The sequence below is a fragment of the Astyanax mexicanus genome, chromosome 6, assembly GCF_023375975.1.
Source record: "Astyanax mexicanus isolate ESR-SI-001 chromosome 6, AstMex3_surface, whole genome shotgun sequence".
In the NCBI taxonomy this organism is placed as follows: domain Eukaryota; kingdom Metazoa; phylum Chordata; class Actinopteri; order Characiformes; family Acestrorhamphidae; genus Astyanax; species Astyanax mexicanus.
The window spans coordinates 16,789,755-16,895,264 of record NC_064413.1 but is presented as its reverse complement, the minus strand read 5'-3'; the positions used below and the strand labels follow the sequence as shown (position 1 = coordinate 16,895,264).

General features: G+C 38.5%; 1 protein-coding gene across 4 annotated transcripts; it reads right to left on the bottom strand.

The window, feature by feature from the left end:
- Positions 1 to 17,678: 17,678 nt before the first annotated feature.
- grb10b (growth factor receptor-bound protein 10b) lies at positions 17,679 to 105,310 on the bottom strand. Of its 4 annotated transcripts, none has more exons than XM_007232038.4 (17): positions 105,241 to 105,310; positions 77,782 to 77,892; positions 70,049 to 70,145; positions 58,777 to 58,999; positions 53,353 to 53,494; positions 30,751 to 30,907; positions 27,457 to 27,572; positions 25,039 to 25,113; positions 24,802 to 24,939; positions 23,970 to 24,080; positions 22,777 to 22,875; positions 22,531 to 22,608; positions 20,254 to 20,370; positions 19,993 to 20,059; positions 19,748 to 19,835; positions 19,533 to 19,626; positions 17,679 to 19,195 (listed from the first exon to the last, which is right to left on the bottom strand). In XM_007232038.4, exons 2-17 carry the CDS (start codon positions 77,830 to 77,832, stop codon positions 19,049 to 19,051), a joined length of 1,800 nt encoding a protein of 599 aa, XP_007232100.1. In that variant the 5' UTR covers positions 77,833 to 77,892; positions 105,241 to 105,310; the 3' UTR covers positions 17,679 to 19,048. The 4 variants fall into 4 exon arrangements, with proteins under 4 accessions (XP_007232100.1, XP_007232099.1, XP_049335913.1 ...); XM_007232037.4 differs by lacking the exon at positions 105,241 to 105,310 and adding an exon at positions 102,211 to 102,367; XM_049479956.1 differs by lacking the exon at positions 105,241 to 105,310 and adding an exon at positions 102,211 to 102,367 and having other exon boundaries at positions 70,049 to 70,142.
- Between the last annotated feature and the right edge of the window lie 200 nt (positions 105,311 to 105,510).

The following is a 105,510-nucleotide window of genomic DNA, read 5'->3' as shown; positions in this document are numbered from 1 at the left end:
CCAGTTTTCAGAGAGGAGGAAGACACTAAAGATGATTATTACTGGCCCCGGTAATTGCAAGCAATTCAACAAGGATAAAAATTGCAATACATTTTATCCAGCAAATTAATTTGCTGCTAATGTAACCATATGTTTGTCTATTGTCTAAATATATAGCTCCGTAAAAAAATTGAGACCACTTCAAAATGATCAGTTTTTCTGATTTTTACTATTTATAGGTTGTGTGTAGAATGTTTGAGTAACAAATATTTTATTCTATTTGCTTCCAAATTCCTAATAAAAATATTGTCTTTTAAGAGCATTTATTCGCAGAAAATAAGAAATAGTCAAAGCAAAGCAAAAGTTTATATGCATTCAAACAGCGTTATGAATGTGTGTAACTGCCCCATTTCCAGCCTTGCTGAATCATCCCTAGTAACATATGAGAAACTGATCATTTTAAATAGAAAAGTCCAGAAAAAGACTTATTTCTTAGGTAAATATGGAATTAAGGCTACTATTAGCAAAAAAATTCAACCCAGAGGTTCCAGAGGTGCAGTGGTGTATGCTCACATATGAAGATTTATACCCAGGAATAATCTTTTTAAATGTTGTATAATTTACAGGAAACCTAATAAAATCTCAATGTTAATGCATAATTTTGAATGAAATATAATAGACCCATACTGTATTAAAATGTGGATTGTCCCTTTAATCCTGTTACTATTTTCAACCTGTTTTTAGAAATTATAAGGTAAATGTTTACAAGACAGAAACATATATAAATCTTATTAAATATTAATGCATAATTCTGGATAAATTATAAAATATAAACGTGAAAACACCTGGAAAAAGTTTGTCAACTGATTGATAGTGAAATTTTGATTATTTTCAAATTTCAAATTCTACGAGTAGTAAATGATCATAAGCAAGATGAGAAAGAAATGCCTAATAATAAATGGGATTTCAGAGTCTTAACTGATTAACAGAACAATTGAATGAAATAATCAAATATACAATTTTCTAAGATTTATTTATTTATTGGCATTAAATATGTGATTAAAAAAAGACACTTTTCATATGGTTGAAATAGATGGAAATTTAACTATGGGAATGAGTTTTCAAAACGTTGTGCCGTCACTGACTAGGGCACTTTATATTAAGCTTGTGCTTAAATTACAAATATTTTCCTATGCATATTGCTTTATGCATTTCAGTTATCTTAAAACATATATTATATTAGTGGTGTTAATCACATAAAAAGTAATTAAATCTTAGGGTGTAGACAGGAGAAGCTTTTGCACCCTGCTTCAACAGCCCATCACTCAGCTAAGTCTGCCTGTGACCTGCAGAAGCCCCTAGATTCTGATGTTTCTGTTACGGGATAGGGTGGTGTTGGATCCAAGTGCAGAGCAAAATGGTTGTTTGTTTTGGGATGTATTTAATAATTTATATCTTCAGTCATATATGTTTGCTTAGGTATATTTATAATTATTTGATTACTCAATTGTTTCTGATATTTATGTTTTAATATTGTTTGTGTCAAAAGGGTGTGCTTGTGGAACTTGGTTTGGTTTTCCACAGAGGAAACTGGAAAATAGGTGGAAAACAAAACTCTGAAGAGGTGCACAAAAAAAGGCGGGAAACAGAACAAAGGAAATGCCACAAAATGGCATGTACAACTGAAACACAGCTTTTTAGCTTCAAATAACTCAAACCAAAACACAATCAAACTCAAAACGGACTGAGCACAGCTCAGACCTCTACTTTTACTTTCTTTTGAGATCTTTTATATCTTTTTTGTGCGACTTTCTTTTCTTTTCTTTTTCTTTTCTTCTTTCTTTCTTTTATTTTCTTTTATTTTCTTCTGTCTTTCTTTCTTTCTTTCTTTCTTTCTTTTATTTTATTTTCTTACACCCTCTGTTACCGGTCACCCCTCTTTAAAGGTGCGACGAGAATGAGTGGTTTGACTGGGCTTTATATAGAGTGCTGCACAGGTGTCGCTGGTTGCCACTGATCACCGCTGGGGATTCTGGGACTTGGAGTTTCGGGACCCAATGCCACTTCTTTTTCCCCTCTGTTGCCCAGCTCCCCTGCTGGTGGCCAGTGGTGCAGCACTGCCCATCACAGTTTCATCTGGTAACTTAACTTTTTTTTTATTATTCTTTAAATAGAAGTTAGTATAAAAAAGTAATTTGGAGCATTTATGTTGTACTATTCTATTGGTCTGTACTATAATGAGCTCAAGCTAAATCTAATGTTTTATTTTACATAGTTATGTACAGAACACTCCTGCCATTAGCTCTTCTGCAATTCACAGAGATGGGCATGCTGACCCCCTGTGGTCACTCAGTCACTAAACTGGTGTTAAAAGCTGGCAACTGTGAGCAAATTAAGGATCAGTTGTGATCCTGTTGTTTCCTCTGAGAACAGCAATATTACAAGAGGAGAAAAAAACAATGAGTGAACGTGAATGGTATTCCTTTTGTTTTTTACAGAAATATATTTGGATATTGCTTAGAATTTAAGTCTTTAAGTCTAGCCCATTAAAATCGGCATGATTTTACCCTGCACTGCATCGTGTGTTACTATAAAGGCTTTTTACTGAAAGGGCATCATTGCTTGGTAACAATAGTGGGACACTGTTGGTGTTATTTAATAATCTAATAGGCTTTAATTGTGTCTTGTGAGTGTAAATATATATGTATTGCCTTTATGTGACGGAAGGGGCAGGACCACGAAGGTGGTAATATGCATCAGGTATTCTTTAGGGCTGGACGATATATCTTTGAGGATTGTCATCGTGATGTGCGCATGCTAAATAGTCACATTGCAGGATGTGCAATGTCCCTTAAGGCAATTAAATCAAACACGTCATGTTGCAATGTTTTGATTCTTGACACAAGAAGTAGATACACAGCACTGTCTCTGTGTCTGTGTAAGTGACAGGCTGCTGCTGCCTGAGAAACACAAGGGTGAGGGGAAGCGCGAGGGGAGGCAGGATTAAACACAAGGTAACCGCATGGCCTCCATACACATGGTTGGGCATGTGCTTGTAAACGCACGTGTTGAAAGCTGTGCACCTCAGTCCAGCACAGTTTTATGCAGATATTTCCAGTTACAGCTGAATTCATGTTTTTAATTCCAGAAAAACGCTCTTATTTACCTTTTTAAAAAGCCATTTAAATGCCTGATTAAAGGGCCGATTACTGTTGCTGTGCTGTTTTTCTCAGGTTTTGAGTGCTCAGCACTGACTCAGCTCTTGATCAGTCCAGACGTGAGACAGCTCGCGGGTGGGGGCGGGGCTGGTGACATCATGGGCCCTGCATTGTTTAATATTGTTTTTTATATTGTCGAAAAAGAACATTCACAATGTAAGATTTTTCCAATATCTTGCAGCCCTAGCAGGCTTCATGTTTATGATGAGTTAAAGTGATGTGTACAGTAAACTGCAAATACTCTACATGAGACTAATGTGCGCTATGCTTTCCATTTGTTGTATATTTTTTTGGTTGGTAACTCCTCACTATTTCCTCCCTGATCTTCCCTGGAATTCAAATGATAATTTAATTTATTAAGGGGAAAAATCTAAACCTAATAACTTGCTTGTGCCACCCTTGGTGACAACTGCAATTAAATGTTTGCGATAACTGGCAATAAGTCTTTCACATCTCTGTGGAGGGATTTTGGGGCACTCTTCTTTACAGATAAGTTTTAACCCACATTGAAGGTTTTAAGGTGTTTATGGTCATTCAACAACATCTCATTCAGACAATGACTTTTTTTTTTGAGCCATTTCAAGGTAGACCTGCTTGTGTGCTTCAGATCATTTTCCTTCTGCAGAACCGAAGTATGCTTGAGCTTAAAATCACAAACCGTTAACAGATATTCCCCCTCAGGATTTTCTGGTAGACAGCTGAATTTATGATTTCATTCATGTGTTTTACAAATGGTGTACCAGGACACACATCTTCCAAAAAGTTAAACTTTTGTTTTGTCAGCCAACAGAATATTTTCCCCAAGTTCTGGGGATCATCAAGATGTTTGTTGGCAAATGTGAGATGGGCCTTTGTGTGTCTTTTAGTCAGCAGTGGTTTTTGTCTTGGAACTTTTCCATGGAGACCATTTTCACCTGGTCTCTTGCTAATTATGAAATCATTAATTACCATACTTAACTGAGGTGGGTGTGGCCTGCAGTTCTTTGGATGTTGTGGGTTGTTTTGTGACCTCCTGGATGAGTTGTCCATGCCCTTTTGTAGTCATTTCTGCTGGGAAGTTTCACCAGTGTTCCATGTTTCCTACAATTGTGAATAACTGCTCTCACTGTGGTTCACTGGAGTCCCAAAGCCTGAGAAAGGACTTTGTAACATCTTTCAGACTGATAGATGATCAATGACTTTGTTTTCTTATCTGTTCTTAAATTTCTTTAGATTGGGGCATAACGTGTTGTTTTTTGAGATGATTTATTATCCTGCTTTATGTTGTCAGACAGGTTCTATTTAACTGATTCCAGTAATTAGGCCTAGGCTTGACTAGCTTTCCCAAAAATGTGGTTAATTCATGAGGACCTGGAGCTCTGCTGAATTGGATTCTCACACTTAGAGGCTGTTATCTTTCCTGAATGTGAAAGACATTAATGTTGTGTACTAGACTAGAATCGTCAAGCCTTTAAACCATTTAACTTCCTAAACTACAAGATTTTTGACATTATTATTTGGTTATTACATGCAATTTAGCGCAAACTGGTCCAATTTCTCTGGAGTTTAAGAGCTTAAACAGGTTCCATGATGTTCACAAATGATTAAACAAATTCCCAAATTTACCTGGAACTGATGTTTACTTCCCGGGCACTTACTTGACTCTGGGATGTCAGGCAGATACAGGGTATTTTCACTGGTCTCTTTGAAGGGTATGAACCTGGTGACCATGACTTAAAGTATCACACCCAGGCTATACACCTACACATATTTTTATTCAGTCAGTTAAACTTGGCCATCTGCAGTCAGCAGGACATTTTCACATTTTAGGTCTGGTGTCTAAAGGTGCTTTCACACCTGCCTCGTTTGGTCCGGACTTTCGGACTTTTCAGTTTGGTCTGAACCAAAGTAGCAGGTGTGAAAGGGGCCGCGAACCACGGTTCGGACCAAAGGACCAGATTTTGGTCCGACCAAGAGAGGTGTTCTCAGTCCGGATCTTCTGAACCATGGTCCGGTTCGCCTGCAGTGTGAAAACGCTTTTCTGGATGGTTCAAACTTTCCGACCAATTGCAGGAAGCTGAGGAGGCGTTCCTCAACAACGGCAGCAGAAGAAGAAAAATAACCGGAAAAGCAGGAAAAATGAGCCGTGGATACAGATGCTTTAGGACAAGCACGTTCGTTTGGCGAATTTGAACTAACCTAGAGTACTGTGCCTGAAGTTGCTGCTGCTGGTATAAAAAACACAATAGCAGCACTACTATGGAGATGAAATGAATCTGTTCATTCATTTATCCTTATCCTGGAAAGGCTTTCCACCGAATGAACCACCCGCTGAATTGGCCGCACGCCAACGTCAGACGCATGTTCTTCTAAGACCAATCAGCATCAGGTTAAGGAAAACGCATCAATCCGTAAGTGATGATGAAAGGATGTAGGAGTATCACACAAAGGTCTTTGGTGCGCTCCCTAAACTGCAGTGTGAAAACAAAAATAAGCGGACCAAATATATGCAATGTAGCAAACACATGAACCTTGGTTCGGACCTCAATCCGGACTTTCAGGTGTGAAAGCACCCTTAGCGTCCTGCTGATGCAGATAGGCCATGCCACTGAGGAGTTGATTGAACCAGGTTTGGGCCTGGTTCATGGGGATATGGTTGAGCTTAAGTTAATGGATTTCAAAAATGTGGGGGGGGGTGGCTTGCTTTTCTTAGATTATAAAACTTTCAGCACAGAAAAATGAAACAATAATTTTGACAGATTCCTGCAATCCAGAACTTATTGCCACCTGTTTGTACTGATGTCAGAAGTAGGCCATCAAAACCTTTACTTTTGACATTACTTCACCTAGTGATCCGGTCGTGATCTGGCCCAACTATATCAAATATACTCCTCATATTTGCGCTAAACTGCTGTTCAGGTGCAGTTTAATCTGTTTCATTACCAAGATAATTACTACAGCTTTGAACAAATGCTGTCTCTGCTGCTCCATGCTAAGCTGTTTTCATACTGAACGCCATATGTGTACCCATTTAAAACAGTGTGTTTTTAAGCACAGCGCCAAATATTCAGCCTTTAGTGTTAGAGCAGCTTTATACTGCACAACTATACACGCTGGTCTGGAACACTAGAACCTTTTGCTGTATTTACTTTCTTGCTTTTGCACCAGACAGCTCTGACAAATCAGAAACGACAACAGATTTGTGTGGTTTGTTGTCACTTTTTGTTGCATTTTTGTTAGCCCTTGATCCACTTGTCACCTCCCCAACATGTAATGTGGTTACAACTGCAAATAACAAAAAAGAAAAAAACGAATTAGTGTAGTAACAAATGCAAAATAGGGAAATAAGATAAACCCTTACAGACCTGAATTATTTCCAATTGATGGTAAGAATGGTGTTTTCTGTAATCCACATAAAACAAGAAACAGAAGTATTCTAATATAATACAGTAGAATTCTAAATGTAATCATTTGATATTCATTTTTATTTTCATTGCATTGAAAGCCTGTGTTTAACATTTGTTACTTTCATAACAGATATTGACCTTTTTACTACACAAACCATGCTTAAACCATACAATTAACATGACAAAAAATAAAGTGTTCTAAATTAGATCAAATAAATAAAAATAGGCTGTTTTTCCAGTGTAGTTGGTCAAGCAACTGTTTCATTGGGTGGTAAATTTTTTAGTTTGTAAATGTCTATTGTAATGGACAACAGGTCTCAATCAGTGTTATTGGCAACAAAACGTGAAAAAGAAGCAGCACATGATGTCTATTGTAATGGACGCAGGATCTGAAAGGGTTAACAGGCATTATTGAAAAGGCGGTCGTATAAAAACTGAAACTGCACAATTTGTTCAGCTGTTAGAGTGAGGAACAGTAGGCCCAATAAGTGCTGTGCGATATGACGATAAATATCGTGGGTAAAGTGTTTATCGTGCTCCTTACCTTCTATCCTCCCTATCGTTTCTACAGTAGTTTCATCAATTATTCATGCAAATATATAAAGTAGATAAAATGTATTGGCGTTAGGGTTGGGTTTCTATCATAGTTTTCTATTTATGGTGAGGATCTTGGTCCAATTTTATGTGGTACACGGCGCTCTGTTATGTATTTTTACATTTTAATTATTTCACTAGTACCGTCACGCTGCCGCTGATCCTTCACTCTATAGCTGTTCCGTCTCATAGCGGTGGTAAAGCGTTATATTCTGTCTTTAAGATACTGCTTTGAGTGTTCAATATTTCGTTTTGATCTTTTAGAATTCATTAGATTTATATTTCTTTTAGTATTTTGAGCTTAGTTAAGTTGGTTATTTTCCTATTTTTTATATCTATTTTTCTGTGTTTTTTAAATGTTGTTATTAGCTTATTAGCTTGTTGCTGCTTTCTGTGTTATTTAACATACAGAACTTCTCACTGGTCTTTTCTATGAATGTTGATTTACTCATTTAATAGCTGTATCTAAATATTTTAAGCCAGACAGACACTGTGTGATTTTTTTAAATTGGTGCTGAGAGCTCATTCGCATGTTTGAATGGTTTGTCCTGTAGGAAAACGCACGCGATTTATCTGCTGACACTGTAGTCTGACTGGCAGGCTGAGAGACTGCAGTTCATGCAGCCCCTACACAGTAGAAGAAGCGGCAAATCCCCGCATATTTTGCAGAGCTTTAAAAGCGCGGATGAGCTCGCGTTCACGCTCGGGTTCAGGCAGACAATCTAAACTCTAGTATGCAGAACTATATTATTATTGTTATTAATTTTCCTTTCTTTTAAATAGCATCATACTTTCACTTTTATTTCTCTGCCCGGACCCCACCCGAAATTTCCCATCACTTTCCTCGGGCTCCAGGAAATAGTCTGTGACGTGTCATCTGTTTTTTAATACTATTTTTATTTTATATAAGCTATAGCATGATAATCACCATAAGTAACCAATTATTATTGTTAAGGAAAATGAAGGAAATAACGAAAACTGAAAGTGAAAGTTCTCCTTAACTGAAACTAATAAAAACGGTAATTAAAAAAAAAAACTAATACAAACTGAAATTACAGATTGAATACCCTAATTTTTGTGTTTGTTAATTTACTTATAATTTATTTATATAAATGTGGTATATCATGATATATATGGATATCGTGATATATGATTTTTCACATATCGCCCAGCACTAGGCCCAGTATACATAAAGGAAAACCTAGTGTTCAGAAGCCTTTGCTTCATTAGTTAACTTGTGCAGTGAGTAAATACTCAAATGACTCATATTTCCTACTTTGGTAATTTGTTAAGTATCAGAGATTAGCTAAACATTTCAATAATCAGCCATTATCTAGATTTTCCTGAATATAAATTTCTTCAGATCATATTTAGTGTGCACTATTTGAGTGGAGATTCTGCCAATTAGTCTCTGCTGCTTAAAATAAAACAAAAAAACAAACAACAACACAACACTGGTCAGTGTTTGTATCAAAAGGAAATGCAGGGTTTCATTCCAGAGATTCTTTCATTCCAAGAAACTTATGAAAAATACGTATTGTTTAGAAATTATACTGATTTAATTGTCTAACACAAATGTGGGGAAAGTTGAGTTACACACACATCACACACACAATGTTAGAAACAGCTGAACATGGAATTTAAATGCTCTTTAAAAGCCCAGAAGACATTTAATGTTGAGTGCTGAGTAAATATGTATTCTGTTGAGTTCTTGCACTCCTGTGAACTCTAAAACATTGCGTTTTTTCCCCATTAGAGAGCATTGCAGTTACATATGATTTGTCAACACAGAAATGTTTAGTCTACATATTTTTATAAATTTGATTATGTTGACTAAATGTTGCAGCTCTAGTTCATACTGTACTTGTATGCAGTTAAGAGAGACTCTTAACAGTGTGCACTGTCATACTTCTCCTGTTCTCCACTAGAGGGCTCTGATACTGTAAACTAGAGAGGATGTGAGAGGAGAAAAGAAGAAATAGATCTCTTTCAGAAAGTTCTGTAAAGTTTAAATTTAAAGGGTGTTGGTGTGGAAATCAAAGGACGCACTTAAACACACATTTTACATGTTTTTTTTGTTTTTGTAAATAGAGATCAGTTTCATGGGAATTCATATGTAGTTTTATTTTTAGATTTAAAAAGGCATTCATCCAAAAGTAACTGAAAGTAAACAGTTAAAACAATTCCCAGTAAGTTTTGCTAAAGTAATGAAAATTTGCAAATGTGTGTTTCCATTTCTCGACTGAAAAAAGCTATTTTGAGCCAACAAATACATCAGCTCAGAGTAAGTTCAGTAATGTAACTAGTGAGGGTTCAGGTGCTTGATATATATGTATATTCTACAAATTCCTTCTCTAACCTGTCTTGGGATAACTTATTTATTCGTTTTTTTTTTGTTTTCTCATACATTAAGATGCAACCAAAATCTTTGTTAAACCCCAATTATTTGCCAAATCACGACTCAGATCAGGTTAACCTCGCAACAGTTACTGTACGCAGTTATCCATTATATTCACCACCCCCCTAACTAGAGTGAGATGTAGAACAGTGTTGGGCAAAGTGTGGCCGATGGTTCAAAGTTATATTATAGGCATATCAGAACCTTTGAAATAGTCTACCAGTAAAAGACTCAAATCCTAACCCTCATAGCACATTTCTTTACACTGTCTTTTGCTGATTTTAAACTCTTGTTTATAAGTCAAGGTGGTTAAAAAAAGAAAAAAGAAAATACAGAAAATACTAAAAACAGCTAATTTACCAGGGCTGGTTAAGTTTGACCAAGCTACGAAGCAGTTAGGTTCAGTACACTGCAGTCACACAAAAAAACCTTACATCTAAGTTTGTGCTTTTTTTAATGGGAATGTGGCTATCCTGTACACTGTGGCACAATTTCCTGACAAATAGAAATGTTCTAAAATAACCTGGAATCAGATAGTTTAACACTGACCTCCACAGGCAATTAAGGTCTTTCCTGTGGAGTTTCCATTTTAAAGACACAAGGTTTTTGCCTGACATTGATGATATTTTCGATTAGGAAGCCAAATAATGAAGACATGCAGGCCAGTAGTCAGTCATTTACTACATTACATTAATACATAAACATATAAAATTTAACATAATAATTATTTTACTGATTTTGAGCGCACTGCCATGCCAATTTTATAGAATTTACAGATCCAGGTAACATAAGTTTTTATTAATATTTGGCAATTTAAACACACCTACTCTTTGTCTATTTAGAAATATGGATTATTTCTGCATTCCCCTTTAATTAGTATTAATCACAGCAAATTGTGTAATTTTTTTTTTTTTATCAATGGAAAGCCCTATTAAATAATCTTTATCAGATCTGTTCCAGCTTGTCACATAACACGTTTTATGAAAGTATGTGCACGTATAAATCTATATAAAATAATAGCATAAGGTTTAATCTGATCACCAGCAGTGCCTTACTGTGTCACTTTTTTCAGTAGTCAGTTTGAGCCGCTGACCGTCTAATTTACTAAAGACTTTTACTGCCATCTACTGGTGATATTGTAGATGTACATCATTTACATCAGGTGGCCTTTTGTAGTTTCACCAAGAAAACAGCTTGAAAACAGTGAGAAAAATAACAGCTGGAAAATGTGTGCAGAGAGATGATCTAAAATCCAGCTATAAACAGGTTTATTAAATATAACTGCTCTCCCTGCTGCTGCAGTGAGAATGCTCCACCACCCAGACAATCAGGTCTCGTGATGTTTCCTCTTTATTTAACAGGGCAGTGGAGAAACTGTGCAGTGGTTGTGTATGTGTTGTGTTGTGTTGTGTTTGGTGAATCAGTGAGGCTGGAAATCTTGTCTTGCACTGTAATGCATATCAGTTACTCCAGTTTATATAAAACTAAGGAATGTAAGTAAATAGCTGTTGAATTAATTCACTTGTGACAGGTGTTTGCTGGATGCTGTGTCTACATTTCATTTTACTCATGTTGTTAATTAAGTGTGTGTTTCTTTGGAATAGTTTAGTACTAAAATAATGAATCACAATAACTAACAGATGGCAAATCCTCTGACATAATAAACCTCCTCAAATTATTTTTAGACATAATAAAAAGCCAACAGCTCTTTAAACTGGCCAGCTAAGAAACCAGTAGACACCAGCACAATCCAGTTTAAACCATTTTAGATATACATGGATGCTGGTCCGAGATGTTTCAGTCAGATGTTAAAATATTTCTGATGAATTGACTATAATAAGAAAACTTTAAATAAAATAGTTTCACAGTTTTCAATCTTTACGTATTTTCTCTGTGAAGCTCCTATTTTGTTTCATGTGTATATAAAACAGTTTGGTATGATGTGACTTTAGATGAAATGTAATGGCAATTAATCAGATTTTGTCACTTTATTATCGACATTCTTATTATGTTAAAGGTATTAACAGGTAATCAGGTATGTATAGTAATGGAATAGAACTACTAAACTACTGTATTTAAGTACTAAAATGCTGTATTAACTGAAGTGTATATATATATTTTTTCCACTTTTGCTTCACTATGGTTTAATACTTTTAATCCGCTACATTTTATATCATAAAAATGTTATGAATCATCTGTTACTCATGTTATCACTGTGGTATCAGAGTCAAGCTGATCTTATAAACTACCTACTGCCTTTCACTCTTTCTGCCTAGTTTCTAGTACTTTATAAATGTCTGCAGGTAATCAGTAATCTGTATCAGATTGGTAGGGACTAAGTCTAGTCATCAGGATTCGGACTAGGACTCCCTGTGAGTGAGACTGACTCTGACATGTTAGATTAATAAATTAGAGCAGCAGGATGGACTGTTTTCTCTTAGATCAACACTTTGTTCCAGAATAACATGATTTAAGACAGGGTTCAATGATTGTGCATGCTGTGACCCTGTTAGACACCTTTGCCTACAAGTCAAAACTATGAAGAAAAATACTATTAAAATGTAGTGCTGCAGCATTTAGCTAAAATGGTATTCTTAAATTGGAAAATGACAACCTAATAATTTTGTCAGTTATCACTAAAAAAGAACCGATAAAAACCAAAACAAACACCTGTAGCACTGATTAACCTCACCAACTAACATAAGATCAGCACAGCTTGAGTTATAGCAATGTATTAATGTTTTATTCTAATTACAATAAACAGAATATAGCAGTCCCTTATTTGTACAAAAATACCTGAAAAGGTTACAATTAGGATTTGTAAGCCATTCAGCTATTTACACAACCAAAAAAAATAATCACATTTTCAATACAGGAACTTTCAAAGAGGAAAAGCTTTTTTTCCTTTCTTTTTTGCATTCCCTGAAAGACTGTGTGTGTGTGAGAGTTTGAGTGTGTGTCTGTGTGTGTGTGTGTGTGTCTGTCACTCTATTCTGTATTGAGACAGGACTTAAAGCAGAGAAGTGGGGGGGTTATGTGTGGTGGGACGGCCACAAGTGTCAACATGGAGGGGAAACAGTGTTTTCTTGGATAAGATCAGATGAACATTCGCACGCTTCAGATTTTCAGGACTTGTTCTAAGGGGAATTGGAATCTGATGGTTCAATATTTCTGCATTATTAAAAGGGTTAGATGTAGTGGCTCAGTGTGATTCTAGAGAAACCTGGGTGATGGTGATAGGAAGCCAATGTCTAAAAAGTTTAATGCTCTAAAAGCTACATTACATTATCACAGTTTTACCCAACAGTTGTTAGGTAAACACAATGCTGTATGCACGATGCTGAAACACATTTATTAACATTCGTACATACAAACACACTGTAAGGCAAAATAGTCCCCAAATAACAAACCTTTGTCAGGTGTGCCACCATTTTATCATTTTATCAGTATAACCTATAAAATATAAAAATATCCACATTAAAATCCGTTTCCTGTCACCAGCACTGTAAAGACAGAAACTGCATGTTTTTCTACAATATCACATCTGAAATATACATAATATAATATATAAAATAAACACTGAAATATGCAGAATTGCCCCTAGTCTCAAGCACACAGCACACTGACCCAACAATCAACCAACAAACGCCAGCAAATCCAACAAATACCAACAATCTCCTCCAAAAAATTCCAACAATCTTCCAACAAATGCCAATAAAAATTAACCACCCAAAACTCCTTTAACAAACCCAAACAAATTTCCAACTAAGACCAATATCTCCCCCAATCTCAACAATCTCCCAACAAATCGCAACATAAGCATAGCAATCGTCCAGCAAACCCAAACACTCTTACAACCACTACCAAACCCCAATAACATACATACACCCAACAGCCTCCCAACAAACAATAACAAACCTCAAGAATTTCCAAACCATTTATCTTCTGACAATCTCCTAAAAGAAACTAAAAGAAAAAAATAATTTCCCAACCCACACCAAAAAACACCAGCACAGACCAACAATCTCTAACCAAACCCCAGCAAAGACCAACGATCTCTAAACAAACCCCAGCAAAGACCATCGATCTCTAAACAAACCCCAGCAAAGACCATCAATCTCTAAACAAACCCCAGCAAAGACCATCTCTAAACAAACCCCAGCAAAGACCAACAATCTCTAACCAAACCCCATCAATCTCTAAACAAACCCCAGCAAAGACCATCAATCTCTAAACAAACCCCAGCAAAGACCATCAATCTCTAAACAAACCCCAGCAAAGACCATCTCTAAACAAACCCCAGCAAAGACCAACAATCTCTAACCAAACCCCATCAATCTCTAAACAAACCCCAGCAAAGACCATCAATCTCTAAACAAACCCCAGCAAAGACCATCAATCTCTAAACAAACCCCAGCAAAGACCATCTCTAAACAAACCCCAGCAAAGACCAACAATCTCTAACCAAACCCCATCAATCTCTAAACAAACCCCAGCAAAGACCATCAATCTCTAAACAAACCCCAGCAAAGACCATCAATCTCTAAACAAACCCCAGCAAAGACCATCGATCTCTAAACAAACCCCAGCAAAGACCATCAATCTCTAAACAAACCCCAGCAAAGACCATCGATCTCTAAACAAACCCCAGCAAAGACCATCGATCTCTAAACAAACCCCAGCAAAGACCATCGATCTCTAACCAAACCCCAGCAAAGACCATCGATCTCTAACCAAACCCCAGCAAAGACCATCGATCTCTAAACAAACCCCAGCAAAGACCATCGATCTCTAAACAAACCCCAGCAAAGACCATCGATCTCTAAACAAACCCCAGCAAAGACCATCGATCTCTAAACAAACCCCAGCAAAGACCATCGATCTCTAAACAAACCCCAGCAAAGACCATCGATCTCTAAACAAACCCCAGCAAAGACCATCGATCTCTAAACAAACCCCAGCAAAGACCATCGATCTCTAAACAAACCCCAGCAAAGACCATCGATCTCTAAACAAACCCCAGCAAAGACCATCGATCTCTAAACAAACCCCAGCAAAGACCATCGATCTCTAAACAAACCCCAGCAAAGACCATCGATCTCTAAACAAACCCCAGCAAAGACCATCGATCTCTAACCAAACCCCAGCAAAGACCATCGATCTCTAACCAAACCCCAGCAAAGACCATCGATCTCTAAACAAACCCCAGCAAAGACCATCGATCTCTAAACAAACCCCAGCAAAGACCATCGATCTCTAAACAAACCCCAGCAAAGACCATCGATCTCTAAACAAACCCCAGCAAAGACCATCGATCTCTAAACAAACCCCAGCAAAGACCATCGATCTCTAAACAAACCCCAGCAAAGACCATCGATCTCTAAACAAACCCCAGCAAAGACCGACAATCTCTAACCAATACCCAGCAAAAACCAACAATCTCTAAACAAACGCCAGCAAAGACCAACAATCTCTAAACAAACGCCAGCATAGACCATCAATCTCTAAAAATTACCCCAGCAAAGACCGACAATCTCTATACAAACGCAGCAAACAAACATCTCTGAGCAAAAAAAATACAAAATAAATAAAATAATCCAAACAGTCGCCTCAAATTTCATAAATCCGTCAAGAAACCAACATTTTTATTCCACTTCTAAGCTGCTGTCCTACATTCACAGGGCTTATTCTCCCATGTTCACATTTCACAAAAGCTCCTCCTTATTTAAAACATTCCTGAGTGTCCTCTACATTCACGCTGGTCTACAAATAGGCTAATTTGTAAAATCTGCTGGCGACATCAGAATGCTGGTCTTTCTGGAGATTGCTGGGTCAGTGTGCAGTGGCCTTAATATTTAAATATATGATCAGCTCTGCCTTTACCTATGTCACCATATTCATTAGGATAACCTCAGGCTACATCTGATTATAGATTAGTCTGCATGTGGGTGTTTTGAAGGGTTTGGGGTGCTGGTGGTCTGAGGCACCTCTTGGATTTTTAGAATGTGAGAAATCAGTGGGGCTAAAATGAAACTATTTCAGTTTAAATACATGGTAAAATTACTTTCCACAACCAAAAGAAAAAACAGAAAGAAAGTGTTTGGTATACAACTAAAAACTCAGTGTGAACACCACCACGAGTTGTTCAAGGAAAGGAGAGAGGAGATAGAAAGTTTCAGAAACGGTGCCGGTCCAGGGGACCAGGCCTCATCAGGCTCCACATCAACCCTGAGCAACCCAGTTACATTCATTTCTCTTAAATATAAAAATTGACATTTATTTCATTTACTGATATAACTCTCAAAACAGTTCACACATGTCGTAAATCGATTCATGTTACCAGCTCATCTGAACATAACTGTATATGCAAAGACTTTAAAGTGTAGCTTCTCGTCTGTGAAAACAAGAAAATACTATGAGGATCCCACGAGGGCTACGATCGTTAGCATTTTCATCATTAAGTGTATTCAGTGACAATGATTTAGCTTAATATTGACTTCTGACCACAAGACTTACTCCTCAGACTCCAGTTTTGTACCAGCTTAATTTAAACACAAAGCATTCTTTAAGGTCATTTAACATGACAAAAAACATAAAATAAACACAATATTTACATTTTTACCAACAAAAAAACTAAACAAAAAAAAAGCATAAAGTCAAGTTTCTTCATTTTGTATGCCATTGTGAAAGAAAAAAAGAAAAAGTAAATGTAGAACATAGTGTTCGGAAACCTAAAATACAGTGTTGTTTCTATAAAGTATTTCTGGTCTTATTTAGCCATGTGTGTTTGATTATTACTGTATTGTATTGTACAGAACAAAGCAAAGGGTGTAACAAATGAGGATATCAGCATGAATTTAGCCTAAACTGAACTACTTTAACTCTGAACACAGAACTGAAGGCTCTGGGAACGAAAACAGCTATGGCACAGTTTAGTTACATATCTTTAATGAATGTCCAACATAATTAGAAATTAAGTTTTTGATATTTTTTTAACAGGAGAAGGGTCAAGCCTTTGTATAAACATATTATTATTATTTTATTTCAAGTGATTTTGGAGCATTTCTGTTGGTCTGTTTGTTATGAAATGTTGCCACAGTGTGGAGAAAAGCTGATTTAAATGATGGCGAAAGCACAATTTTGTCAAAGATGACAGTTCATCTTTAAACTATATTGTTTTGGGAGCCTGTTTTATACCTGATGTGCTGATCTGATCATTGGCCTCTGGGAGCTGTGTTCATTGTTTAACCAGAAAACCACAACTTTGTTCCATGTTCAGGTTAAACCAGTGCCTGGAGATGTAAGCACTAAGAAACTGACCACTGACGACTAACGTAAACAAATACTTGGATGCCGACGTAAGGAACATCTTCCACAAAGCTGTGGTGTTTTAGGAGTAATGCTAGAGTTTAGTTCAGTTCTGGTACTTGGATGCAGGCTGAGTGTTTATTAATCACTGTGATTATGTAGTGTCTCTTACAAACAAAGTGCTAATAAGGGAATCACATTAAAAATGCCTGTCTTTGTGAATTCTTTTTTTGCCTGAAGCAACATGCCATGGTTATAATGCACCAAGACAGCTGCTGACCATCCACAATCAGCACTGAAAAGAGGCCTTATACTGTTCGCATGCTTCCTGTGCAGCACTGCTGTCTCCCAGTCAGTCTCTCCCTGTTGTGTTGATTTAATCATGACTAAATCTCATTAACTCTAGAATATTCAGGCCATCTGACATCATATACATCATGATGAACTCTCCCGATTTAACAACACAACATGAGAATAAAACAGATCGCTGAGTAGAGGAACTGCGGTGGTCAGGGTGGTTGAGACTGCTCTACTCTACGCATATATAACAAGAGACAAATTCCAAGGGAGCAGCACAATCCCGACAGTGGCAGACAGTGGTGAAATGTTATGACAAACGATTCAAGAAAGCAGGGTTAGTCTATCCCAAAACAATTAAATAAAAATGAAAAACATACAAAAGGCTCAGTAAGGTTGTGAAAATGGAAGAACAGTATTGAACAGCGCTAAGAAATTCACTAAATTTCAAGTAATCATTCAAATCCAGATAAATAAATAGACTCAAGAAAACAATACTTAAAAATGATTGCATCATTTGCATTTAATCTGTGTAATAATGGTCACTCAGGTGAGCTTGTAGACATGGTGGCTAGGCCTTCTCTATCTAGCTTAATATATTATAGGCAAAATGCTAAAAAGATGGCTCTTTCGTAAGGTACTCATTACAAATGAAAAAATAGAGTTACAAATCTGTCTGTTTGCTGCTACTGTTGAACAAGGCAAAATAGAAAACAGAACCCCCACTATACCAGACAGGTTCCACAGCTGGGCTTCACAGTGCACTGTCCTACTGACTATCTGTCAAGACACGGAAAGAAGAACTTGCAAGACAAATGAACTGTTGAGAAATCTAGAAGTGGCAGCAGTTCAGGTGATTTTTCCTCTAATTATGTCTAGATATTTCCCCATAAAAGACGAATTCTGTTACGTGCTGTCTGAGCTCCCTGCAGTTAGCATGTTGTAATGTAGGAATATAGTTAGTGTTTTTACCCCCATTAAACTCCATTTGGCCATCAGGGTGCCCTTTCTATCGGTAGTGGCAGTAAGGTAGATTTCAGTAGAGTAACTTGTGCCGTGATTTCAGTGGCTGGTGGTGTTTCCTGTTACTGACAGGAGGCGCTTCAAATGACGTATCATTGTGGAACTAGGGGTGATTTGAAGATTTGGGGCATTGGTTGAGGCAAACCACCTCAGTACTGACATGGAATCAAAAAGGAAAAAAGTGCAGAAGGGAACTGGTAAAGTGTTCAGAAAAAAATTGACTTGGAGAAGGAAGAAAAATAGAGAAAGGTGGGTGCAGGAAAGGGAAAATCAAGACCTCTTTCACAGTACTGTGCTTGCCTCAGAGGGCCATCCACATATGTCATTCCAGCTCTGTGCAATAAAGGGTGTTTACAAAGAGAGGAGCTTGGGTTTCAAATGACATGGATTTAGCTTAGCTGTTCCCTGTTCATGAACACAAAACAAAATCAAAACTGGCAAACTAGAACGACTCATCTACAGTTTTTGGAGATCTTCCAAAACAATGGCCCTCTTGATTATCTCAAAACAGGATCTTCAAACAAGTGCACCTTTATAAAAAAAAAAAAAAAAAAGAAAAAAAAAAAAAAAAGACCTCTTGATAACTGCACGATAGAGGAATGCCATAGCGACTACAGACAGCACTCAAGTTTACCAGTGGATGAAAGCTTGTTGGCAACCAAAATGTGAGCTTCACCATGGCCTTGTTTGCACTTGTGGACTTCTCTAAAGCACAGAAAACACCTGCAGTGTACTCGTCTGAGGACAACCAGTCTCTACGCAGCTCTGCCCAGCACTAACCACTGAAATATTGTCCGATTCTCAGAGAGCACAGGGCTTCTCTCAACCAAAGTCCAGTTCAGAGGTCATAAGGCCACAATGGTGCAGGGGTGCTTAAGCTTGCAAGGCAGGACTCCTCTGTTGAGCTGGTAGAACTCCACCAGTTGGATCAGGTCTGTGAATTTGGTGGTGCCATCATCAAGGCTGAAGAACATCTGACCATCCTCTTCACACTGTGGTCATGACAAAAAAAAACAATCAAGCAAATAGTTAACCACACCAAAATATAAAGCTTATATCCATTCTTTCTAAAGGCTTATGTATGCTCAATATTTAATACATTCATTTCATTTGTATTTGTGCATGTATCATAAAAGCTTATGTATATGAATGGAATGGAGCAGTACCAGAGGAAATCATGGAGGGAGTATAGCTAAGTATGTAAGCAGTGTCTGTTACATTGTTTGAAACATACATTTTTATAAATATAGGGAGCATAAATGAGCCTTATGTCTGTAAAGGAGCTTGTTTGTATAATAGTCAGTTCTGGTTAATTTACAGTAAGCTTACCGGTAAAATCTGAAAGTGTTTAATTTTCTGGTGGTGGCACAGCGTAAGAACAAAAGCCTTAGGATTGCTCTGGCTGTCCCTCAAGAGAAACAATCTGACACAAGAGAAGAAAAATCACATGATAATATGAAAACAACATACTAATGTTCTTATATGGTATTTCTTTAGCAAACAGAATTTTGTTTTTTAACACACACATCGGAAAAACTCCTTACCCATCCACTTGACCTTGCTGATGGATTATCCTATGCGATTCTTCCCGTGTGATCCGTCCGTGAAACCAAAGCTGAGTTACGTGTATTACTGAGTAGTGGAAAAGATGGGAATGACACTTTTAGTATACAATTAGGTAGCTTTCAGATGTTTAAGCCTAGCATAGAGATTATTCTAAAAATATATTTAAAAATTGACCTGTACTAAGTACTGCATCTCAACGAGTTTACACCTTAATAAAAAGTACCTCCACTTAATGATGAGGGGTGTAGTGGGCTGGGGCTTCCCAGAGTGTTCATGCGTTGACTTCTCTTCTGTAACCAGGGAAGGGGGTTTAAAAGTGAAAAGAAGGGGTTTAAAGTTGTTTTTTGTAGTACATTGCATAAACAGAAGCAATTAAGTAATAGCAAATATTCTAAATACTAATATAAAATTACATAATGCTAAAGAAAGGACGACTGTCCAAATGTTTGATATATCTTCAAGTGTACAATTAGGGGATGCTCACCCTCCAGGCATGGCCCTCTTCTAATGCGGCACTTTGAGCTTCCACAGGATTGTCGATGACCCTGCCTATCCTCCCTGAGAAATCCATGGCAACCAGAGAGTTCTCTGATACACTCCTCTGTAAAAAAAAGACAACAATGGAATTAACAATCCGACTGTTTCATTTACCCTGTCTTTGTGATAAAGCATGTACATGAACTTCTTTAAAATCCGCAGAAAAGGACACTTTTTATAGGTAGTGTCTGGCAAATGTTAGAAGAAATAAAGAAGCTATCTTTTTTCTGTCACCTTTAAATTAAATTACAGTACAAAATTAAAGTATTTACAAGCATGCAGTTAATAAGAAAAAAGAAAGAAAACACAAACAGAGCCTCTAATCAAAGGGTTCAGAACATGAATGCAAAGTAATTTACATATTAATTATCGCAAACATATCCCTTAACCCAGGTGTAGCAAGGCGAAGAGAGGAAACACTCTATACCTCCATTCCAGAGTTGTATATAAACAGGTAGTGCCTTTGATGGAGTATGCCAAACCCCATACAGGTAAGAACATTATATAAGAATTTATTTTAAATCATTTTATATTAATGTTCTAAACAAAAAGCACTAAGTTCTGCAAAGTTCTTCCAAATATGGACAGCATCTAAAATCACCACCCATTACCTAGTTTATCTGGATGCTGGCACTAAACAAATCCAGAACTAAACCTGTTCTTCTAACAGAAAAAAACACAATCTGACTACTCTTGGGTAAAATACCACATCAATTTACAGCATGAAATATTAATGTTAATTTAAAATCATACTTATATTTTTTTACAGGCCAAAGAACAATTATTAAATAACTATGACTAGTTATATCTGTATTTGCGCATATGCTGGCACTTACACACACTGTCATACTGGAAACAGAGAGCACTGATACCATGAGGCAGTTACTGACACGTGCGTGAGCCAATAGACAGCGCTTAACTGAAGCCAGCAGCATGTCCTCAGTCTGCAGCTGCTCAACCAGTAAATGCTGTACTTTTAAGCTTATTTTATTTTTTTAAAGATGCAAAACAGTACACCTTTAACTAAATAAACCCAATAAAAAATGGAACACTATAAATGTCTGAACTATTCAAAAGGTGCCTATAAATCCAGTCACAGCAGACCTGATCCTAGTGCCACAAGTTCAAACACTTTCTAGGACTAACAAACAAAAAACCAGAAGGTCCTATTTTTAGGAACAGTGAATTACCGTTCTTTAGAGGTGAGAAGAATGAGCTACTCTACCACTCACCCTAGCTGCTTACTGCAGGACATTCCTGCAAACCAGATCATAACACCATGAGACCAGGGTTATTAGAAAGTCTGCTGAAGGAGCAACAGCCCATTATGACTATTCACTGCGACCAATACCATTTAAAAACAACCAAAGCAATCTACAAATATGGCTCATGTGGTCGGGTGGCCAAGGAAAGTAATTTCTCTGGGACATTCGTCATGTTGCAAAATAATCACAGTTCTAAAACAGTTAAAACAAGCGGCAGGGGCGCCAAGTGGTCCAGCGGTCTAAGGCGCTGCCGCTATGAGCAGGAGGTCGCAGGTTCGAACCCCAGCTCATGCAGCTTTGCCATCAAGCTGCCGGCGTCAGAGGGAGCAAAATTGGCCCTGCTCCCTCTGGGTGGGTAGATGGCGCTCTCTCCCCACATCACTCCTAGGGTAATGTCTGCAGCACAGGGCGTCTGTGAGCTGATGTACCGGAGCCGTACATAAAAGGTATTTTGTACAGTCATTCTGCCCCAGATAAGTAAAAACAATTCCAAGAAATCACTGACAGACAAAAAATACCATGACAATTATGTATATGATGAGTGTATGTAAACATTTTAAGACATCTTCCACATGTCCTGCCATAACTTGGACATTTTAAGCTCAAAACAGCTACACAAATAACATTGTTTTTAATAAAACACTGGACTTGTTGAAGCAAACTGGAAGAATTAATAAAGTGTCTTAGATTTATAACTGGCATGCTTGAGGGAAAAAAGGTCCACGCAAATTATGGTACAGAACTCAGCTACCAAACTGGAGACTCCAGAAAGGCTTGTTTCCAGTTTGGTTTCCCCAGTTCTGTAATGTGGTATAGTTGAACACCACATTCAGAAGGTTATGTGAGAAAACATCAGGCCACATCAGGCCCACACACAGGCACATCTGCAGCTGAAGTATACTGACCAATAGAAACACAAGGAAGAAAATAAAAGGAGTAAGAACAATTGGAAATCTCACCACTGGTGTTGAGAAGTGTGAGATCAAAGCTTTTCTTGGTTGTGGGATTTTGTAGTTCTGATAAAGAAGAATTCCATACTGTGGAGACACACAAACACACAAACCAAACTCAGTTCATAATGAAATCGTTTTATAAATATTTGAAAAAAAAGAAAGAAAGAAAGAAAAAAAAAACATATCACTGAGGCCAACTTATTTGCAACGGGAATGGATTGGCTCAGCAAAAAAAGGGAAATGTTAGCACACCTTGAACAATCTGAATGCAGTCATCCAGCATGTTCTGCTCTGTTCGTCTTCCGCACACAACATTCTCAACTCCTTCTGTTCAGTCCGTACCTTGTTGGGCTGAAAATATAAAAAGGGCTGTATTAGCGTACACACTAACCACACAGTCATAAGCTCTTTTCTAGCATGCAAACAAAACAACCTTAGGCAACCTGCATTTTAACATAACCTCAAATTACTCAATGTACTGAAAAATGAAATGTAGCTTTGGCTATACAAAGTATCTCAGTGCTGACAAGAACATTGTCCCTGGACTTTGCATACTTGGACACTTAGATACTTGAGAGAGTGATTTACATGTAGGTGAAGCAGCGTGAGTAAAGCTAGAGTGGAGATACGCCTGCTGTAAAGTATTCAGTATTAAAGTAGATTCACTTGCACCTTGAGTATTTGGTGCAGTAGCTGGGCTTGTCCTCAGAAATTAACGCAACACGTATGTAAGGTGCAGTGCCCACAAACGCATAATAAACATGACATAGTTCTGAAGAACAGATACCTATATTTGTCCCTACTGCTGTGGCTGGTGGAGGCCTCTACTGGAAACTTCCCAAAATAAGTGTAGCACATAGTCAAGCATGTAAACCATTATGTTTTTAAAGCAATTTGCCAACGAGAATGCATGGCCGAACAGCAAGTATACGTCTAGTCTAAGGCTGTGTGCACTCTTTGACAGAGGTGAATCAACATGCAATATCCAAAAAACCCAAAACAAAACAAACATCTTACTAGACAGACAGAGACACACTTTGTATAATTCATGTGCAGTTCAAAGCACTGTGTTTTAACTGGCATAAAGGAGATCAGGCTTTCTTTAGGGAATATTTTAATGTTAATGCTTTATTAACAGAAAGTGGGTCAGAGAGGCTGGACTTCCAAGAGGCCTGTCACAGCAGGACATGTCTAATAAAGACAGTTTCAACACATAACGCCAGTCAAAAGCTAAGAGACACAGTGAAACTAATTAACTTAAGAAAAAATGACAACCTTTGGCTTGTTGGCTAAAAAAAATAATCTATCATAAAATACCTCCAGTATTAGAAATCTGAGCTGAATCTGCTAAGATTCTGTGGATCACATGATCATACAGTAAATACAGCCAGAAACTCCTCTTATCCAAATGACTGAAGGAAGATGTGGAGAGATTGTGGTCTTACCTTTATACAAAACTCGTACTCCGTTGGTGCATTGTGAAGCTTTCTGCCTGATATTACGGTAAAGATATTGCTGTCTTCGTGGTCGGCGAGTAACTGCAAATGTCTTGGTTCCTGCAGAAATCCAGCAAAATTGCTCATCATTACATAACAATGAATGGGGAGAAAAACAGTAAATGCTTGCCTAGACTTAAAATATAGATGCAGTGATAAACCCTATCTGGATGGGATTAGTTTCTTATGGGGACGTCTGTGAAAAATATTTCTCACTTCTACACAGTGAAAAAACTCTTGCATTCAGACTGCAATTGAAAAAACAGGAGGATCAGTGAGTTTTTTGGCTTTCTCAGTCACATGACATCACGTTCAGTAGCATTTCCACTCGCTATTGTGTTTGTGGGGATCTCTGTGGAAACACGTGCCCAACGTGTAATTACAGTGCGTGGCAGTGGACAAATAGCTATTTTATTAAACGCAAGGTGATGAAACTCAGAGGGACTAAATTTACCGGAGGACCACAGAGTTTAGAGAAAAACATACATGGTCGTTCTAGACGGGAATAAAATTACAGAGGACCCCTCATACAAGAGAAAATTACCCCAGGACCCCCTGAGAAATCAATCCAGTCCGAATAGTGCTAGAGACAGACAGGGAAAAACTTTTATCTGGGTAATTAATAGTGAATAAAATGGAAGTATATGTGTGAATGCAAGCCATAATTAAAATCTCAGAAACAGTTGGTGTGACAGCGAAATCAACTATACAAAACATAAAGAAAAAACATGCATGTAGAACTTGGATGCACGTGTAAGACTATTCCAACTGCTTGGCATACCTTTGACGTTCCTTTCGTCGAGAAATACAATCCTGAGCGTCTCAAAAACATATACAGCTTCTTCCATGATTTCCTGCCTGTCTCTTTCACATACAAGTACCCCTGGACCTCAGGATAACTGCTGGAGTTTAAAAACGTCTGCAGGGCAGAGGACAGACCGTCAGAGAGAGCACAGAATGAACAGAACATTTCAGTTGCAACACAAAGGTAGAAGCAAGACGAGAAGCTGCACTGTACCTGCAACAACTGAGAGGGGGGAATGGTTCTGTTGCTTTCCTGACACCAGGCCACCATTTGCTCTGGGAAGAAGCTCTGTTAAAAGACAGAAATTTGAACTCTCTCATTTTATGATTCTAAAACAATATATACAACATAACTGGCATTAGGCATGATGCTGAATGCATTCATTAGAAAGAGTGCCCACAAACAGCTGGACATATAGTTTATGTAAACGGGAATTACATTTTCCATAACTGTAGCCCTTAAAGTTCCTTATTCCTTACACATGTGCATGACTTGCATATTTGCTTCAGAACTGGTAACATTATTAAGAGGTCATATTTTTAATGTCCAAACACAATGCTGTAATTTTATTGTAATTATATTTGGTCGATTAATAGATATGGATATTGAATTGAATAATTTAATCAATCTAATAGATTTTTTACAAAGAGGACAACTGTTCCACTAAAGAGACTTTTGGAAGATGGAATCAGCATTAAAGCACTGGTATATGAAAGGAAAACAGTTCTAAGGTACATGATTTATTAAAGGAAAGAAAGAAAAAAGAGGCTTAAAAAGTACCACAGACCTGCACTGTACAGCTTAACTTCAAGTAATAATCTCTTTACATGGTGTTGTAACAAATTTGGGTTAATCGTTACATCTAGTATTTCTTACTGGTAAGTATTATAATTGAGGTCTCATGCTATTTGATTAAATAGAGCACTGTGGATTGCGTACAAGGGCTGATATTTTGCTTCACCTACAGAGCAATTACAGTAAGTGTAGCAACATATAAAAGGCATCACTGATTTAAAAGTTATATAACAACATATCAGAACACGTATTAGCTGGGGTGTAACAGATCGCAAAACTCACGGTTCAAATTGGATTTTTTTTTTTAACATGGAGATACATTTTTCAGATCAGTACAAAAACAAGGGAGACAGTTGTGAGACAGTAAATTTAACTTTAGTTTACATGAAGGTATATTGTGTTATTGCATTTGCATTACAGACTTTTTTTTTTTTTTACCTGGTCTGTTCCATTAGTGACTTGTTTTGACACGGTCTGAAGAGCATTGTAACAGAATCACAACGGCAACAATGCATCCTTGAGTTACCAAGCTAAGGACAACTCACTGCTAGAAATAATTGTTATGTAGCATTGTCGCCGTTAGCTGTTAGTATTTCGCATTAAGACATGACCGGGGTCTGAATAGGTAGCATTTTTCTCGTTTCAGACACAGCCAGGGCCTTTAATGTAAAAACTGTCTTTGTGCATGTATTGCTTCCACTTTCAACTATACTGGCATTTTCACTTTTCTGTTAACTACGAAAACAGGGACAGGCATCAATAACTTTTTATACACAGTAGATGCAAAAGGAACAGACTACATATTTTATTATTAGACATTAAATGCATTAAAGTAAACTACTTTAATATTTTGTTAGCGCATCATACAGAGAGTTGGAAGCCATTTTAGATAAACACAGCTACTCTGAAAGGACTTGTTAATGAGCTGATTAGTTGAACCATGTGTTGGGAGCAAAGACATCACTAAAAACGTGTATAGCAGGGTAAGGAACCTAAAGATGGATAACAGCGGTTCTGAACGGCTGGGTTTGGGAGTGTTCTGATTAATTGCACTTTCATTGTGAATATTTATAGGTAAAGCAGAGTGCTGCTAAGTAGCAGATACTACATTTCAGGAAAAGAGTTAAAACTTAATTATAATTAATTAAATTATAAATTTTATTTTACAACATAGAGCAAGATAGTATATCAGTGCTCTGAAACACCAATTGCAGGTCTCTAGAAAAAACGTGTTCAGAAGTGGCCTTAAAACACCTGCTAAAAACCTAGGTAGGAAGTGAAATTCTGTATTACACAAAGTGGACAAATGTCACACCTTTCCAATGCACAGAGACAATAGAAGTTAATAGTGGAGTCTATCGTTTTGAAGTTAATTATTTTAAGATTTTTCCTTTATACATGGTTAAGGACAGTTGCTCAGCCAGGATTTAGGGAATTATTACTGTAGAAAGTAACAGTGGCAATAAAACTATTCCATACTTATGATTAAACTGAATTCAATCACAACTCTGTCTGTCATGGTTTTTGCATCTTCCGTACAAGTTACATATTCATGTTCTGCAGACAAAACTGAATACTTTCCTCTCCGAAAAGTTCTACTGAAAGAATGAGGGGAGGGGAGGGTTTAGAAGGGAGTGGGACATGCTCACTGAAGTGGAAGCCTGTCACTCGATATCTATGTCTCCCGGTAAAGTAAAAAAACAGTTTCTCTACTTTTGTGCAGAGTGAAACACACACATGATTTATAGACCATCTAAAACAAATATACAAGTACACCTATGCACACAGCACAATTATGGTAACAAACCAGAAAACAATAACAGAAGATCAACTTACCAAAGGATTTCTAAAGAATTCATATTTGGCATAGTTCTTCCTGAAGAGAAATCGGCTCTCGCTGGTCATAGAAGCCTGCACTTGCACCACAAGTTCATGGTCTTCTAAGCATCTCTCTGTGGACAGAAAGAATGCAAAAACAGAAACTCAGACAAGGCCAAACTGTTCATTCTTGGGAAAGCCACACATTGCCTTAATTACATAATTTGCCCATCCATGGAAATTACACTCTCAAGTCAGTACAAATGCATACTTGCAAAACAAAGCTTTAAATGTGCTTTTGCTTTGACTGTATGTGTTTGGAATGATATGACCTTCTGTTCACTTTCTCTTTTACAGCAGACTGAAAAATAAACAGGGGAAAAAGGAAGAAGAAAAGAGCATCTGTCTGTGAGAGAGGATCCACCCACTCCCTGCCACTAGCACCCCAGCAGCGCTAACCCAGCAGGAGGAAGAACCACCACTCCCCCTCTACCATGACTGTTACTGCTTCCAAGCACTCGTCTCATTGTTCATCACACAGTATCACCCTCTTTTTGACTTGAAGTAAAGTTTTTTGAAAATGTGATTCAGCTTTAATTCACAGGATTTAAAAAAAAAACAAAAAACTGAATTGTAGATGTCAACCGTTTTATTACAGTAATAATTTTTATAGCCAACAACAAAGTAAATAAAAGATCACAGAGTTCCCTGTTGCCAACATCCAATCAAGTCATCAATCATCAAGTTAATCACTGTCAGAGTATACTTTTCTCAGGCACATTCATTTATATTGAGAAGGAAACCGAGAAGGAAAGGAGGCATTTGTAATTCCTAATGCCACATCATCTGTCAAATATGGTGGAGGCACTGTTTCTGCAATGTCTCATAGATGATGTGACTGATGACAGGCCAGAATGAAATCGTAAATGTATAGAGCTACTCTTTGTGCTTAGTGTCAGTAAAATGCTGCAAATGTGGTGCTTAATGGTGCAGTGACATCCATGAATTTAAATTTCTATATCTATTAGTTTTTCAATCATTTTGACTGACTTAATTAAAATCAAGTGGTGTACAGAGAAAATATTGCAAACATTATGCCATTGTCCTAATATTACCCCATGAATCACTTTTTTTTAATGAAATCTATTACGAGTGCATTTCTTCTGTGTATGTATATAAGTTTCTTGTGAACTTCACCTGAAAAATAACAACTTACAAGCTGCATGTTTCACAGTAATAACTATGAGTTCTAGGAGTTAATGAATGTATATAATCCTGACCTTCTTGCTAGTCTGCTCCCGGGTAGCCTGGACCCGCTAAGCCTCAGTTCTCATAAAGGCAAGAATTGGGCATTGCAAAGGAATGATGTCATGCACTTAGAATGCTTTTGGCACAGTGAATACATACTATGACATTTTAAGGCCTTGACACTGGCCGTGCTCTGAATATCAAATAAAGTAGCTGCTCAAAGGTTGATGGAAAAAAGTTTGACTCTTCCTTTCTAAGGGAATTAAAGTCACAAGACTGCAACCAGTGCAATGGCTTACACGTAAAGAACTCTCAGATCTTTAATAGAGGGGAGAGCTGGGCACGAACTAATATGGGGTGAAATGTAAATAGAGCTTTACTATTTAGTTATCTTATATTTTAATAGCAATGTCATTTGAAAGTTGTGGTAATTAAAATATTTCTTATGGTTTTAAGCTGCATGAAATAAAGTAAATTACCTTAAAGTACAGCTTACAGCTCCAAAATGTAAGGCTTTGTTACAATTAAGGCCCTACACTGACAGGAAACGTCTAACTAGGGGAAGTAAAGTAATGTATTTTACTATAGAACATCTACATCGTAAAACCAATTTGCATGGGATGCCTGTATAAGATAGTTTAGCATAAGTTAGAGGATGATACCAAATCTAATAACATACTTGCAGTAATTGTAATAAAATATAAGTTTGAAATTAGCATGCTGCATGTCCAGCTTCCCCACACAGTAACTTGCCTTCTGTACTTGAATGTTGTTTGTTATCTGAACAGATTATCCAAAAATAATCTGTTCTGATATCAGCTTGTCCTTTCAGTGGTCAAAGAAACTTAAAAAAAACATTATTTTTATTTTAATTAATACTTTTATGTCAAGGTAAATGCATCTGGTTAATATCTGTAAGGTGCTGCTTGTAAATAAGGTTGAAGACTGGTACATTTGGATGGGACATTCCACATTGCTTGATCCACAGTGTTGTGTTCACCAGAAATAAGTCATATAAGACATCACCACCCACAGTGGACAGAGCAGTATGTGGTTATGATTGTTAATGGCAGGGTCTTGCTACAATGGTCAGTGTGAACAGACAAGTGACTCTGACAAAATAAACATTTACATATTTAATGCATTAGGTCCCATACTTATTCTGCAATCCGATGCAGTTTTCTTTAGCTTCCTTGGGACATGGAAAAATTGATGGGACACAATACTAGTTCCACATCTAATAACATTTGCCATATCAATGTAAAAACTTCCTAATATGCTTGAAAAAATATTAAGCAAATGTACAGTCATTACCAACAAAAGTCATTTGAAAAATAGAAGCTGAACTAACATGCAGAAAGAACATGCAATAAACTGATAAAAAAGAACAAGATAAAACCAAAAGATAAACATCATCTTGAAAGTGTAAGTAACTGTTAAACCAGAAAGTCTGAACTAGCCTCATCCCACCTTCCCATAAAATTCCAAACTAAAACACTACAGTCCTGCAGGCCGAGGTAGCCACAGGTCACAGATCTGTGAGTCAGCGTCACACGCAAGCTCTGAACAGAAACTTCAGTATAGCGCAGTCAGATGACCTCACCACATTCTTGTCTCTAATACCCACATCCCAGGCCACCAGTGCTTTCTCGTGCATTTAGGTCTCATGCAGAAGATAAAGCACAAGAAAACAGAGCTACAGACTGTGCTCCCGCAGCTCTCTGTAAAGCCAATGTTCAGTCTCAGTGCTTATCATGTTACATTAACCAGTGACCAAGCACCTGACTCCATCTTAGCACCGCCGTTCTCATTTCCCCATGTGATGGGATTTTCCCTGTGCCATTAATCAATTACACGCAGTACCCAGACATAAAAGGACAGACGGCAACCCCCCCCCTCTACATCAGCCCTCCCTCACTCCTTCTAAAAGGTCTTCATTGGCTTCCACAAAAAAAGACCCAAAGAACAGGTCTGGCTGTCTGGGTCTTGTACTTTACTAGATTTTTTTTTTTTTTTCTCATCCTCCCTCTCTTGAATTTGCACAAATGTTGTTCGCTCACTTACCTAGCCCCATGACCGGGTGATGCTCCACAAGCGCCCAACTGTTGTCGTCCACACAATGGCTTTTGTACACAAGGAGCTGGCACAGATCTCGTGCCGTCATGTCGGCTGGGATCTCCACCACTTTGCCCATGCCGTCCTCGCTGAAGATTTTAATGATCTGCAATAGAAAAGAAATAAATATAACATCTGCTTGGTCTATTGCAGACAACATGCAGACAAACTGCAAAACAAAAAACTACCATAAAACATGAGAAAAGTTTTTCAGTCAAGACTGCTTTAATATAATCATTTCAACAATGGCGTCACATTGCATGCCTCAATAGAGCAATCATTTGCTGTTTAACACAAGAGAAATATTGCTACTGTTCTTCTTTACAATTATGTATCTACCACAGACAGGTTAAACCTGCCCAATAGCATTTATTTTACTCCAATTCTCGATACACATACTGCATTATTAATATATGTTGACTTGTTGAATCATTGACGTCTGGTTACTTCTGCTGAAATATGATGAAAATCCCTGCATTTTTTAATAGCGCAATATATAATTGTAGAAAATGAAATGTTGCAATGTCAGCTTTTCCCCCAAAATATCGCGCAGCCCTACTTTTAGAACTGCGTCACAGGTCCATTTCATGTTCATACATATAAAAAAAGGATGAAATACATTAAGAATAAAGACTTAAGAAAAGTGTGTGCAATATTCCACAGCATGGTTCTACAAGCTGACTAATTCAAGCCCAAGGATTTAAAAATATCAATATAAAAGATTTGATCTGAGCTCCAGATGATTTTCGGGTAGGAATACCTCCACATCCTGAGCTAACTCTAATTCACGACCGGCTGGGTCTTCTCGAAAATTCTCTTTCAGCATTCGCTGTGTTAAATCCACAAAGTCAAACATTTCAGTATCATGTACACACACACACACGTCTCCTACCACACATTTCCCATGTTCCCAATCCTGTCTTGTCAACCTTTCAAAGCCTTCAAACATCTCCTATTCGGCACACAGTGTGCCGGCCGCATCCTCATAAGCTATCCCTCAAACTTTCAACGTCATAGCTTCCACAAGTCCATGCCCTGAGCTTCTTTCCCCCCCTCCCCCTCCTTGAGAAAAAGAACCACACATACACACACCAAAGTTCCCTATTCCGCCGTCCCTTGGCGGTTCTCCGCACCCGGCCTTCTTCTAGCCTCCGACAGCAGTCCCCTTGGGGGAGAAATGGAGGCTCTTCCTCTCTCCCTCCCTCAAGAGGTGGCATGCAGTTTTGGAGAAAATCTTACCTCCCCAGGCCTCAGCAGGCACCAGTCGGGAGAGAACGACGGCATGTTCGCCGGCAGCCTGCCTCAAGCCCAAGCTCTTCTCCACCGCTCTCCACAACTCCTCCACAGAGGAAAAGGAGGGGAAAAAGCAAAAATAAATTGGGGAAAGGAAAAAAAAAAAAAAAAAAAAAGCAGGTCCAAGCACTCAGATGCTTGGCTGTCAAGTAGCTTACTGAACTATACCTGCCACACTTCTCTCTCTCTCTCTCCCTCTCTCTCCCCACTGCTCTCTCTCTCCCCACTGCTCTCTCTCTCCCCACTGCTCTCTCTCTGTCTCTCTCACTCACTCTCTTTTTTCACTCTGTCCCTCTTCTGCCTGGCTTTTTGGTTCGGGACAGAGCCGATGAGAGCAGATGGCACTGTTTCCAGCTTGGCAGACAACTTCGTTCTGTTCCCCTCACAAAGGGTTACAGGCGCAGGCTTTTAGGTAGCGAATCAAACCACACTTCCCTAACCAATCATAGAGCTGGCTCGGGCTGATGTAATCATTCCCACACACTCAGACGCACGAGCGCGCACGCACACACACACACCCCTCTCACACACATGCACACCCACAGACGCACAGTCATGCGCATGCACAGCCAACTTTTCTTTTCCAGCTTGCTGCATAGCTCCAGTCTCTTCTCATTTTTTTTCTCTCCTACTTTTTCTTTCTTTCTTTCCTTTTTCGTCTTGAATCTCAAAGCATACAGCGGCACATTTTTCTCAGGTTAACTTTATTTTTTTGGGTGGGGGCGGAGGGTAAGAAAGAGAAAGAAGTGGGCAGAGGGGGCATAGAGGGTGGGGGAATCATCAGCCGTTTGAACTTTCATTTTGCAGGAGTTCCGGACAGGTTTCAAGTGAAGGCTTGTTTATCCTCCACCTCCCCCCTTACCCCCCAAAAGTTAAGCTTTGAAGTTTGAAGTCTGAAACCTCGGTCACGACAAGGCAGGGCTCATTACTGCTGCAGTGAAACTGGCTCTGCTCACTCTGCTCTGCCTTCACTTTAGCCCAGTCCAGTCCAGCTCTGCCAGCACTTCCACTGAAGAGAACATAACCTGGAAACACCCTCAGTCTGGAAACTCAATGAATAACTGCTAATTCTACAGAAGACTACAGACACAAAGTAACTGCCCTGCCTGTTTCTGTGAATTTTGGTGGAAGTGACTTGCACTTGGCCTCTATTTTACGCAAGCCAGCAATTCCTGTAAAACCACTACAGTTTGGCTACAGGCAAAAAGCTGTCTGTATGGACAGTCCTACCCAAATTAAGTTCAATGACCACAGAAAAACTGCAGTGCTGGAAAGAAAGGATGACTCAAGCTCTTTTAATGCCTCTAAGGGAGAAGAATTTGGTTGTGGGGGCGGGGAATAGAGTGAGAGAGAGAGAGAGAGAGAGAGGAAGCAGAAGAAAGAGTTTGTTAGGATAGTCACATAAAAGACAAGCTAACTCTCTAGAGCTCCAGCTGGCTTGCTGGCCCCTCCCTTCTTCCTCCCATAACTCCATCAATCAGACAGTCGGGAAGGTGGGGGTGATGTGGTGGGGGTGTGTGAAGACCACCAGGCCCAAAAATGTCTACAGTATATTCAACACGTTTAATAGCATTGCTTTCCTAATGCTTGGATTGGTATGAACCTTATTCATCTGATTCATCTGAACAAATCAGGACTGAAGGAGTCATTCACCTAAATGATCCAAACCTTATTCATAACATCCCAAAGATACCTAGGATTTGTTAGCACAGCCACATTTGCAAAATACTAACCAGCTCATCCTGGCTTTCAGCCATGATTAGCAATGCCTAGCATGTATTGATGAAAGTTGTATTTTGCTGTGTTGTATTTTTAATGCTTTTAAAATGGCTCAATTCATCAATTGATCAATTCATCATTTCTGTATTTCATCTCTAATTTTGAACACAGGGATTAAGATGACTTGAGTGAAAAAGAGCTTAACACATTTGAGATCAGAAACTGGCACAGATTCTGTTTGTATGCATACATTGAGGACTTTAAGCGCAGGCTTCATCATATATGTCTGAAGGTAGTATTTTTGGTGTGTCTTTTTGCCCCCAAGTGAAGCGGCACATATTTAGTGCAGTAACAAAGCCTTTCATTAGACAGCACTCATGTCTCCATGCTGACCACAGACGTCTAGAACAGGCCGAAAACCCTGAGCTTGTCTTCACAACTGCCTCCATCTCAGAGTTCACATATTCAGTCACGCAAGACAATTACAGTCTGCTTGTAAAAGGCAAATTTGTTTACAACATTTGAAAGAGTAGAACGCATACATTAATATAGTCAGATACTCAAGTGGCAATTGTGGAAACAGAAAGATAATAATGTTTCATACAATGGCATCTACAACTCCAATTCAGAAAAATGTTGGGACAGTATGGAAAATGCAATTAATAGATAAAAAAAAACCATTTGACTTCCAAAAACGGAATCTGGAATACTAATTAATCTAACCACAATACACGTTTCCACTTTGTGATCCATTTCAGATGTCTCCCAGCCCAGAGAAGTTGTTGCTGCTTCTGGACATGGTTAATATAAGATGTGTATTTTTCACAGTTTAAAGTTTAATGTGTCATTTGTGAATGCAAACCTGTATTGTACTTGATAGGATTACATGGGCAAGGGACTACTTTAGCCAAACCTATCAGCCGTTGTTGAATAAGGGTTCCTGATGCAGTGCTTTACTTCTGAATCCTTAAATCATTTACTGATTATGCACTGAAGATTGTGGAATATGGAAATTCTCTCCAATATTTTCTCTCCAACATTATATATATATATAAGCATTTCTTTTAAATTCTCAAGCATGATGAAAACTACTTTAGTATTAGATGATAATTAATGATAATTTACCTGTTTGAAATTACATCATCATTATCATTTTTTAAACTTCATTAATAATCCAAAATCCTGAAATGTGTATGTTAATGAATGAAACTGGACTAAAAGTGAAATAGACAAGACAATGTTTTTTTTTTCTTGTCTGGAGTAAAATAAGTCAATTGTTAAGTTTAAAACTTAATCACTAAGACTATTTGTCAAGAAAGTTGAGATCTGTCAGTCAGTTATCCAGACAGTGAATAATAAAAAGGGGAGAGTAGAAAGGGGGGAATAAATATCAGAACACAGAGAATGACTGGGCCTGTTAAAAAGATTTTGCAAATTATTTAGCAAACAAAGATCTGTATCCAAAGCAAATGAATCTGTTTTTTGTGCCAACTGTTCAGACACTATGGCAATATGGCAGGCAAATACACTAGACCATTCCAGCTTCAACTCCATGTGCTTCCCAGCAGTCTAGCAATTGTAAAACCGGCAAAGTGAGAGTGCTAAATGTCGATTCCAGGTCATTTAGAACGGCTGTAATGGAAAAAAGAAAAACAGGGAATTACATTTTAATGCCAACCCAAGTCCCACTCTCCCAAATCCCAGGATGAGAATTTCCTCCTCTCTGCTCATGCCTTTAGGCTGACTCAGCAGGATATTCATCTCCGCTTTCCACTGAACTTTGTCAGATAACTTATTCCCGCCCTTCCTTGTACTGATCTGAGGGCGGTTGTGCGCCTCTAGGCACGGTATGGATTTAGGTTAGTGGAGGTAGCACTGACTGGGTTTTGTCGTCTTGTCTGTGTATGTCTGGCTGTGTGAAAGAGAGACGCTTCCTGATGCTTCTTTCGCACATTACATCAGTCATTAGTCAGCCAGACAACTCTGTGTGATGTAATCCAACCTGAGGAATGCCTCAGGGAGTTTACTATATAGAAACATAATCCTTGTAATGGACACAGTAATGGCAAGTCTGGCAAGCTCTGCCTCCCATAGTCACTGTTGCCATGTCAGTCAAACGCTCAGCTCAGGCTACCTGGTAGCAACAGGCTGAAAAGTAAATGGCACACAAAGGATCATTCAGAAACTCAAAGAACAGTACTTTTGAAGAAATGTCGTATTCACAAAGAAACTAGTTTTACTTGTTTAATGGGGACAGGTTTCCATTTGCCAGTTTCTTCAAGGTCACATTCACCTCTACAAAGCAGATTTTGTTTTATAGAGTACCATCTGTTAAATTAGCTGATGTCCAGGCAGCCTGATTGATTCAAGCTAAAAATATTAGGTGTAAGTGAATAACAATCAGAACATTTAACCGTTAGCATAACGTAAAGTTCTGGCCTTATCCAACAACAAAGAGCAATGACTATGATGGTACAATCACAATAACACACTGTAGGTTTGTGTTATGAAGTGAAATATTGACACTGGTGTACTGATCTATGAGTGCAGTACACCAGTGCCAATTTATCACGTTATAGCACAAACCTTGAGTGTATATTTCTTAAGCAATAAGTAAACAGCTCTAGTCTATATCCCTGCTTATATGGAAGGAGAACTCACTGTCTTGTACTCAAGACATTTTAACAAACCTCAGTGAATTGCATGATTGCACACAAGCTGCTGCATGGATTGTTCAGTTCACCAGACTTACTTTAATGAAGGACTCGGTGCTTTGAACAATACTGCTTGTGTGTTCAAGTCTAAATCACCATCCTTTTTCTCCTAACTAAATAACAGGCTACCGAGCCTGCCACAGACTGATGACGATCTGTTCGGCCTTGGAGTGCCTGAGCATGGTCTTTAGTCTGTTCACTAAACGGCAGTGTTAAACCAAAACTAACTAGACCAAATCTATAAATGTAACAAACCCATAAACCTTGGCTAAGACTATAGTCTGGACTTTCATCTGTAAAAACATCCTTAGTCTAGTTAATCCTGACACTGGTTATTTTTTTTTCCCTTGGTGCAATTTATTTGGGCAGGTGCAAAAATAGCAATTGCTCTCAGGTGTGGAACAAAACAGCTGCACCAAGACTTGAGAGGAGGTGGTCTTGATCTGGTAAAGATGGTATATTACGCATATATATATATATAATAATATATAATATGAAAAAATGCCATCATTGCTGCTGCTCTATGTTGAATTAAACAGAAATATACACTAGTTAAAAAACAGGACATTCTTCTTGTATCAAGAGGACAACACTTCAGGTTTACTAACTAGATAGCCTTATACAACCATATCATACAATCAGCTACAGGTAAGAGTTCCCAAACACGTGGAATTAGAAGCCAAAGACTTGATCAGAATATCTTGTTCTTCCTACAAATGATAAGGGCATACTGCATAAAAATCAACATAAATAATATCACAGCAGTGTCACACACATACATTCACAACTAAAAATACCTTGTTTTTCTTCTTGCTACGTCACATCCTTCCTCTAGAGGTAGGAAAGGGTTTGTGCCGACTGTCATTCATCCATTTAGTTAGCTTGTATTAGTTTTCGGCTTGTGTGATACAAGGCCCCAGGACTTTATTGTACTCTATATAGTTCTAGTGCTGGGCGGAACAACCAAAAACGTATATCACAGAATGTTTCGAGATTCTTTGATATTTTTTTTGTTTAACTGGGCTTTAATATAAGTTTGTTAGTTACTGTACTGTTAGGATTACAATTAATCAAACACTAAGGCTTTAAATTAAGGCTTTGATTACTATTGGGTTGACTTTGTCACACAAAATTACACAATATTTGACGAAATCAGACCTTAAAAAGAGATGCGCCAACAACTTTAACACGGCTTCCTTTAAAAAAAAAGCTATATTTAAAATTCCATGTTCCATAATGTTCCATAAACATTATAAATGGTAAGAAAATACTCAAAATCTAAGAATTCTAAAAGAATTTTCTCAAAGCTCTATTGTACAAGTTTAATATCAATTTACAATATGTTTTTATTAAAGCCATTGGAGGCATTACAGTATTAAAATCAGCCACAATTCCCTTCTTTCTCCAGTTAACAAATATATTCAATTTAGTGTGCATTAATATTATTCTTCAAGCTACAATATTAATATATTGAAAAGGTCTATAGGAACTTTTCTTTGAGCTGTGGGCTGATTGCTCAATTCCATTCGTCTCTTTTCTGAATAAATAATTGCTGTTTTTATCAGAGTAAAATAGAAAAACAACAGCACTCATACAGTGAGAACGAGCAACAGGAGCTCCTCAGATAAAGTGCTGTACTCATTTTTCTCCAGGCAGGACAGAGCGTTTGACTCCACAGAGCAGAGCTACCATAACTCCAATGTATTAGCTTGTTATGCTAACTGGCAAGCATTAGGTAGCGAGACATATATCTGCTTTTTTGGGGAAGCTGCTCTGCAGTGCCTCCTGTCCCCGGCAGTGGGTATACAGCACTGACTGCCTGACCTTATCTTTTATCAGGTTTATTTTCAACCGTTTTGGTGGCTTGAGCAGATTTATCAGCATGTAGCGGTGAAACAGTCAGTAGCACATACGATTATTCAATTGTAATTAGAAGCAAAGCTCAATGCCTGTATCTAGGCATTTAGCCTACTCTTGGACAATTGTCCTTCTGTGTGAAGTGTGCCTTGTGAGCCTCTGGATGCCTGAGATTTGTTTCATGCAGTACCGCCCCACTCCAACCAGGCTGTGATATAGCATACAACTGTTGTTTCTTTTATTCAGGTAGCAGTGTTTTATAATTCAATATTACATTTAATTTTAAATTCTAAATTTGCAAAGGAATATTATTACATTTTAACTACATAACCATTTTAAATAGACCGAAATTCTTTTGAAACCGAGGTTGTGCGTTTATTCGTTTTTTCAGTTCAGCTCAAAAACAGCTGATCTCCTGCTGCTGAGAACTCTACTGTAACCGGGCCATTGCCGGAGTTTACGAGTGCCTCTTTAATGAATGCCCTGCTCCACCATGGAGTTGTGTTCACGGTGGCAAGGCCTGACGTTTTCACTAATGAGACACTGAGACAAAACCAGAGTCTGAACAATCACAGGGCCCCTGAAAGCCATGTTCTATTCCCGCCAATGTTCTTCCTGACTAGCCTCTTCAACTCTTGCGTCTGCCTGACTATCTGTGCTGACTCATGAGTTGACTATACATAAACTTGTTGTGTAATTAGCGTGTCAAATTGGGTTGGAAATGCACAAGCTAACCAACAGAGAGAAAAAAGACAAAGCCAGTAATGGGCATTAGTCAAACTTCCCTCTGCACAGGTGTTTAAGCCGCACAGTGTTTCAGTGTTGAAGAAATTCAAGAACCTCCACCATTTGAATTAGCAAACCAGCTTCAAATCTCTGTAACTTGAATAAACGTGCAATAAAAAAAACTGAACGAGGACTAATGATGTTTCTGGATCAGACATCTTTATTATCTTTCCACTTGTCAAGGGCCAAACTAATTTTTATTTTTATTTATTTTACAAATATTTAATTAAGTTTCAAGTTATGTGTTGCTACCTGGGCTGATATGATTTTTACTGGTATTATAGGGCACAATTGGAAAGTTACCCAAAAAATGCATTTTAGTTTATTCCAACCAACACATTGTAAAACTAAACCACCTAAACCAGTGGTTCTTAATTTACATTAGTCATGACCTGTAACATCCAGACTTACCCCAATCAAACTACAATACTGATCATGTTTAACCTCTGAAAATGAATGCAGTGGGATATTGTCAGCAAACATATGCTAGCATTAAAAACATGGTGAAAGTGCTCTGTGGCTTTTACAGCACTGTGGCTGATAGCAGCTGACATGTCATTGGGAAAAAACATATGATTAACCATGATCTAAAAATGTCTGCGGCTCTGTGGTATTTATACGTTTAGTGTCAAACTAAAAGCTCCGACGTTGCTTTACAAGACTGTTCTTAATACTTAGACAACTGAGAACACTCAAGACTGAGGTTTTCTAGAGCCACACAAACCCAACCACCATCGTCATCATGATGCCTTTCTGGCTCTGCTCCTCCCCACATGCTGACTTAGTGATATAGACAGCAACGGAAAAAAAACAACAACTCTGGGTTATGACAGTTTAAACATTTAACATTAAACATCTGAAAATAGCAATATAATAACTGTTAATGTAGCATTACAACCATAATCAGCTGAACAGGCAAATGATATTAAAAACTCAAATGATTCAAATGGTCGTCCGGCCCAGCGTACAAGCCGTGGCACAATGTGGCTATATATAGATCTCATGGGACGCACATCAGCATGTATAAATTCCTGACGTCCGGTGTCCCCCTTGGCCCTCCGGCCCCTCATCTCGCTGTCCGCCACACACGTAGAGACTAACAATCTACTTCTGAATAGGCGACCTCTTTAGGCTGTGGCTCCCAACTGAGATGAAGACCGGGGATGTGCCAAATGTTTCCCCAATAGAAACAGGCCCTTTAATTGTGTCCCCAGAGCAGAGGAGAGGCCCAACAGCAGATCATTGTCTGTTCGAGGGATGGCCACAGAGTGCCCACAGAGGATGACATCATACACTTTAATTGAACAAATCAATTCGGGACAAGTGCCACTGTGCGTTCTCTCTTTTGGCTGCGCCACTCTGCCACCCGTTAAGAAATATTTTCAACTTAAGATGTAATTTACTGCCCTTGTCTCTTTCTTGCAATAAAAAAGCCAAATAAATGATACATAAATAAGAGTGAAGGCTGCTGCAAGCGATGTAAAATAATCCATGCAGACTAATCCCCTGTTTTTTTTCCCTTCCTTTCTGTTTTCTCTGTCCATCTCTTTTGCATTTATAGTGATGCCCTGTTCCTGATGTTGACCAGTCTGGGTCTCTGCTGCTCTGCTGCCCAGTGTAATGCAGTCCTGCTCTTGGAACCTGCGCTGATTCATTCCTGCCACACACCATAGCTGGTCTTTTTATATTAACACAGAGCATATCGTAGCTGTCCTATGAAAAACATCTACATTTTGTCGATTTTTAGTTTACTACATAATTTGATGAGACAAACTGTCCCTTAAACTGTGCCAAAATTTCTTGATAAACGGACCAATAGAAACTGAAATATAACCTGAAATAAACTCTTTTTACATTGACTTCCATTGAAAGTTTACAAGGTTTTTTTTCTCTCCTGTAAAGTTTTTCATTGGACAGCGACGATATGCACTTCCCCTACTCACACTTTCAAATCAGAACCTGTTTTTACATTAGATATTGCTCCCCATTATCTCTCTCTACAGTTGTTTCTGTTCTGTTATTTTTGTGCTGTCGGGTCAACCAGAGGGGGACGGGTTCCTCTAACAGAGTCTTGGTTACTCAAAAGTGGCTTGAACATGTTCTCTGTAAAGCTGTTCTGTGACAGCATTCGTTGTAAAAGCGCTATATATCTGTATCAACAGAAGCCTTACGTTAATCTTGTACAGAATGGGGTCTACTTCTCTGGGCTTGGAGGCACCTGGGATGAACCACAGTGGAAACAGTTAAAACATGTACTGTGGTCAAACTAATCAGTATTCCAGGATCTTTTTTGCAGACAGTTATGAGCAAGTCCAAGAGAGTATGTGGGCAGAAAACAAAATTCAACTATGATGATCCCATATTTCTGCACACTTAAAGACATGGTTGCAGAACGAACAAAACAATCTGAAACTCAATCACATGGTATCATATGTGTCAAAATGTTAAGAGAAGAAATGGCATGTTATGGGAAGAATGTGTTGCAAATCTGAAATTCAGAAAAGCATATATTTTAATAAATTAAATGAAGTTAAAATATTCTGCATTCATACTGTCTGCAATGAAAAAAAAGCCAAGTAAATGTAAGGAACACATTCATGCCACAGACACATTTTAGCACACATACCAGTTTGCAGATTTGTTTAACTAATGATACTGCAGAGTCCAACAGTGCACATAATGATAGGTCACGGTGTGTTAAATGTAGTCCATGTTCTCATAAAGATGATGACATGGAATTAAACCCGAAGACTATTTTCACACACACCAGTTTATCTTGCTTGGTAAGTGTTCCGTCATCAAGCATTTAGAGAATAATGTACAGTTACCCGACACCAGTGTGAAAGGTTAAAGGGGCTAAGTTGGAAAGAGGTCTAATTAATCAGAATAAAGGCTTTTAATCCTAAATTATCTGTCTGATGTCAAGGATGTATGTGAAGCTTATCAACTTACCAGGCTAAATATTTCAGCTGAGAGTCACACTGTCCAGACCCTGAAATCACCCAAAACCAGGCTCTTTGTGTGCCTCTCTCAAAGCCACGGGATTTACCGGTAAGCAATGAGGGGGTAACAGTGGTTCTCAAACTGGGGCAGTCAGGAGATGGGGAATGAGGCCAGAGAAGAAAGTGTTCTCATATTTAAGACACGAGTCGACTTGGTACAGTACAGTACATTCTGCCTGGCTGATGCCTTCATAATGAGGCTTCCCTGGGTAGTAGCCAAGTTCAGACGGCTTTCAACATTCACTTTACTCCTTTTTTTGGGTTCTCTACATAATCGCTGTCTGGATAACATTAGTGAAGCCTCTTGACTCTCTTTGGCTTGCTAATGGAAAAGGTAGGCAGAAAGCAGATACAGATTTTTTTTGTCTTGTTTCTTATGTGCTTCTCCCTTTCTTTCTTTCTCTCCCTCTGCTTCTCCCTTTCTTTCTTTCTCTCCCTCTCTCTCACTCAATGTCCTACTTTGTTCTATGCTGTGCTCAAGTCAAGACTGTGCAGTCTGAACACTCTGGAGTCTACATGAGTGTGACCTACATGAGTTTAGCTTCCTTGTTCTGACAGATGATCCAGTTTCCAGCTACAAGTAACATACTGTGTGCTGACATTTAGCAAATTCCTGATTCAGCTCACAACAGGGAGAACTGATATTTAAACATTTCTCATTTGTACCCCCTACTTCTTATTTGTTGGGGGAAGGAATACAACCATAAGGGTATAGTCAGTGGAAGTGGTTGAAATCCTCCTCCTAACAAATGAAACAAGACCCATTACGTCATCAAAATAAATAAGTAAAACAGAACTGCTTTATTACAGGGCTATTAAGGGTGCTGTGCAGACAACCCTGCCAGTCTGTTGTGGTAGCAGAGGAGAGGTGATGTTCAGTAACCCAAAAAACGTTAGAACCAGAATGAAACCAGAATGTACCTGCTGCACAATTTAAGGTGGAATGGTAAATGTAGCTTGCTAGCTACAAGGACATATTCTAGCTTTTGTTAATGCTTGTTGTGAAGAAAGGAGCCATAATGCATTAAAACTACATTAAAACACTGATACTGCATCGGTTCTCGTCATTTATAACCAAAATAAATATCTAAACCACAATTTTAAAAACATGACAGCTGTTGTTTTTTAATTACACTGAAGATGTTATATCAAGCTACCAGTTTGGTCTGGTCCTGCCCTGATGGCCAAGGGACTTGGGTCAACGAAGAGGCCTATGACACAGAACGCTCCATGTAGTGTTATATATTTTCCCCCCAGAGTTAATACAGCAGCATACGTTGAGCAGAGAAATGTAAACTGTGAATGCACACCCTCACATGGCTCATATTTATATTATATTATATTATATATATTTATCTGGTTTGAAAAAAAAAGGAAAAGCACTTAGGAAGTAGATAGTGATTTCATATATTTTAGCCTAAGGTAGACACCTTACAAAACAAATAACATCTTGTTTTCCATTCGCCACATATATATAAGAGTATACACTAATAACTACTCTTTACAGGGCAAGGTTTAAAAAAGATATCCCTGATATATTAATCACAACAGCTGTAGCTTCCTTAATCTTTCTAAATGCGTTCAGAAAAGCTCAGTAAAATATTTTAATACACAAGCAAGTAATCAGGCACCTCCAGCCAATGATCTACCAGCAGAAATTTGCACCAGAAGAGTTAAAGTTCTGTCTGCTACATAACCCTGGGTGTTCACTGAGTTACTCCTCTTGCCCCAAAGTGCCAATTAAACAAAAGCTCACTGTAATGCAAACTGCTGCTGAATACAGATGCAACATCAGTGATGTATTTTTCTAATCATCTGTACTTAGATTTTCCCTACAGTGAATGTGTAGTGTACATGCTATGCTCAATGTTTATATTGAAATTGCTTAAAGGAGTCCATGTTTGATGAGTTTTAGGAAAAGTATGATGCAAATAATGGGACTCCTGATGAAATCCTCTTGGTGGCAGCATTCAAAAGGACACCATTTTCCAAGTGTCAGCTGCAGACAGAGGTCATAAGGTCATCCTGGGTCATTACATCTCTAGGAAAGGAGTTTCAGCATGCATTTACTAGGCCATCATCACCTTGGTTAGACCTGTCAGAGCCCTTAGGCAGAGGCAGGTAATCTAGGCAGGTTAAAGCACACTCGATAGCTTAAAGGATAAATGTAGACTGTTTGATGCTGTGGAAGTGTCAACCTGTGCCATGTGATGGCCGATAGCATTTGTCTACAGCAAAATACCATATCTAGCTTTGCAGATAGAATGCAGTCATGGATTCTTTAAGCCTGGTAGCATTGTGAGATACAGATACTGACATGCCACATGCTATGCTAGTATTGTGTCCCATGACATTTGCCATGTCCTTTGGAGGCTAAAGAACAATGCATTGACTTGTGGAATGTGTGTGTGAGGCATCCTGCATTGATTAAGTTTCCTGTTTGCATGGACAATTCTAATCAGACACCACTGGTCACAATCACTACCTCCTACTGCACTGTCCACTGTGGGTGGTAGTGCATTCTACATCCCTGAATGAAACACACATCACACTGTGAGGACTGCTTGTGGAATGTTCAATAGATGCAAACTTTGGAAATAGAACGTCCCACCCATTCCACATAAAATGCCAGTATATTGTGTCTGTACATACAGTTGCAAGAAAAGGTATCTGAACACTTTGGGATTCCTTGGATTTCTGCATAAATTGGCCATTACATGTGTTCTGATTATCATCTAAGTCACAACAATAGACAAACACAGTCTAATACCACACAAAAAAATTATATAATTGCATGGTTTTATTGAACACTACATGTTAACATTCACAGTGCAGGGTGGAAAAAGTAGGTAACCCCTAGGCTAATGACTTTTCTAAGAGCTAATTGATAAGACAGACGATCTACCAATGGAGAAAGTTTAGCACTGTTGCTGCTCTCCCTAGGCGTGGTCATCCTTTAAAGATAACTGTAAGAGCACAGCGCAGAATGATCAATGAGGTGAGGAAGAATCCTAGAGTGTCAGCTTAAGACTTACAGAAATCTCTGGCCCATGCTAACATTTTTGCTGACAAATCTACAATAAGAAAAACATTAAACAAAAACTGAGTTCATGGGAGGACACCACGGAGGAAGACCTCAAGAAAGCAATTCACACAAAATATCCCAAGAATATTGCTGAACTGAAACAGTTTTGTGAAAAGAAATGGTCTAAAATTCCTCCTGACTGTTGTGCGGGTCTGATCTTTAACTACAGGAAACGTTTGGTTGAGGTTTTTGCTGCCAAAGAAGGAGCAACCAGTTATTAAATCCAAAGGTTCACATACTTTTTCCTTCCTGCACTTTGAATTTTAACATGTTATGTTCAATATGTGGTTTTAGTTTAAGCAGACTGTTTGTGTCTATTTTTATGACTTGGATGAAGATCAGAACACATTTATTGACCAGTTTATGCAGAAATCCAAGTAATCCCAAAGGGTTCACATATTTTTTCTGGCACCTGCAGGTATATATTGAATGGTAGTGAACACAGTCTAAAGTGGGAGAATAAAGCAGTACAAAGAAAAATATGTTCTCATGGAAAATAAAAAATCCAGAAAACTCTTGAAGTCTCTTAAACTCAAATAATACACAAGTATAATAACAAATTAAACCTTATCAGCCAAGTATTTTCCACCCCTGAGCAGTAATTAGACTCCAGTTAAATCAGCTAAGCTACTTGGGGGTGTTTTATGTGTGGTTTAAGAGCCAATATAAGAAAAATCCCACAAAATGACTGGGCATTTTTCCAAACCTGACTCACTTTCATCTCAAAAGCTGCTAAACACATAAGTCATGTGAAGAGAGATTCCAGAGCAGCGGTGCTTCACATAGGTGAAACATTCCAAGCTTCCCAATCAGCTCACAAATTCCTCTGTAGGGAGTTGGAGACAGAGACTATGGTGACAAATAAAACACAATAGGAAGTCACAAAATACACAAAGTACTATAGATGACGTTACTACAGAGCCTGCATCTACCCTGATGGTAATATGATTACTATATTATTACAAACCTCTAATTTTACATCATAATATATAATGACAACTATAATCTGCACAGAAGACATGCAACACTGTTAACATCCAGTGGTTCCATGCTTTCAATTGGCTGAAACCCAAAAGTAGTGCATCAGAGCCCTTCTTTTAGACAAGCTCATGGTCTATTTAACTCTAACTGAGAACAGACCCCATGTACCATGAGCTCTTCTGTTGCATTACTGTGCATCTCAGCATTGTTCCCTACACTGAAGATCTTTTATAATCTTTTTAAATAGAGTTTATTTAATTTATTTGTTAGTGGTCATGTTTACGACTAGCTTACATGTAAGTGCAACCTAGATTTTTTTCAGATATTTTCTCCCATAGGAATAAATGGGGTGCAAAAGTTTTGGCATCCTTCTAATGTGCCACTTGGAAACACCTGAGCCGCCATCTGAGAAACCACAGGAACTCACAGGGATACGAACTGGTTAAAATATCATATCAAAGCATCACTTAGCCACACTGTAGAACTTGTTTACCATTAACTTTGCAACATCACTGCAAACACATGAATGCATACCACTTTAACTACTAAAGAACACCACAGCAATCAACATGGCTTCCATAGCAGATACCTAGCAAACACTTGCCCTATAGAAACCATTTTAGTAACCACTTAACATGACATAGCACCAACCCAGATACCATAGCAACCACCTTGCACCAGCTTACCAACACCTTAGCAAACAGCTTCATCATTATCAGGAACACCATAGCAACCATGTAGTAACAACCCAGCACCTGCCTCGAAGTGACATACACGTCAGCTAGCACTTTCCTAATTATATAATGATCCCAATATTACCAAAGGAATAACAAAAATATTATAAAGAAGGTAAAACAACCTTATATTCCTCTCTTTTTATGTTTTATATTTTTTTTTACAGTATTTTGTCTGTTGAGTGAATGTGATAATGTTCTGATTGCACTTTTGAGTTCAACAAGATTGCAAAAAGAGCTGTAGTCACAAATGCTGGTTTGTGGTTCAGTTACTGCTCCTCACATTCTACTCATTATGTTTTTGAATGGTTCAGAGCTTTGTGAGGTTGCCTAATTCCTGAATGCGGGATAATCTGGTTGCACCTGCGCTTTAGAATGTAGAGCAGACCAAGAGGTATTCATTAACGTCTGACATATGACAGCAGTGTGTCCACCCAAGCCCTGCCCACTGAATGAACACTAGAACTGCGTGAGTATGCATTTCTTTCCTAACAGAGATGGAGATCCCAAATTGCAGATTTGGTCCTTTCTTAGAACAGTAGATACAGATACTAAACAAAAGAGCTCTTAAGGTTCTCTCAGTTATCAAGCTGTAATGCTCATGAGCAGATTCAGCTCTGTCTTTGCTCTTGACTCGATTTACATTCACAGCTCCTGCTATTTATAGGTATATGTTTACGTAAAATGAACATGTTGTTTTATTCTATAAACCACAGACAATATTTCTTTCAAATTATAAATAAAAGTCATTTAGAGCATTTATAGCAAAATAGCAAAAAAGATGCAGAGCTTTCAGAGCTCAAATAATGCAAAGACAACAAGATCATATTCATAAAGATTTGAGTTCAGAAATAACTTTTTAGTGGTATAACTCTGGTTTTTAATCACAGTTTTCATGCATCTGGCATGTTCTCTTCCACCAGTCTTACACACTGCTTTTGGATAACTTTGTGCCACTCCTGGTGCAAAAATTCAAGCAGTTCAGCTTGGTTTGATGGCCTGTGATCATCCTTCTTCCTCTTGATTATATTCCAGAAGTTTCCAAGTTCGTAAAATAATTTTTAAGTGGTCTCTTATTTTGTTCCAGAGCTGTATGGTACAATACAACCTTCAAAACCAAAAACACAGCATCATGGATATTTAAAAAGTACATTTTTAACTGTATGTAAATAATATAGTTTTAATAATAAACAAGACAATTATTCTCTTCATGCATGTATTTTTCTCAGCCCTATTTTGAACTTTTTAGTTAGTTTCGCAATATAATTGCATGTTAACAGCTGTGATAGCATTTGATCACAATCAAAAGACCAATGACTTAAATGTCCGATCTCAGTAAAACACAATAACGTGTGTATAGGCAGCACAGGGTCTCTCAAGAATTAAGCTACCACGGGTTAAAATACCAATCCGCCAAAGTCAGAGCACACGTGGCTCTTAAAGGTAAAGGAAAGGGACACAATTTTGTACATGCCATGGTGTGTTTCGAGCCATGCAAAACATACTTTTTCTCGTTATTTCGATAGCATACTACTCACCTTCTCACTACTCATCTATACTACTCATATTTGGCTTTATTTCTTTAGAAAAGCAGGAAAATAAACCACAGTACCTAAATATAGTTTAAACTGAAAGCACCTAAATGAAAAAAAAGTCCCATATTAGGGTAATTCACCATACCAATGTTCTCAACACTGGTATTGAACAGAGCTGAGGTAATTCTGATCTGAAGAAGCAGACGATCTAGGTAACTATAAGAGCAGGTTCTGCTGTCTAAGTGGTGTGGTTGGCCTGGAGCTGGGCTATTTACAGATGCTTACCTCACCCTGGAGTAAATATGCAGCACCACAGTAAAGAGAGGCAAGATGCTATTACAGATATTGCTCATCCCTTTATTCCTGCTCCACTCCTTCACTGCCAGTGCCAGAGACTGAGGTCAGTGAAAGCTTTAAATGGATTAAAACCCACGCATGGGCACACACGCACACACACAACACAAAGGAAGTTGTGTGTCCCCAAGGTGGAGGTGCAACAAGAACAGGCACGGTCAGGAACAGGAAACTTTCAATAAATAGCTCTTAAACGGTAAGTGATGCTACTTAATAGGCCATTCCAATCCACAGTGCTTTTGCAATCAGCAAGACAGTTTTTTCACAATATTAACAATAAATTTAAATGTACACTTGTGGGGGTTCTAAGTGGTCCAGTGCATCAAGGTGCTGCCACTATGATCTGCACCCTGTCGGTTCGATTCCTGGTCATGCTGCTTGCCCTGATCAAGCGGTGTCGAAAAGTAAAAGCTTCTTTTACTTGTAGTAATGGTTCTGTATCTCTCAGCTTGTCCAGGAATGCATGTGCAAGGTTGTTCTAATGCTGGCTCAAAGCACACATTCCACTTCCTGTGTGCTGTGGGGAAAGCCTAGGTGCAAAAAACAGCAACACGGTAACATGCAACTCTAGTCCAAGCCACTGTCTAAGGTCCCATCTCTGTTATGGACTATCTAGGGCTTAGGCACTGTAACACATTCGTAGCATGGAAAGAAAAGACGAGAGCGGTGTGTGGGTCGGCTAGGAGGCCCAGTCACAAAACGCCTGCAGCTCGGAAAATTCTGTAAACACCGCACTTCACTTCTCAGAGTGAACGAGTGGCCAAGAGGACATCTGTTGTCCAAAACTATGTCTGCCTCCAGATAACCAGACACAGCAGGAGTCTGACGGGATTAGGTAGCAGGTTGATGTTCTTTGTAACACACTTCAGTATGACAGCTTTAACAGTAAACCTTCATTTACAGATGCGCTTAACATTAGCAATGAACACCATGTCTGCATTCCGGTAAAAGCACCAGACTTTAGAATAATGTTCGTCAGTTTGCGCAAGAGGAATCCCAGCTATTCACGTGCGAAGGAGGGGAAAGGGGCTTGACATCCTCGTCAATATTTATGGGCACTGGCAGCCATGCGTGTGTGCCAGCTGTATTAAATGACTTGCAGACTTTCTTCTTGCTCTCTGTTGCCTGACTAGGTCCTACACAGGGCTGGGTCTCATGTTACAGGCCTACAGGGTCACATCCATGAGACAATAAAAGTCAAGGGTGGAGATTAGTGTAATTGAATCAACCATGTGGCAGATTGTACAGTAAAGAGGGGTCTATTACAGTAAGATATAAAGCTACCATATGGAGATGATTTAAGAAGATGAAATTCTGTGCGACATGGTGGTGAGTAGGGATGCATGTGATCACTTGGGGGTGAGGGGGGTGTGGGGGTCATACATGCACATATATGATATACTTTTTGTTAAAAATGGCAACTTTACAGGAGAAGGGAAATCTTCATATGGAACTAATGTAAAAATGTTTTCTTCCAAGTCCTTGTGGAGCAGTTCTACTCATCAAACTTCATGAAATTTTATCCCAATGTAAAGAACAACTACCAGATTTACATTATGCCAAAAAGTAAAAACAGCTAATATGAAACACAAGGGGTTTGCAAAAACAATAAGAATGTATAATGGCAGATAAACTTGGACTGATTCAAATTGTCATAATATATTGTGATACTGTAAGCAAGATTATGTAATTACAAAAGCGGCAGTAATTCCACCGAAATTTACGAGATATCTCAGCAGACCAGTTCTCCTCGCTGGTGACTGACAACATGCCCCCACCAGGCTCATTTTCATCACTCAATGTAAATGATGCCACCGATACACTCTGCTCCACACTAAGCTCCGGTTTGGACAACCTCTGTCCTCTTACATCTCGAGCCATTAGCTCTAGCAAACCGCAGCCATGGCTAAAAAATAACTCACTGAGGGAACTACGTTCCAAACTCCGAGCTGCCGAAAGAAAATGGCATAAAAACCAAAAACAAGCAGACCTAAAAAACTACCAACTGCTCCTGGCTTCCTTCTCAGCCAGCATCACGACTGCTAAAGCTGAATTTTATCACAATAAATTCAGCTCCCTCACAGACTCCCGGAAACTATTTGCTACTTTTAAATCACTACTGAACCCTCCTCTTCCTCCTCCGGCTACATGCCTTACTGCTGAAACACTTGCATCATTCTTTACTGGAAAAGTGGCAGCTATCAGCAACCAGTTTACTGATGTAACATGTAGCAGTCCTACTACATGCTCTGCAGCCTGGTGTCCCTCCACCGAAGGCGTTGCGCTCTCCTCGTTCACTTCTCTCACTGAGAACGAGACACTGGCTCTCCTAACATGTAGCCGTCCTACTACGTGTCCGCTTGACCCAATTCCCTCAAACTTACTACAAACCATCGCACCTGCAATCATTCCGGCTATCACTCACACCATCGATGCCTCTTTAACTTCTGGTGTTTTCCCAACTGCTTTCAAACAAGCACATGTGACACCACTGCTTAAAAAGCCTTCTCAACCCCGCCCAGGTTGATAACTACAGACCGGTCTCACTACTACCCTTTCTCTCTAAAACACTCGAGAGAGCAGTTTTAAATCAGGTCTCTGGCTTCCTCTCCCAGAATGACCTCCTGGACCAGAACCAATCTGGATTCAAAAAAGGACACTCTACTGAGACGGCTCTGTTGTCTGTGACTGAAGCGTTGAAAACTGCTAGAGCTGCAGGCCAGTCCTCAGTGCTCATTCTGCTGGACCTCTCGGCCGCATTTGACACGGTCAACCACGACTTCCTCCTAACTGTACTTTCAAACATGGGGATCTCAGACAATGTGCTGTCATGGTTTAGATCATACCTCACTGGGCGCTCGTTCAAGGTGTCGTGGCAAGGACAGCTGGGGTTCCCCAGGGTTCGGTACTGGGTCCCCTTCTCTTCTCAATATACACTGCCTCTCTTGGTCAGGTTATCCACTCACATGGCTTTTCCTACCATTGCTTTGCTGATGACACCCAGCTATACCTGTCATTCTCACCTGAAGATAACTCAATCTCTGCACGGATATCGTCGTGTCTCTGACATATCCTCTTGGATGAAGGAGCATCACCTTCAATTAAATCTCTCAAAGACTGAACTTCTGGTCATACCAGCAAAACCATCTTTTCAACACAACCTCTCTATAAGCATCGACTCTCTCTTTCTCACCGACAAAGGTTGCTAGGAACCTGGGTGTTATGGTTGATGACCAGCTCTCCTTCACGCACCATGTGGCCTCGGTTGCTCGATCCTGCCGCTTCGCGCTTTATAACATCAGGAAAATTAGACAGTTTCTGACGCAACATCTCACGCCTCGACTACTGCAATGCCCTGCTAACTGGCCTCCCGGCCTGCGTAGTAAAACCACTCCAAATGATCCAGAATGCAGCAGCACGTCTGGTCTTCAACCAACCAAAACGGGCACGTCACCCCGCTGCTCATTGAGCTCCACTGGCTACCAGTTGATGCTCGCATCAAATTCAAAACTCTTACAATCGCCTACAAGGTGATGACAGAACAGGCTCCTTCCTACCTGCACTCACTCCTGAAGTCTTACGCTACCTCCCGGCCGCTGCGCTCCTCCAATGAACGTCGCCTCGCTTTGCCAAACACTCACACAAAGCAATCCAGACTGTTCTCATACAGAGTTCCCCAATGGTGGAACAAACTACCTTCCACTACCAGATCAGGAGAATCTCTCGCTATCTTTAAGAGACTCCTGAAGACAGAGCTCTTCAAAGAGCACTTACTCTCCTAACACCTCTAACACACTAACTATTTCTAACCCCATTTCCTTCTTCCCCTCCTTCACTTCTCTATCCCTTTATTTCCCTTCGACCTCCTTTAAGCCCTATCTAAAAATGGGTTATCTAAATTCCTATTACTTTTGTACTTCATTATTGTAAGTCGCTTTGGACAAAAGCGTCTGCCAAATGAAATGTAAAGTAATTCGCTTAGCAATTCGATAATAATTTGATTAGCAGGTTACTTAGGTTTGGTTGTTTACCGTTGCACGCTGCTGCAGTAGCACTTCGCTATGCTGTTCTATTTTGTCTGTATCTTGTTCCCGCGCTGTTTACCCTGCTATTTCTTACTCCCGCATTCCAAACCTGGAAATGGGATCAGCCGATACCCATTGCCGATACCGATACTGTGTGTAAGTGCCAGTATCTGTGCCGATACCGATACGGTATCGGTGCAACCCTAGAATAGCTTGCTCCTCACAGGGGCACACACACACACAAGTTCAAGACAGTGAAATACTAGTCATCATGGACTACATCATGGACTTTCCTTCAGAGGCATCAGTCACATTACACACAATTCACCAACACGATTCCACACAACCAAACTATTTAAATGCCTCCCCACTGCACACGCATACATCCAGTATGCTACACATTAAAACGTTCCCACACTTTAAACACAGGTGCAGCTGAAGAAGGAAAGAGGAACCGCTAGCTTACATATTTGCCTGAGGGTTGACTTGGAGGTAAAGAGCCGGGACAGAGCGTGGGTGAGCCGGCTGGACTGCACAGTTCAGGAAAGGGGTTGGGGATGGCCGGCAGGGAGGACGTTCGATACTGCTGCTCCTCCTCCTGTAGTCTCCTGAAGACACACATAGATAAACAAACAAACAGAATTACAGACGTGCATATCCACACTCATTACACAAACAGTACATACATAGTCTTAGGGGACAGCCTCACACTAAGTGTGGGAACATAACGTTACATTTAGCAGACGCTTTTATTCCATATATACAGTGCTGGAAAAAAATAAGAGACCACTTCAGCTTCTGATCCAGTTTCTCTAATTTAGCTATTTATAGGTGTATGTTTAAGTAAAATTAAAACAAATTATTTATTTGTATTTTTATAATTTTATTTCAAAATTTTCCCCATTTTCTCCCCAATTTTTGCTCAGCCATTTACCCAACCCATTTATTAGGACTCCCCCTATTACTAGTGATGCCCTAACACACCAGAAAGCTGAATAGTAACACATGCCTCCTCCGATTCATCTTAAGTCAGCCACCGCTTCATTTCAAGCTGCTGCAGATGCAGTATGCCCGAGTAGCACCACAGCGCACCCGGAGGAAAGCACAGCAGCTCGGTTCTGATACATCAGCTCACAGATGCCCTGTGTTGCAGAAATCACCCTTTAGTGATGTGGGGAGAGAGCGCCATCTACCCACCCGGATTGCTCCCTCTGAGCGCTGGCAGCTGATGGCAAAGCTGCATAAGCGGGGGTTCGAACCTGCAACCACCTGCTCATAGTGGCAGCACTTTAGACAAAAGTTATTTTTTACTCTGTAAACTACAAGCAACATTTCTTCCAAATTCCAAAATATATTTCAATTTAGAGCATTTATTTGAGACAATAAGACTGAAGGCTGAAATAACAAAAAGATGCAGAGCTTTCAGACCTTAAATAATGCAAGAAAAACAAGTTCATATTCATAAACTTTTAAGAGTACAGAAATCAATATTCAATAGAATAACCATGGTTTTTAATGACAGTTTTTGTGAATCTTGGCTTGTTCTCCTCCACCAGTCTTACACACTCTCTCTCTTTCTATATATATATGTATACTCTGTATCTTCTATATATATTTACTCTGGAATCCTCTGAAACAATGCTTTTCAATTTGTTCTTGGGCAGAATTTTTATTGTGGTAAAATACACACCAAAAAATAAATAAATAAATGATGAGTTAAATGGTGGTGCTTGAGTTGGTTTGTCTGTTGGGATATTGTGTTGTGTTCAATTGTAGTTTTGACCAGCAACACAAAAATACATTTATATGATTAAATGTAAAAAGGGTCAATTGAACAAAAATCTTGGAAACTTTTTTAGTGCATCCCTATTATTAAATGGTCAGTAATCTCACTTAAATCTTAATCAGACCATTTCAGTTATCTATTTTAGGCCCTGTTCAGAAGTTCTGAAGTCTGCATACTGGGGAAATACACTCTTTCAAGAGCACTTAGATGAGCCCTAATCGCGCCCTAATAGCTTGTAATTGTATGTGATATCTCTGCAACTAGAAATTTGAAGTATAGATGTAAGGTAGTGACTCTTGTTTTTTGTTAACATTTCAGCATATGGAACTTTTTGGACTCCTCTACTCATTTGAACTTCTGAGAAGACAACAAAGAGTTGTACTGAATGAGAGCTTTTTCGTTAAATGCCAGAAATGTAAAGGCAGATGAGCAGAACTGAACTAATGTAAAACATCTGGTGTATCTGGTGTTTGATACAAGAAACCCAAAGCCTCATTATCAGAACAAACCAGTGGCCAGTCCTCTGTCTCTTGTTACAGCAAACATGGGGCTTATTTTGAGTCCAACAGACTTCAAAGACTGGGCAGTTTAATACTGCTGGCCTGTGGTCCCGCTCCTGCCCCTCTCAGTTCTAATCACTGCCTGGCCCGGACATCAAAACAACAGGCTGGGTGAGAAATGTCATCCTGCTCAGAAACTTAAAAATTCTTATGGGGGAAAAAAAAAATGTCACATGCCAATGCTACACAAGAACCACTTACTTTGTGTTACATTGTAGTACACAGGAACATTGTGTGGTTGTTTCTTTAAAGCAACATTAACTAGAAATGTTACCATAAAGGACAGATTCGAGGTCATTGTTTGAGGTACACTGTAATAAGGAGAATTACATTTCTGTCACTGACACTTGAGCCTAAACTGGTGGTGCTACAAATGAACTCTTACCTACAAAGGTATCCACATCAAACCAACATAAGATTTGTAACAATTTCCGTAATATTAAGGCTATTAATTTATGCACCAAATTTAGACTGTAGGTACACAGGTGCATAACGCACGCGTGATTTAACACTGTAAGGATTATTTATGTAAAAAAAAAATTGTTCAACAGCTATTCAACAGCTATCCACCTAGTTCCAGCTACCATCGTTTGTAGTACAGCAAGGAAATTAACCCAGACTTGTAAGTGTTTTGCCGTAGTAATTGCTAAGCAATGCAGATGCACCAATGTACAAGTAGAAGTGCATATAGGAGAGCAAAAACATTAATTCATATATAAGAATATATTGTTTGCTTGTATAGAATGTATACAAAAGTGTAGTAAGGATGGGTATTTAACCTCTCCATTCTACATTTTAAAAATCAAAGTTTTCATTTATCAGTAAAGTGATTTTCATTTTACCGTCTTTTTAAAACCTATGATTCTCAAAGAACTGTAAAAATGAAGAGTGGAATATTTTAACAATAATGCAATTAGCTGTGACCGTCACAGCCCAGGTGTTTCTCTGCCCTGGCGCCATGAAAATGTGTGTGTGTGTTTTTTTTGACTAGTCTTAAAGGGAGCAATCTTTTGAAGTGGAGACACACACACAGGGACTTCAGAGTAAGCATGTATGTATGTATGTATAAAGCAGGGGTCAGTGTTAAAGGATGTTAACCTTAGAGTGAACTTTCTCTCTCTCACACACACACACACACACACACACACACACACAAACACACACACACACAAACACACACACACACACACACACCTCTGTGTGTAGGCAAATGTGTGTGCTGGAGAGGTCAGTGGTAAGTTTGAATAGTAACCGCTGGATGAACTCTACCAGGATCATTACTGTTACTCCAACACACAAGCCTGCTCTGATCCACAGCTCTGAGACACAAATACACACACAAATACACACACACACACAGACACACACGTGTGTAGTGGGGAAAATAGTCCATTTTATGTCTAATCTAATGCTAATGTCAATTTGACATAGAAGAGGTAAAGAGCTGAAGTTTATGTTTTGTTAAAATTAAACTGTGATTATTTAATCAAATGTCTGTTCACCCTCATACTCTTAACATACAACAACACGAAACATCATGGTGTCAACCAAACCAAATACTAATACCCAAATACGACTTCCAAATGTCTTATAATAAAAGATTCTGATTTTGATTCTTTAAAAATCATACTTTCTAACCTGCATGTTTAGATGTCAACAACTGAATGTCAAAAAAATTACAGATACAAATCAACAATATTAATGGTCAATTTTCACGTTAAATTGGATACATTTTATGAATTAAAAACTGTTTCCATAAACTTTGTTTCTATTTATTTATTTTTTATCAAGTAAAATAACAAAATAAAACAAACAGAAAGCTGTTACGACATTGTAAAATATAGTGCCTAATGCCTTAATGTGTTATAGTGGCACATTAGATTACTGGTGTAAAACTGCAGCTGGTTCTTGATTAAAATCTTGTTAATGATGTGCAGATCTGACTTATGTGCAGATCTGATTGACTGAGTAGCATCTGAGGACATGTACAAAAATGAATGACCTCTTCAGAATGTCTTTCGGGTTTGTAACTAGAGGGCACTGCAGAGTGAGTGCAAATTGAATGGGTTGATATGGAGTAATTGAGCAAAATCACATTTTATAAATGTCATGCTGAAAAGGATCAAATATATTTTTTTCTTAACACAGAACACCATTAAATGTTTCAGAACCACCGGCACCTTTTTTTCCAAGTTTTTCCAATAAAGTTGAGAGATAAGCCTTTTAAAAAATGTTTTCTGGCCGCAACTCCAGCTTCAGCTTACCAACCAATCAACACACATTAGCAGTACCTAGCTCTCTATTGGCAAAAACCTGTTTGCTATTTTCTAAGATTAATTGAGTATTCCGGACAAGTATGTAGGCTCTTTATTGTCTTAAGCTTTAAACTGTTTGGCTCCTTTCACCAACATTTATTGGGGGTTCATTGAGGTAATTTTTTATATAACGATGACAAGACATAGGAAGTGTCCAGTCACCCTTCCAATTTCGAGGGCATGAATGTTCCCAAACCAAGCGGGATCTACAGCATACCAGTCACTGAACCTCACTATACTAATCTCTTTTTGGTCTTGCTTTGACCACTTTCTACATTTACCTTTTCTGAGCTGCTACACTGTTTATTCTTACATATTGTAGTGACGAATCACATTCAGTTTATTTTTATTTTCAATTACCAATACATCTAAATGTACATATTACTTAATTTAATTAATTAGTCAATGCTCCCACAGAAAGTCTTACTAGTTAAGCATTGTGGATGTTTTTTTCATGCGTCACTTGGTACAATTGTCTGGAAACTTCTGCACTCTTGATGTTATGGTGTTAGTAGTTGTATTACACAAAAGCTCTATGATAGAAATCGATGAGAACTTCCAATCTTAAACTTACTTATGTATTGGTAATGTTGGACGTTCAGCCCAAATGCTATAATTTAGCTGATCTGATCAGACCATGTGATCTATATTTTGCAAGCCACATCACCCTGCATTTACACTGGAGTCCTTTGTCTCGACCAAAAAAAAAAAAGGCACAAAAAAATGTATTGCTTCAACGGAACGAAAAAAATATTTATTAAATGTGTGTTTGTATTAAATATGTATTTGTTAACTAAATAAATTGATTTAGTTAATAAGACTTGGTGAAAGAACCCAAAAGTTCAGAGAGCAGAAGCCTGAGGACTTTGGACCACCTTGTTTGTAATAGGTCCAAATGAAAGCTAGAAGCCAATTGGGTTAGAATGCCGCTTCACTGCGTTAGAAATCAATATAAATTTCGAGTTAAAATTTTTGAGAACATTTCAACTCTTGTCGCTTTGCCGCTTGTCGCCTCTTGCGTGTCGCGGCGTTAAATCACACCCTGCCCTAAGAAATGAATGTTTGCCTGTCACATTGTCGCTTTCCACTGTGAACGCAGGCTTGGGTCACATACAGGACTTCTGCAGTTCTTATTTAAATGCTAGATGTAAAAACAGATGTTCATGCATGGCTAAGTCCCACTGAGGCCAGTGAAAAATGATTAAAATCGGATTTTGTGTCTATTTTACCTGACAGCGAGGATATGCATAGGCTGGGAGCGTCGCAGTCTCTGATGCGGGGAGGTGGGGTGGCTGTGTGTATGGCTGTGAGAGTGTGTGTGTTCGCTGGACCGGTGTGGTTGGCCATTCTGAAGTAGGGGGGCAGCCTCAGCGTGCACACTGTAAGTGGAGTAAAGACTCTCAAATGAAGAGTTCATGTCATTCACCAGCGCCTCCAGATCCACGTCATCCTCTGAGAGAGAGAAAGAGAGAAAAAGAGAGAGAACAGAAGAGACAAAATACTTTATTCACACTCTCAACAAAAAAGAAAACTATAGAAATTAAATTGCTTTGCTAGATTTGTAACAATGACAAACATTTTTGGTGCTACAAAGGTCCAAAGAACCTTTAAAACAGACAAAGAACCATTCTAACAGTTTTAAAAAGCAAGGACCAATCAGTGACCACTATTAGAATACTCATACAAGGCAACAAACAGTATGAACTCTAGGTAAATAAGGCTGCACTTCAGGATCTTACCACTAGAGGTAGACAAAGACTAGAAGTCTTCCATTTATGAGGAGCGCAGCTCATAACACAGGTGCTCAACTCCCAAAGAAAATCCAGTGATTTTTGACCAGCTACAACATACACACACCTAAATACCACTAAAGTTTAAGCAAATATTACAAAGGCCACCCATAGCTTTATGAAGTGTTGAGTGATCTGGATAGGCTAAAGTGTCAAGCTTTCAGACCTTTGAATACAGCCCAGGTTTGGACTCTTAATAATATATTTGAGCAGAATAATCTAATCAGGATGATAAAATGTGTGTATATTTTGGGATAATTTGTGATGTTTCTTTATTGCATGATCTTGAATTTTACTTATTGTTTTAATCAAACTGTGGACATAACAAGGTGTTCTCTGTTCTCATATACTCTTAAGATTTTAACAGAAACTAAGAGAAAAAAGTTAAATACTACTTAAACCTGCGGACAGATTCATTGTCAGAAATGCCTCAACAAGCAGTGGATCTGAGCAGCCCTCATCTCAGCGGGATGTGTTTATCCTCCATTCTTAGATCGCTGGGAGCTTTAAATGCTCCTGTTCATTTTGTCTGGGATGGGCAGAGGTGCGTTAGAAGAAGAGGATAATGAGAATGGATAATGTGAATGGGTATTTTGGGTGCACTGGGCCTAAAGGCTATTGACCTGCTCTCATCTCTGAGAGTGACCTGCCGCACCACAGACCTCTTCCTGAAAATGTGTCAGCTAACTACATCACTGCTGACTAATCCTGCAGTATTAATAGAGCCAAGTAAGCCCCTTCTCCGCTTACAGATCCTCGAGAGTTAAAGACAAACACACTCAGACTACAGAACAAGTTCAGAAGAAACACTAACTTCAACACAAACATGAACATGGTGGCGGGAACAGATAGTAACATGAAAATCCAAAAATTCTTAACTTTAACTAAAGGGCATTGCTCTGTAGCAGCAGAACTAACGGGTTCTTTGAGTCTTATTTGTGCATTAATAACACACAATTCTGAATCATGTCACAATAAAAAATAAATAGGGTGAAATAAATGAGATTTCATGAAGGAGGAATTGTAATTGTTAATCATTAGGTTATGACTCCCTCCACCCCTACTAATGCTCCAAAACTAGGAGGGTGAAGGGTAGCACATGCTTCCTCTAACACGTGAGGTCAGCTAGCACCACTTTTTAAACTGCATCACTGGGTAGCCAAATCTCTGAGGAAAATGCTGTGCCTTAACTCTGACATATCAGCTAAAAGAGGCCTGTTCTCAACATCATCATATTGGGAGTAAAAGAGCAATGCTAATTGTGCTCTCAGACTCCCACTGCTGATGGCAAGCGGCATGACTTAAACCCATGATTCTGGGGATGTAATGACAGTGCACATGGAGCAAAGCCAGAACATTGTGTAAAAAATGTTGATTATTTTATAATAAATGTATATCTCCACAGTCTAAGACATAAATTACTTGATTACTGATCAGGCAGTTAACATTTTAAACATAGTCACTGGATGTGAGAAAACAGTGAGAGAAGAGCCAATAGGTAATAGACAGATAACTGTATCATTTCCAAAAACAATAAAAGGCTCACAGTCACCAGTGGCGATCACGTACCATCTGTGGCTAAAGGAACGACAAACCATAACATGGTGTTGTGTTCCAAAGATCTGCCTGTTCTTGTAGATAATGTGTTGGTTGTGGGAAAATGTGCAAACTTTGAAAAATTGAGCGATCATGAAGAGACAAACAACTGGATCTGAGCTTTTCCTAAACAATAAAGAGCTTTTACTATGTTTAGTCAACAGAGGTAAGTACCTACAGACAGTGGTGCAAAGGACCACAAACCACATTCCAGCAACAGGGTGCTGGGCATCTAAGGCTCACTGATGGGCATCGGCAACAAAGTTTTACTGTTTGGACAGAAGGTTGACTCTGGCACAATTCACAGAAATCTTAAAAAGATGCATACAGAAGGGTACGGTCATCTGTTCATTGCGCATTCTGGTCTGCATACCGGTGTCCCACCCATTAGAGGGACAACGTTAGCCTCCTAAATGCATACATTGGAAATGCAATTGCCAGAACTATAGACCTTGGAGCAAGAAGACGATTACTAGAAGATTATGTCATAGAAATGCTTAAGTATCTTTGTACCTATTACCTGAAAAAAAGTGATGGCACCAGGATGCACTATGGGAAGAAGATGAACCAATGAAAAAAGTGTGATTTCTCTGGTCAATACTCTGTTGGAGAGCCTTAGTGTGGGATTTCAGGTGTTAACTCTTTCATTGCAGTGTTGTTTTCAAATGTCAGTAGCCCAGCCACACTGCACTATTGGCCTGGCTCAATCTAAATGCAACTGAGCATCTGTGGCATGCACTTTAACAACAGGCCTAATTTATGGCAGCTCCACCGTGCAGGAAATGCAAGATACCAAAGGGCACCCTTATAGTGGTCATGTGGAATTGTAGAATTCAGTGCAAAAAATGCTAGTCATTTATTCCACTGATTAATGATAACATAATAATGCATTTACAAGTTATTTTTAAACAGTAATTATTTTTCAATTACTAAGAATAGCCAGACACTGCAAATGGAACACCCTTGTTTAAAAGTACCCTAAATAAATAAACAATATAAAAAATAAAGGAGTCAAAATACCAGCTCATTTCACATTACTGGACTCATATTACTACTACTAAAAACAAAATGGGCAATAAAGAGGTCCAAAAAAAAATGATTGATGCCATGTCCATATATTGCAAAATTACTCTAGTGTTTCAAGTCAAAGATTACTGCCAAGGCGGCAGCATGGGAAAAGTCAGTAGCAAAATTTTTGATAGAAATTATGATGAATACAAATGTTATACAGCCCAATCCAATTTTCCCATTAAATCTGAGTTTTTTTTGTTAGGTAATTCACAGTACCTTTTAAATGGCTAATGCACAAGCACAAAGAAGCCATTCTTCACAAACACCAAACATGTCCTGGTTGTCCTGATTGGAATGTTATAGAAAATACAAAGAACAAGTGATTTTCAACAGAACTACTTTTTCAAGTCCCACCATTATATAGTGTGAATGTGTGCTATAGAAATAGTTCTGAGTGTGTTGCCCTATACATTTACAGTATCTCACAAAAGTCAGTACATCCCTCATATTTTTGAGAACACTCAAATTGTGCCCAATTAGCCATTTTCCATCCCTGGTATCATGTAACTCCTTAGTGTTACAAAGTCTGAAGTATGAATGGGGAACATGCCTGTTAAATTTGGTATTATTGCTCTCAAACTCTCTTATAATGGTCACTAGAATGTCAACATGCCACCTCATGGCAAAGAGCTCTCTGAAAACAGGATCTGAAAAACAGAATTGTTGCGCCACATAAAGATGGCCTAGGTTATAAGAAGATTGGCAACATCCTGAAAATTAGGTCATCACCTTGCTGCATGATAAATTATCTCCTGGTCAGTTTAGTTGAATCTTTATCTTGATAGACAAAATATTTCTGTAAACTTCATTAAACATCAATTAAAATTACCAAGCAAATCATGACACTACATCCACTGTGTTTCACAGATAAGCTGGTATGTTTAAGATCATGAGCAGATTCTTTATTTCTCTAATCTTTAGCTTTTCCATCACATTGGAAAACATTTATTTTTGTCCTATCAGTCCATAATCAGTTAATATGCTTTTCTCTGTACTTCTGCCTAGGTCTTCCTATTCTTCTTGCTGATTAGTGGTTTCCATCTTCTAGTGAAGCCTCTGTATTATTGTTCATGAACTATTCTGTGAACAGTTGATTGTGATATATTCACTTCTGCCCTTTAGAGGTTGTTTTAGTTGTTTTAGAGAACTTCTTTACAGAACTCACAATGTTTTTTTCATCAACTGCTATGGTTTCCCTTAGTCCACCTGTTTAACATCTGTTACTTAGTACACCAGTGACGACTTTCTTCTTCAGAACATTTTACACGGTTGTACTGGCTAAGAACAATACTTAAGCAATGGCTCTTATTGATTTTGCATCTTTTCTCAGCTTCACAGTTGCATATTCACCTAGTGCCCATTTAAGGTCTACTACTGACATAAAGAAAGACACTTCACAACCTGGGCATGTCAGGCACTTTGGGGAAATAAACATATATTTCTGCCTATAAACAATGCATTGGGCTTGTACTGCTCTCACATAAATTTACCGTCTCTGAAATAGTAAATTAACTACTCCACAAAGGCACAAGGGAGGGATTGTTCCCCACATCAGAGAAGTGAGATTTTTGGGATAGGGATAGAAACTCCCTACCTGACTGTTTAACCAATTTTAACATTTATGTACCTCTAAGGAGTAATGATCACTGAAAAGTAGGTGCAAGAGAAACAGAATAACAGCAGCTAAAGAAGCAACAGAAACATGGCGGAAGAAGAAGCTGAGGCAAAAGAAGCAAAACAAGTTGAAGCAAGACAATTTAAATGAAACAGAGGAGGCCAAGGCAACAAAAGCAAAAGATGCAGAAGCAGAAGAAGTTGAGGTAAAAGAAGTAGAAAATGTTGAAGCAACAGAAGTAAAAAACAAAGACACTACATGAGGCAACAGGAGCAGCTGAAACAGAACAGAAGAATAATAAGAAGAAGCTAAAAAAGTCAAAGCAACATAAGCAGAAGAAGCAGAAACATAAGTAGAAGCAACAGAAGCATAAGATGCAACTGACAAAGAAGCAGATGAAGCAATTAGTACTACACAATTCTACAAAATAATAGCAGCACCTGAAACAGTTCTCATTACTAGAACATATGAACCTGAGAATTTGGGAACTAGTGGCCAAGAGTGAAGGTAAGGCATATGAAGTGTCTGACTTCATGTACATCATGTCGAGGACACTATGTACTGAAAATGAAAACACTTCACTTAAGGACAAGTCTAAACCAAACCAGATTCAAAATGTCCTGGTGTAATGCTTCCCTGTAGAGGAAGCAGCTGTTAAACTGATCCCCATGTATAGTCACATGTATCACCCAGTCTGTATGGCTAAAGGCCTCACAAAAATAACTTTATTCACTATTCCAATGCAGGTTTCCATAACAGCACCCTTCATTCCAGACCAAATCACCAGTGATGCCTGTGTACTATGTACAGTTCTTTGCCCGTTAAAGGTGTATGAATCCAAAACTATTCACAAAAGCTGATTACATGGTTCCTTAAGATTTAAAGGCAAAAGATGCTCAATTCTAAAAGGTACCCGTTATGTCATCCAATAGCAATTAGTTTTCCAGATCCCAGAAATACATTTTCACTGGTTTTACAAATATAGCATTGTAATAGCTATGTAGCAATGTTTTTTTTGCTGTGATTAGTTGGTTTCTGGACAGCAAAGAAAACTCAAAATTTAAATAATATAAAACATATACTTTTGAAATGGAAATTCAGCTGGAAATTTTTTTTCATTATAACATTTGGAAATCAAAGTCAAACTGATTGGATTTTTGCGATAACGATATTTTGACGATATTTTCCAAAAAATACAAAACTATTCTAAAAAAAAGTATTCAATTGAACATGTAAGGTTCAAAATATGGTAAAAAACAGGAAATTTTAGGTGCTTTTCAGATTTTCTATTTCTATTTTTTATTTTTAGATCCATAAAATGATATATTTATGTGGATGAAGTGTTTTAGTAGCTCTATATTCTGCTATTAGAAGTTTTAAAATCACCATGTAAAATTATAAACTGCTCCCTAGATATGATAGAGATCTGAACCTGGGATGGTCCTTTCTTTCTGAAAAGGACTGGAAACTTTAGAAGAATAAAAACTATTAATTTTATAACTTATTTCGCAATAAAGAAGGTCTCTCAGCCTGTTCTCTCCCTATAGAATAGACCCGCTGGAGCAGATTTTCCAGAGGGAGGGGGGAGCGCTCTCAGAGTGTCCGGTTTCAGAGCGGGCTTCACCTCTGTCCCACATAACTCGCCACCTGATTGGCTGACAGAATGTAGGGGGGCAGAGGGGGGCTCTCAGTCTGCCCAACTACCATGGTAACACGCATGCGCAGTTTGATCGCTCCAGAACAAAGGGAAAGTCTCAGAACACAGCGCTGGAGTTTCCAATAGTTTTAATCTGCGTCGGATTTATAAGAGCGCTTCTCAGACATAAATGGGGATTATTGGGGACTGGATTGATGGATTTTCTGATGGTTGGGTGGATTTTGAAGCCAGTGCGCTCAGGTAGGTGCTGATTCGCTCTGTTTGGGTACCCCGGGCGGATCAAAGAGCGTGTTTTTATCACAAACCGGACCGTCTAGCGCACGCTTTCAGCTCTAAAACGAAATACAGCTAAATGTGACTGAAAAGTAGAGATTCTTAGCTTTAAAATGGCATATTGGGTGTCTATATTGAGCCTATACTTACTCAAACACAGCCAGATATGAATTATGATATTTTTCTGGCCCGCCGGCGGGACAGGGCGTGTTAATACTAGAGACCTGCGCGGGACAGCATTTCCAGTCCTGCTCCCGCAAAAAAATATGATTTTCAGTCCCACTCCCGCCCGCAATTGCCGCATGATTCCGACGTTCGCGTTACTGCTCAAGGCAGTTCTTGTCATTGGCTTGAGGAATTAAAAGTGATGTACTTAGCTGAACACATCACTAAGCTAGCTGCAATGACAAAATAATCAAATAAACAGAAATATTTAACCAAAATAACAAATAAATTCTTACACAAAACAAACTAAAAAGTAAACAATTAGAACTAAAAAAAATAAGTAACTAAACAAAATCCACCTACAGACCCAAACAAATAAACGCCACAATAAAGCAAACACAACTGAAAGCAAACACAACTGAAAGCAAACAGGGCCTGCAGGCCAAGACACAAGACACAGGCCAAGGCCCTCTCTTTAAGGAAAATAAATGAATAATAAATCGCAAAAACAAATAAAATTAGAAAACAAACAAACTAAACTAAACCCAAAATACTAACGAAACTATAATCTAACGAATTGCAAAAGATGAAAAATAAAAACGTCACACAAAAGTAGGAAAACAATAAATAAGTAAATAATAAAGTAAGTAAACTGCGTCTGGACGACACCAAATACAATAAATCACCCAGAAACAAAGAAATAAACAAACAACAATGTAACGACTGGCAAAGCACCAGCTTAACCAGAACCAGCACAACGAAAGGAAGAGCAGCTAAGGTTAGCTTTCCGAGACTTTCCGTCTGCCTCACCCGCCCGCAATGAGCTTTCAAAATTTGCCCTGCGCTGCACTACTATGCATTGGGTCCAGCGGGTGCAGGTCTCTACTTTATACACAACGCACTCTGAGTTTAGTTAATCAGTTGTTTTTACTTACATTATGTATATGTATAAATATATAAATAACAGCCTTAAAATACGATGCAGTTTATTAATTTTTGCCGATTTAAAAAAAAAAACAAAAAAAAACTCGATATTACAAAATTACACATCGTCAAATCAACATTCACGATAATTTCGCAAACGATACATATCGCCCACAACTAACACACACACATATATATATATATATATATATATATATATACACAGCTCAGCACCCAGAAGCCAAACAACCAGACCAAACTTAGTTACCTTTGGTTCAATATTAATCCTTCAACAGAAATTGTATCCACACAGGAAAACTTTTACCAGTTAAACTGCTGAAATAAGAATTCAACCAGCACATCTTTGGCTTCTATGACCTAATTGTCATTATTACAAATATTGTTTGTATGCCAAATATATCAATAAAGTGGCAATGGCAATATATATTTTATCTTCCACACCAATAACAATAACATTGTATTGCACAACCAAAACTAAGTTAAATGTATCTCTGTTAATCCAAAAATCCAAAATCACCTGTAACAATAAACAATGAAAAGATAAAATGCTTAGGATTCAGTAACACAATTTTTCTCTTCTAATTTTTTTTTGCAAACCTATTTCTCAATTTCTCTGCCTTTGAAGTCAGCTGACCCTGTGGACAAAATGCACAGGTTTTGAAGGGAACAGAAAAATTCAAGCAGCATGTTTACACCTTTCTGTACTAGACCTCAATTAGCATGCAAATAGAGACAAAGGGGGTTATGGGAGTGGAGGCTGCAGGGGCTGGGGCATCCTGCCGAGAATTCTGTTTTGGGGTGGGTGTCGGACGGGGGTGGTGCACTCTAAAACAAGGCCTGTGGAAGCAGGCATAAAAAGGAAGCATTGGAGCCTTTCTTTCTAGCCAGATACAAGCTGTACTGTACAGCATAGAGCTAAAGGGCTGAAGACAATGCAGAGGGAGTGCCATCAAATAGCTGGTGGGGGTGAAAGAGAAAGAGAGACAGTGAAGGGGGGGTGAGACAGGAAGAGAACAAGGGAATATAACTTTGCAATTTAAGAGACACTGCTTGTGGAATATGCACACACTGCAAAAATGAAAGAAACAAAGAGCCAGCAAGCAAAAGCAAAAAAGAAAAGAAAAAGAATCAAGCGAAGCGTAATCAACTAAAGAGAACTGGGCTGTGGTAGTATGCTGTTTGAAGGAGGGTTGGTGTAAATGCCACCTAACAGGATGTGGAATTGGGTAACTGTGTTCTCTGGTATGCCAATTCTTAAGTTTTAATAAACATTTACAAACACATAAAAAGTTGGAGAAGTTTGGATAATCCACACTTCTGATGCTCGAAACATATTGTTGATTTTGTGCATGAAGAGGTCTCAAGCCAGGCTTTTGTCTCAGTTTGTTTTGTGCACACTCGCTAATTCCCTTCTAAGACTGTAGCGAGGGCTTGACTCAATTGACTATTTCATTGTTTGCTTTTCTCTTCCTGTGAAGCCTGGCCAAGCAGGGATCATGGCCAATGGAGAACACTGGTGAGAGCTCAGGCACTTGTAGTTTTGTCAGCAAAACATGTGGAACATCCAGGGCTTCAGTCTTGATTTTGAAGTTTAAAAACTCTGTTAAGAGTAACTAATCTTTCTGACTAATGATTGCTGAGACAGTATCTACATATGTACCAGTATACAATGATAAGGATAGAAGCAGTGGAGAGATGAGCCATATTCCTGTAGCATTTATTGTCTCTAAATGCTACATTACAAAAACTTGTTTATAGAATTAATTTGTTGTAAATACACTGCTGTGTATCTTAAGATACATATTTGCCTTTAATTGTATTATAAAAACATTCAAATCTACATCAAATTCTCTGAACAACAAATACTTGATTTGTGATTAATAGAAAAATGTCAAGTTTACCATTAACAACATTACATATAAAAACTTGATCGAACGTCTGCACAATTTACAATAGAGATGAATCAGCTAATTTTGATTCACCTTCGATTTAAAATATGAGATCAGCTGAATATCCTGAGAGCTGGTTAGATCCCTATTCCCTAATTCCCTATTAAAACCAAGTTAGAAATCTGCTCTGAGTGCTGAATGTTTTTACCTAATGAACAGGTGTCCCCAGTACTTTTGTTCATATAGTGCAATAAAACAGTAAATCATACTATCAGGTGTTGAGCATAACATAACCTGCACAAGTTGCACAAGAAGCACATATGGTCCAATGTTTACATAGCTTCGTTTGTCATCTTATCCTGCATTATTTCAAAACTGAATAGTTAGCTAGTAGGCTTAACATCATTGTGCAGGTTGTGTTCCAGCAAAGTGAGGATAAAATTACACCCATTTACAAAATAAAGCCTCATAACTTATGATTAAATGGTCCAAGTAGTACCTCAATAGCCAACACTGAGCATGGTCTGGATGTTGCTCATGTGTGGCATGTAACTTGACTAACACGAGCAGAACAACGCATCCATTAGTTCTATGTAAACATACATGAGTTCCATATTTAGATGAAGTGCTTCTTATAGGAGTTCTATCAGAATTGAATAACGATTCGGGTCATTTGCTGAAATTGCCTCTTTTTCTGGCCTTGTTCCAACTGTAAAATAACTACACTTAACTTACCACAGCAACAAATGCATTTTCAAATGTGGTCACTATTATTGTACTTATGTACTGTATGTATTAGTCGAAAGAGGCAAATAAAATCTTTGACATGAAAATGAAATAAATACACATTTTAATAGTCAGGGCTTTACTGTATACATTTAACTCTTCAGTGGCAGGAAACACACATCAGGGGGAGTGAGCACATACCCAGATTAATAGCAGCCACCTAAATTGGCTTATGCTCCTTGCTTAAAGCAAAACTGTTTTTTTTTCTTTTATTACTTTCAGTCAGTGTACTGCATCTCTTTTATTAGCAAATGCTGTGCAGAGTGTGTCCTATAGTGGTGGCTCAAACACCAAATTAAACTGTCTGACTGTACAGTTAACAAAAGTGTCAACTGTCTATTTCTGTGAGTTAAAAAATATATATATATTACTTCACACAATACTGTGTACTGTAAAGTCCCATTACAACATTACTGGTTTATATTCAGCCCTGTGAAAAATGTAGAAAAATGTACTGTATTTATTGATGTGGTAGCAGCAACTGGGCGCGGCATAGGCTGTGCCTCCCACGATGATTCAATATTGAGGTTTCATCTTAAACCTCCCATTTACATACATGTACAATAAAACCAACGAGGGGTCTTTATGGTAAATAATAAAATCAGGAATCACAGAAAGTTTGTTCTATGCTGTCTGAGTGGTACCAAGTTCTGACAGTGGAGCTGGAACCAACAACACTAATGAACATCGACAGGACCGCTGAAGTGCACTAACCTTGGTGGTTTGGAGAGTTCCGATTGGCTGCCTGCTGAAAACTTGACCCAATTAGTTCTGCTGGTCTGTGATTGGCAGTTCGGTCTACATTGTCCTGCTGAGACAAAAGCCAAAAGAGTACAGCAATTACTTGATCATAATCATGGAATAACGTGGAAAATTCTATATAAAGCTCTGGTAATACAAGCACTCACAAACTTTTAATACAGAGCGCATTTGTCCTTAGATGGTTGAGTATCCATGCCAGTTGCCAGACACTGGGTAAAGATGCCCCCTCTTCATAAACTTTAATTATCACTGCTGAAAGGCATCTGTACTCTGTGGTTGGGTACAAGCATTCATAGTTTCATGTGCAGTGCATATATGCTACCAGGATTTCTCTCTCTTTTCTCTATGCAAATCTTTACGTCCTCCCAGCACTGCCTGTAAAAATTGCCAGTACATCTGAAGAGATAAAGAAGGTAGAAGAGGGAGGGTATTCCTGCCATCATGGCCGCAGTTTGCCCTGCTATTTCTGGGGTGGGTCACAGCACGTTTTCAGGCTAGCTAAAAGACAAAAGGCTGTGGTGCACAATTGCGTCTGCGCCGAGTGCTTGGCTGAGATCAGTCCGTTGCGCGTCTCTCTCATGACTGACGGCGCGTTCAGCTGGAAGATGCTCTGTCTTTTTTTTCTGGCCGTTTGTAAACAAACGAGAACAGAACGCTCAATTCAATTACCCTGTGCAATCTGCGGCACTCCTCTCGCACCAGAGAACGTTCCAGTTTCTTGGACACAGTACAAAGGATCTGCAAGCAGCAGAGTAGGATATCTCAGGCAGTGGTGCTGACTGGGGCCTTCACAGCAGGAGCTGGGAACAGAATGTCCTGTGGCTCTTGTGTTTGGAGATGGTGTTCTGGGGCCGACCGCAGAGGCTAGGAGACGCTCTCTAATGTGGCCACGAGAGCAGCTCCAGAAGAGTTTTAGAATTAGAGTGCGCCACTTGTTTTCTTTCCTGATGCCAGAGTGCAAAGTTTATGGGCGTCACGCGCACACAAACACTACAGTGGTGCTGAATGGAAAGACAATGTGATGCGAGAGGAACCACGACATTTGAAAAAATCAAAGCAGTTAATTTCATTGAAAGAACAGATCAGCCATTGCGTTTAATTAGATACCCTCGATCTGCTCGATCTGTTTGCTTATAAGATGTAAAAATGTGCAAGGTCCTTGGGCATAACTCCAATGTTTTTAAAGCCTTGATCAGCATACCAGGAATCAGTGTTTCAGGTGCTTTAAACACCCCAGTCTCTCTCCAGGTCTACTCAACAGTAAGTGTGACAATACTCTCGTTAGATCAGCACCACAGACAATAACAACAGGAAAGCACATGCCTATTGTGACTATGCATAAAAACAAGTACATCGAAATAATACAAAAAATTACAATACAGAGTTTCTATTACCGACATTTCAAAGTGCTGGCCCACTGCAAAATAGTAGTTAAAACGAGGGACACAGACATAGCACAGACCTTTTTATTTAATCATTTAAAGCGAGACCCCAATTTTTGCGCAATATTTTTTTTAAGGATTTTTTTTCCATTTATTTATGTATGTATGTAAGTATCATAATCACATATTTAGAAATTTCTATTTTTTTTTGCAAGATCGGGGTTTAATATATGTTTGTGACTTAATGTACTGTTAGAAGCACATGCAATTTAAAACATTAAGGCTTTAAATAAAGGCTTTGAATAGTATAGTGATATAATGTACCAAAACATTGCACAATATATGAGGAAATCAGACTTTATTAGCAGAAAATCAGGTAAAGAATGTAAACAATAGACCTTAAAAAAGAAAGGCCAACAACATTAACACTGCCTCAAAACTAAATATTTAAAATAGTTCCATTAACTCTTTAAACAAATCTAAAATACTCAAGCTATTAGAGGCATTGAAGTATTTAAGTAGCCACAATTCCCTTGGTTCTCTGGTCAGCAAATACATTCAGTTCAGTGTGCATTATTATTATCCTTTAAGCTCTTTAAGATTTAAGTTTGCATCTTGTATCCAGTGAATAATTGCGAAAGCTTTGGTTGTTTGCTTTTTATTTTCTATTTTACTCAGAGAAAAAACTCATACAGTTAAGAACAGCAGAGGAGCTCCTCAGAAAAAGTGTTCTCAATTCTCTCCAGGCAGGACAGAGCAAGATGAGCACTTGACTCCACAGAGCTGAGCTACCGTCAAGCCTGTGTGTTAGTTTGTTATGCTTACTGGCTGCTGGCGTTATCTAGCGAGCTGTACCAGTATGTTTCTTTGGCTGTGCTGTTCTACGCAGTGCACTGTAGTGTCTCTAGCGGTATGGGGAAATTAAAAACGGAATACTGACGCAACCGCACTAATTCAGGTCTTGCATTTCGTGTACATTTCAGGTCAAAGGACATAGATTATTGATTTTGCAATATTGTTTTGGTTTATACTTAAAACAATACTCTGAGTACTATAATGATGCAATATGCAAATGATTCCTTTACCCATTGTTTATTATGATATGCACTAAGCAACCCAAAATGACCATACAGTTCCAGATGGTTGCAGTGCAATAAAAATCAATTATTTAGTCTACATTATGCATAAAGGCTATGCATTAGGCCAAATCTAGCCAGTTTTACCTGACTGCTCTTTATACTATTCATGAAAGATACACCCAAATCTCAGATTACATTTTATTTTTCTAATTGAAATACAGAGATACAGTAAACCATTTGCCTTTATACATAAATGGGTTTACTGAACAAACTCCTACAAAGCTACGATGCTGGACCCAGACAGACACAGACTGTCCTGAAAGCCTGACCTACAGAGAATGTAAATGTATAAGCATGCATGCGGGGGGCACCAGCAGACAGGGCTAAAAACCCAGCAAGTCAAGTGTGACTGATCTATTCACATTCCACCCAAACTCACGGCAGGACCAGCCTACTTGAACTCCATTCTGTCTAAATGCATCCAGCTAAAGCCCAGGGAGCTACTCTGGCCCACAATTATGTGCGACAGAAGGTAAGTGTAAATGCAAAAATGTAATTATTGTTTTCAGCCTGATACTTTATTTACAGCTCATTATTAGAACCAAAAGTACAAAGAACGTTGTGCTCTGTTTGTTTTGTCCCCAATAATTAGATCATTTTAGAACAATGTCATGACACTCATCACAGTTTGTTTTTGGGGGCAACTAAAAACTGAAAAAGCGTGCATTGTGGTTAAGTCTCTTTTTAGAGAGAATGAATTTCAGCTTGCCAGCTCTCTCAAGTCCTAATACAACACTTCTTTGATTTAACAATCCATGAAAGAGCAGAAGGCGGCTAAATTTGCTGTTCTAAAATCTCCATTTTCACAGCAGCTCTTGTATCAGTATTATCAGCAGTGCCACAGTTGCTCAGATAACCTACAAAAGCTGTAATAGCCAGGACCTACCAGACACGCTGTTTTAGAACAAATTTATTTGACTTTGCATGAATGGTAGCAGAAACACACTAATGCCATTTGTAATAAGACATCCAACACTGGATGCTGGTAATCTGTGGGCCCTTGGCAGCACTGCATTAAAAACCAGCATGGATTGAAGAACATTTTCAGAAATCTTTGTTTTGCGAACACAGTTCACCATGCATTCCATAAATGCAAGTTAAAAGGTTTATTATGTAAAGAAGAAACCACATCTAGAAACATTGCAGTTATATTTGGGGCAAAGTGCCTTTAAAATATAAAGACCAAATGGTACATTGGCAGTATCGTTTTATAGGAGGGTGAATGCAATAGAGGGACTGATGGCTTGTTATCTCTCTGTCTACATACAACAGTATCAGCACAACACATCCTAACTCACCACTACCTCAGTGACACTGCAATGCTTAGAAGTACCCACCAACCAAACAATACCATGTGGGGTCCTGACTTTTGAAATACAGAGTGAATGGTGGATGTAGTAGGAAGCTGGAATATTGTCTGTAAATATAGATGTGTTTTTGGGAGTCATTTCTCCCATATGATGTGTGTGTAGCTGGAGTTTGTATGCTTAATGTATGCTTATTAATCTCAATAATTCTGTTACGTGTACTTTCTTTTTTCTACAGCGGGCATACCACTGTTCTTTTCATGGATAAGGGGCTTAACTATCCAAGGTAACAAACAAAAAAATGGAAATTTCAAACCTGTTTTAATACCCTGATTATACATGGATTTGCCGCCTAACAATTAAACGCAGCTGGACTGCATGCCAATATTGCCCCTCCATTCTGCTTTCAGTGGCGGGCTCAGTTTCCTACAGACCAACACTGTCAACACTGCATACGACGTCTTCCAAATTACTGCAACACACCTAGCAACACTGATTAAATCAAGCTTGTTGGTCCAACCAATACATAGAAAATATATAGAAGGATACATAGAAAAAAAGTGCTGTTTTACTGGCAAGTTTGATTTTCTGCACAATGTGGATGGAATGTAGCTATGTAGGAAATTAACTTTCCAGGTTCTTAAGGAGTTGTGTAGTTATGGTTTAAAACAAAGACAGGCTAGATGCCTAAAGGTGGATTGGGATTAAAATAGTTTATTCCTGTTTTATTCAAATATTTCTGGATAGACTTATGGAGTCAATCTTATGGAGATCTTGTTTTTTTCTGTCCCAACAGACTTCACAATGATACCAAATGTTTTATGTCAAAATTTGGTACTGAGGACGTCCACTCTAACATACTAACCCAGCCACATTCTTTGTACCCTCTAAAGTATTCCTGTCGGTTAGTGTACCAAATTAGAATATTTTACTGTGTTTGTCTGGTCAGCCACTGAGAGTTGTGGAAAAGTAGTGGACATACAGTATGTGGTAGAAGTGTATTAAAAAATTCCACATGGTGTTTTAAATGTCAGTCCTGTGGTGAAATCCTAAAGAGCACAATTGAGCTTACCTACTAACTCAGCAGTTCTCATGTACCCCCTCTTACTGCACAGAAAGGTTACATTTTGACCCTAAAAGGTCAGGCTACTGGAAATTCCAGAAGAGGAAGGATTATAGTGTGAAAGAGTGAGTGCACACATGGAGTGGGGGGATGTAAACTGAGAAACTTTAATGAGCAAAATCTGTTGAGATCTAAATGTGCTCCTGGCATGTTAAGAAGAGAAGCAAGAATGAATTATAGCAGTCAAAAAGGGCATTTTGTGCCAATTCCAATTGCCAATTCAAACAAATATATTTTAAATGAATTTTGCTTGATTCCTTAAAATAGGATCAGGCAGTATCTTATCAACATTTCAAAATCCTAGGTGCAATAAAGAGAAAATAAAATGCAGAACTGCAGGCCCAGTTTGCCTTTTTTAAATGAGCACAGTGCTATTTTTGTCAGCCTCACTGGAAGTGAATGGTGCTTCTATTTCAATTCAGCCCAAACCAAAAAATCTCCTCAAGACATCAAAATAAAAGAGCCAGATTCTGAATCTCCCAGTTCCAAGAAATTCTGACAACTAGAAGTCTGACTTCCAGGAACAGGAACAGCTTACTGCCAAACTCCCCTTGATTCACTCTGAAAACATCAATAAAACTCAAGGCAAAAAAATGATGGCTCTCAGACTGCTCTGGAGCGGGGGCCTTTAATGGATCAAGTAGCACGCAGATCAAGCCAACATAACTGTCACTCTAATGACAAACCCACAGTTCAGGAGCAGATCTTCTGGGGCTGGCAAAGGTGCTGCTGACCAATATGAGCTTGGCATCCAGTTAGACTGGGCTTCGAAAACAAATTTCAAAGCAAATGGTCAGAGAGCACTTTACACAGATCTAACAATTTTTTCAATAATTAAATAGTATGAATTACTAAATATTGCATATACAGACAAAGCCAGGAGCATCATCTTAAACATAAAAGAGGCAGATGAATTTTAACACAAGCTGCAGTTAGGCCAGCAGTCACTATGAGACAGTAGTAGGGCCTTTGTTATCCAATATGAATATATATATAAATGTATAATATATTGCAATATGATATGTTTTATTAACTACAACATGATTTCAGACATAAATAATGTGCATTAAAATAAATCATATTTAGCACATCTCTGACTGGCATGAACTTGCAAATTTACATATTTGCAAGTTTTGATTGTATCAATATCAGAATAACATAAGTTATATTTATATTTTAAAAATATATAATATAAATGTTGGGCCATTATGTCCACCCCAAGACAGCAGTCAGCAAACATTTGGCTGGGAGTGCTAGAACATGCCAAAGCCCAATGTTGGACTAGAGCTCAAATGCTCACAACTCTGTTATATAATTACCCACAAAGAAACATTATATTCATAAAACTTAAATCACTTTCACAATGCCAGTGTTTTAATGTGCATTGGCAGATCTTTCAACGAGTGCATGAATTGGCTCCCCCTTTCCATATCTTGAACTTAATTTTAAAGTAGTCCCAAAAGAGGTTTGGTAAAGAAGCAGCAGAAAGCTGCGGTTAAATAGAGGGGCTGCCCCAAAGCCAGCTCTCTGCGGGGTGATGCTGCTGATTGATATTTCCCACTGAGTCTGAACCACCGTACGAGGACCGGGACAATGGCCCTTCAAAACAAGCTAGTTAATTCTTTGTTTAGATGCTCTTACGTCAGGTTACACCATGTGAATCAGATGCAGTCAGCCCAAAGGAATGCGCGTCCATGCCATAGCTATTCATCGTCTCTTCATCTTCATTCACGCTCAGGCTCTAAATCTACTGGTCGCGACAGGTACATTCACAACATGGGGCAAGTCCCTTTCAGATTCTCTCTCTCTCTCTTCAAGCGTTTTGCAGAGAAAGTTACACAGTGCTATTCTTAGGTTGGGCAGAAGGTTTTGGGCAGGGGTGTCACAGATCCCAAATTTCACAGATCGGATCATTTCATGGTTTTTGAGTGACAATTTGTTGACAATCTATGGTCATAAAGATCTAGCAGAATCATCATACTGAAATATGCAAGGTTACATTTACACTGCAGGTAAATGTGGCCCAAATCCGATTTTATACGTCATATGTAAAACAGGGGTATCATCTTTGTGGCTGTGTAAACAACAAAAAACACACCGAAACACTGATTAGCGGAAATGTGACCTGCCTGTGTCCGAATATTATTGAATTTTCTGTGATAAATTTTGTTCTTTTTCAGCTGAGCTTAACATGAAGCTTTGCTCTGTTGTGCATGTCTATCGCTTACAAAGTGTGAACCGTTCAGTCTGATGTCAGATATAAGTCACATTAAAAAGATTGTGTGAATCCCAATAACGGATTTGGACAGGAAATTGGATTTGGGACACTTTTACCTTCTGTGTAAAAAGTGAGGGAAATTTATAGTGTGTCTCAAGCTCTTTCACCATATTTTAAAACACTTTATTTCACCACAATGGAGTATGTCCTAATGTCTGCAGTAAAGAAGCTGCTTAAACGCTGTGGTGAGAAGTTGTCATGTCTTGGCTTGGGTGTGTATTCCACAGTCACTGAGAGTATAGATTTCAAAACGTATGAGCAGAGGCAGGTTAAGAAACCAACTCGTCAGAAACCTCCAAGGTTACTTAAAGGTTTTTGCCCATCACAGACAGAAAGTAAACCACCATTCTCCATTCTGGAAAGAATGTAACAAATGCAAATAAAAAAGCTTTCCATGTTTATGTAAGCTTTCTTAAAGACACATCACAGTTATTAAATGACAATTATGTTTTTTACCTGGTAATTTGGATGGTGTAGGAAATAATCCGGACATTCAGCCACAGCCATGTTCTCAAATGTTGTTCTCCTCCAGATATCACATTCACCTTTGACAGCTGTAGAACGAGCCTGGAAAAGAACACAAACATTAGTTTCATGAAAGACCTCCAAGAAACACAGAAAAACACTTAACTCTTAGTTGAGTCTAAGTGGCTACAGATATAGTGCAGAGCACTTCTTAACCCAAATAGTTTCACAGGGTCGGTAAACAACAGGAGAATAAGAAAAGCAGGAACAAATGTAATTGGTCACCTATTGTAATTAGTACCCAGATTAATAAAATTTTTTGAAGCTTTATGCATTCTCTTACTCTTTAGGGCTTGCACCAACCCTTAGCAACCACAGTTTCCTCTAAGCAACCATCAAAAAATTTGAAACCTAAAGTACTGGATGCAAAAACGGTAGGGAAAGACAATAGTAAGCTTGTGGTTTCTACAGTTCAGACTGTTATTATGAACTGGCAGTTCAGGGAAATGGAGGTCATGATGAGCTCCTGAAGACTAAAGCTGCTTTCACATTAACCACAGAAAATTTCCCTGAGCTTTCACACATTATTTTGCATCGGCTAACCTTACATATCCCAAAACACTAGCAGGCAATAGAGCAACAAGCTGCAATTTTGCGGCAAGCGGCAGCAAGTTAAAATTTTCTCAATGGGGTCCAAGGTCCCCAGCCTCTGCTCTATGAGCTTTTGGTTTCCTGTTGGTATAAGTTAAAAACCCCCCTTTGCTCATGGGTTACAGAACATCCACTCATTATCTGTTTCAGCACCAAAATCAGGCAGAATATTACAGTGGTGTGAAAAAGTGAAACTGATTGTTTGCATGTTTGTCACATTTAAATGTTTCGGAACATCAAACCAATTTAAATCTTAATCAAAAACAACACAGATAAACACATTTTTTGCTTATTATTAAGAGAGAAAAAAAAAATCCAAACCCACATGGCCTTGTGTAAAAAAGTGATTGCCCCCTAAATCTAATAGCTGGTCGGGCCACGCTTAGCAGCAACAACTGCAACCAAGCATTTGAGCATTTGCGATAACGTGTAATGAGTCTTTTACAGCATTTTGGAGGAATTTTGGCTCCACTCATCTTTGCAGAATTGTTGTAATTTTTTTTTAGCATGAACGGCCTTTCTAAGGTCATGCCACAGCATCTCGATCGGATTCAGATCAGGACTTTGACTAGGCCACTCCAAAGTCTTCATTTTGTTTTTCTTCAGCCATTCAGAGGTGGACTTGCTGGTGTATTTTGGATCATTGTCCTGCTGCAGAACCCAAGTTCGTTTCAGCTTGAGGTCACGAAAAGATGGTCAGACATTCTCCTTCAGGATCTTTTGGTAGACAGCAGAATTCATACTAACATCACACTAACACCACCATGTGTTACTTTTGGTATAATGTTCTTTTCCTGGAATGCAGTGTTTCTTTTACGCCAGATGTACTGGGACATACGCCTTCCAAAGGGTTCAACTTTTGTCTCATTGGTCCACAGAATGTGTTCCCAAAAGTCTTGTGGATCATCAAAGACTTTTGAGACGAGCTTTAAATGTTCTTTTTGCTTAACTGAGGCAAGTGAGGCCTGCAGTTCTTTGGATGTTGTTGTGGGGTCTTGGATGAGTCGTCGCTGCGCTCTTGCTGTAATTTTGAGTGGACGGACACTCCTGGGAAGGTTCACCACTGTTCCATGTCTTCGCCATTTGTGGACAATGGCTCTCACTGTGGTTCGCTGGATTCCAACAGCTTTGGAAATGGCTTTATAACCCTTTCCAGACTGATAGATCTCAATAACCTTCTTTCTCAATTTTAAGGATTTTTAAGGATCTTTTGGTGGACTTCACCTTGTCAGGCAGGTCCTATTTAAGTGATGTCTTGATTGAGAACTGGTGTGGCAATAATCAGGCCTGACAGTGTACTCAGGTGTCAGAAACCGTGTATTATATACCGTAAACTGTATGTTTAAACAAGGGGGCAATTACTTTTTCACAAAGGGCCATGTAGGTTTGGATTTTCTTCTCCCTTAATAATAAAGACTTTCATTAAAAAAAAAAATCATTTTGTGTTTACCTGTGTTGTCTTTGACTAATATTTAAATTGGTTTGATGTTCCGAAACATTTAAGTGTGACAAACATGCTAAAAATCAGGAAGGGGGCAAACACTTTTTCACACCACTGTATCCCTTGTGATTTTGGACTGAGGGCTCAGTGTTGGCCGGTACAGGTCCAGAAGGCCTTATTTCCGGGCCCCGCCATTACATAATGGGAAGCTTGGTCTAAACATTTCACAGTGGTCAATGGTCTCCACTCACCACCACAACAAAGGAGAGGGCAGCCCTGGGGGATGATGTCATGGACGTAAATCATGTGATCACGCCGTGAGCTGTGGCAGAGAGACAGAATCTCTTTTGTTAACAGGTATCTGCTGCAATTTTATCAGGAGGCAAAATACAGTAGCACAGCATTTTCATTCAGTACACCCTTCTGTGCTCAGCCTCGGTGTTCAGGCTTGCTGAGTTGCGCTGAATGGCACTCCTCAAATGTTCAATGCCTGGGGTTCAGTCAGCCATGGAGTGGCGATGTGGCCTCACTGAATGAACTTGGCAAACACCCACATTCAAACAGTGTAAAATAAGATCCATTCCTTATGACTGTACAATAATGAAATCACAAAAGAAACTGTTTTAATAATCTGTTAGAACAATCAGCAAGTAATCCAGAACAGAAAAACAGTTCTCATTGCTAGCTCTGTAGCTAGCTAACAAGACCTCAGACCATCAATGTGAATGAGCCGGTATGTCTGTTTGTTTCAAGAGAGTAGAAACGAAAGCTGGCAATATTACTAAACTGAGATCTTATTTAAAGCACAACCATCCAGCTCAATTTTCCAAGCTGAATATTGAATATGTATATTGTTCCCCCAGAGAGATCCTGTCTTAAGCCCCACACGCTAAACATGCTGGTGTTTCTTGCTCGGAAATTGTCTGACAGTTACATTAAAAAATGCATTTATAGCAAGAGCTCTGGCCTGCTGAACCATCTGTGTTGGTTATATAATAAGTAAAAAATATATTGGTGACATAAATTGCATGGGCAGACAAATATTCTTTCTCACCTGATAGTACACAAAAAACAAAGATGAACACAGGGTTCTTTTCTTTTGAAAGACAGTTGTGCAAGTCACAGTATGTTCTGTGTAGTATCCTACAGTGTCATTCATCTTCTGTGACAGTTAAAATGTCATGTCAACAACCCATGCATGTTCAATCTGTTTACACACACACACACACACACACTCAAAAAGTTTTACTGGAAGGAAAGACACTGTGACAACAGACTAGGACAAGGCTAACAGGTTGTAGAAAACTAAATCATAGCACATTGACCACATTATAAAATAGCTAGTTCACATCGGCAGTCATAATGTATATGCACCACAAAAGCTAAAGTACAGGACGAAGGCTGCAGCGAGCCAAATGGGCTCACTGGCCTCACTGCAACTTTGAATTGGCTTATTTTTGTGCTTAATCAAAAGCAAAGCACTTTAATCAAAGAAAATGTAAAACAAAATTGTCACTAGCTTAAAAATATGCAGGCTTACATTTTGGTGAAAACTGATATACAAACATAAGTCCTCCTAAGGATAGTGAAACTAGTCACCCCTTCTCCGGCTCGTGAAGGTAGGCGGTCCGTCACGAACCCTGGAGATATCAGCAAATAGAGTTCGCTGAGGGAGGTGACCCAAGACTCTCTCTTGCACTTTACCTTATTGTTCCTAATAAAGCACCAAAAACATGCTGATTGCTTTTGTTCAAAAAAGAAAGATGGAGACTCTACTGGTGACAGTATGAAAATGAGATTACGCATGTAGGCTGTTAAATAAATACAGTGTGTGGGAATAATTATTGCTTTTTGTATTTTTTGGTTACAGTTTAGAAAAAAGTTATTATTATTCGTTTGGGTATCCGTATCAAATTAAGTAAAGTATTGGTATTTAAAATGATAACCGGACCTATATGTTTTTTTTAATAATCATTCCAAAATCACTGTAAATACCAGCAGCAGGAGTGAGACTTACTGTGTGAATGCTGTGTGAGCTAGAATAAAGATAAACCAGCTCTGACTGCTGTGTCAGTCTAATGTTAACAAGGGACTCACCGAGAACATCAATCACCAAGCAACAAGGCAGAACATGCACTCATTTCTCACTGCCAAAGTTCAGGAGCAAGTCAATGCCACTTTATTTGTGACTTCCAGAAACTCCTGGCTAACATGTGAGGCGGGGGTTAGGTGGGTGGCTGCATGAATTAAAAGCTGGAAACCACAGGGGCTCCATGTTAATAACGAGCCTTTGATATGCTGAGCATAACAAAAAAGTGACAAGCTACAGTCCCTCAGACTAGCTAAAAAAAAAAAAAACATGAGAGAATAAAAAATAACATATCCAACTAATAAGTCAAACGGATTCTTTGCTCATGCTTGACAGAACATGGGTGCAGAAGTTTTATGCTGTTGCTAGACCTCTGGCTATAATGGAAATAATCACACACAGTAAATAATAAAGTGAAAAGCACAAAATGAGCCTTGCTCCACAAACACCAATTCAGCTGTGAAATCTAACTTGAAGTAAACTGCAGCTTAACACAGATAAACTGATGGCAGCAGATTACACGTGCAACACTTTTGTGTTTGTGGGGCATTTATGCAGGAGCCTTGCAGCGATCACAATAGCTGGATTGTGAAAGGCAGTGACGACATCATGGCTTTGTGGTAAGAAGTCAATGAGTGCTTACACTGAACAGGGTGAACTTTAATGTCTTGCTGTGATTAGCTCTGGAGCAAAGGCAAGGTCTGGGATCACCACCAGCCACCAGCTATTTAAAGTAAATCCTGATTGAAACTGTACTAACATTTCCCTGAAGTGATCTTTTATTTAGAGTGTCACAGGTCAATCTCTAGACACCAGAAGCAGATGCTGAATAAACTTCAGTGACCTGCTCAGACAAGATTGGTTGGTTGGTTGTTGGGGTTTTAGTGCCACTTTAACTTATATATTTGGCTATTGGTGGCATACACTTGGTTTTGTATGTCCAGACAGAGCAAAGGTGTTCAATGAGGGATGAGGGAAATCTATTTTGCTACATGTTCAATAAATTAATTGTTTGAGGTTACGATGCGATAAGAAATTTAGGATCTTCCCTGGTGTTTTTTTTTTTTCCAAAAAGATTTTTAATGTTCTTTTCTTGATAGTATGATTGTTTTATATGGTTATAGACAGGACAGTCAATGAGGATGTGTTTCATCATTAGCAGGATTTTGCACAGTTGGTAAAATGGTATTTCGTCATTTGTTATTAAGTGTCTGTGTTAGATTTAAGTGACCTATGCGGTGCCTTGTTTAGATTGTCTTTCAGACAAGAAAATATCTAAGGTAAAAAGTAAAAAAAAAAAAAAAACAGACATTTCTTTTGGTTTGTAGTAATGTGAAGGTAAATGTGCATGTCACAGCAGTGTGGTCAACTAATGCTACCAAAGCAAGTTGTCTATACATCTTCATCAGACCTGAGACCTTTGCTTCAGATAAAACGACTGAACCAAACCAGATGGTTATGAAACTTACATAACATTTAAGTCCAAGGTAAAGTCCCAAAATGGGTCATTCCAAGGTCTCAAGCTGGCATGTACAGTCCCACAAGGAAACTCCATTCTCACCTGGACTGAGCAACTGAGTGTGAGGTAACAATAAAAAGTTCTAGAAATGCCAGAGAGCAAACAGAGCAGTGTCTTTTTTTTAACACTCAAACTTCTGCCTTTGTGCTGTAACACATAGAGGATTGCTTTTATCCCATATTAAATAATGGTACATAGGTCATAAACTAACTATTGTGGTGCAGTAAAAAAACTCTGCACTAAGTTTTCTTAATCATCACCAGAAAATGGCAAAACCCTAACGTAGAGCATTATACAGTGAACAAGGCACAGTTCTCAGATAATCCGAGATAACATGAAAATTGAGTAAATTAGCTTGTTCAATAAGACACTCCTCCTCAGCAGTATTACGACAGTGAAAAAAAAATCAATGAAATCACACTGTGATGGCACACATGATGAGCAGAGAGATTCAGAACAATTATTATAAGATTAAGTAAACAAAGCATGTGGACTAAGGCAGTTAAGTAATACTACACAATATTTCATATTAAACATTTTTTTTTACACAAACATGACTCAGTTAACACAGTTCTAGCAAAACTGTCCTCCCTGCTTCACAAGTTTTTGCAGCGCAGTCAAGCAGTGTACAGAGCCTGGAGGAGCAATGATTAAAATATTTTCTGTAGTGGTTTTAAAATAAAGATGTTACAAAACGTTGCTACAGATTGTCTGCTAATATTTTTTGTTTACAGCAAGATCACTCTCCCTCATATTTAGGAAGATGACTCTCTATTATGTAGTGAGATTCAATATTTGGCTTTATTCTGTTTGCTGCATCATTGATCTGTCTCATTTTCAGATCAATAATTTCATGCACTGCAATTGTGCTCTCTTTGACTTTGGGGAGAGCGTATTTCAGACATTGCCAATAAAGCCTCTTAATAATTTTTTTTTCTTAGAATAAGGCACTGCATAATTTGAGGCTCATGGTGGAAAGTAGTGTGGCTGGTGCAGCCTCAAAACAATACAATAAAAAAAAAAAAAGCTAATATATAAATTCTGTTCTCGATTAAAGACATTTTAGATATCTTGGAATCTCCTGAAAATAACATCAGCCATGAGTGAATGTGTCCAATAATATTCTTTGCAATGTTTATATTAATATATGTATGTCAACCTTACAAAATGTACTGCAAAATTGGTTTAGCGCCCTAAAAGTTTAGCTGTAACTGTGCAGTAAAACACACATTGGATGGGGTGCTTTACAAGCAGGTTGTACAAATTGAGGGCATGATAAAAAAAAATAATGAACTATTAATGAACTAATCAAAAAAAAAGAATTATTAAAATCGGCAGATTAGTCACCTAATAAACTAGTCATTAGTTGCAGCCGTAGTGGAAATGGTAGGACAGCGGGATGGAGAGAAGGAGTGACCTATTAAGCAAGCTAAAGCTCAAGAGCTGTTGGGAGAAATTTGGCTCACTCTTAGTCTGTGGGTGCATGGAAGACATATTCCCATATATTCTCCTCTACGCTTGTGCTGCCAGAGGTTCATTATACTATAAATCTCAACACTTATATCCATAGCAGACAGAAGGAAAGGAACACTTAATCCTTTAATACAGAGGAATCAGAACTATTCCCCCCAAGCCTACACACAAATTCATCTTACTAGTCAGGAAAGAATCTACATATTACTAAAAAGAAGCCTGTTAAACAAACAAATAAATACAGAAGTACTTTACAGGAGCCTACCTGCAGAGTGAACCTACTCACAGTCTACACCATCTAGGTCAAAGAGCTTAGAACACGCAGAGGCAGAGGTCTTTACCAGTATGACACCACCAATACACCACAGTTGGTTTATGGGGCAGTTCTTAAGGTGCAGCTGACTTTGAATCAGAGTTTGCTGCTGTCCTTCCCTATCTCTACTGCATTCATATGGCTAAAAATTCCTGCTATTCCAAATTGGGACACACTCAAATATATTTGCATTATTTATAGTACTGGCTGTCCAGAGTCCAAACAGCAACATATGAGAAGCACATGCTTAAATGTACCATACATGCTGCATCTTTGATATGCTTCTTATTTTCAAACAATTTTGTCCAACAGCTGACATTTACCCAACAAACATTCCAACAAACAGCACGACTGCTTTTACCACCGCCACTCTGGCTTTAAATAGCAGTGCCAAGATTTGGTACAAAAACAGGTACTGTATACACACTTCTAGTTATATCTGGTGTTAAGCTGTGATTACACTAGACATGTGCAGATCACACTATCTTGCAAAATAGGCATGACCTGGGGTGGACCAGAAGCCTGGTCCTCTATTTTGAAGCAGATTTTTAGCTTAATTATGCAGTCAGCAGTTGTCAGATATATTTCTGATTTAGCTGATCAGACTCAGAAGCTAAGGTTACTGCAGCAGCGCTGCTGTGTGGATCTCTGTTGCGGCTGTTTGATCACAGGATGTTGCCGTTCCTCGTCCAACCAGTAGATAGGATTCTGGAGCTAAAGCACACATACCGCTACTCACTCGAGGAACCCTGCAGCAAGCCCCTGCAGCCAGACCATGTTACAGGCTCAGCTCAGCCAGTGTGGAGCTTTCCCCGTTTCTGCAGTTTGTATGTGTAGGACAAATGCGCCACTTGGTGAAAGAGATTAAGGATTTTAACCACACTAACCAGATAATATAGCTTGCTATTGTGCATTTTTCAGAGAGTAGCAGAGCTGGTTAACACACACACACACACACACACACACAAAAAAAATTTGCAATCACGCAATAGCATGATGTACTAATCTTGATAGTTACACAAGATAGTTAACCAGCTAGTATAAAACAGAACTCTTTCATTGATTTTGCGAGTAAATAATAATAATAATAAAAAAAACGTTAACTGTAAAATCTAAATATCCATTTATGAGCTTATTTACCAGCTATTCACTTTCACCAGATTCCAGTTTCTACCGGTTCCCCTAAAGGAATCACGTTCACACTGCTTTTAGTGCAAAAAAAAAAAAAAAAAAAAAAAAAAAAAAAAAAACATTATTTTGGTGAGTAAAGCTCTCCCGTGTATTTACAGTCAGCTTACATTCCCTGTGTTTGCTTAGAGGTGGCCGTAATTAGGAAGAGCTGTACCAAGATTGCCTGGCATTAATGTGCCATTTGGCCATTCCCTAGAGCTGAAATTAGGCACAAATACTCTAATCGGGCCATCTCTAATAATTACATGCTCAATACAGCGCAGCTTAGTACAAGTTATAGTATAAAGCTGTACATGTTATATTATAAAGAAAGACAGCATTATCACTTGTATTAGCAAGTTTATTTGCAGCCAGAGGGAAATAAACGATCATGCATAGACAATGCCTACATTAGCATTTTATCTTACATTAGCATTTTATCTGAGCTTGAGCTTAGCACTGTCAAAGCAGGCATGCTATTGGTTATGAACACAGATTTGCATTGTTTAGTAAAGTTAAACAAAATGTAAGTTTTTCTTGGGAAATTTATTTGCTTCAGAACTTGCTGACAAAAGTAAGTGTAAGTGTGCATATGTGCCCAACTACCCAGTTAGCAGTTTCATTTTAGATTTTTTTATGTTTTAATAGCACTGTAAAATGTAACTGTGGTGACAGTGGTGGCTCAGCAGTTAGAGCACCAGGTAATGAATAGAGAGGTTTGATTGTAGGTTTGATATCCAGGTGTGAAAAGCAGCAACTGTTGGGCCCTTGAGCAAGGCCCTTAACCCTCACTTCTCCCTTGGCATTGTCCACTGAGGGGGAAAAAGGCCTAGAGCTATTCCTGCCCAGAATCTTATACTGTACTGAATAGCACTAAAAGCTTCTATGAAAAAGTAGCTTCTATTAACTGCTACTCTCCTGTAAGAAAATCAAATTCTGAACAATAATATATTATTTAAATCATATTTCTCTTTGTGCTGCTTATCTATTTCACTACTGACTTATTTATTTTGACAATTAACACCACTATTATCAACACAAACATCAAAATTGATCTAAATGCACCCACTAAGTAGATTTAATGTACACATGACTGATGTAATGTGCATAGAAAGGGACCCATGCTTTTACATAATCAGAAATTAACACAGACAACAGACAACAGCTAGTTTCTGGTTGTTTAACTCTATCCAAACACAAGCCACATATAGCATACTGCTTCCTTGGAATACCTCTGGAGACCATTATCCCAAATACTCCATCTCCTAAGGAATGCCGGGAGCACATTCTTTCCATATGGGGTATTGGGAGGAGAGCAACTGAATGGCACACATTGATTTGTAGGGTAAAGGGCAAAGATGAGAGAGCGAGAGACAGAGTAGGACTGAGGGAGAAAGAGAGAGAGAGAGCACACAGGAGAGAGGTGCTGGAATGTGGGCTGTGCCATCCAGCTGTGGTGTCCAGAGGCAGAAAGGACTGCCCTGTTGGGGGCGGGGCTGGGGAGCTAAGGAGACATGCATATTTATGAGCCATTACCCAGAGCGCCCCCACCCCATCCTAAAACCCAAGCCAGATTAGAATGAGCTTTTCTTCATCAGGCAGGGGTCAGGAGGAACAACACTCTTCCTTCTCCCTCTCTCCTGGCCAGGGCAAGACAGCACTAATTTCAGGTCCTGATTAGACATGGCAGTAGACCATGCCTGGACAAGACTAAAAGCTTTCCTGAACGACTAAATTAAATTTAAGTGCTTAATCAGATTAATTGCTGGAAAGCACTATGGAGCATGTGTCTGTGCGCATGGATGATTATAACAACATTTTAGGATCAAGATATCCTAATTAACGGTTTTAAACTATAATATAAAAATCACTGCAGCTGGCAGACCAAAAAGGTTTGCTGTAAAAATACTAGAAAATGTAAGCTTACGTTAAATTCAGCAGTCTTGCTCGGGCAAAATTAGTGAGTCAACAGTGCCATAAGGCACTTTTCTAAGATACTTCATGTGACTTGAGTATCAGGAATATATTATATGGATAAGCCCAAGACTCATTTGAAACAGACACAAATCTAATATCCTAAACCACCAAGCTTAAACACATCTGAGCCACAAGTTATAGCAGTAAAAACACATCCATCTCTCCAAGACACAGCAGAAAACACATTACTAAGAAAGCACCATTGACAAAATAAATTAAATGCTAACAACTACATACAGCCCATTGTATTTTAAGGCAGTTGAAGGATCAGTTTGTCTTTCTACACAGGCTTCAAATATAAACAAATAAATAAAAAATATATTTTTGGTGCCATCATTTCCAAAATAAACTTTTTGAACCAGCAAAAACAAAGTTATCTTATGTACAGAGGGGAAAACTGATTTTGTAAGTTTAACCCTACAAAGACATGAACTATATATTTTATATTTTTGATGGTAGGTTTAAAGAGAGAGACAGAATATCAACAAAAATATATATAGAAAATAGCACTACAGTTTCTAAATTCATTTGTATTTTATAGGCCTGTCAACGTTAAAGCTTTAACGCACGCTGTTAATTTGGAATCAGTAGAGGGTTTTCCATCCACCAAGTTTTTGCGCATTTTGAAAATGCGCATGAAAAAAGCTGGATGGAAAAAGTCAAAAATTCGAAAAAAGCCCCAAATATCGCAAAACGATTTTTACGCTAGGAGGGGGTGGAAAAGTTAGAATATCGCATCGCCAAAATTCGGAAAAACTGGATGGAAAAGGGTTTTTCGCATAAAAAATGACGTATCACCTGTGGTATATGGTGCGCCGCGTTATTGCGCTGTGCTATTTCTCGCGCCTCCGTCGCGTCCGGTAATGTCCGGAAAGTTGTTTTGGACATTCTAAAATGCCGAATCCAAAGCTGATCAGAAAAATGGCTCTGAACGATGTTCTCCCAGAACAGTTTGTTTCGTTTGCGCTCCCAGGTATACGGTGGCTGTCGCCGTGGTCGCGCCGAGATTTCCGCCCTTAATAACGTTTCCAGTGCTCGTCCTGCCCGGCGTCTTTGAACAGCAAACACCATCACCATGTAGAGATGGCAAATCGACACGAAAATAATTCTGCACAGAGCAAAAACAGAATCAAACCTCTCCATGCTTGTTTGGCGTCCTCTCCCACGTTATCTAAAGTTTATTCGCATAACTGTAGTGAATGGAAACACGGCTTAATTCGCATTTTTTCCTGCCGAAATTTGGAAATTGCGCATTCTTTTTTCGAAAGGTTTGGATGGAAACCTGCCTAGTAACGCGTAACTCTCTCTCTCTCTCTATTTCTCTCTCTCACACGAGCACACACTAGTCGTGGGCGATATGTATCGTTTGCGAAATTATCGTGAATGTTGATTTGACGATGTGTAATTTTGTAATATCGAGTTTTTTTTTTTTTTTTTTTAAATCGCCAAAAATTAATAAACTGCATCGTATTTTAAGGCTGTTATTTATATATTTATACATATACATAATGTAAGTAAAAACAACTGATTAACTAAACTCAGAGTGCGTTGTGTATAAAGTAGAGACCTGCACCCCTGGACCCAATGCATAGTAGTGCAGCGCAGGGCAAATTTTGAAAGCTCATTGCGGGGCGGGTGAGGCAGACGGAAAGTCTCGGAAAGCTAACCTTAGCTGCTCTTCCTTTCGTTGTGCTGGTTCTGGTTAAGCTGGTGCTTTGCCAGTCGTTACATTGTTGTTTGTTTATTTCTTTGTTTCTGGGTGATTTATTGTATTTGGTGTCGTCGTCCAGACGCAGTTTATTTACTTTATTATTTACTTATTTATTGTTTTCCTACTTTTGTGTGACGTTTTTATTTTTCATCTTTTGCAATTCGTTAGATTATAGTTTCGTTAGTATTTTGGGTTTAGTTTAGTTTGTTTGTTTTCTAATTTTATTTGTTTTTGCGATTTATTATTCATTTATTTTCCTTAAAGAGAGGGCCTTGGCCTGTGTCTTGTGTCTTGGCCTGCAGGCCCTGTTTGCTTTCAGTTGTGTTTGCTTTCAGTTGTGTTTGCTTTATTGTGGCGTTTATTTGTTTGGGTCTGTAGGTGGGTTTTGTTTAGTTACTTCTTTTTTTTAGTTCTAATTGTTTACTTTTTAGTTTGTTTTGTGTAAGAATTTATTTGTTATTTTGGTTAAATATTTCTGTTTATTTGAATATTTTGTCATTGCAGCTAGCTTAGTGATGTGTTCAGCTAAGTACATCACTTTTAATTCCTCAAGCCAATGACAACAACTGCCTTGAGCAGTAACGCGAACGTCGGAATCATGCGGGAATTGCGGGCGGGAGTGGGACTGAAAATCATATTTTTTTGCGGGAGCAGGACTGGAAATGCTGTCCCGCGCAGGTCTCTAGTATTAACACGCCCTGTCCCGCCGGCGGGCCAGAAAAATATCATAATTCATATCTGGCTGTGTTTGAGTAAGTATAGGCTCAATATAGACACCCAATATGCCATTTTAAAGCTAAGAATCTCTACTTTTCAGTCACATTTAGCTGTATTTCGTTTTAGAGCTGAAAGCGTGCGCTAGACGGTCCGGTTTGTGGTAAAAACACGCTCTTTGATCCGCCCGGGGTACCTGCAGAACACCCCCCACACCCAAACAGAGCGAATCAGCACCTACCTGAGAGCACTGGCTTCAGAATCCACCCAACCATCAGAAAATCCATCAATCCAGTCCCCAATAATCCCCATTTATGTCTGAGAAGCGCTCTTATAAATCCGACGCAGATTAAAACTATTGGAAACTCCAGCGCTGTGTTCTGAGACTTTCCCTTTGTTCTGGAGCGATCAAACTGCGCATGCGTGTTACCATGGTAGTTGGGCAGACTGAGAGCCCCCCTCTGCCCCCCTACATTCTGTCAGCCAATCAGGTGGCGAGTTATGTGGGACAGAGGTGAAGCCCGCTCTGAAACCGGACACTCTGAGAGCGCTCCCCCCTCCCTCTGGAAAATCTGCTCCAGCGGGTCTATTCTATAGGGAGAGAACAGGCTGAGAGACCTTCTTTATTGCGAAATAAGTTATAAAATTAATAGTTTTTATTCTTCTAAAGTTTCCAGTCCTTTTCAGAAAGAAAGGACCATCCCAGGTTCAGATCTCTATCATATCTAGGGAGCAGTTTATAATTTTACATGGTGATTTTAAAACTTCTAATAGCAGAATATAGAGCTACTAAAACACTTCATCCACATAAATATATCATTTTATGGATCTAAAAATAAAAAATAGAAATAGAAAATCTAAAAAGCGCCTAAAAAATGTCCAGTTTTTTACCATATTTTGAACCTTACATGTTCAATTGAATACTTTTTTTAGAATAGTTTTGTATTTTTTGGAAAATATCGTCAAAATATCGTTATCGCAAAAATCCCAAAAAATATCGAGATATTTTTTTTTGCCCATATCGCCCACCCCTAGCACACACACGCTCTGTCACAAGCAAGTTGAGACATTTACAATCCAATTTACAAATTTACAATGCATTCTTTATTCCAGCACCCTATGTTGATTTTTTCTCCCCTCAAACATAAAAGTATATACTATTATTTTAATTTACACCACTTATAGACAGTAATTGCATTTTACATTTCTTACATCCATTATTTTATTTACATTTAAATACCGACTATAATCATTTGTGTCTGAAGAAAAACAAATGCAATTAATCGCAGTTAATCACAGAATTTTTTTGTCATTAATCGGATCGGGTTTTTTAATAGATTGACACTACTAGTATTTTATTACATGAAAAAAGTATTTGATCCCCTACCAACCAGCAAGAACACTGAGCCCTCAGACCGATTAAACAGGGTTAAAGTGTTCGGGAAATACTGTATACTGTATAATCTGTCCACTCCATTAAAATTATGTTATATATGTTACACAGAACACTTACCATTGGCTCCCTGTGCTCTTCACGGATGAGAGCAGGTTCAAACTGAGCACATGTGACAGACGTGACAGCATGACTGGTTTGGCAGTGGGTTAGTAATGGTTTGGAGAGGCATTTCTTTGGAGGGCCGCACTGACCACCATGTGCTCGGCAGAAATACCGTGACTGCCATTAGGTACAGGGATGAGATCCTCAGACACATTGTTAGAGCATATGCTGGTGCAATGGGCCCTGGGTTCCTTCTGATGCATGACAAAGTTAGACCTCATGTGGCTGAAGTCAGCAGTTCCTGCATGATGAAGGCATTGATGCTATGAACTGCCCTGCCCGTTCCCCAGATCTGAATCCAATCCAGCACATCTGGGACATCATGTCTTGTTCCATCCACCAACGCCAGTTTTCACCACAGACTGTCCAGGAGTCGACTGATGCTTTAATCCAAGTCTGGGAGGAGATTCTTTAGGAAAACATCCGCCGCCTCATCAGGAGTATGCCCAGGTGTTGTAGGGAGGTCATACAGGCACATGGAGGCCACACATTTTAACTTGTCTTGAGGAATTTCCACTGAAGTTGGATGAGACTGTCATTTGATTTTCCACTTTGGTTTTGAGTACGATTTCAAATACGACCTCAATGGGATAATAATTTTAATTTACATTAATCCTTTTTTTGTTGTTCTCAATGCATTCCACTATGTAATAAATAAAGTTTTTAACAACAATATTTTATTCTAAGATGGGTTTTTTTTATGGACATTAAAAACATTATTTCAATGGAGTGGACAGAATACAGTATTTCCCTAATACTACTATACTAAACTTAGTAATGTTAATGAAGGTGTAAACCCTTTTTAAACCCATCTTATGTTTTCTACAGGTAATATGGAAGTCAGTGTTCAAACTGGGTAGCGAGCAGGACGGTTGTATTTCACCCCATCCAGCAGAGAGACAGACTACAGTATTGTTGAGTCAGGTGTAATTACTGTATGTGCGTCTTTCTTTCCAGCTCTGTCTCGTGCTGCAAGTCCCACTCAGAAATAAAACCTCACTGGCCAACTAAACATAAGGAGAGACCACTCAGGATGCTTAATTTCTCACGATGTGTGTGTGTGTTTTCCTCGCTTGCTCTCTCTCTCTCTCTCTCCCTCCCCCTCTCTCTCCCTCTCTCTCCCTCTCTCTCCCTCTCTCTCTCTCTCTCTCTCATTAATGATTCAGACAATTAAATTCTGTATCAACAATTTTTTATTAGTTGACATTGTTGATTACGTTGACTAATCATTGCAGTCCTACATAACACTGTCCAGCGAGCTGCATATAAGCTAACAAAAGCCAACTTTTCTAATTAAATTATATTAATATTTTCAAACCCACCAGAGACCGCAACAATCTCTGCAACTTTTCTCCACACTGTATTGCGCTGATCCAAGTCCCTGTAATTTGGCAGGGATGGACAAGGCATTTTTTTCCTTCATGCTTCACCGGAACATTTGAATACGAAACACTGCACAGAGGACACATATCAGGAGAACACCTGTCCTTTTCTAATTGGACAGACGCATCATGTTGGACGTATTCATTTACATAAAGCTTGTCTCGGTTCAAATTTTGTGGCGCTTTATCCCATGATGCATTGCGTGGCTGTGTCTTAGGGTTTCACCACTTCTTAATGGAAATAAATAGGATTTATCAGACCCATGACAAAGCAGTGTAAATGCACCGTAAGTCACCACAATGCATAGTTACATTTCTGAGGAGGTGAGCATCAGATAATGGCACAGACTACAGTGTAGGGTACTGCATAGATCTGATGCATAAATAAATGCTCTTAAGACATTGCTGGGCAGCCATTAAAATGAAAGCCCATTAGCGTAAAAAAGCTGGTATGCCAACTTAGTTTATTTTATTTGTGTAATTTGTTACGGGTATTTAAATCACACACATTCCAATATCTGAAACCTAACAATAAAAAAAATTAAAAAATGCTCCTAAAAAGGGTGCTATTACATGATGATACTATTTGCATTTTTTCAGTGGAATAAAACTGCCCTAAAATGACATAGAACATTTTTGCAATGATGTCTGCAAAATAGATCACCCAACCAAAGTAGCTATCCTGACAGGCCTAGGACAAAGTGTTTGAGTACACTGAAGCAACACTGAAGAAATGTTACTTGCAATTTTAAAAGTTTACTTAAAAAAATATAGTTTAATAGTTATAGTTTAAAATAAGCTTAACAAAGTATGTACAGTTTAAAATGTGAGGTGATACATAGTCCTTGTGAATCTGTTAAAATAATAAGTAGCTTCATATTAGAACTCTGATATTTGTTCATATGTACTGACCAGGGGGGACTTATTAAGGGTGATGCATACACAAACAGAGGCATGGAGGGAGAGGGAGTGTGCTAGCAGTGCTGTGGCTAATTGTATGGTACAGAGCTGCTCAGTGGGAAATAAAGAAAAGTTCTACCTCAATCTTGCACCCCGGCTATTTTTGTACCCCGCTCACACTCTCATTCACACTACGGCTGCACGATATTGGCATTTGCAAAAATATAACATTGCAAATTCTTTTTGGCGATATATATTGCGATATTAACAATGTAGGGCACATGACATCACCAGCCCCACCCCAGCACACCGTCTCGCGTCCGGACTGATCAAGAGCTGAGTCAGCGCCGAGCACTCTCCACTTCCCGCAAAGGTGTATGAGTTTACAGCACAGACGTATGGACAACGTAGAGCTAGGCGATTAATAGATTTTATAGATTAATTTGAATTTACAATTAAGGATGATGTGTGTTTATGAAAATGGATTTTCTCTGAGTTTTAATTTTCAGCACGACACTGCCCGGAGCTTAGCCCCGCCCCTCTCTCACGTGCGCTGCCCCGCCCCTCTCCCTCTTTGTAAAAAGCTATTCAACAATTTGTCTATAATAGATTTTGAATAGAATTCAAACAAAGAAAACTTAAGAAAGCTAAAAAAAGAAGAAGAAAAAAAAACTGCTCTTATAATAACATTTAACACGGCAAAATAAAAATAATTTACGTAAAAGTAAAGTTATTTTGAGACGTGACTGCCTATTTAAAAAGCAACAGAAGTTGTTCTTTTGTTGGAGTTCATTTGTATAATTTCTAACATATTTAGAGTGTTTTCACTTTTTTCTCTCTCACAATGTTAATCCTTTACAGCTTCAAAAACGTGTATTATGCAAATTAGGCGATGACGTCATTTAGCGACTTTTAAGAGATTTTAGTCTGAAAAAAAATCGATTTAAATCGAAAATCTGATTTCTTTTTTTTTTTTTTAAATCGAAGATTTTGTTTTTGGGCCATATCGCACAGCTCTAGGACGACGTAACATTTTTGATAAAACAGTAACCCGGACCTTTTTCACCTGATTTCGGTCCTGTGAAAACTACATGACTGGACCCGTTTTCCAATCACATGACCAGATCACTGACATCCTTAGTTACACATCTAAAATGACACCTTTTATGCATATCCAAATACGCCTTTTACAAGCCTGTCAATCTCCAGATTACAAGCACAAGCCTAGCATCATCTCAAAACATTGTGTAATGACAGGCTTATAACAGATATGCCATGACTGTATTGAGCAAATCGCTTATGTCAGCTTTAAGTGCAACAGCTTAATTTTGCAGGATCCATCTTTATGCCAACACACATGTACCCACATGCAGACTATGGCACAAAAACAAATACTCAGTATGTGATGAAAGAGTGCTGCTCTCTGATATGATCAACCAAAACAAAAACATTGTTCATGGTTCACATGGTTGTGAGAACAGGTGGATGAACAGAATGGGGAGGGGGTGTTGTTTAATGATCCTAATTCTTGCTAAATGTGTCCCCTTTTACAATAGTTGACTGACAGGTACCATGTACCTGTTTTGCTAGCTGTCCTACACTCATTCATTGTTCACCTCTCTACATTTTACTAGGCACACACACAGAGTAAGGAAACACCACCTGAATGTAGCTTTAAAGACTGAAAATAGTTCACCATCCAGCTTCCGAATAGATGACCAGGTGCACAGCATTCAGTGTCTCTTCACAAGTAGCCTGCTTGGCTAAATTTTGCAACACTATGCTTAGAAGGTTAATCTGTGCCACAAGGGATCTGGCCACAGCTAAACAGGAGAGTCAGAGCTGGAGTGGTGTGACGATGGCTGAGACTGCATCTGCGGTCCACAGTGGTAGACTTTGGTAACAGAAATAGACAAGCAATGTCAGGCCAACAGATATTAAAGCTTGATGGATAGTCAACCATATGCAAGCAAGAGGCGAGAACTCTCATTTGTGATATAGTTTGCACATTAATAGGAAAGCTACTATTCCAGACAAGGCATATTTAATTTAAACTTTAGAAGAAGAGACTAGTCGTCTGGCTTTTGTAGAAGTCCTATCAAACATGACTAAATATCTGTTTTCTTCTTGGACAGTGGGAGAGGGGCTAAAAAAAAACGCTTCACTTAACTTTGTAGCCACATTTTAAACATTGTGAAATTCTTTTTATCTGATATTCCTGTTATTACTACTGTGGTGATTGTCATCCTGTAGAAATACTGAATAGAAAAATAAATGAAAGATGCATTGATAATCATTTTATGATGGAATCACAGACGTCTTAATCATAATCGAATCGCAAGGTGCCTGGAGATTCTGACCCCTAAGACACCACCCTGTTAACACTGGTATGATGTCAAACCAATAATATTTTCAGACACAGGAGCTGCATTTACAACCATCAAGGCTTTAAAGTCTCTAGTACCTAATGTGAATGTATATTTCTTAAAACTCTTCTTCTTGTATTTACTGTTGTTCCATAGTGTCAATGACAACATGTCTTTTAATTCATGAAACTGAAACCCTTGCTATTCTATAGGTCAAACTAGCATAAATCTAATTCCTCCAAAGATCTTTAAAATACATTAACAGAAACGTTTCTGATATTTCTTCATTATGAAATTTTCCACATCAGAGCACAGCATAGATGACACACCTCAGTAGATGCTGCAAACACAGAAACTTTATTAATAGACAAATTCATTATTTTGTAGGGACAAGGCAGGGTAGCCTATGAGAGTGCCTGATGTCACAAGGCTGACTGAATGGCTGCACTTGTAAAAAGGCTTTTGGGAATGTGGACAATCACTAATTGGATGAGGGTTTCGTTGGCCAGTGAGGGAATAGGCCTTTATGCAACTAGACTGATAAATGGGATGAGAGCTGTTATGCCTGTAACCATGTCTGCAGTGTGGGTGGGCTGACTGTATTCCCCCACTTCTAGCTTTAAAATTCAATGGGTCCCTACCATGCTTCAGAAAAAAACATGTAATAAAGGAGGAAAGGGGGCAATTGTCATGTTTCACGCACTGCTGACACACTATGCAACTATCTGTGTGGATTTCTACATTACACACATTCAAGATGGTTTGAATAAAAATACAGATTAGGTAGCACTGTATGCATTTACAGCAAAATAGTATTGATGCAAACCAAACAAATAGCATGGGCTGTTTGAAAAAGACTCTCTCCTATTAAAAAGGCTAAAGAGACTTAAATTAAGGAACGGCTCCAGCCAACTTTATACTACTCTCTCAAAGAGGCAGTCAATCAGCAGCTAAAGTTCACCGCATAGCTTTTTCATATGAACCATAAAGACATTAGCCCATGTGTATCCAAGAATGCACTGGCTTGCAATTCACTCCTAAAGCTGGTTTGTTTAAGCGTTCGGATCACAGATTCCAGTGTATAACGTGTGTGAGATTTGCTGGACATTTGCCAGTTCTTGTGCGCCCGAGAATTCCAGATAGGGAGGCTCTAACTACTCACAATTACGAAACTAGTGCCTAAACTTTACTGCAGATAAATCTGCACCTAACATTAAAGACTGTTTCCTCATATAATTAATGTTCAGTCATAGCAACATTCATCCCATACTTAAGACGGGAAGGCAGAAAAGTGGAGAGTCAATTGGCTATGGCTTTTTTACCATTGAAGAAAAAAAGGGGGACTGAGAGGTTATATATCAAATGCTGCACGTAGGTGGCCAAAAAAATCTGATATTTCTTCCAAAGTTTCAGCACACAAGAGCACTCCTTTAAATTATTTCTCTTCAAGACAGTCACTCATAAAAATGTAATGCTATCAGTGCATACTTACACTTGCATTGTCAGCAGTGAACTGCACAGTTCTCAAGGAACCCTCTGATCAGTCTGAACCACCCCAAACAAAGGAGGCACTAAGCATCACCGAACTGAACACAGTCATTCCCAGTTAGTGACCACGTCAATGTACATAAAAACACAAAGAGTGACCAGCAAACATTTCCATAGGAAAGACAGTAGTGTCCAGGCAATGCTCTATAGTTTTATATTGCTGCCTGCATCCCAGAGGGTATTAGCACTGTACAGGCTGCACTGAGTAAACTGACGCAAGGCTGAATGGAATGTGTCTGCTTCATGCCAGTTGCCCACAGCTAGAATCTGCAAGTATGTAGATACCAATGTCATAAAAAGGGATTAATGTTCACAATTCAAGCAGGTCAATGCACACCTTGACAATAGAGGTGGGTGATATGGCCCTAAAATAGTATTACGATATTTCATGATATTTTCACAATAGCAATACTCTTGGCGATATGATAAAACAAAAAAAAAAATCAAGAATATACTACTGCAACTACTAAATGAAAATTGTATTTTATTATTACATACAATATGATATGGCACACCCCTTACTGAGATATTAAAATATACAAGAATTTTATCAGATTTGAAACAGAAGTCAATGAAACAGATGTCATGACACTAATAATGCACTCCAAATATCCATATATCCAGAATTAAAGTAAAATGAATGATACTGGACATATATAATCTGTCTCTAGTAGATATATAATGGGATAAGAGAACAGTGTAAATTTTTTTTGCTAAAATAACATAAAATAGAACCCTGATGTGATAATAATGGGTGGCTGATATCGCACGATATTTCAGGATATAATATCGTTTACGATATTACTGTGTATGATATGATATGGCACACCGCTACTTGACAATATGAATATCACAAGGATACATTTACAGCAATTGCTCCTTACATCTGATCAAAATATACTGCTGCAGCTCATATGTGTATATAGATACGTACATAAAACTCTAATACCAATGTACTAAAATAGGGGTAAATGCTATGGACAAAAAATGTGATGTGTGATGACGCAGTTGAAAATCCTTGTATTGATGTGGGTCACGCTAAATTTAGTTAGTTGTTATTTGCTCCTCAAAGTTTTTTTTGCAATATGGCTAGGTTGTGTTCACTCCACCTCCAGCCCAGTTACCTGAGCAAAGTATGCAGTGTGAAGAGTTCTCTCTTAAGTTTTCTGTTATTCAAGGCATTATCACAGCTCTTACTGTATAAAAACAATTTATCATACAGCACTTGAAACCTATTTCACTTTACTACGAGCATTACTACAGACTCAAACTTCTACTACTAACTGTTGTATTATAAACTGACTCTCCTACTGTATTACACACCAGATCCTATAGAGCACACTGCTACATTACAGACCAGATCCACTACCACACACTGCTGTATTACAGACTGGCTCTTCTACCACACATTACTGTGTTACAGACTGAATCCTCTACTGCACACTGCTGTATTACAGACCAGATCTTCTACTAGGTACAGACTGAGTGTCAACTTTTGCACCTCTAAAATAGGATTTACCTGGAAGTACCTGGATTCATAACTGTTATATTATCATGTAACAATTGCATTTAACTGATGAAGCATTAAGCATAGGAAATAATGTAACTCCAGCCCTCGGTTCCCCATCCATGACTTGCAGCTATGATGTGCTTACTATTTTTCTTTTGCAACAACATACACATTGACTTCCAGTCTCTTTCAGCAACTGAGCAGCGCTGATCTGGAGCTGAACATCTGAATGAACCCCATGATTACAGCTGAAGATAGAACCACAGCCCACAGCATTTAGCTTAGTTAGCTTAAAACAAAAAAAAAGGATTTTTCTAGTCAGTGCTACATAGAAACTGTTTATGTCATGCAACTAGTTACAATTACAGCATCTGGCTGCTGTTCTTATCCAGATAGAAAGAGTAACATTTCTAACTAATGCTAATTCAGAAAGATTCAATGTACATTTTATGTTTATGCATCAGCATTGGAAAATGTGAATATGAACAATTTTGGATATAGTCAATGAACTTTCATAGTGGATAATTCTGATCATGCTCCACCTTGTCCAGCCATTTTCTGAGCTAGAAAAATGTGAAGAGGCTGAAAGATCCCAGAGAACTGGATTTGGAAAAGCACAAATCTGTGTGCCAACACTGACAGATAGGGCATAGTGACAGTTTGTGATTCTTTTGGTAGTCGACTAATCTGACGAGTCAGCAATTATTTCTGCCATGACTTCCATTGATTTTCCATTGAATGATGTGTAAATGTGGCACTGACGTTGGTAAATATCGACTAGTATCGACTAATTATTACAGCCCAATCTGACACATAGATGTGCAAGTACAGGCCCAAGAAATGACGGATGCACAATAGATAATTTCAGCATTGTCACTGTGTGCAATGGGTGCATCGTGAGCTCAATATTTACATGGCAGGATGGTAAATAATCATCAAGCCAATCATCAAGCCAATACCATTTGTTTTACTCAAGACATTTATTCAAGACATGCTGGACTATTGACTCCAGGTAAAGAAAATCTAATCCAAATAGCTATACCTCAGAGAACAACTTAATATGCAATATCAGCCTTTTCACAAATACTTTGCACCATTACTGATAAAAATTCATCTCTGCACAGAAAACAAAACTTAACAGACCTATTTAGGAATTATAGAGTCCTACCAGACCTCTCAGCATCACAAGCATCTGATAAGTTAAGTCTTCTACAGTCTACTCAGTCTGTTTTAAAGCCATCCAGGAACAGGGGTGGATAACTTTGGACAACCTCCAGAAAAAAAAACGTAACTGATACCCCTCCCTCAGCTCATCTACCCAGCCTTATCGACAGGTCAACACGCTGCTCTGAACCCCACCATGGAAGGAGGGTGTGAAGAGCTGTAGTTACCGGGCTAAAAGCTGAAGAGCAGACGGGGGTTTCTAGGAAGGTTTTTAGATAGAGCTTCAGTAGTTAGCTATATAACTAACTTGTAAGCCTGCATGCCTGCCTGCCTGCCTACCTTAAAGTGGAGAAGACGACGTGCTCACCTGCAGGAGCAGGACAGCACGTCTCCTTTTAACTAGCTATGTGTTAGCTCGGTTAGGTTAGCTGGTTAGTTAGGTTAACACCTTATCGTCAATGTTATACTAAGCTAAATAAGGGATTTATAAACTTCACATTCGAACTTTTTCACAAATTAAAAAGTGAGCAAAAGAAAAAAAACTGAAAAAAAGAAGAAAATACGACCTGAACTGTCTCAGAAAAGAGCTTTCTAGAAGCAACGCGACTTTCTTGTAGCTAGCGTTACTTAGCCAATTTAATTTCTTCACTCACATTTAAACTGATACAGCCGTTAAAGGCGCAGCTAGTTAGCTAGTTAACGTAACTAGTTGAGCTAGCGGTTAGCCAGCTAATTAGTTAACAAGTTAGCACGTAAGCTAACTAGCAAACACACCGACACCCCTCCCAGAGTCTCTCCTCTGGCCCCTCGACAGTCAGTGTGTGTGAATGTGAGAGAAAAAGAGACAATTTAAGTTTTCTTACGTTTAAAAAAAAACTTTATCCACAGGTTGGACACAGTTTCAGCCATATAAACACAAACCGCCGTTACTCACCTCAGTCTGAACCAGCAGCCTTTCTCCACAGAGCTCCGCTTACTATCACTGAACCGACCGAACAACGATATTCCCCACCACGACACACACACACACTCTCTCTCTCTCTCACCCACTCACTCATTCACTCACACGCACTCACTAACTCTAACACACACACACACCCTAACTCACTCACTCACTCTCTCACACACACACAGCTGACTCACTCAGCATGCACACACAAGCGCGCGCGCGACGTCCGACTCACTTTTTGTAAACCGGCTCTTCTCAACGAATCGAATCGAACCGATTCACAAGTTCCAACTGAATTCAAGCCAGTCAGCATCAACCATATGTTTCTCTATATTACAGCAGGATATTTTCCTATATAAAAACACATGTATAAAGTAATAGACACTTGAACAGACCCAGCTGGCACACAACCGATCTTCAACGTTGGAATGTGTTTAAATAGGGTTGATGTAAATGTCTGTTAATGTCATTTAATGTTCAATGGTTGTGCAAGCATTAAAAACTTAACTTTCCTCAACCTCCTGCCTTTTAAATTAGTATTTTACAACAAACCAGTTGGTTCATGTTCTACTTATTTTACTGTTGTGTTTTTGGGATCAGCTGCTGAATCAGATTGGTAGTGTTGGGTATCATTCTTTATACTCAGCTTTACTACAGTGATGTATGTTTATTGTTAACCATAGGATTTTCTAGTTTTATCTACTTGTAGTAATTGCTTTTTGTTTGTAGTTGTACAGTTCCTACTTCTCAGATATGTATATTCAGAGAGAGAGAGAGAGAGAGAGAGAGAGAGAGAGAGAGAGAATAAAAATGAAATTGTTAATTCTTCTTCATGGCATAGTTTTTCTTTCATACAATTTTGAGCATCCCGAATGTGAGGAATGCCATATCAATGTTGATTTACTTTTTAAAATCAACACCAAATCTACAGTTGATTCAACCATAACATCAATGTTGATTTAACGTTGAAATGCCAGTTAGGAAGGTATAAGCTCTATCAAAAAAGTGACATAAGTAGAGGTAAAAGTGTCCTTAAATGGAAGTAAAAACATATTTAACATTTTGTACTTAGGTATTGCAGGTAGTTTATTCTAAAATGTACTACTGAAGCACTGAAAGTTAAAATAAAGTATTGTGTAATTGTGTATTGTGTAGTTATTACAGAAAGCAGTGAAAGGCTGAGACGAGGGGCTTTATCAAACCTGGTGATAAAATATGCATATGATATATATATATATATATATATATATATATATATATATATATATATATATATATATATATATATATATATATATGATATGCAGCACATAAAAAATACATCGGAGTAAAACTATTAGATACAGCTACAACATTTTACTACTTAAATACAACAGTTAAGTAGTTCTACTTCATCATTGTACATCGCTGTATATAAATCAAAGGCATGTTTTCTGCAAGTTCTTAGATTTAGCTGAAAGTAGGTCTGTCATGATATATAGTATTTGGACTATATATTGCTACAGAAATAATCATGAAAAATATTATTTTTGTAATTTTAAAACCACTTTATGACACTGAAATATAATGATAATACAGTAGCACAAGAGAAAAATAGAACCTTTTAAATATTAAAAACACTCTTTTGAAATGAGAATATATGATTTTACAAATCCTAAATAACAATATCCTAAACTTAGATAAAATAGTGACAGTGCTGATCAAAAAAAGAATCTGTAACATACTTCTATATACACTACTGCCTCACAGCAGTCTAAAACCCTATTTTAATGTGAGAGGAAGACAGTAACTCCATAAGAGATAAAGCAATAGAAAAAAAATTACCAAAAAGTGGAAATGGTCCTGTCTACCTCAGAGATGTTATCATCTGTTTTAAAAGTTGTACAGTTTTAAATTTTCTTTCCATTTCACTATGATGAATTGTGTCTCTACATACAAAAACTACCACAGTGCACCTCTCCAGCCTAAAACATTAGATAAAATCTCTTTTATGTGGCAGTGATTGCAAGATTATGCTCTTTTTCTTAATTGAACTATAAGACTAATATAAAGTACCAGTAATATAAAGCTGTGTTTGAACCTTGTTCATAATAAGATTTGCTCATTATTAAGCGAGCTGCTCACTATTATCTAAGATAGTTAAACTGTTGTTATTATATTGGTTTTATATAGGTTTTATTGCGCTTGCACTGTTTTGAATCTCTTAAAAATGAATAATGAATACATTTCTTTTGAGTTGTAAATGAAGAACTATGAAAACTTTACATAAACAAGGAAAAAACTCCTTAACTTAAAACATACGAATGAAAGTGAGCAGAAGAAATAGAGAACATAAATGGCAAACATTATATCTACATTCATTTACAGGCTTTGAATGGTTGGGGCACTTTAATGCTTCTAGGCGATATAATGTCACTTTCTACACTGCAGTAACACAGTACAAGCTGTACAAATAAAATACAAACAAAACATATACATATATTTAACGTAAGTAAAGTTACTAAAAGTTACTAAAAGTTAATAAAAAAATACATATAAAACCATAACGTTGAATCAATTTTGAATCAATATAAAATCAATATGCTCAAATATATATATATATATATATATATATATATATATATATATATATATATATATATATATATATATATATATATCATAACCTTAGAAATGAATGTTGTTTTAATGCATTAGAGCTCTAAACTTTAACTTTGATTCAACATATTTTTGCTATATAAGTGTAAATCCTCCAAAGGAACCGTTAACTTAATCGGTATTTGGTGAATCGACTCGACGCTTCGAAAAGATCCGATTATAAATCTGGTTCTCGGTTAGACACCTCCCACTCTCGCCTCCCGCTGAGGCACTTCTGAGGGAACCTTTAGCAAAGCCAGCCTCTCTCTCACGCACTTTTAACACTTTTTCCAGCTCCAGTCTGCAGCCCGGCGCGGATAAACACAGACTCTGAGGGGAAAGAGAAGCAGAAACAGCGGAGAGAACAGCCGCGCTTACCTCATTAGAAGAGAAGGACCGCGCCTCGCTGACTCGAGCTGAACTTGCACGGCTGTTGGTAAGCACAAAAAACCCGCCCCTCACCAGCGGGAGGGGCGGTAACCACCCCCTCTGCAGCCAATAGCCAGGCGAGTTTCGGCCAGACCCCCAAAACGGACCAATTGGCGCGTTAGAGAGGCCGAGCGCGTGATATGGCTGTGACCCACGTAGCATGTTGCAACCTTTTATTATTGGGGGCTGCTGAGTTTCTGCGTCAGTGTGAGCGAGTTG

Coding starts and splice junctions, on each gene's coding strand:
- grb10b (XM_007232038.4), bottom strand. CDS start 77,832: ATGGCTGTGGCTGAATGTCCGGATTATTTCCTACACCATCCAAATTAC. Junction 30,908..53,352: donor GTCAACCCTCAGGCAAATAT/GTAAGCTAGCGG, acceptor TTTCTATTGCAG/ATCATTAAAATCTTCAGCGA. Junction 24,081..24,801: donor CGACGAAAGGAACGTCAAAG/GTATGCCAAGCA, acceptor GGATTTCTGCAG/GAACCAAGACATTTGCAGTT.